Source organism: Chionomys nivalis, chromosome 22 (genome assembly GCF_950005125.1).
Source record: "Chionomys nivalis chromosome 22, mChiNiv1.1, whole genome shotgun sequence".
Taxonomy (NCBI): domain Eukaryota; kingdom Metazoa; phylum Chordata; class Mammalia; order Rodentia; family Cricetidae; genus Chionomys; species Chionomys nivalis.
The window spans coordinates 51,538,795-51,674,684 of NC_080107.1; the positions used below are offsets into that span (position 1 = coordinate 51,538,795).

Genomic DNA, 135,890 nt, shown 5'->3' on the forward strand with positions numbered 1-135,890 from the left:
GGGAGGCCAAGGACAGCTTCTTAATCACTTACACATTAGCCGAGAAACGACCAGATGGGCCCATGAGCATCACAGGCAACAGAAGGTGCCAATAACCTCTCAGGGAGCTGCTCCCTTGCACCCAAAGGAACAGAGAGGTCATATGGCTGAGTGCAGTGATGACGGAAGAAGAGACCACAGTAGACTGGTAGATAAGCACAAGTCATTTTGGACCATATGGATCTTTGGATTTTATTCTAGATGTGATGGAAAGCCATTGAAAGTGACTTTTTTTTTTTTTTTTGGTCTTAAACGTCAATGGGGCACATGCTATCAATGGCTTTCTGGACGTCTGACTTTCAAGTAGTTGAGACTACAGATACATGCTACTGTATATAGCTTGAGAATGACATTTCAAAAGAAATTTTAATAGAGGCTTCTTGGGTCCGGTATCAAGAGCAGTTAGTTCAGCTGCTTAAGGCCTGCCTGGGTTACAGAGTGAGACCCTTTTTCAAAATGAAAAAAAACACTAAAAGGGCTGGGTATGTAGCTCAAAAAGAGAACACTTATCTAGCGCATGCAAATTCCTGTGTTTAATACCTTTATTACAAATCCTCTCTATGGGAGTAACTTTAGAAGCAGGAGATGATTAGTGAGGCATTGCAATAGCTGTGACTTGACCAAGAACAGGAGGGCTGGGTGAGTAGTAGTCAGATTCAAGATGTTTGGAAGACGAACCAAATAGGAGCAAGAAGAAGAAGAAATTAAAGATAAATTCCTCAATTATTTCAGGAACATAATGATTGCACACAGGAATGTTTAAGTCTTAATTTACAAGGCAAGAATATCTTGCTCTTTTAGACATTAGTATAAAAACCAGAGGTGAATGTCCAGATTTGGAAGTTAGCTGCTCATCTTCACAAACAGAGACAGGGTTGTAGACTTCTTGGTTTTATCTATTTACAAGCTGCTCTGAGAAACCTCTCCTCAGAGGATCCTTCCCCTAAGAACAGAGAGCCAATAGGTCAGGGTGATCTGTGTATCTAAGACAGGAGCTGAGGGGCCACGCTTCACATCTCCCACCTTGGTATTTCCATCAAACACATCAAAACTACAAATGAGATGGTTTTGACAAAATAGCAAACCAGAGAATAATTTCAGACAATCTCTCCCCTCCTCCCAAAGTCAGGGTTTCCCTAGCACTGGCTGTCTTGGAACTCACTCTTTAGACCAGAATGGCATCAAACTCAAAGCTCTGGCTGCCTCTACCTTCTGAGTGCTAGGATTAGAGGTGTGCGCCTCAACACCACCACCACCACCACCTGGCCCAGATGACCTCTTCATAGTAATCAGGTTAACACTTGTATTAGAAGCCTCTCATTAGACCCCTTTCAGCATATTTACAATGTATACATTCATTCTTTTAAAACTTCTACTTAGAGAGAGGAGTATTCTACGGTACACGCGGGGACTCCAACCTTTTTCCTTCCAGACAATCACCTGTGTCCTGAGATCACCTAGCCCCCTTCTTCATCTCTAATGGCAGAGCTAGGCAGGCAAAAGGATGAAGTGACTGGGCCCGTGGAACCTTCTGGAGAGAAGGCATTTGAAAGTAGCACATCACCTGGATCTGTTGGCCAATGTGAGTGGAACCAGCCTACCAGAGAGCTGTGACCCAGTACACAGACAAAGGATGATACAACCACATGGATACCGTCTTGCGTTTATTCACACAGAGGGGTAAGAATTGGTACAAATTATAGACATTGCTTAAATACAAATAAATAGTTCTAGTTTCTAAAGAAACAACTCTAGATAATCCTAAGTATGTTCTAGGTTCCTATTAAAAATAGAAGGCTGCTAGCATCAAGCTCTACTCCACCACAACCCTTTGAGAACTTACGGATGCTATGGTGAATTCTACACTCTAACAAGCAGCCGGACAAATGGGAGCCAGAGTTCCCACTTCCCTGAATGAGCTCCTAAGTGGAAGGAGAGTTTCTTGCATCATAGAAACACACAACTAATAAGTTCAGGAAATATTCGATATCTAAAGACAGCTAAAAAGACCGGCCTTGGGAAAGCGGTAAGAATTCCTCGGAAGTGGTAAGAATTCCTCGGAAGCAGTTCTGTGGACTCTGAAACCTTCGAGGTCAAGCCAGTGTCTTAACCTCAGGGAGACTTGAGTTTCTACAATCCAAGTCATCCTGGTGGCACCTGCGGTGAGTGACAGTGATTTGCCCAGTGAAGAATGGTGCTGCTAATGAAACGGTCTGTCAGGTCTGGCACCAAAACACCACCACCGACCTGAAGAAACACGCACCCAAGGCTGTCCATTTATGTACGTTTCTATACTACCAGATTCCCAGGATGTCCAAAGAGACAAAGATATCTAAGGAGAAGCATGCTGTCAGAATAAGGCTCATATTAAAGCCATGCAGTCTTCCAAAATGACAGAACACATGTGGTTGTTATGGTCTTGGTGCCCGAGCACTGGCTGCTCTGCCTCCTAATGCTCACTGACCTGCCTTCCTTAGCTGCACAAGGTCACTCAGCCGCTTTCCACAACCCCACAGGACTATTAGATAGTAATGTTGGAGAGTGACCAATACAGTAAACTTCAGGTTTTCAAAGAAATGTTTCTTTTCTACTTAGATTGGTTATGACATGATTCTTACTGGGACAACCTCATGATATAAAACAGTCTCATGTAGTGAGTGTATTAAAATCCAGGCTAGTAATAACATTTGGTACTATAGAAGGCAAGGTGATTCAGATTTAAAACCATGATTGCCAAAGAATAAAAGCTGGATTTCCAAATACTGTTGTGGTATAAAATGCTAAATTTGACTCTATATTGTGTTGACATAAACAATCTTAAGACATACACCACATTTTCTTAATTGAGATTTGGAAATAATAAGCATAATTCTTAAATAGATTGCTGTAACATTCACTCAAGGGATCAGCTGCCTTTTTTGCCAAGAATTCTCTTTTTAGTACAACTAAAGGATTTCCACAGTAAGTTCTCAAACAGTTCTGAAAATGACTGAAAATGCCTCTCACTTCCCACCCTCACCCTTATTTTTTGTTTATGTTGAAAAGACCTTTATACATAAAAATGCCAAAAGTTTTTGGTGGATATTAATCAATTGGTTTCCTGATTTAAGTAACAACTTTGTATGCTTATTTTTCTCTCTGGCACACTGTGTTTCTGGAATTACAAATCCAAACAAAGCAGCCAACTGGAGCATCTCAGTGTTCAAATCAGTTTGGACACATTCCTATTTATTCTGGATGATGCTCAGTTCCACACAGTTCAGGGAAGACACATCCATATGAATACCGAACACGCTATATGAGCAGCTCTAACATGTGACTGTGCTGTTGGCAGTACCATTCACATCTACAAGTACAATGGAGGAGGACTTCAAATGTGGAGCCCATCTGCTTTTGCTGCTCTGGAAAGTCGCCATCATCTCCGAGACTTCCAGGCTGTTCTGCAGTAAGGAGTAGTCCTTTTCTTGTCTGGTGGTTTAAAGTACGAATAAACAGGTGCTGCTGGGTACTCTGCATCAGGATTCTCTGCCATCATTTTCAGCTTCGCTTCAATGGCTTTTATCTTTGCAGTGACACTGGAAAAAGGAAGAGAGATCAGAATACACCTGGGTACATTCAGAAAATCCTCTCATCTTCTCCTTATACTGATGTGTATTAGGAAGCCATACAACATTAAACTATGAACATGAACCAAGCAAAAGTGCTGTGGGATGTCTTTCTGTACACTGTGAATATGTGTTGCTCTCATTGGCTGATAAATAATTGCTTTAGCCTAATGCATGGCAGGATAGATACAGGCAGGAAATCCAAGCAGAAGAGTGAAGTCTGGGAGACACTAGCCAACCACTGAAGAAGGAAGACATGTAGAAAATGAGGTTAACAAGCCATGAACAATGTGGCAAAGCACAAATTAAAAGACATGAGTTAATTTAAATGTAAGAGCTAATTAATAATAAATCTAAGTTACCAGCCAAGGAGTTATAAGTAATATTGTATTAAGCCTCTGAACTGGCAGGCAGGAGATAAATCTCTGATTACAAAAAACAATAAAGCCTGAAAACCAATTTTTTTTAAATAATATAAGCCTAGGCATAGTTTTGCATACTTCACATGGCCTTTTACACTTAGTCCTCAGACACAGACACCAGGTGGCATCTCAGTACTTGCCAGAAAGTAGACAAAGATAGGATCAACAATGATGTGAGAAGGTAGGTTATAGTTCTTATTCTGCTGATGTTAAATGGTTAATGAGAGAGTTGAGATTTGTATACAAACTAACTAAAAACCCCATGTTACTAACACACTAATTACCATACCTTTCCAACCACCGAGTAGTGTCAGAAAGTAAAATTCTAGGAATATTATCAAATCTTTTTGTCTGTCTGTCTGTATCTGTGTGTGTGTGTATGTGTGTGTTTTGTCTGGCGCCCCAAAAGTCTAGAAAATTCCATAGAACTGGAGTTACAGATGGCTCTGAACCACCATGTTGGTGCTGGGAATTGAACCCAGGTCTTCTGGAAAGAAAGTACAGTCAGTGCTCTTATCCTCTGAGCCATGTCTACAGCCCTGAGTTTCTTTATATTAACAAACATGTTACAGCGAGTCAGATACCCACCATGCTCTGGACTTTACTGCTTCTAATCTTTATAAAAACCCAAGAAAGGTTACACTCAGGACTTTATGGGATGAATTCAGAGGGACATAAACGTGCCCAGGAGTAACAAGGCTAACAAACTGTGGGGCTAGGACCCCACCTATTAAGCCTTTGCTTTTTCCTCTCCACCAAAGAGGGAGCTGCACAAGTCTGCAGATAAGAAAAGATGAAGTGAGGGGCACTGACAAGCTGTGAGGTGTTCAATCCTGACTGGGGTCACTGAAATCACTGGGTAAAGTGCAAAGCACTCAGTAACGTGTTGCCTCATAGGTTCCCCATTTTCATTCCTGATTCTGTCAACGGTCTACAGCTAGTGAGAAAAATTTGTAAAGCGTGACCACACGGTCTTCTAGAGACCCTCAAAGGGCATACAGTGGTTGAACATTCTCACACATTTTCAGCGGCACAAATTAAAAAGCTAAGACAACAAGAAAAGAACAAATATGTGAGGTAAACCCTTTCCTGCATGCAGTTGTTCAAACATCACGTGAACCCACTAATAACGTGGTCTTTGCATCAGTAGAATTAGCCATATACTGCAATAAAATCCTAATGTGTTACTACACCAGGCTGGTAAACAAGCTCCAAGTGCAGAGGCTGAGACGTTAAAGCCATGTTCACTATAACATGGAGACCACCAAGCATAAATTCAAAGATCAGTACAGCAGAACTATAAACATTTCCATGGAGATCATAATTTAGGGGTAGATGGCATATGAGTATGCATTCTCAATGACAGTAAAGAAATCATGTTTATTTTCTATGTAATTAATTTCAATTCAAGTCCATCTCCTCCTCTTACAGTTTAGCGAGATGCTTTTAAGACTGTATGGCTCAGAGTATATCACATATAAGGAGGACACATCTCCTTCCAGTCCAGTGTTTTGTCCAAACAGGTATCACGGATTTTATACTCTTACAATAGACTGAGTGTAACGGTTGATTTCTGATCCCTGGGTATTGCTTCAGATATCTTCTTCCTTTCTCCTCAACAGGTTTTAGGACATATCTTCACAGTGTTAACCTGGGACTATTTTGAAGTAGTAAAAAGATGATCTGTTAATTAATTCTGATTCTGTCACTACCAGCACGGTTTCAGTCATGGTATTTTGCTTTTTCCAAGCTTTAGTTTTCTCATATGTAAAGTGCTTTTTATGGCATTAAAGGACATATGCTAAATAAAGGATATAATAAAGTACTTATAAGCTCCTGCTTACAGAAGCTCAATAGATCCTGGGTATTGTTACTGTTATTGTTAAAATTTTCCCCTAAGCTACAGCGCAAAAGAAAAGAAAACAAAACCAACAAAACCCCCAACAACCACCACCACACACACACACACACACACACACACACACACACACACTGCTTCTGCTCAACCACCCACTTAATTTCCCTTTTTCTACTCAACTCTTAGTGTCTCTGTTTTGAATTAACTCCAAAGAAGCAACTGACAATTCATACAAACTGGGACAAAACTATTAAAGTTGCTGTAAGGATACATAGAATTAAACGCTGCGAGCATAAGGGAAACCATAGACAGGGAGGAATTAGGATATGATGGAAACGCCAGAGACTGAGGTCTGCTAAGAATGAGTGTTTTCAGGGTAAGCGTTGTGCCTGAGGTATCTCTGTAACTCCAGCACCATGTTCAAGGCGTGGTACATGACAATTAAACCTGTTCTTTTATGAAGGAATGAATTCTATAAGTGGTGGAACATAATCAAGGGGAGGGGGTGGGAAAAGAGGAAATATGTACCGAACACATCTCCCAACACAACACACCAGCAATTCTATTCTAGAATAAGGCCATCAGGCTGTAAATGACAGTATGGAAGAAGGAAATGGTCGACCTGCTGAGTGACAGTCCTACAGATGTCACCTTACCTGAGGTTGGACTGAGTGGGTTCAGTGCTTGAGGATGGCTCAAGGCTGATGGGAAGGATCTTATCATTCTTGTTATGATCATATCTCTGAAAATGAGAAAAAGGGTAAATGATTTCACCTGGGCAGAAAGCATTCCAGACTCTAGTGCATGGTTATAACATGCCAACCCTACTCAGTTTATCTCAGCATAGTTCCAGACAATCTTAGGCTTGTTTTATATTTAATTTTAATGCAAAAATCCTCATAGTGTTGGCCTAAAAGCAGTTTAGGAAAAGAAGTTGAGAAAAAGCTTTTGTCCTCTTTACTGGGAGAGGAAGAAGTTCCCAGCTAGGACTTCACTGTTTAAATTCACAGACGGCACAAATGCAAAGCAGGCCTACCCTCCTACACTCTGAAACTGCCAATATACCGCCTCTTACAATATTTGTTTTATTCAAAACACTTTAAAATTCTGGTAGACTTTGCAAAGTATTAAGCATAATATTCAACTCTTAATAGGCCTGAGTGGAGAAGTAGTAACAGTGTTCAGTGGCGGATACAGAAAACATTACACAGTAGAGGAGTTTAATTTGATGTCAGATAATTACATACTTGTTGTGAAAAGTAAGCGTGGTATTAAGGAGCAATCAGGAGCCTCTGGCCAAAAAGGAACCATGAAGTAGAGCTCTCACATGAGACAGGATGAAGGGTGATTTTTCCTGCTTGGCTTTTGAATGAGATGCAGAATGAGAACACACCAGCCAGTTTGGCAGATAAGACTTGATTTTATTCTGAGTAAAAGCACTGGTAATTCTGTCTTAGATACCAAGTGTGCCCCATCATGACCTGAGATGCTCGCAGGCCTCACAGATTTAGGATCTGCTTTTCAGCAGAGAATCTCCATTCAAATGTTGGTTTACTGAGACCTTATGGGAAGAGTGCTGGGAAGGGCAGCATGCCTCAGTTCATCTAGCTAAGAGCAGAGGCTGCAGCTCTGACAGCTGCGAATCTGTCTGCTGGCAGGCCCGTCCAGATCTACTGCAGTGGAGTTGTCTTGGGACTGCTCTAGTCCACATACTTCACCACGACCTCTGTGCCAGCTGGAAGAGAGTACCCGCCTTTTTAAAAAGAAAACAAAAAGTGTACACAGCTTTTCTAGAACTTTTCCCCCCAAGAGACAAACTCTAAGATGGTCAGGGAAGTGTGCCATTTCTCAAGGCCTAGAGACACCCTGCAGAGTCCCACAAACCCACACTACAGTAACTCTCCAGACCTTTGCAGGAGGGAGACTGCCATGAGAGAACAGAGAGAGCATAGAGAGAAACTACCCATTTCTCAAGCATTTAGACCAATAAACATATTCAAACTCTCCTTAGAGAGGTGAAGCTGGGAAGAGGCTATTAATGTCCACAGCAACTAATTTAAAAAAATAAATAATTTTCTTCCTGTCCATAGAACAATCCCCATTAAAAAAAAACAAAACAGGTTTGAGTGTACATATCAGCCACAAGCAAAAATCAATCAAAAATCGGGATCTGTGGCTATGAGCAGACAATGAAGGAATCTGCTCCCTTCCTGAGAAGGTTTTCCAAAGAAAATCGTACAAGACCCCATAGCAGGAGAGCAAAGCATAGCTGCTCCAGACAACGTTTCTGATGCGAATGGAGAGGCGGGAGCTGTTCTTTAGAGACTTGGTTAGGATGCGGCAGGATACTGTCTCCCTTAGACCTACCTTGACTTGAGCGTGGGCCCATCGTACCACCAGCTTCTTCGACAGTGCCAGCTTGCCATTAAGACACTGGATGGCTTGTTCTGCTTCCTGTCCAAGGTAGGAACAATAGTCAGAAACTCAAATGCCTATTATCTTTAGTTATCTGTATTCTCACCAGGCTTTGGTAAGTTGTAGTGGCTGGGTTTCTAACCAAATTGCTTTTGGTACTTAGCAAATGGCTTAAAATTTTTAGTGGCAAAACAACAACAGCATATGAATTTTTAAAAATTGAAACAATGGTTCAAATCCTGTGTCATGTGTTGGCATTTGTCAGCTGTAAGATACGGTCACTGCTTGTTCCACAGGGGTGGTGTGAGCACTCAGACAGCATGAGTAGGTCACACAGAGCAGGAACCTTCGAGTGTTAGCTGACAGCACTGCCCAGCAGGTCAATCTTTCTACACACATGCTTTAACTGGCATACAACAGACTACATTGCTGTAGAAATTAATTTTAAAGTTACGTTACTTTTGTTTATGCACTGGAACATTTGTTTAATGATGCAAAGATGTGTTTGATTAAATAAAATTCACCTGTGGTTCGGAGGCTGCATCAGCAACTAGCTGACAGGAAGTAGTAGGGAGGAGCCGGGTGGAGAAGGGTTTATAAGAAGGGGCCAGGAAAGGGGTGAGGACTCCTGGGAGACACCAGGAGGAGAGCTAGCTGAGCTGTTTGCTCTTCAGCTCTCTGGGAAGCAGGATTCTACCTCAACCTTTGAATCTGGAGTTCCTTAGCAGGGCAGAGATTTAGATAAGTTCTCTTAGTAGCTTTGAAAGAGTCAGTGCCTGAGGGAACAGAATTTCCTCAGGCTGCGGCTCTTGTAGCCTCGCTGCTGCTGCTGCTGGCAGAACTGCAGTTGCTAACTAGGATGGCTATAGTGTAAAAGGCAGACAATTACAAAAGAGGACAACAATTGGTGTCCCATGTTGGGCACCAAAAGGTTGTTGTGACATTTTATTCTTTTGGCTTTTTGGGAGCCAACCATCCAGCTTCCAAATAAATCACACACAGAGGCTTATTCTTATTTATGAGTGCCCAGTCTTAGCTTGGATTGTTTCTTGCCAGCTTTTAACCCAAATTGACCCAACTACCTTTTGCCTCTGAACTTTTATTTTTCTCTATTCCTGTATACTTTTTCTTGGCTTCTTTCTCTATGGCTTACTGTGTAGCTGGGTGTTTGGCCTCTGGTGTCATCCTCCCCTTGTTCTCTTGTTGCTCCTCTTCGCTCTTCTCTCTCCTATTTATACCCTCTGCCTGCCAGCCCCGCCTGTCCGCCCCGCCTGTCCTTGCTCCTACTTTGCAACTGGCAGTTCATCTCTTTATTAGGACCACCAGGCGTTTTAAACAGGCACAGTAACACAGCTTCACATTAAACAAATGCACTGTAAATTAAAGTCACATGCCTGAAAATAATATTTTTCAACACTACACCAAGGACCTGAGCTCCTCTCGGGAGCTGTGGAGCCATATCCTGGACTACAGCCTCACAGACACGGGTATGAAAGAAATCAGTGTGGAGAAAGCAGGGGCCAGTCCCAAGAAACTGAGCGAGGTCCCTGTGTGAGACAATCCATACACCTAGTTTCCAGAGCACAAACTCCCCTGACCCTTTCCTGATCAGATACAGCTGTAACAAAGTTAATAATGAATTCCCAAAGCTGCATAAAGTCATAAAGTCACTCTAGGTCACTTCCAGCAAACCTGGCCACTTCCCCATCCTGATGAAACTTCTCTGCCCCTTGGGTATCCATCAGGCATTCAACCAAGGGTAACCCACCCCTAGTAGGGGTGAAGAGGCCCTTAAGGAAGACCCCAACAGCAGGGTACACATACGTGAGCATGCCAAGCTGGCATCTCCAGGAAGTCTCTATCACTCAGCAGCACACTATCGTGTTATTCGCTCCCCACTGTGTAACAGGCATTGGCTATTCACTGGCCATAGCAATGCTCCACTATAGCACACAGAGTGCTAGACAAGAGACATGTTCTTTTGCTTCACTTGGTGGCTTACAGTATCCGCAGTACCTTATCAGTTCTGATAGGCTAATAAGAGTTAAGTATTTTAAAGAACAATTGCCATCTCTGTACTTTGTTTCGACGTTTACAAATTTAATACTAAATGCCAATCGTACTTACATATGCTCACAGCCTCCCAATTTTGTAAGAGAACCTTTTTGTTTACCCCATATTTTTAGATGAAAACTGAGGCCAAAAGAGACATGCTCAAAGTTAATAATAAAAGCTACAGGAAGATAAAGTGTGCTTTGTGACTACTAGTCCAGGGCTTTAACATGAACATGTGTCCCTAATATGACTTTTGATTTTAGTAGTTTGCAAGAATCCTCATCACTCTATCATTAAGGAAAAGCATTTAACAATGGTTATCATATGAGCATCTGTTAATTGCTTATAAAAGGGAGTGGACAATTAGACTAACAATGTATCATTTGTTGCCTTCAAAACTTAGAGGACATAAATACTCAGCACTGGAGAGGACAGATGATGCTCTTGTGCAGTCTTAGATCTCCCGTGTGTCACTCTGGCAGGCATTCTGGCAACTGTGTTTTTTTCCTTACTATGTAGCTGCCTGTCAGCTCCCAACTGCTAGGATTACAGGCATGTACAACTAGGCCCAGTTGTGGCAAGTACGTTAAGAAAAATTAAGCCTTTTTTTTTTTTTTTTGAGACAGAACTTCTCTGCGTAGCCTTAGCTGTCCTGGAACTCACTCTATAGTCCAGACTGGCCTCCAAATCAGAGATTCACCTGCCTGTGCCTGCTCCTAAGTGCTGGGACTAAAGGCGCGCATCACCATGCCTTTTGATGATGCCATTCCTCGCATTTCCCTAAATGCAGTGAATGTACATAGTTACAGCTATAAAGACACCCACACCATAATATTTACCTAGCCAGTCACTAGTGGTGACTCATAAACTAATAACTGGGGATCATGTAGCATAAATCCATATAATACTATGTAATCACCAGAAATCATGACTTTGTTTTGTTCTAAGACAAGAGTCTCCGTATACAGCCATGACTGGGCTGGGACTTACTATATAGACCAGGCTGGCTTCAAACTTAAGAGACACCCACTTGTGCCTGCCTTTCAGGTGTGCACCATCACACCCAGCATCTGATGATTACTTTTTTTTTTCTCATTTTTTTTATTCTTTTTTAATTAAAATTTCCAACTGCTCCCCGTTTCCCATTTCCCTCCCCCTCCTCCCACATATTGCCCCCTCCCCTCGCTCCCCTCCCCCTATCCTCACTCCTCTTCTCCTCCTCCCAGTCCATTCCCCCTCCCTCTCGATACTGAAGAGCAGTCCAAATTCCCTGCCCTACAGGAAGACCAAGGTCCTCCCACTTCTATCTAGGTCCAGGAAGGTGAGCATCCAAACAGGCTAAGCTCCCACAGAGCCAGTTCATGTATTAGGATCGAAACCTAGTGCCATTGTCCTTGGCTTCTCATCAGCCTTCATTGTCCGCCATGTTCAGAGAGTCCAGTTTCAACCCATGCTTATTCAGTCCCAGTCCAGTGATGATTACGTTTTAATTGCACTCTTAGTTACATGTAAAATGTACTAATTTCATAGCCAGGCAGTGGTGGCGCATGCCTTTAATCCTAGCCAGGCAGAGGCAGGTGGATATTGATGAGTTCAAGGCCAGCATGGTCTACAAAGTGAGTTTCAGGACAGGCAGAACTATACAGAAAAACCCTGTCTTGAAAAAGCAAATCAGGGCTGGAATAATGGCTCAGCAGTTAGGATTTCTGGGTGCTCTTCCAGAGGTCCTGAGTTCAGTTCCCAGCACCCACATGGCAGCTCCCAGCTGTCAGTAATGAGATGCCGGCACACACGCAGGCAAGAGCACTGTGTGACAAATAAATAGATCTTTTAGAAAAAAACAGAAAAAGAAAAACCAAACCAAGCAAACAACCAAAGAGTACAAGGTTTAGATAAAGATCACTGCAGATCAATGTGTGCTATTGGCCAGTCACCTTACAGCTTGAGCCCAGAGAGAGGAAGCTTGTGCAAGCCGTACTACTTGAATTCACTGTGAGGCACAGAGAATAACCAGACAAGACTCCTGCCCATGAGGTCTGGTGGTCAAGAGATATAAATATGATTATGACAGAGTGCAGACTGAGAGAGGGAGAGAGAGCTCAATTACCTGCTTAGTTTCAAAGTTAACAAAACAGTACCCTCGGGGCTGGCCCTCCAAAGCCCCCGACTTGTGGAAGAGGAAGTCAAATTGCTTCACCTTGCCAAACTTCTGGAGGAGCTTGAGGAGGTGGTATCTGTGGAGACAGAAGAGCCCATGAGTCCACTCCTGGAATGCTGCTGGTTGCTCAGCCTCAAGTGTATATAAAAGAGGGAGACAGTTCATCTCAGGCAAAAAAAATTCTCTGGCCACTGCCCTTGCTTTCCTGCAAACTGCTACATTATTTTATTTGGGAAACAAAATTGTTTGCATCCACTTGGGAACTAGAATTGTCATGCCTATGCGTCTGTTCAACACAAAATGCCAAACGAAAAAAAACCACACCTAACAAAACAGCTGTCTGTCCACAAGCACTGTTTGTTTTTCTTTTGGAGAAAAGCTCAAAAATAGCGTCGACTTATTTATTTTTTAAATTTCTTGGCAATGAAATAGATTTGTATCTGTAACTTCATCAGAAATACACATACAAACACAACACACACATAACTTAAATCTAGCCTGTATTAAAAATAAACAAAGTTGCAAAACCATCCAAATTCACACAAACAAAACCCAGCCCTAAAGCACCTCTCTTAATAGACAGTGTAGTGATTCTGCTAGGACTCAAACACAGTTAGTGGCACTTCCACAAGGTTTTAGATGTGACTGGAAATTAGGACAATGTGGAAGCCAAATGTGACTGAGGCTGGTCTCACCAAGCAGGGGACACTGGCCAACTCTGTGAATCAGCAAACCTCAGTTTCCGTAACACGGGATCTACCTACTCTGGAGTATGGTCAAATAAAAAACAGAGTCAAGGAAGGAATTTATTCCTGGCAGAGGTTTACCAAACCATCACTCGCCATGCTGCTTACTCCTTTCTTGTATTCCCTGTTCTTACAACTCACTTGGTTCCTATAAGACTTTTGAGTTGTTCAAACAGATGTTCAAACCTTAGCAGGTTGCCGTGGCTGACCTCCATTCTGACTTCCTGTCATCCAATATAAGGGTGAGACAAACCAACAGCTCTCCCATTTCCTTTTCCTCTGGCCTTCCTCCTGGCACCTTCTAAGCTATTCAAATAGAGTCAAGGCTTTCTCTAAACAATGCTGTCCCCTTGATACTAAAAAGGTATCAGCCCACATGCTAAATCTGTTACTACTCGGAATTCTACCCCACAGGGAGTCAGTAAGGTCCTTTCGGGCACATTTATATTTATGCTGTTTGCTAGAAGAAAGTCACCAAGATTTGATTCTTGAGCAAGATCTCCTTTGGGAAGCAAAGACAGAAAATACTGCACCAAACCTGACACTACTGTGTATCAATAAGCCAATCCATCACAGTTAATCGGAGTCTGTTACACTGTAGAAAGATACAACACAGCTCTAGTACTGGGATAGGATGAAAGGCGACCAAGCCCCACTGAGGACAGTAATCTGGCCCTTGGACTGGGTTTTGAAAAAGAAAACAACCACAACCCTGTACTTAATTATGATCTCCCATTAGGAGACCTTAATCACCCAGTGAGAATGCAGGACTCCCTGGGGGGAACTGGGAGACACCTCTAGTACAAACCTTCGTTCTTGATTATTTGAACAGGCTACAACAAGGCTGAGTCTTCTCCAAAGGCTTTAATTCATAGCCACACCTGCTCTTACTACACCCATTCAAACCTTCACACCATGCCAATGCCAATGGTGGGTCAAACCCATTTAAAACAAAACAAAACTTAAGGCTACTATGGCATAGCTATCTTTTCATTAGCTTCCTTCTGCTAAATAGCAGGAAGGTAACGCAATTGGCATTTCCTAGGAAATGGATTTTAATTTACTCAGAAGAAAATGCCAACAGATTATACATTGTAAAGCTAACAAACACTTGCTGCCTGAGAAGTGTGACCTTAAGATTCCAGGAACATCTGCTGAGGTCTGTGTCTTTCAACTTCTCTAGGATTTCTTTTCTTGTTTGATAATTTCTTGAAATTATCGGAACACTGAAACAAAAGGACTGAAATGTTTACTATTTTGCTTCCTGGAGATGGGGACTGCAGGCTCTGATAGTGAAAAAAGCCTGAAGTCTCTTGCTTTCACATCTGCAAGTACTTTTATCTGTTGCTGGAGTACGGAGTTACGCCCTCATCAGCGGCTTGCTTCCCTTAATGAAATGTACACCCTGCTGCCTTCAGAAGAGAAATAAGTATAGGCATACCACACATTCTTCTGTCACCCAATCAGCGCTTTCTTCTCCTAGTGAGTCATTAAAATAGCCATCCTGCCTTGTGGCACAGAATCAATCACCTATGCAAACGTTAAATACCTACTATGTGCCAAGGACCAATTAGGCATCGGGACCTCTAGATGAATAAAAGTGCCTTCCAGGTCCTCAATGCTGGTTATAGGAGAACAATGCATACACAACTGTGAGCAGTGAGCATTTGCAAAAAGAGCATGCATGTGCGCCTGCACGTGTACACACACACACACGCACACACACACACACAAAGGGAAGAGTAGGAAAGCTTGATAAAGGGGATATCCGAATGCAACTTCAGTGAGTGAACACCATGAAAAGAGAAAGGTGACGTTTGATGTACTGGATGAGAGTAGAGAGTAGGGATAGGCCATAATGGATGTGTATTCAGGGAACTTCGGAAGCAGAGAGCCAATGAAATGACCCTTAGGATTTTTTTTTTAGTATATAAAGTTTTTTTTTTTTAAATATTTATTTATTTATTATGTATACAATATTCTGTCTGCAGGCCAGAAGAGGGCACCAGACCTCATTACAGATGGTTGTGACCCACCATGTGGTTGCTGGGATTTGAACTCAGGACCTCTGGAAGAGCAGGCAATGCTGAGCCATCTCTCCAGCCCCCAGTATATAAAGTTTTTAGAGAAAATTTTCTCTATGTTTATAAACATTACTCTGAAGAGAATCTTCTTGTGCTGTGTCATATATCTTACTACTAAATGCTTTATAGTCTCAGATTTAAGTAAGCAAACAATAAATGCCATTCACTCACGTCACAGACCATGAAGGAAGAGTATGAAGCGGGCTGAGAGAGACAACGCAGACTTCCTGCTGTCACAGGCTCATGCATCTACTCCCAGTGAGTTCTGGTTTACCCAGTCAGAGAAAGTCAGCATCTGAAGGACACATCCACCTGGCTGGCTCTCCACCTCTTAGCTTTTAAGTTTACTCAAACTACCCCCATGGCCAGTGGGGACTTGTTTACACACATTCCCCAGGCAAGACCTCTGGGGCACAGACCATGGGTTTGAGCCCCAGTGTTACAAAACAAAACTAGAACACCCTTCAGAATCATCTCTACTCTTCACTCTTCTTCAGTTCTTGTTTTTCACATCTCAGACTCAACCAGAAGCTCCAAGTTCACTATCCCTAGCCACGTGGCAGCGGTAACAGTGAGTATCTCCTAATGGGCCCACATCCTTAGTCTTGCCCCTTCCAAGTCACCTTGCGCATGTGCAGATGAGGCCCCCACTAAAACATTCCCATCTTGGTATCATATTATTGTTAACACCCACAGTGACATTCTTTTACAGGAAATTCTACTCGTCTGAACACAATGTGAAGAGCCCATCTTTATTTGACAGTATTCCACCTATCTAACGGCCCTCTTCATTACCAATTAGTACTCATGCTTGCCTTAAACCAAAGGTCCTTTTGGATCTGCTTATATGGAGCCATCTTTCTTACCCTGACTTGGATTCCCCTCTGCTTAGAAGGCACTATTATAATTTCTACTGACAGTCCAGTTCACACTTTCCTATGATGCAGAGGTTATGACTTATTTTACAGAGCTCATTTAATATCTGAATAAGAAAGCCAGTACTAAGTACAGCACGGCAAACCAACATGTGAAGACACTAACTTTTTGGCTTCCATGCTGAAATGACTGGTACTATTTAGAGGTACTGTTCTAAGCTTACAGTCCGGGTCTCACAGCAATTTATAAGTTTCCACATGTTTGAATTCAAAACAGGATGCTCTAGGTCACGTTTATTCAGTGACTCTGACTGTGAGACTATCTGAGCAAAGGTGCACTGAGTTAGGGAGGAGAAAATAGAGCTGTCATAAACTACTTTGTCAACTGAGCCAACACATGTAACTTTCCTTTTCCTATAGAGAAGGACAAATTTGTTCCCCTCACCCAATAAGAGGACTTCACACAGTATTAGATTTGGAAGAAATGTTTCTGTTATTTAGTTGAACATTATCACTTTATGGAAACATGAGGTACAATGAAGCTGAGGAATTAGAATGCAGTGGAGTAACATGTATTCAGGTCTGACCACCTCTCTAAGAACAAGTGCCCATCACTCCCTCAAGTCTCCAAGATCTACTTAGTCACAGGAATGCTTCTGGCATGCAGCACAGTCTTAAAACAGTTAAGTTTGACAAAACTCTATATTCACAAAATACAGCAATACTTGGGAGTGACTGTATTTTAATTATTCATGTAGGTTCATCATATCTACCTCCAGGTAGAGCAGGATCCAAGAGTTTATGTATCTGCAAAGCGTGAGCACCAGACTGTCACATTCTTGAAAGAGACTGATGGATGTCCTAGTATAGCTTAGTAATAATTCAGATTAATAACAAAAAAACACAGATTAAAAACAGAACAACTAGAACTAATCACAAAATAAATGTGGGTAAAATGAATGACAGAATGCATTATGCAAACGGTTTTTAAAAAACTACCATTGGGGCTGGAAAGATGGCCCAGTGGTTAAAAACATGGGGTGCTTTTCCAGAGGACCAGGATGCTATGCCCAGCATCCACATGGTGGCTCACAAACATCTGTAACTCCAGTTCTTCCAGGAGTATCATGCTCTTCTGGTCTCTGCAGGTACTAGGCATCAGACATAAGTGCAGCTAAACACTGTATGTATAAAACAGTAAGAACGAAAAAGTAACCCTACCACTGTATAAGATAACCTGTAACTATTTCTGACAGTAAATACATGCCTTGTTTCCTAAAAAGAAGTAAGAGACCATTTAAGGAGAGACATTCAAATCATCTTCTGGAAGGGATTAGGAAAGAAGTGTTAAGGAGCTGGGTGGGATACAGGCACAGAGAAGAGCATTAAGGGTCTGGTGTAAAGGAAACAGCAGGAAGTGGCAGCAGCCTTTGGTTGGGAAAGCTTAATTAGGAAAACCGGAAGACATCCTGCAAACTCCCCTTGTGAGTCCTTAGAAGGTTAGAGATTTGGATTCAACTGACAACACAAGTACCACGTGTTCATATTCCTTCAAAGCCAGGGAGTGAATATACATTAATTATTTAGCTAGGTTCACTGCTTTCTACCCTTTGAGAAGCAGAACCTAAAAGTTCACGCATTTGAGCAACTTGAAGGAAATGTTTCCATGAGATTCATGAAATTTAGCAAAGCAACTCTAAGCTTTTGTGTGAACCATAAGCTTTGATGGACAGCTATGTTTTTAAAAATAAACCATATAACAAATCAGTTTGTTTAAGACAAATCATCAAGGTAAGGAAGTCATAGAAGGAAACAGAGAAAATGGTTTGGCAATACAGAAATGTGGGTACTACAGGTAGAACACACCACTTCTAGCCATCAAGGCCTGACCTACACTTGGCTTCTAATGTTCGCCTTTGAAGTATCAGTGGGAAGGTCTTAATCCAGTGTTCCTCTTAAAGATGTAATTCAAGACTACATTCACACACTTACTATGCTACTGACGCAGGGGCAGGTGCCCTTGTGAACCCTCTGATGTGCAGTAGGACACAATCAGCACCAGAACCTCATCACCTGGAACTACAGCCAACACAACCAGCACTGTTTCCACACTTTAGATTTCCATTCAGACACGGAGAGGTAGGAATGGTAACCACTCTGGAGGGCACGCCTCAGAGCCTGGGTTTTAGATGATGGAAAGATTTAGATGAACATTAATTAATGAACATTTAATTAATTAAAGACATTAATTGAGAACTTGTGCTGATTCACACATCCGTCCCCAATGTCATAAGAGAGGCTGTTAAATACAACCCACATTCCAGGGTTCCTATGACCACAAGAACATGACGTATCTTTAATATCTCTGTAACTTATATGGACACAATGATCTGAGTTTTCATAGGTTTAGGAGCTAGCCTTGGTGTTGTGATATAAAATCACATCTCTCCCTCTTTCCTACTCCCCTCCTTAAACACACCTCATCTCACCCCAGACGCACTCAGTGGGTTCCCTCTCTTCGTACTCTGTGTAGTCCCACTCTCGGAGTCATTCCAGGACTGCTGATTTACTTCATACTTGCTTCAAGTTGGCCTACTTACCCAACCAGCAAAACAAGTGATGGAAAGAAAAACCTATTAGTTCCTGCCAAGATATTCCTTTTTACTATAATGGCTCTGATGGAAAGACTGGGAGTCAACTATTGTATTCAATTAGTAATGTGATCTTGGGCAAGGTAATTCTGCCTCTTAGACCCTCATGACCTTTTTTTTTTTTAATTGGTTTTTCGAGACAGGGTTTCTCTGTGGCTGTCCTGGAACTAGCTCTGTAGACCAGGCTGGTCTCGAACTCACAGAGATCCGCCTGCCTCTGCCTCCTGAGTGCTGGGATTAAAGGCGTGCGCCACCATCGCCCGGCTTCTCATCACCTTTATTGTAGGGAAAGAGGGATGTTATCAGAGGTCCCCAAGTGATCTCAACCCAGGGAGCTCACATAGGGATTGCCAAAAGAAGAGTGGAAGTTGTCAAAAGGCTTTGAGTGCCTCTTTTCCCTTCTTGGTGAAAGCAGTTCTGGAGTCTTATTTTACACATGGCTTCTTTCAGATTTTGTTTAAGCCACTCAGCACAGTGCTGTGCATACAACAGGCACTACGTTCATTAAATGAATGAGTGAACACCAAAGGGGTGAGAGTGATCTCTAAGATCCCTTCCCACTCTTGCTTTCTGTGGTTGCTTACAGCAGTCAGTCAAAGGGGGCCCAAATGCCTATTTGCAAAGATCCCCAAGCTACTTCTTGTTCCTCCATTCTGGGAGACAAAATATGCCTCAGGTTGATCTAGAACAATTCCTCTTAACCACTGGGTACATAGTCAAACAGTTGGAAAAGAATCCTATTCTTTGCAGAGTTAAAAGGAAGAGGCTTACATGTGAAGAAAACCAAAGTTATGTCCTTACAGTTGTGGAGTGCAAATGTATGAAAAATGGGAACAGGCTAAAGGCAGCATAATGTCCCTATCAAAGAAATCTAAAAGCAAATGAAGGGCTCAAGATGCACAGCACTGCTCCGAAAAATCTCCTGAGCATCTGCAGCAGGCCCTGCACCTCTGTACATCACCAACTAAGTGATCTGGACTTACTCTGTGATTTTGGGGTCCAGGTTGCCAATCCATAATCGGTGTCCTTCCTGTAGAGAGCCCTCTGAAAGGATGGACGCGTTCTCCAGGGGAAGGGTTTTGGTTTCTGCTTCCATCAATCTCTACGAAATACTAAAGGCAATGTGAGCACTCAGGGAGAAAAGTAGAATCATCCTGTGTGAACATCAGACATCACATGCAATTTCTCCAAGGATGGCGAACTTTCTGGGCAGTCCTCAAAGGCCTGCTGTTCCCAACTGAGGACTTGGACCAGCTCCCTTGGGACAGCCTTTCTGGCAGCCAGAACTGCCATGCAGAATAAAAAGTTATGGTTGTGTGGAGAGTCTTGAGGTTTCCTGAGGCTTTATCACTAGATGATACTCCAAAGAGAGAAGAGGCAAGTACCAAGTAGACAATCTTGATAGTGTTGAAGGGAATGGAGAGGGAAGAACAGCTTATGTTCCTGTTCCTCTTGGAGCAGTTTTGCCAAAGGAGGAGAAGGCACAGGAAATGTGAGCACCAGTACTGGAGTTAGGGCTGAATATGAAAGCAGGTTGTGTGACTTACTTAATTCTCTGAATTTTACAGGCCGCAATTTCCTCAAATGTAAAATTAGAGGCAACAGTTTTCACTTTATAGGGTTGTTGTAAAGATTACATCATTAAAAAAATCACCAAACAATGCGCTTAACAATTGTAAGTAGTCAATATATATTAACTATTGATCACAAAGTTTACTGTTTTGGTAGAAATAAGAGACAATCTCCTTGTTATTACAGATGACAGACAGTTCACTGCACTTCCAGCAAGTCACTTAACTACTCTTTGCCTGAGTCCCTTTGTGAGGACAGTAACTCATAAAGGAATGTAGCTCTGCCAAGTTATACTCCCAAGGATTTTAGAACCACAATTCCAAGAAGTATTCAAGACCAATAATTATTACTGTCTTAATTCCTGAAGTGTCCCATCTCACAGAGCAGGAGAATGACAGCTGTGACAGAGGCAGTGATGGAAAAAACAGAGAGCCTGTGCCAGAAGACTCGACCTTAAATTGTTCCATTTCCACTGAAGTTATTTTTCTGGGTGCCTCAATTTTCTTATTCTAATTTATTTAATCTATTATCCTGGGGTGGGGGTGGGCATGCACATATCATTTAGCACAGGTAGAGGTCAGAAGACAACTTTCAAAAGTTGGTTCTCTCCTTCCCTCCGCTTTTGCTTGGGTCCTAGGGAAGGAACTCAGGTTGTCAGGTGTCTATGGGAAGCTCACGCACCAGCTAAGCCATCCTGCTGGCCCAGGTTCTTCATGTTTTAATATAAACTTTAAGAGGCTGGAGAAATGGCTCAGCAGTTAAGAGCACATATTGCTCTTGCAGAAGACCCAGCACCCACTTGGTGGCTCACAGTCATTTCTAACATCACTTCCAGAAGATGAGATGCCTTCGTCTGACCTCTGCAGTCACTGTATACATGTGGTGCGCATACATAGATGCAGGCAAAAGACTCATGCACATACAGTAGATAAATCTAAAAAATTCGTAAAGATAATCCTTGCTTTGCTTATTAGTTAAGGTTGCTGAGAAGAAATGAGTTTATAGATGAAAAATGAATTTTTAATAAATCTATACTATGATAGAGGAAAGAAAGGGACAGGGAAAATGCTAAGTTGTACCAGACTTCAGACCTCTCTGCTAGAAAAAAGCCATGTGTCTTCTATATCTAGAAGTGCCTCAGCTCAGCCCTGTAGGAAATTGTCCCCATCCTCAGAATGCTTATATTTAAAAGGGGAGCAGAACTAAATTTTTAACAAAGCAAAAGATTGAAGTAATTAACGACAGATACTGTAAACAGTGAGAAGGGTCAAGAGACTTACGGTTGCACTACTTTAGAGTGAGTGGAGTTAGATTTAAAAGATAGAACTTCTGAGTTCTCAGGTCTAAAAGCAACAGTAACACCAAAAGATATTTAATGCCAAAGATGCCATGTTTCAATTGGAAGAATACAAGACTCGGAACTGGAGAGATCTGGATTCAAAACTGACCTTCCCAATTACTGTGCCTTTAGTATGCAACAGTATCTCCCTCACTTCCTCTGTCTCTGCCACTCCCCTTCCCATATAATGCGAATACAATGTATTATTTACATTTTGCCTGTGTCTCTAAAATAAAAGCTCGTACAGCGCAGGACCTTGCCTGCCTTGATCATGGTTCTATGACCAGCAGGTAGTGAGTGCATTGCCTGGCTTAGAGTTGGTACTGTTTTCTTAGAGAATGAATGAAACATGGTCAGTTACCTTCCAAAATGGGGGAAATTATTCCTATATCATGTAGCTATTTTAAATAAGAATATGCATGTGACAGCTCAGTCGTGGATTTTTGAAAACCAGTGACGTCAAATAAGGTAGTATGAAACTATCAGATCTCTGGGGGTTTGCAATGGCGACAACTCCTTGGAGTAACAGTTCATAAAAAGCCTCTCCAGATCTCTCCCAGTTGAGTTGTATCAACACTAGAAGCCAGGAGGGGAAATGGGTCGTTTATTCCTAAACGCTAACAGCGGGGTCAGGCCAGGAACCAGGGTTTCCCGACTCTAGGCTGCGAAAGGTCACTAAAGGGATTGTTATTTCCGGGCGAGAAACAGGACAATCCGGGGCGGGGCCTAGAAGCCGGCAGGTGAGGGCAGTCTCCACCAACGTCCCTGCCGCCAGCTTGGCGTTGAGCTTCGGGTACTCACCTGCTAGTCTCGGAGCTGTGCCCTCAGCTCACGCCCCGAGAGCAGCTTCCGACGCCGGGGTCCGAGCGAGGGACGCGAGGACACGGCAGCTGAAACCCCGATTGCCTCTCGGCCGCCCGTGACGCGCTACGTCTGCGCCGCCGCGCCTCCCCGTGACGTCACGACGTCCGCGCCGCCTCTGACGCGCGTGGTTCTGTATAATCCAGACTGTAGCTGGTGAGTGGCCTCGAAGGGGTCTCGAGGCGCAGGAGGGGTCCAGGTGCCAGCGACACCTTTTCAAGAACCTCGGAGGGACCTCGTGGGGCCAGGCTACCGCCCGTGACCGGTTCAGCAGAGTTCGGCTCGACCTTAAGGCCAGGGGCGGGACTTCTGGTCCCTCTACCCTCTCAAGGGTGGGGGCGGGGCGCGTGTCACTCATCCCTCCTTTAGAGCCTGCAGGGGAATGTGGTAAATACTTCCTGATATTTAGGACGTCACCCGACAGGAATATTGCCTCTTCCGAACAGCCCTACGCGCAGAGATAATAATTATTCCCAGTGATGTGGAAACGAAAACTCAGCCCTATCTTTACTAGGGTTTCGCGGTTCCCAAGTTTAAATGCCACCCAGGCCTGAGTCGAACGCCGGGGTTTTAAAAATCGTCACTCTGCCGGCCTGTGGGCAAACAGTTGTCATTTCAATGGTGCTTCAACATTTCCACTGCTCTGGCAAATTTACAGATGAGATTGAGAACACTTACTTAGAAAGTGCTAGAAGCAGGACTCTTGCCTAGGCCATCTGAGAGTTGGGTACTCTTTCTTCCCTTCCTTTTTCTTTCTTTCTTTTTTTTCTCAGTTCCTGACTTTTTATTAACTCATACACGAGTACTTGTCTTCTGGTTTGGTGAGGCGGTAAGTCAGACACTTGCCACAGTATTGTCTGTCAAAGTGGCTAGCCTTGAAAACCCCAGCACCACGTTCACCCAGAAGGACACTTGACGAAGTTGACTAATTTTGCCATTTCCATCCACCTTACAGTATTTCGCCACAGCTAACTCGACCTTCTTTCTCTATGCTTATTATTCTTGGGAGTGGTGTAAGAAAGTCTCCTTTTGAATGTTCTAGTCAGACAAAGTATGGCCATCTTCCAGCTGTTTACCGGCATAATCAACCTCTGTGGATCAGGGGGAATTCCCTCCTTATCCTGAATCTTGGCCTTTACATTTTCTATAGTGTGCGAGGGTTCAGCCTGGAGCACACAGTCTTCCCTGTAAGGGAAGGAAGTGCGTATTCTGTTGTAGTTCTCTGAATTTTGGGGAACTTGTAGTTGGAAAGGCTGGAAGCCTCTGGTTCATTCGGGGAATGACTGAGGAAAGAAATCCAAGCTAGGAGAAATGATTTGCTACAGTGCACTCCTTGGTAGAGCTGTGATATATGCCTTTTGAACATGGCTCGTTGTGAATCCAAAAGATACATATGATGGGGATGGAGTAGGGATATTGAAGTTTAGGTTAAGCCTTTTGTCCACTTGGTAAAATTTTATCATTCCTCTTTGGCTTGTGCCAAGGGCAGTCAGATGCTGTTCTGAGTCAAATATTACAAATACTCTTCTTTACATGATACTGAATTTGAAAAAGAGCAACCCTATTCCAAACAAAGACCTGGAAAAACCATGGCTAATGGGGGCAGTGTTGAGAAGTAGATCCCAGGACCTGCCATCAAAAGTGTAGATTCCAACTCTGATGCCAGCATTTTGATGTTGGGCAAGGATTTAATCTTTCTGGAAGTCTATTACCATACTTAACCACGTTTGTATGATGTTTGTGTTCCTGTACAATCCTAAGTAAAGGGTGCAGTAGTGAGCGTTAGATTAGTAGATAGATTAGTCTGCTAGAATAGGCCACGCAGTGCCAACAGCCATATAGAGATACTTAGGCAAGGATCAAATAATTACACAATTATTTACTTTTATTGTTAAAAACTAAGTGCTGTGATGGAGTATGGGTATGAAAACTGGATTTCAGGAAATAGGACCTAGTTGGAAGAGGTGGCCACTGACCCTGTGCTCTGACAGACTGATGGTTAAGGTGAAATCTAAGGAAAAGCAGATGGTAAAGAGATAAGAGGAGACCATTCCGAGCTTATTTAATGACTTTTAAAAAATGTTTTATTGAGCGGGGTAGGGGTATGGAGGGTGGTGTAGTGGTGCACACCTTTAATCCCAGCACTTGGGAGGCAGAGTCTGGTGGATCTCTGTGAATTCAAGGCCAGCCTGGTCTACAGAGACAGTTCCAGAACAGTCAGTGCTACACAGTGAAATCCTGTCTTGGAAAAAAAAAAGAAAGAAAGAAAAGAAAGAAAGAAATTATGTCTATGGGTATTTTGCTTACATGTATATATGTGCCTAGTGCTTGTGGAGGCCAGAAGAGGGTGTTGAATCTCATAGAACTGAAGTTATATAGATGGTTGTGAGCTACCATGTGGGTGCTAAGAATCAAATTCAGATCCAGTGTTAGAATAGCCAGTGTTCTTAGCCTTCAAGCCATCTCTCCAGCATCCTTAATGGCATATTTGAAAACTTAGGAACAGAAAAAAACTCATGAGGAAATGAAAGATCAGTTTATTTTGTAAAATGTATGTGATAACCAAATACAATAAGATGGGAAAAGTATTTATATATAAGATCTTCCAGCTGCTTACCAGCATGATCAACGTGTTCAAACATTAGAAATAGATGTTGCATATCAATGCACAATACACAGCTGGTTGGAAAGGGTTGCTAGGACAGTGGGCAAGCCAGGATGTAGGTTTGTAAGTGTGTGAAACTCTTAAAGAGTAAACAAAACATAATATTAAAATATTAGTTTATTAGTTATTTGGGGGACTGGAGAGATGGCTCAGTGGTCAAGAACACTCATTGCTCTACCAGGATCTGTGTTCAGTTCCCAGCACCCACATGGCAGCTCACAACTGTTTGTAACTCCAGTTCCAGGGGATCTGACATCCTCAACAGAGACATACATGAAGGCACATAAAAAATAAATTATTATTAAAAAATACTAGGTCTTTTTTTTCTTTAGATGCTGTTTTATTGTGTAACAGTCCTAGCTGTCCTAGAACTTGCTTTGTAGACCAGGCTGGCCTCGAACTCACAGAGACCCACCTGCCCCTGCCTCCTGAGTGCTGGGATTAAAGGCGTGTGCCACAATCACCCAGCTAAAAGTACTAGTTATTTAAAGTGAAAAAGATGTGGTAGAAGATGTTGCTGAGAAAAATGGACTTATTCAAGGTCACACAGGTAGTGGGGAAACAGATTCTCTTGTGAGTGCATTAATGTATCTGGAACATACTTGAACTCTCTCATAGGAAGTTTCTTCTTTATAGTTTTAATGCTTCATATACTAACCTGAGTGTTCATGTTCCTAAGGTTAGAGACCCACCCGATTGCTTTATTGAACTTCCACTGTGAAATTCCCTGACTTCTATGCAATTGAAATGAGTGCTTCAAGCATAAAGCAATGTGGTTTATTTATAGAATTGACTTCCGGTTCACATGTATTGGGCCTGCTTCTTGATGCTGAATTTTCTGTCAAAGGTTGTTTATTTCTAACCCATTTTAGTTTCCTGTCGCTTTGTGGCTTGGTATTATGACCCACAACAGGAACTCCAGGAAACCTGTCATACACGCTGTAGCCAGATTGAGACCCTGTCAGTTACAAAAACCTAAACTGCACATTATTTTACAGCCATATTTGGATATAAATTTGAGTTGGGCATTGCTATATTAGGTAGAAACTGAGCTTTAGAAACGTCACTCAGAGCCAAACTCTTTTGTGAACGGTTCTTAAGTGGTATTGGACTATTATTAGTTCTACGGTCGTGGGCAGGGCCTTCATCTCTGAGCCTCAGTTTCAATGTCTCCAAAGTGGGGACTATAATGTTTACCTGTGGCACTATCGGCAGGAGGAGATGAGCTAATATGAGTAAAGCAAGCAGGCCAGGCCTGCATTCATGTAGACCTGGCACGCTGATTGCTGCTCTCCAGCAGAACTTGTTAAAAATCCCATCAGGAGGAATTGTTTGCCTTTGCTTTATTCATTTCATTTCTTTTTTTGCATGTTTTTAAAGACAGGTTCTCGCCGGGCGGTGGTGGAGCGCGCCTTTAATCCCAGCACTCGGGAGGCAGAGGCAGGCGGATCTCTGTGAGTTCGAGACCAGCCTGGTCTACAAGAGCTAGTTCCAGGACAGGCTCCAAAGCCACAGAGAAACCCTGTCTCAAATAAATAAATAAATAAATAAATAAATAAATAAATAAATAAATAAATAAAGAAAGAAAGAAAGAAAGAAAGAAAGACAGGCTGTCATCTAGCTTGAGCTAGCCTCCAGTTTGCTGTTCAACTGAGGATGGACATTGAACTCCTAACTGCAAGAATTGTAGGCATGCCTCACCACATGTGGCATTATGTGTTGCTCATTTTCTTTTCATTAGAAAAGTAATGCTGGTAATAATAGTTGCACACCTTGAGCAGTTAGCGTGTGCCAGGTACCGTGCTGGATGTTTTATGTGTATTCGGTGTTTCATTTTCAGGTGAGGCCCAACTTTCTCACTGATAGGGAAAGGATGAGTTACCCCAGAGAGAAATTTACATCCACATCTGACTGAAAGTTCTGACATGTACAAGTGTCCTCATCATATCTGACCCTAGCACAGATGTTCTTGAAATGAAAACTGATAACAATAAGTATTTTTTATGTCCCTATTACCTAGTAGACACCATGCCAAGTGTTTTACCTGTCTAGCCTCTTTATTCCCAACTGGAAGACATAAGTACCAGTCCCATTTTACAGAAGAGCAAGTGAAGACTCAGCAGTTCTTATTTAGTAAATGGTGGAGCTGGGATTGGGTTTTATATCTTCGTGCTGCAGAATGACTGCTCTTGTGTATTGCGTTATGCTATGTCAACACTTTAGCAGTTTTTTTTTTTTAAATGAGATGTGATTTCCAAAGATAGTGCTTCCAGACACTTGGTACTAATTGTTCTTAATTTTTAGCTAAGTAATAACCAGATTCTTGGCAGAAGCTCTTAGTGTGATATTTGTTGGCTAGGACTGTGTTCTGTCTCAGAAGAAGCAATAGCCTCTTTGTATGGTCAGAGACCTCAGAAATGTGTATAACTTGTGTTAACTCAATGGATCTTGGCATTTCCTAGTTCTAGACCGTGGAAGACCTCAAACCTCAATCATACTTCAGACTCAAATTAAAGTGGATTCTAATTGGTAATCAGTGCATAAGGAACCAAAGAAAATTTTAATTAAATGCTGCCATGTAAATTTTCCAGTCATTTTATGCCTATTAAAATGTTTTTCTTACTTATAGTCCCTTCTAGTGCTCTGCCTTTCCTCTTTAAACTTTATCAAGAGTTTGTGCTTTTGCTCATATAAGGGCTTAATTAACATCATCATAGATTTGGGCTGCCGCACATTTGCTTAACAGACATTTAGATGCATGGAAAGAACTCCACAGACTGGGTGGGTCACTCAAGTCTCTGAACACCAGTTTCTTCCTCCTGTAAGATGAGGATAATAGTTCTTTTTGAGGCTATTGGGAGGCGGCTTAGAGATAATGTATGAGTTCATGCATCAGTTAGAGGACTTGCTTGGTAGTTGGCATGAATTGGTTTTGGAAGTTGCTATGGGTTTTCTTTTATAGAGATCTTTTGTCTCATTTCTTTTAGTGGCTGTTTCTGTGGATTCTCTTTCATCATGGCCTTGGGAATAAAGTGCCTCCGCCTGCTACACCCTGCCTTTTGCACTTACCTTACTACTTTGACCAGACCTGTTTCAGAAATTTCCATGAAGCCTGTGCATGGAAGACAACATGACCAAAGGCAATACTTAGCCTACCCAGCCATGCCAGTTCGCCAGTTTGCAACCAAGAAAGCTAAAGGTAGGTGACCTCCCTCCCCTCTCAGCCCTTTCTTGCATTTAAGAGATCTCAGAGATTTGTTGAGCCCAGGGCTTGTTTTGTTACCATTATACCTTATTTATTTCTTGTAGGCTCATAAAATGCCTACTTTATTTCATTTAGATACAAAACTAGAGGTAAAAGTATCAAGCCCACCGGAGTGCTTGTGGCAGGGATCAGCATACACTCATTCTTTAGGAAGATTTGAATTGAGGGTATAATTAAAGCCAGAAGGGTTTTGGGTGACAGGGCATTAAAGCCACGGGTTTAGATGGATGATCTTAATGGCTTATGTCATCCAAGAATGAGATTTTGATGTTCCGCAGGTCTTAGCTTAAATGCCACTTCCTCCGGGATGCCTTCCTTGGCCTGAGCCTGGGTCAGGTCTCCTGTTCTATGCAGTCGTATACACTATTATTTTACTCTGGACACGCTTAGAACTGCAGTAATTAATTAATCAGTTGTAAAATTGATTATTGTTCGTTAGCTGTCTGCCATGATGATCATCTTTCTCTTTGTTGTTTAGCGCTCTCCAGGGCTATATTGATGTAATTAGATTTTCAGAAACTTCGTTGGGAAAATGGATGACAGAGGGTGATGAGGCAAACCTGATGCTTGGGGTGGGTCAGGAGTCCTGCTGTCCCTGGTGGTGCTAGAATGTGCTGCTGAGTGTTTCCACTGGGACTTTCCTTTTCTGCTTTCACACAGATCTGCTTTTATTGAAAGAAAGATTAACACACTGCTGAAAGAAAATTAACCCTTAGAAGACTTATCTTGTTAATCTTGGATTTGTATGTTATTTTTAAAGTTTTCTAATCCAATCCTTAGCATTATCTATTGAAAACAATTATAATTTTCCAGTGAAGAAATCCTTACAATTACCTAATAAATATACATGTTAACAAGTTGAAAATATAGAAGTCAGGATATAGTTGTTTGGAAAAAAAAATTGCCCATGGCTGCCTCCAGATAGAGGAAGAAGAGGAAACCTGGGGATTCTGATGCTATGATGTCATAGTCTTCTAGATGCTCAATATGGCCTGCAAGTAGGAGCTTCTTCTTTTTGGTTGCTCCTCAAAGAGTTGACTGTTTTCATTCTCTTAGATTCCTTGGAGTCATTCTACAATAGGATACTGTAGTGATATTTCATGTGTATTTTAATAAATAAAGCTTGCTTGAAGATCAAAACACAAAACAGCCACACTAGTTATCCATACAGGCCAGATAGTGGTAGCACACACCTTTAATCCCAACAGCCACACTAGTTAGCCATAGAGACTGGGCAGTGGTGCAGGCCTTTAATTCCAGCACTGGAGAGGAATATAAGGCAGGATGACACAGGAATTTGTTCTCTTTTCTATAACATGAAGGGGCCTGCTTGTTGGGTTTTCTGTCCGGCCTGGTACCCCACAGCTGGCAAGCCCCAAAGAAAATCACACAGAGATCTCCATAAGTTATAAAACTGATTGGCCCATTAGCTCAGGCTTCTTGTTAACTCTTGTAACTTATATTAACCCATTGTTCTTATTTATGCTAGCCACATGGCTCAGTACTTTTCACAGTTGGGCAGGTTACATCTTGCTTCTTGGTGGCCTGGGCAGGAATGGGAGGAATGGGCTTCCTCCTTCCTAGCATTCTCTTGTTCTCATCGCCCTGCCTCTACTTCCTGTCTGGTTGACCCACCTACCTATACTTCCTGTGTGGCCAATCAGCGTTTATTTAAAACATGATTGACAGAATACAGACAATTCTCCCGCACCATTTTTCAGTCTGAAGATTTCATAGAAGTAAGAGCTCTCTAGTGACTTGGCTGCTTTGCTTTTCTGATCTTTAGGTTGAACAGCAATATCTGTCTCAGGGTTTTTATTATTCGTACTACATTTGGTGCCCAACGTTTGGGGTACAGATTCACGAAAAAGCCGTTTGCTTATAACTTTTTAGCTGCCTGTGGGGCTCTAGCTCCACCCAAATGGGCTTTCTTTTTTTTCCCCAAGTCCCATGAGTAAGTTCGGGATTTTTCTGTTGTAGCCTCTCTGAAACAGTTTCCAGCTGCCACCCAAACTCCAGGAGCTCCTGAGCTCCAAAGGCCACAGGATACACCCACCCTAGACTGCCTAGTTCTGCCTTCAGGTGGCCTCCCTCCACACGTGCTTTTTCCGAACAATCCTGTGTGTTTTTCAGACAGCTCCCTCCCTCTCTCCGCTGTGGGTTGCTGACTCTTTGAACCCCCTTCTTGGGCTACTGCCAAGCTAGGTAGCTGCTTTGAAATCCAGTCAGGCTTTTACTGCTCTATGCAGGAGCAGCCAGTCTCACATCTTCCCCAATATCATAGGTAGATATTGTAAGACAATCAGGAATCTTTTTTTTTTTTTTTTTTTTTTTTTTTTTTTTTTTTTTTTTTGGGTTTGTTGAGACAGGGTTTCTCTGGAGGGATTTGGGTCTCTGTATAATAATATGCTGGACAGGCCCCAGAAAAACCTAATAAAACAGATCACAGATTTAAATCCAGACAGAATTTAATGAAGAACCAATTTTAGCATTGCATTATAAGAATAGAGAGGAACAGCCTGGTTTTCAAACAACCACCTTAAATATATCCAGTAACCTTACGTGAATTACCAAATGGCAGAGGCTCTGTTACAGTTAAGTAGACTCCTATGTCAATGTTAGATTTAAGGAGATTCAAGGAAGCAATAGTCATATGGCATGCATTCACCTTTTGTGAAGCAAATGTTAAATTTGTGGCTAGTTTGTAATAGAATTAATTATCCCTAAAGACTTAGAGCCTGGTCTACAAGTACAATGGAGTACCTGGTTCAGAGAACAGGCTAAGATTATTGGACAACAGAGTAAAGAAATCTCCCAAGATCAAATTCTTGGAGAAGGAGATTATGATATTACAGAAAGGCAAGCTGTATGTGATGACCACACCCTGGATTTATGCCACACAGCAGCTTTAAATGCTTGGGACAGAATTGGAGTCGTTTACTAAAGTTATACAGGGCCCAAAGGAAGCCTTTATATATTTCTTACAAAGATTGACATCAGCAGTAAATAGAAAGATGCCAAATTAAGAAGCTAGACCAATAATAACTGAATTTCTGTCTTTTAGAAATGCCAGTTCTTTATGTGAAAGGATAATTAGTCTACTAGAGGCAGGCCAGCACCTTTGGAGCAATGGATTTGAGATACAGTTAATACTGAATCTCACAAACATGATGTGCATAGATAGGAGAGGTGATTTCCAGAGGTTTGTGGAAAAATTGAAATGCCAAATGTTTTAATTGTGACAAACAAGGTCCCCTTAAGAGGGATTGTAGACATGGTGTTCCTAGAAACAATGCTTTTTCTAAGTATAATCCCTTCAGAATGCCCCTCCCTTCTGGATTATGCAGAAGGTGCAGAAAATGCAGGGATTGGACTAATAAATGTAGATCAATGAGGAATATTCAGGGTAATCCTTTGCCATAGGGAAACTCTGTGAGGAGCGTCTTGCAGGCCTGTATAGCAAATCCGGTCCAGTTGTTTTCTTCCATCGTAGAGGAAACTTCTTTTCAGAGCAATTAAAGAACCTAATGCCTGTTGTAAGAAACCATACTGCTCTGTATAATAGAATAACTATAGAAGAGAGAACAAAAAATTTAGGAAGAATCATAAAGTGAGTATTTTGGCAAACTTCTATAAATGAACAAAACCAAATTTAAAAATATGAATAAGTGATGTTACCATTGAAGGTCTGGTAGACACAGGTGTGGATGTAACAATTTCATCAAATCTTAGCATCCAAATTAGCCTCCTCAGGATGTAAATGTTCAGTTTTTAGGGATTAGAACTTCATCTCAGATAAAGCAGAGTGCGAGATGGATCAAATGTATAGGGTCAGAAGGACAGATGGGATTATTAAAACCATATGTGGCTAATATAGCAATGAATCTATGGGAATGTAATTTGTTACAGCAATGGAATACTCAGATTAACATTCCTCCAGTCTTATAAACAAACAAAAAATTAATGTATGTTTTTTGGGGAAAATATTACAAAATATTATAGAGAACAGTCACCAACCATTCAGGTTGTACAAGAACAGGACACAGCAGCTGCTAATATTTCAAAGGCACCGACAGCCCTACCTTTAAAATGGTTGACAGACAAACCTGTATGGGTTAAGCAATGGCTTTTAACACTAGAGAAACTGCAGGCTCTAGAACAGCGGATACAGGAGCAACCAAATGCTCAGCATATTGAAGAATCAACCAGCCCTTAGGATTCTCCTGTATTTGTTGTTAAAAAGAAATCTGGAAAATGGAGAATGGAAACATCTAAGAACTGTTAATAATTAAAGGTGGTTTAGCTAATGGGCTCTCTATAGTCTGGCATTCCTCTGCCTTCTCTATTGCCTAAAGAATGACCTCTTATAGTTATTGATTTAAAAGGTTATTTCTTCATTATACCTTTACAAGAAAAGGACAGAGAATTTGCCTTCACAGTACCTGCTTATAATAATTCTCAGCCTACTAAGAGATAACAATGGAGGATTCTCTTACAGGGAATGCTAAATAACCCCATGCTGTGCCAATATTTTGTAGGGCAGCCATTGGAAATATGTACACAATTTCATTAGTCTATACTTTACCATTATTATATCAATGTCATTTTACTATCTGATTCAAATGTAGATATGTTAAAAAACATATTTAAGGAAGTAAAGAAAATTTTGTCTTGTTAGGGATTACAAATTGCTCCTGAAAAATGCAAAGAGGAGATTCTATTAATTATTTAGGCTGTAAAATAGGCTTACAAAAAGTTAAGACACCAAAAGGTGCAAATTAGGAGAGATTAATTGCAAACTCTTAATGACTTCCAAAGATTGCTAGGAGATATTTCCTATTGGGATAGGTCCTGATGACCTGATTAACTTAAACAAAACCTTAGGTGGTAAAAAGGACTTTAATAGTTCAGGAAATTATCAGCTGAAGCTGAGAGAGAATTGACTTTGGTGGAAGAGAAATAAGTGTATTGTGTGGATCTGAGTCTTAACTACATTCTGGTCGTATTACTTTCCAAGAATTCCCCTACAGGAATTTTAATGCAGAAGGAAGTTATTACCTCAGAGTGTATCTTTTTACCACATACTTGGAGTAAAAAATTAAAAGTGTATGTGGAAAAGGTCTCTGAGTTAATTCTAAAAGGAAAATTGAGACTTTATCAATTAGGAATAGACCCAGAAAAATTATAATTTATACCTTTTAATAGTGATGGTATTAACCATTTTTGGAAAGAAAGTGAACCTTGGCAAAGAGCTTGTAATAATTTTTTGGGGAGAGAGATTAACAACAACTGTCCCCAAAGTGAGAGAATTTGACTTATAAAGAGAGCTAATTGGATCCTTCTCATCATTTTATGGGACACACCAATAACCGAATCCGTATATTCTTTACTGATACAAATCAAGAAAGGCAGGTTAAAATCAGAAAATTTAAGTAAAGTGGATCAAAACCCTTATGATTCTGTCCAAAAGTCAGAATTACATGCTATTCTCATGCTACTAAGGGATTTCAAAGAACCCTTCAACATGGTTATAGATTCGCAATATGTAGGAAGAGTTGCTTTGCATATTGAAACTGCTGAATTTATACCAGATGAGACAGAATTGACTTTATTATTTATTCAGTTACAAGATACAATTAGGAATAGGAATCATCCAATATACATAACACACATCTGATGCCATATGGGTCTGCCAGTTCTTCTAGCACAAGATAATGTAGAAATTGGTTAGTTATTGATTGGAAATGTTCTGGAGGCCTCAGAATTTCATAGAAACATCGTGCCAATAGCAAAGGTTAAAAAAGACTTTTGTATCACATGGCAACAAGTCAAGGAGATTATAAGGAAACGTCCTATTTGCTCCTTACACAGCCACACACACCACTACATGCAGGAAATAACCCAAGGGTACTCAAAGGAATAAAATCTGGTAGATGGATGTGCTCCATTTTGTAGAATTTGGAAAACTAAAGTATGTTCACCACACCATTGATACCCATTATGGTTTTCAGTGGGCAGCTGCTTTGAGTTTGGAAAACATTGTTTCGGTAATCACACATTTGCTACAAGTTATGGCCATCATGTGGTAGACCTGTACAAATAAAGACAGACAATGTCCCAGCATTTGTCTCTGTGAAAATGAAACTGTTTTCCTTATAATGTAAATCATATTGCAGGCACACAACACAGTCCTACAGGCCAGGCAGTTATAGAAAGATAACATGTCTAAAGGATATGTTAAATAAACAGAAAGGGATGATAAATACCCTCAGAAATAGATTACTTTACTAACTTTGAAGTTTCTAAATGCTAATGAGAAAGGAATAACAGCTGCAGAGAGACATTGGATAATAGACAAAATCTATAGAGTTAAATCAACTGATATACTTTAAAGATGTACTGACCTCAGATTGGAAATCAGGACATGTGTCACGTTGGTGAAGGGATTTTGCTTTTGTTTCCACAGGAGAAGAAAAGCCATGGATACCATCAAAATTGATAAAGATTTGAGTTGAACAAGAGACACTTCTTACTTAGAAGAGATGATAGTTCATCAAACTACGTAATCATTTAATCTAAGCTAATCTATAAAACTAACAAATGCTTTTTATTTGATCAGATGTAACTTCCCAAAAGAGAATATCCCCCAAATTAGGAACTGTTCAGAACAATTTCAAGGTGGCTAGCTGAGATGATCCAGCCTCACAGGCTGCTCTAGCCAGGACTTGAGACAAGCCCTGCACTTTCCCATCACACAGAGACTGGACAACAAATGACACAGCTGCCTCATTCAGGACTTGACAATTAACCCATATTTTTCCTTTCAGAATCCCCTAATGATGCCATGTGCCCCAGACAACAAGAAGTAAATTTGAGAATAAAACAGCCACATTCCCAAGAGGTGGGGTGGGTGGTTTTTGGTCTTTCAGTGGGTTATAGCTATTTTTCATTGTTTAGAGGGATTGGGTACAAGTTGTTATTGGTTACAGCCAGGAGACACATTGGGCAACAGAGACTAGATTCAGAGTTCTTGTTTTGAAAAGAAAAAAGGGGTATATAGATATGAGAGAATAAAAAGGTAGATTATTGAATCTACTCTTAAAAGAAAGAGCATATATAGATACGATAAAAGATAGATTATTGAGTCTACTTTTTAAAAGCAACTACTAGTTTTAGATGTTTTATATTGGATTGGCCTTTTGTATATTGTATACAAATTTTGTATATTGATATAAATTTGAGGTTAATTTTGTTAGAACATACTGTACATATATTTCTACTCCCATTCAAGGTATTGTACCTGTACAACTTATTTAACAATATAATGCAAATTTCTAGTCCTTGTTGTTACCAATTGTTTAGGATAAGGTAATGCAGATTAGTACTTAATCACCTATTTATAACTTAACTCGTAGTCACTTTAGATATGTGGGGTTTTTTTGTTTTGTTTTTTGGTTTTTTTTTTTTTTGGATTTTTTGAGACAGGGTTTCTCCGTAGCTTTTTTGGTTCCTGTCCTGGAACTAGCTCTTGTAGACCAGGCTGGACTCAAACTCACAGAGATCTGCCTGCCTCTGCCTCCCAGTGCTGGGATTAAAGGTGTGTGTCACCACCGCCTGGCTTAGATATGTTTTCAAGGTCAAACAAAGGTATATTTTAGATAAGCAGGTCATCTTCAAAGACTTTAGAGGTCTACAGAATATGGCATTTAAGATGGTTTAATAACATAGGTACTTTTTTTTTTTTTTTTTTTTTATGACAATGAGATATTGTCTGCTCTTGGCAGCACCAGTCCTACTTCAGGGAAGAAACTCACATGGAATTAACTTTCTTTGTGGCATATGCCTGCACATTTATCCCATTACCCCAGTACTCTCCTTCCCTGCACTCTAGTCTAATCTGAGTAAGTATGATTGGTGATAATGGGCATTCCTTTTTATTCTTGACTTTAGAGGGAATTATTTTTTTTAAAGGTTTATTTATGTATACAGTGTTCTGCCTGCTGTATGCTTGCAGGCCAGAAGAGGGCACCAGATCTCATTATAGATATTTGTGAGCCACCATGTGGTTGCTGGGAATTGAACTCTGGACTTCTGGAAAAGCATGCAGTGCTCTCTCTTAACCTCTGAGCCATCTCTCCAGCCCCTAGAGAACACTTCTTATATGTTGATGTAAAGAATGTTTCCTTTCTATTTTTCATCATCCCTTTTAAGTAAATATATCTAATCCTTGAGCTTTTTAAAAAGGCATTAGCAACTTCTTTTTTGTTGTTGTTGTTACTAGGCAAAGAATTTTATTAACATTTTCCTGAACTTTAATCCTACACTTATTCAGCTTAATTTACTGCAAAGAATGAATTGTGTTTAAGCAAAAACTGAAAAGAGCTGCAGTGTCCAAGGGACTTGGGCCTAAAAATATTAGCACTCTTGATTTGATCAGATCCATAAACAAAAGACCTTTAAAAAGCAACCATGATATAAAACAGTAGCGCACTTCTTCAGAAGGTGCCTCCACTCAGTTTCCCCATTCCTAGAAGCGTCATCAACATTCTCCACCAGATCTGGGACTTCATCATCATCCTCTCCAGTAGCAAGTGGTGCTCTTCTACCACAGATTGTCTCGGCAGAGCTTCAGCCAGTCTCCTTAAACTAGTCAGACTGTCTGCCGCAAGCTGGTTTAGAATGCTGGGAAGCATTTCTGTCATTTGTTTGGTCTCAGCGTGGCCTGTAACAGTGAAGGTGTTTGCTACCAGAGATGCCTGAACTTTGGGGTTGTTAAAATGGATCACTGTTCCTTGGTTTGTAAACATGTTCACCTCTTCAGTACCAGAGATATTGTTGTACCCCTAACTTCTTTAAGGAGAACTGCAGTTTTTTATCATCTGCTGTGGCCATTCTGTGAACCCCTTCTTTCTGTGCACTTGTGCCTGCAGTTTACAGTTTTTCCTGGTTCGTGATCGTCTTCTTCTTTCTGCAAGCAGTTCCTTTCCCACCAATGCACACTTGTGTCTGCAGTTTGCTGTTTTCTTGGTTCATGATCGTCTCTTTCATCTTGTCGGAGTGGGGGACTAGGGTTCGTGCTCAGGGAGTTTCATGCCGACCAGCTGAGATAAGATGCACACACGTAGGGTTGTTAGATGGGGCCACGCGGGGGACTAGGGTTCGTGCTCAGGGAGTCTCTAGCCAACCAGCTGAGATAGGACGCATACACGTGGGAACGTAAGATGGCCAAAAGGCACTAACTTCTAATCAGATGATAGACTGTGTTTATTGAGTTGGTTCTACCTTCTCCTTTAATTTTTGCAGCGCTGGGAATTAAACGCAGGGCCTGGTGTGTGCTGAGCATGTCCTACACTCTGCCAGATCTCCAGTACTCCCCTGCCTTTAGTCTGTTAATGGAGGAAATCAACAGCCATAGCTTTTCTGATGTTAAATCACTCTCTGCAGTTTTGAATAGAGCCCTGCTTAGTTTTGATAATTTAAATATATATTGTGCTTGATACCTAATCTGTGTATTCATTACTGGATTTATCAAGTTTGTATATAGGATATATATTAGACTCTTTAGTCTGTGCTTGCATATGTAAATTTAGGCTGAATGTAATCCCACATAATGAAGGGCTTAACTCTTTCCCTGCCCTTGTTAGGTCTTGTTGCTTACATTAGCCTCATTGTGTGAGATGAGTGATAGGATGGTTAAGTTCCTTACCTCCTTGGTAGAACCTGCCTGTGAATTCATCTGGATCTGGAATACATAAATAAACTTGAAATCATAGATTTAGTTTCTTTAATAGTTACGAGACTGCTTATATTTTATATTTAGATTTTTTTTTTCTGTTTTCAAAGCTGTTGGTCTAAATTATCCTAATGGCCTCTTAAGATTAAAAATTTTTAACACTCGGGAGTCAGAGGCAGGGGGACCAGGCCAGCCTGGTCTACAGAGCAGGTTCTAGTATACCCAGGGCTATACAGAGAAACCTTGTCTCAAAAAGAAAAAACAAAATAAAAGATTAAAACTTTTACTGTTTTGATAACTCTTTTATGTTCTCTTTTTTCTTAGCATCTTTTGTATCATCATCATTTTGCCAAAGTTTATCAGTATTACAAGCTTTTTAAAAAGAATCTCTTTTGTTTGGTTTATTTTTCAAGACAGGGTTTATCTGTGTAGTCCTGGCTGTCCTGGAAGTCGCTCTGTAGACCAGACTGATTTAGAACTCACAGAGATCCACCTGCCTCTGTCTCCTGAGTGCTGGCATTAAAGGCGTGCGCCACCACCACCTTATGCACAATTAATAAAAGCTCAGAGTCACATATTGAGGTTCAGCCTGAAGATATGAAAAGCAAAGCAGCCAGCCACTGGTTCTTACCTCTAACTCAGTCTGAAATGGCGATCCTGCCTCCAGGAATCTCAGAATGACACTGTGACTAAGAGCAGTCTCCTCCTGTTTTACAGTTCTCTCTAGTTTTGGGATTAAAGGCATACACCGCCAGGTTTCTATGGCAACTAGTGTGGCTACTGGGATTAAAGATATGTCTGTAAGGCTGACCAGTGGGACTGTTTTATTCTCTGATCTTCAGGCAGGCTTTATTTACTAAAACACAAATGAAAAGCTACTACAAACGCCAGGCTAAAAGTCTTTTAATTTGTTTTTTATTTTGTTGACAATAATATTTATTGTGTTTTTTACTTATTCCTTCTTGAGACAAGGTCTGTTGTAACACGTAGCTCTAGCTGGCCTGGAACTCACTGTGTAGGTCAAGCTGGCCTTGAATTTACAGAGATCATAGCTTTAATCCTGATGGGATTAAAAGGCAACCTGTACTTAGAATCACATTTTCTGTTTATTTAACTTTTTATTTGCTTTGCTTACCAGTTACTGAGAAAGGTGTGTTAAAATCTCACGGTGTAATTGTAGATTGAACAGTTTCCCCTTTTTAATTTTGAGATTGCCTTAAATATATATATATATATATATATATATGCCCAGAATTGTTATAAATCTTCCGATATTATTTTGAAGTAGCCCTCATTTCTAATAATGCATTGTCTTAATGTATTGTTTTACTTACTATTATAAAACTCACTTTGTTTTCATTAATATTTTTCAGGTTTATAAAATTTTCCTATCAATTAAACCTGTCTTCACATATTTATAAAGTTTCTTGTATATTCTATATGATTAAGTTAAAGTCTTACTGAGAACCTTGAACTTCTAGCTAGTCATTTTGATTCATCTCTGTTTATCTTATTTGTTGAATATTTACATTTTAATTTTGTCCTTTTTTGTGGCTTTCTAACTTTTTCTTCCTTTCTATTAAGTTCAGGGTTCTTTATTCCCTTTTCATCTCTGCGATTTGCAAGCTTTATGTGTATAATCTGTCTTTACTTGGATAGTTAGTTACCTTTTTTTTTTTTTAACCTTTTCACAGAAATAAACTACAACTTGCTAACTTTTCCAAACTGAAATCACCAGTGTAACCAAGACTCTCCTTACTCCTCAATCAAGAACTGGTGTTGCGGGGACCCATACCTGTAATCTTAGCGCTCAGGAGGCTGAAGCAGACATACATGCATACATACATACATGCATACATAGCAAGACATTGTCTCAGAAACTAGAAGCTGGGGATTGTAGCTCAGTGGTAGAACACTCAGGTCTTGAGGTTGACTATTCTCAGCACATGAGAAGTCCCTTTTCACCCACATCTAGTGAGTGCCACCCTCTCCTGGTGCCCTTTGCAGGTAATTACTATCCAGATGTCTGGTGGCGTGGGTTGGTTTTGTCTGTTTTACTGTTCTTATATGTGGCTCTTTAGCTGTAGTATATATCTTTGTGTCTTGCCTCTTTGTTCAACATGTAATTTTGATTCCTTGTAGATAAATCTGTCTTTTCTCTCCAGGTTTTAAAATTATCTGTATGTCTTAGATTTTCTTCATTTACAATCTGTCCAGATACAGATTTGCTTCTATTGTCCTGCTCGTAATGCGTTTTTTTGAATTGACATCTTTTATTAGTTCCAAAAATTCTAAGCCCTTAGCTTGTTTACTCAAAAGTGGTGGGGCTTCAAGGAGGATGGTGACTTGAACAAACCTCTGGAAAAGTTATCTTGCTTCTTGTTTGCTGGTTACTTTGGACAAAATATTTCAATGGCCTGTACCTCAAGTTCTCACATTCCTACCTCAGATCTATCTTGAATACAAACAGAAGAGCATGTTTGAAATTGCATTGCAAATTAGGATGTCAAACACAGATAGCACAGAGTTAAGCTGGCCCCAGACACTGAAAATTGCTGAGTGGATTTTAATAATGCTTTGTTAAACGTTTAGTGAGTGAGCATCGCAGTCTTGGTTACGCAGATTCTGTCCATTTCCAGCTTTCCTCTCCTTCCCACACCTGTGTGGAAACACAAGAGTATTTGTGTCACGTGCACATTTTAGAATGTCTGTGAAAACCCCCGATAGTTTAGGTGTGAAGTCAGAATCTATCCATCTCCAGCACTGTGCAAGCCCAGTGTGCTCTGATGGGTAGGAGTTAATGTCTCTGCAGTCCATTTTGTCTAGATCAGCCTACAGTGCTGAGCATAACCTTGTCTTAGTATGCATTTGAAACTGAATTAATATGTTTCCTTTCTCTCCATTAGATTTGTGGAGATTGTCTTATGAAAAGTTCATGGGCTTAAAATTAGACAGATCTGGGACCAAATCTTGACTTGACCATTTCCTGACCTGTGACATTAGGCAAGTCACTTTACCTTTCTGGTGTTCCATTTTTCTGAAAAATAAGCTATTAATTTATTTCTGGATTCCATGGATATGTAGAGTACTCTTTTGGCTATGTAAGTGGCTTCATTTTATTCCTGTAACAGTCTTATAATACAGATTAGTCCTCTTAAAAGTGGAGAATCCAATACTCAAAAACAGAATAACTTGCCCAAGGTCATACAGCCCACATGCACTGCAGCATGTGTAGCCCCGAGTGTCTAATTCTAAAGCCTATGGCCTTCGCAGTAGCTAAGGCACAGACCTGGGAGCTAGCTGACACTCAGTAGATGTGAGTGTTTGTGGAGGGCAGAGATGCTCTTACAAACTTCTAGCACTTGATAGTGCCCTGTACACAAAGGCACTTAAGAAAAAGCCAATGCTTATTGTTTCTATGTATGCTTCTATTCTTCTGCTCACTGTATGTTCACTTTTTAGCTAAAGGGAAAGGACAACCCCAGGCCAGGGTGAATATTAACACAGCCTTGGTTGAGGATATAATCAACTTGGAAGAGGTGGATGAAGAAATGAAATCTGTGATGGAAGCACTCCAGGATAATTTCAATAAGACTCTCAACATAAGGACTGCACCAGGTTAGTGGCTAACCCCATGTTTCAGGGAGTGTTACAGTAGGATAGAACACGGGGGTCACCGTGCTTTGGCACCAGCTTTGGCACCACTAACTGGTGTTTATGAGCAGTTACTTTTCTGTAACTGAGGAGTTTCCTTGTCCAATTCCTGCTGTGGAATGTAAATGAGTTAACTGTATCATGGTTCTGGAATTGTGCTGCTTGTGTCCATTAAGTGACTGTCTCCCGTGGAGTAGCATTGTGCTTGGCCCGCGGAGAACCAGCATAACAGTAAACAAAACCTGTCATGATCAGTGCTTGTGGAATTACACTCTCACAAAGTAGTTTTTTTGTGGATACTATAAGCTTATGTGGGTATCTAGCCTCATAGTTCTATGTCCTTAGTCTGCTTTTTCTAGTTTGCCCTATTTGGCAGTTCTTATCCAGCACTGAAGACCAAATTCTGCAGACTTGCCCACCTGAGGCCATTCTCTGCCCATGAGCTTACCAGGAAGATTCCGTTTAGGTTAATAGCTTCCTAAAAGTGGCTTTTCTAAGTGGGAAATGTCAGAACTGTCTAGGAGAACTGTTTGCAGATGTAATAGAGAAGTGGGCTGTCAGCTAATGGTGCAAGCGGGCAGGAAAAATCCAATTGCTGTTAAGTTGGCCTTTTGCGAGTTGTCATCATCCTATAGTTAAGTCTGAGACCCCCTCTGAAGGTGTCTTTGGGAACTTCAGCCTCTCCCACTCATGTTTTGATTGGGGAGGTTTGTAAGGAAAATAGAAGATATTTCACGAACTTGTTTCTGAAAAGTACTCAGTTCATTATAAAAATGATCAGAACCACGTTGAGTTCAAAGATGTGATCTGGTGTGGGACTAGAAGGCAGTTCCTGGCATTTGTTAACCTTTGTGCTGGAGTGTTTCTGCCTTTGCTGACAGTAAAGCGTGCCATTCAATCTTTCCCAACTGTTTATTTTAAGCTTGCTTATTATTTTAGGTATGAAACTGATAAAGTGCTCTGTCTCCCCTGTGCTTTCTGCCTGTTAACATTCTGCAGCCGAAACCAGAGAACAGCTTGAGAGAAGCTCAGGGAGAAATGTGATACTTAAAATGAGCCGGCCAGTTCCACTCTTGTTGAACTTATGAAGATGATGGGCTCGGAAAGAGGGTGGGAGTGTAATTTGTTAACTGTTAACCTCTGAGAAAATGAGGGACAGGAGTGAGCTTGAGGGAGATTCCCACTGGGGACAGATTGAGGGGAAGGGTTTGATGCATTATGTTGATAAAGATTGAGGGATAGGCACCATTACAACTGCACACTGCCCATGTGGGGCCTTCTGTGGCAAAGGCTCTTAACAGCCAGTCAGGGAGGCGGAGCTAAGATCTATCTTCAGCAGACCTCCCCTTGGATCTCCCCTTCTTTTCCTTGGGCTAAGATTGTGTAGTGTTCTGTGTAGATTTTGAGGCTGTGAAGAAGCTGGGTAAAACAAGCTACACATAGCCCGTGCTGTCTGCTAGACTGGCTCTTCTATATCATTTCTTGCTGTTTCCTGGACCAGCAGCACTTTCTTCTTCACTGCCTTCCATCCTGTGTCTGTCTCAGAGACAGCAGATGTCTGTCAACACTTGTCTGAGATGCAGGTTTGATCTCTCTTTCCTGCTGCTTCCCCTTTGTCCTTCATTCATCTGTATGTTTGCCACAGTAGTACTGAACACTACTGTAATAGGTATGGACATGGAGAGGGAAGATCTGGTTCCTAATGTCCAGGAATTTAGAACCTCAGATGAAAGGGCAGACAAGTAAACCGATGCGTATAAAAATGACCTAATAGCAAAACAGTGGAGACCTGGCTTTGGAGGTGGTCTTGCCTAGACTTGGATTTAAGTTCTGTTATTAAGAGCTGTTGTGATATTGGCAAGTGGTTCTGTTTACCTCAGTTTCCTCATCTGTAAAATGGTGGCAGCAATAATCATAAGATAATGAAAGCAAGTAATATTAAAAAGCATTAGCACTGGAGCTTTGCTTATAGGACATATTCAGTCACTTAAGACTGCCATCATTATTACCGAGACACGCTTAGAATGCATGGGGGCTTAGAAGAAGGGTCTGCAATACAACTGAGATTAGATACCACCACAGCGAGACTTTATAGAAGGAGCAAGAATTATCGCAGTAAAGTAGACTGGGATATCTACTATCCCACATAGTAGACTACAAAGTGAGCGCCAGGCCAGCCAAAGCTACATAGTAAACCTGTTTTTAAAAAAAATAAAATATCAGAAATTAGGGTCTAAAAAAAAAAAAAGAAAGAAAAAAATAGTCTAAAAAAAAAGAAAAAAAAAGTATCGAGGAAAAAAATCACATTCTAGAATTTTATAGCAGCCATGCTCACTCAGCTTACTGAATACTAGGGTCACGAGAGTGAGTCAGCAGACCCAGCTTCAGATATGATTTGTTCAAGGGCTGCTGAGGAAATGATTAATGAATCTAAAATTCAATGAATTGAGCGATTCAGTGTTATTAAGATACAGTTCTCTTCAGCTTGATTTATTGATGTATGGAAACCTGGAACTAAAATTGCTAAGTGATTATAGTTACTTTGTTGTTGTTATTGTTTGTTCATGTTTTGTTTTCCAAGACAGGGTTTTGCTGTGTTGCTTTGGCTGTCCTGGAACTCGCTCTGTAGATCAGGCTGGCCTCAAACTCAGCGATTCGCCTGCCCTTCTGCCTCTCTGACTGTTGTAATTACAGACATATGCCACCACTGCACAGTGATTATAGTTAATTTTAAAAGATGAGAAAACATTAAAAAAATTATAAAGTGATTTAGTCAACTAATTTATGTCAATCAATGGCTGATTTTGTAGATCACTTTTGGTGATGTGGTCAGTTACAAAAATGTTAACTAGTCAATGAACATGGTAGATATTTCCAATCTTGTGAGTCCTTCAACTCCTTTAACCATTGCTTTTTAATTGTTTTGTTTGTTTTTGTTTTTCAAGATAGGGTTTCTTTGTGTAATTCTGACTGTCCTAGAACTCATTCTGTAGAACAGACTGGCCTCTAACTAACAGATCTGCCCTACCTCTGCCTTCCAAGTACTGGAATTAAAGGCGTGTACCACCACCACTAGGATGTTTTGAAATACTTAAAGTAGACATCTATACTTAGTTAAGTTTATTCTTGTTTTTAAGTTATGGTGAATTAAGTAGCTTTTATAATTTCAAAAAAAGGAGAAGTATATTCCTAATAGAAGGAAAATTACATGCAAGGATATTAGTTTGATTAAAATACAAAACTTCCCAAAAAAATAATAGCATTATTGGGTAGTTATAATGCTTTTCAATATAGCTTTAAGTCTAATCCTCATTAAAGCCCTTGAAGTACAGTTTTTGTCTTATTTAAAGATCAGGAAATGGAGGCCCAGAAGGTGCTTAGAATCTGGAAGCAGTGAGCTGGTATTTGAATTTAGGTATTTGGATTTTAGAATCATGGTGACTTTTTATACTCCGATACTTTTTCAGGTTAAAGCCAGTGGTGTTAACCCCTGTCTATCATGATGACACTGAATCTGATTGAATACTCCAAATCAGGTCATTGGGTCATAGTGTGGTATTTACTGCATTAATCCTACACTGTATTCGAGAATAGCTTTAGTTTATTTGAAGGATACCTCTCCCACCTCCACAACCCCATTCTCTTTGTGTCTCAGAAAGAGCCATCCACGAGGGGTTCTTACTGTGAGTGGTAAGGGTTTCATTTGCATAGGAAACAGGGACTTTGAAGAATTTCCTATCTAGAGCTGTGGGTTTATTATCTTTTTTGACTTGAAAAAATTTGCCCAGGACTTTACAGAAATCAGGTGTTGAAAAAGATAAGATTTAGTATATATATATAGTGTGTGTGCGCATGCACGTGTGCGTGCGTGTGTGTGCATAGTACTTGTTTCTGAAGGGGGTCTCAGGACCAAAGGCAAGAGTGGCAAGAGGAACTTGTTCTAAACTGGCTATGTGCTAGAATTGTGTGGTGAATTAAAACATTACAACAGAATCAGGATATCTGGGGGTGCAAGAGTATGGACTAAAGCCCTGATGATTCTGTGCTCAGAATGTGTAGAGAAGGGAAGGACTTCCTGAAATCAGACTGGAGCACACTTGAGCTTGACTCTTGGCTCTTGATTGGTTTTCACTTGATAACTCTGATCTTGGTCCATTTATCTTCCTCAAGTTTCATTTTCTCATCTCTAAAGTGGTGGTAATAATAATAGCATTATTATTAATAATACTGAGGGGCAGGAGGAGTTAACTTTACAGTGCTTGTTCTTTGGTATGTCATGTAGTTGGCCGTTTCTCCAGTGACTGCTGGAGTCGTCACTAATTCTGTAAGCAGCAGCTATTTTTATGCTGAGTTGGAAACCGAGAGAGAGGGTAAGTGATTTATTCCTTAGTGGTCTTGTAGCTAGTAAGTGGCAGAGTTACTGACGGGAGGACCAGTACTTTTCAGTTTCAGCTTTGTGCTAGATAGTTTACTGTATCAACTCCACACAACTGAAATCAGCCGAGAGGCGGGAACCTCATGTGAGAAAATGCCTCTCTAAGATGAGGATGTAGGCAAGCCTGTGAGCATTTTCTTAATTAGTAATTGAAGGGGGAGGGCCCAGCCTTTGTGGGCAGTACTTTTCCTGTGCTGGTGGTCCTGGGTTCTCTAAGCCAGTAATCAGCACCCCTCCATGACCTCTGCATCAGCTCTTGCTTCCAAGTTCCTGCCCTGCTTGAGTTCCTGTCCTGGCTTCCTTCAGTGATGATCTGTCCTAGGTCACAGGAAAGACTTTAAGTCCAGGCAAACCAGAATGGTTACTTACCTTGGTTCTAGTAAGGAATTCGTGGTTCATTGCATACTCTATCCACTGCCTGAAAATGCTCCTGTGAACAGCCTCGTCACATCTGGAAGGGATTCCTGTGTGCTGAATTTTAGATAAGGATATCTAACTTAGATAAATTAGATAAAAAGATATGGGCTTCTAAAGTCTTTTAGAATTCTAAAACCTTCTTGCTTTTTCCTTAGGATCCCTTGATCATATTACTGTGGTAACTGCTGATGGGAAGCTTGCTTTAAATCACATTGGCCAGATCTCCATGAAGTCACCACAGTTGATTCTGGTGAATATGACCAGTTTCCCAGAGGTAAGGTGCCTCATTGAAAGGTATCTGTCTTCAGTCTTTTGAATAGTGGAGGTTTGATCAGGTCAGAAGGAAATGTTCCCTTTAGTTTGGGAAGGAATTTATTAAAGAAAATATAGGACAAGATAAGTCTCTTATCTCTAAAGTTTTAAAAAAAAATGATTATCTTTACTTCATGTGCATTGGTGTTTTGTCTGTGTGTATGTCTGTATGATGGTGTCAGATCTCCTGGAACTTCTAAAAAAATTGTCCAGGATTTTATAGAATTCAGGTGTGGAAAAGATCAGATCCAGGAAAACAATGATATATTTGTATCACTGTATATAGTTGTGAGCTGCCATGTAGGTACTGGGAATTGAACCTGGGTCCCATGGAAGAGCAACCAGTGCTTTCAACCACTATTTCTCCAGCCCCATCTCTTAAGTTTTTACCTGTTAAATGCAAATGTTATAGCGACCAAGTAAGTAATTCGAAAAGCAATAATGGAGAGATTGTGATTGGCTCTTTGGGGCAGTGTAAGGCTTTGGTAACCTGTTATCTTAGTTACTTATCTATTGCCATGACAAAACACTACTATCAGGGCAGTTCATAATAAAAAAAAAAAAAAAAGCATTTAACTTGAGGCTCACAGTTCTAGAGAGTTAGTCTACGACCATGATGGGAGGGTGGGGGAGGACATGGCAGCAGGTAGGCATGGAGCTAAAGCATAGGTAAGAACTTTTGAAACCTCAAAACTGACCCCCAATGACTCACCTTCTAGAAGACCACACCTCCTAATCCCTCCCAAACAGTTCCAACAACTAGAGACCACACATTCAAATATGTGAGCCATAGAGGGGGATTCTCATTCAAATCGGCATGCCTGGACACCATGTGGCCTATCTGTGGGGCACCTCTGTCCAGTTCTTGTTGATAATTGCCAGGCAGAAATGTAGGCCTGGGAATTAGTATTAACAGATGCTCCAGTTTTTACTTCCGAGAGACATCAGTAACCCCAAATTTTGTACAAAGTCTTTTTGTTCTCTAAATGTTTTGGACTGGTTTACTTTTCTCTTTTTAAAATATGGGCATCCAGGAGGGCTGGCATGCGTTTGTTTTCTTAAGTCTTGGGAGGTGGAGGCGGGATAATCAGGAGTTCAAGGATAACTTAGGCTATACAAAACAAACAAAAAACCTTGAGCCGAAATAAAACATTTTAATGGGCTAGATATGGCCTGGGAGCTGCCATTTTGTTACTTCTATATTAGAATTTGGAGAAGACCCTCCAAGACTTCACCTTCTTTCAGACTAGACAGAACAATATAAGCAATGCCTGGCATTAGAGAATGGAAGATGAGTTGCGTTCAACCTTGGGGCTCTATGGTTTTAACTGTAGTTGAGAAACCTAGAAAACGTGAAATCCAGTCCTCTCCTGCCACCACCGCCCGACCGTCCTGTTCTGGTCTCTGTGTCAGTAGCTGTGTCCGTGTCAGGCTGTGCATTGGATTTGACAAACCAGTTTAACAGTAGGAGCAGAACAAACCGTTTCCAGTCAGAAGGGTCCTGCGACTGATGCAGCAGGCACACTTTTGGATTTGTTGAACCACTGCCCTTCTCCGTTCTCTATCCTGCAACCACAGTGAACTTTAATGTTTCAAGGTATATGTTGGATTGTATCATTCTCACAATTCAAATGATCTTTAAGAAGTGAAAATTCAAAATGTTTACTGTGGACAAAAAGGCTTTGGTGATCTGGCCTCAGCCTGCATCCAGTCTGCAGTTCTGTTGCATTGTCTTCCTGGTACTCCGTTGTACTCAGACTGGCCTTAAAATACATCACGACTATTACACCCTCAGGGTGTTTGTAGGTACTGTTCTTGTGACTTGGAACATTTTCTGCTGGCTATTTGCCACTCATGTTTTGAATTTCAGTGTAGATGTCACTTTTTCACTAGATTGTAAGCTTGCAGTAGAAGAGTCATATATAACTTTTTCATTGTGTTCACATCAAACAGTGCTGGGCACATGGAATTGCTCCATACATTGTCTTTACATTGGTGGATATGTGTTATTAGGTATATGGAAAGGAAGCACTCATTCATGGCGTTACTGAGGAGCATAGAAACAGATGAAAAGGAACTGTCAACTTGTTCCCTGTTGTCTCCCTCTGAACCCTTGAGGCGTCTCTGCCCTGTTCATCTAATCCCATAGGCACTGTAGGCCAATTTAGGGACTAGCCTCCTAATTACACAGCTTGAAGACCTCATCAGGCAGATTGCTTTTCAGAGCCAACCACTTCTGTTTTTTTTTTTTTTTTTTTTTTTTTTTGAGACAGGGTTTCTCTGTGGTTTTGGAGTCTGTCCTGGAACTAGCTCTTGTAGACCAGGCTGGTCTCGAACTCACAGAGATCCGCCTGTCTCTGCCTCCCGAGTGCACTTCTGTTATTAAATGGCAAATGTTATTCACAGAAGTAGCACCTGATTGGCCACCAGAGCATCTCTTATGAGGCAGGAGGAGGTATTAACTGCTTAGTTTTTTCTTAGGAAGTTGGAGTATATTTTCTTCTTTCAATAAAGTATCTTTGCCATTTCTCTAGTGTGCCATCCCCTGGGTTCTGGAAAAGCTTACCCAGCATCTCAGTAGAGGGCACAGGCATAGGCACAGTGAGGAAGTGTGAGTTTCTTTATCTCATCTGGTGGGTGCATAAACCAACAGCTCTAACTAAACACTTCCTTCCCCCGGCTTTAGAATCTGCCCATAGAGTACTGAGGTTCATGACTTCAAAATGCTCAGCTAATCCTCCTTGTGTCTATAGAATTTCTTTCTGTTTCATGTGCAGTTGACTTTCTTTCCAAGCCTGGACATCTCTGTGTCATGCTGTTGTGACACAGTGCAGATTTACATGTAAACCTGTGTTTCATTTGTTTAGCATATATTCTGCTTGATAAATTATGCACACAGCTGTCCTCTTCCCGAAACATGCCTGAAGCTACAGTTAATGATGGGAAAGAAGAGAAGTGAATGAAAGCAGCATCATCTGAGCAAAAGCAAATAACAGTGACAACGGTAACACCATCAGTAGGCTCCATTATTTGTAGAAGAGGCAACAGGCTCAGAGAAGGGAAATGCCTCCCCTAGCTTCACACTGTTAGGCACATAGTTCTGCTCGACACGTGGGCTTGTACTCTTTTCACCATCCTGCGTTAACTCGCCGATGTCTTTTGCATCCTCCAAGTGAGTAGGTTTTATGTGGAGGGCTGGAAACTATTGGTGGTTAGAGATACTAGAGGTCTGTTTTCAGTACCTTATATTCTAGGGATTCACTGAGGTATAAAGAAATGGAAGGCCGGTAATTGATATGGAGCTAACAGAGTTGACTCTGAATTCTCAAGACCTTGTTTACCTGTATACAGACATTTTGCTATTTTTTGTCAATTATTGTGGCTTGGCAAGGACAGGCATTGCTAATTAATTGATAGTGGAACTCTTCTCTGCCAGTCCCCAGATTGGGTCAGTGATCTTTCTCAATATACAGTATGCCAGTATCCACTGCCAGTTGGTTAGTATGGAGAACAAAGCAACCAGTCTGCCTTTTGATATCAGGGAGTGTTCCCCTCCAGTGACAGAATTAAAAGCTAAAGATAAGGAATGGAAGTTGTATATGCATATGTGCCTTTTTTGTTTGACCTATGAATAGTTTAAACATATTGTTAGGGAAATGACTATAGTTTCCTAAGGCCTGAGTCCTACCATGTCAAATCAAACTATACATACCTAGATAAATTAGAAGACTTACTTTCAGTAAGTCTTTAGGAGAAATCTCAGTTAACATTTTTCCCTAAATATGAAGTCATAAAAAAACTAAAATGTAAAGTAAGGTTTTGAAGTAAAGTCAGGAGATGCATTTTCCAGTTGACTTAAATGGAATTACTAAGAGTATTCATTCAGCAAGCTTTTGTGGTTCACTGGCACTGTAGCTTCCACTGTGCAGGTGGAAATAGGGAGACATTGCCCAGCTTGGTGTCTGAGTGAGTACTCGTTCATCTACAGGGGAAGGTTGCATGGACTGAAAAGGAGCTTGGTGGTAGTAGAGTATGGTGGTTTGACTGGGAATGGCCCCCATAGACTCATGTGTTTGGATGCTTGGTATATAGGGAGTGGAACTATTAGGTGTGGCCTTGTTGGAGGAAGTGTGTCACTATGGAGGCAGGCTTTAAGGTCTCCTATGCTCAAGCTCGTCTCATTCTGCTGCCTATGGATCAGGATGTAGAACTCTCAGCTCCTTCTCACGTCTGTCTGCATGCTCTCATGCTTCTCGCCATGACGATAATGGGCTAACCTCTGAAACTGTAATCCAGCCCCAACTAATTGTTTTCCTTTAAAGAGTTACTGTGGTCGTGGTGTCTCTTCACAACAATGAAAACCCTACCTAAGACATAAGGGTGTGATAGCAGTGTTTTCTGGGTTATGTGGTGAGAAGCTATAGAAGGTTAGGAGGTGGGAGCTAGAGCTTCCTCTTCAAAGTGGGGACTCTTCCTTTACTCTTAACTCTACAAATGATTTTATAAAGGTGACTGTTCTCTGCAAGGAGATATTTTCTTTATTTTTGCCCAGTTAACTTGTTTATTTTTATGTATATGAGTGCTTATGTGTGCACTGTGTGCATGCATTATTCACAGGGGCCAGGAGATGGTGTTGGGTCTCCTGGAATTGGAGTTACAGATGGTTGTAAGCTGCTGTGAACCAAACTTGGGTGCCCTGTAAAAGCAGCAAGCACTCTTAACTGCTGAGCTGTCTCTCCAGTTCCACTTTTATATATATTGTTCATAGTTGTTTGCTTATGTAATAATTACTGAATACATTGAGCTTGAGGATCTGTAAAAAGAATAAAGACAAAGTAACAACATTAACCCAAATACAGCTCAGCCTCTCCTTACCCCTGAAAGTAACTGAAGTTTGATAGGTTGTCTCTTTTATTGCATCTTTCTTGGGCTGTCAAGGGATGCTGTCTATTCTAAAGGATGTGACTTTACCCTGTAGGCTCCTTGTTCATAATAAACAGGTGGTGCTTGGTTATAGCAGAGATCCCTTTCCAACACCGAAGGCCTATGATTTGAGGCAACATTTAAAAAATTTATTGTAGATACTTATACTTTGCCCACTCTTAGGTTCTACACATATGTGTATGGATGATCTGGTTTGTTGTCGTGATGCCATACAGATGTAGAATTAAGGTGATTTAAAGATGGAGTGGGTAAGTTTTTAGACACCTCCTCTAAAACAGGAACAGTGAAATGCTTGAAAAAGTAACATAGGTGTGTACCACCTTCCATGCCTTTCAAACGTAAAGCTGGAGGAACTCAAGGACAGGACTGACCTTTGAGTTCAAGTGGCATGAATCAGCTCTGGGACATGTCAGGAGCCTTGTTCTTCTGAGTTCATTGTCTTCCACCCACTTCCTGTTGTTTTTAGGATTGATAGAAGGTGCAGTGAGCATATTGTTCAAGTATGAGGTTGGACGTTAGGCAGTCTGTGTATCAGTGAGTCTGCAAGAGAAGTTCCTAAAGGATGTTAGGAGGACTTTACACACTCTCAATACATGGATATGGTTTGTTCATATAATAACTGCTCTTGACTGAATATTAACTCTGTGCCAGGCACTGAGTTAGGTATGTTGCTTGCATCATCTCATTGCTTTTGTGATACATAGGTACCATATCATCTCAGATTATGAATGGTCAAATTTATTGCTCAGGGTATGTGGTCCCAAAGCTGGATTTAAAGTGAAGTTTTTCTGATTCCAAGACCCATGCTTTTCTTCTGTCACTCTGCTTTTTCTGTGGTGCACAGCAGTGGAGGTTTACTGCTCATTCCAAAGCGTGAGTTTGGTATGAGTGTAGATGTGAATGAGTTAAATTTATTTACTCATTCCAAACCGGCACTGGTATATTTTGAGTGTAAAATGTCAACTGGAATTTTTAACGTATGAAATCTTTCATCTGTCTTTACACCAATCTTTGCACAGACCAGCCCTCCTCCCTTGAGGATTTATTGTGGTTTTGATCTGTGTTGCCTCAAATCATTGAAATCTTTTCAAAGAAGCAGAGCTGTTTTCTTTTTCTTTTTTCTTCTTTCTTTTTTTCCTTCCGCAATACACTGGTACCAGGAGTGGACATGGCTTGCTATTCAGCTTGATCAAAGCACTCTACACCAGTGTAACTTCCTGATCTTACTGGTAACAGAACTAAATGTTTCCATGTTCTGCCAAGATGGGTTGCCAGTTATCGACAGAGGGCTTGCATCTGGTAATAATTATTTACTAATTCTGTTTACCTTTTGATCTGGTTTTCAGTGTACAGCTGCAGCTGTCAAGGCTATAAGAGAAAGTGGAATGAATCTGAACCCAGAAGCGGAAGGGACACTAATTCGGGTACCTATCCCCAAGTAAGTTTGCCTGAAATCCACGTTTTTCAGTGACACAGAGTAGTTGTCTTTGCATGGAAACTAATACCCTGAGACATTTGGGCCAATGGCGTGACCTATTATCCACATCCTTCATCCTGGCTAAGCTGTGAGGTCAGTTTGCTGATGCAGATTTGTTTATCTCATATCTGTGTGTGCTACAGCAGTAAGCTTATGAACACCTTGTCCCTACACTTTCTGACTGGGAAGTTAGGACAAGTTAGCACATCAAGTCATTACAGATTAAATGAAATAAATTCTGGGGGAAAGGAAAGCTACTAGTATCCAGGAGGGAGTGATTGACAGGTGTGATAGTGGGAGGGTCGTTTAAGGAGTTATCATTTCTGCTGAGAGCAGATGATGAGGGGGAGTCATCAGCCTGGAGGAAGCCTGCAAAGAAGGGTGAGTGGCAAGCACAAAGGCCTCAGTTCAGAAAGCAACTTGACACTTGTCAACTCTAACCCCGTGTTCCTTGTCGGATTATTTTTACGTTACTCTTTGGTAATTGAAGAATTAAAGGCGTAAGTCCAGAGTAGTGGGTTTTTTTTGTTTGTTTGTTTTGCTTCTTCATGGATTTTTAAGTGAATAAGAATAGATCTTCCTTCTTGAATTTAAAAAGAGAAGACAAGGCTGATGAGATGGCTTAGTGGATAAAACCCTTGCCATAGAAGCCTGGCAGTGAGTTCCATCCCTGAAGCCCTCATACAGGCAGAAAGAACTGACTCTACATAGTTTTTCTCTGGCCTCCATATGTGGGCTGTGACAGCAACTCCCAATACGCAGGCTCACTTCCTGCTTCCACAGCAATAAATGAAAGCTTTAAAAAGAAAAGATAGTACTTGGGAAGTGGGGTCAGGAGGATCACAAGTTCAGGGCCAGCCTGGTCTACACAACAAAATCCTTCCTCGAAAGAACAGACAAGATGGTGGCATGTTTGAGTAAAAGAAAAGCTGGTGTGTCTGAAGCACAAGGAGAGGGTAGTGAGAACAAGGGTTGGGTTAGTTCTGACAGTGGAGACTTCACAGGCCATGGAAGGAACTGGGATTTCTCCTAATGGTAGTGATAAGCCATTGAAGGGTGCAAGCAAAGGATTGATCTGACAGGGACTTTGCAAGTGTCTCTCTCATTGCTGATTAACGTGGAATATTGGGGACAAAGTGGACATAAAAAGAACAGTAAAATTACGGCAGTCTAGGTGAGACCTGAGCCATGGTTACACAGCAGAAGAACCCCCGTTCCTACACAGTGCCTCACACTGACCAGTTGTGCCAGGCCCTTTCCTAGTTATTGGGGTATAGCAGTAAGCCAAACCAGAAAGCTCCTTGTTCCTTCGGAGCTCACCTGCTAGTTGAGCAGATATAATGAACTCCATAGTGTCTGGTGTTGGTAAGATCTATGAAGAGTCAGCGTGCAAAGAGATGGAAGAGGACTGCTGAGATGGCTCCGTGAGTAAGAGCACTCAATGCTCTTGCAGAGGGTCAGGCTTCAGTTCCTGGCACCTATACTAGGCAGCTTACAACTGTATCTCCAGTTCCAAGAGATTTCATATGCCCTTTGGCATTGTCTTATTTACTATTGGTGTGATAAAACACCATGACCAAGGCAGCCTATGCATCGGAGAATTTATTTGGGGCTGGTAGTTCCAGAGAGATAGAATCTATCACCATTGTGGCAGGAGCATGGTGGCAGGCAAGCAGGCATGATGCTGGAACAGCAGCTGAGACCTCACAAACAGAAGACAGAGTGTACAGTGGGGGTGACAAGATTCTTTTTTGAAACTTCAAAGCCAACCCCACACTTCCTCTAACAAGGCCATACCTCTAAATCCTTCCACGGTCCCACCAACCAGGGACCGAGTGTTATACACTGAATGAGGGCCATTCCCATCCACACCACTCAGACTCAGCACTTGCACATGTGTGGTGCACATGAACTCATGTAGACATGCCCACACACACATAATTTTTTTAAAAAATATTTTTAAGAAAGATAAATTTGGGGGCTCTAGAGAAGCAAGCAAGATTCAGGAAGGAAGGGATATTTAAATGATTAAAGCAGTGACATCGTCCAAACAGCAAAAGGGAAATAGAATGACTAGGGTTCCTTTTGTGTCACCTGTCATCCTGTATTTCTTTGTAGAAATTGCTTCATTTGTTATATGATCCCTTTAAAGTAATTTTTCCAATTAGGAAAGTTTAGTCTCCAAGAGGTAAACTAGTGCTGCCCAGGTTTCCTTGGCTACAAAGAGTCACAATGACATCTTGTTAGGCGGCCAGGTGTGTGAGACCATCCTGCCTCCGCCTTGAGAGTGCTGTGAGTACAGATGTGTACCACCACACTCAGCTGTGAGAACAGCCATAACCCTGGGGGAACTGACAGCTTCCTTGACTATACTTTTTCCTGCCGTAAGGCCAGAAAATAGCTATGTTCTTGATACTATATCAAACGGAATTAACACTCTGCTCTAAAATCTTGTGAACTGGCTAGTATAACTTGTGTTTAACAGCCGTAAAATCTTGGGTTCAAGTTCAGTGCCTGTTTGCTTGGGAAGTGTCTTCTCAGCATGTGTGTATTCCAGTCTCTGCTGAGGGCACAGAGACCTTATGCTTGCTCATAGACCATTTGTCAGGCTCTTTGTTTGTATTACCTCCAGCTACTTGGGAAAACCACTGTGACCCACAACACAGTTTATAGACAAAAAGCTCTGAAGCTTCGAGAAATAGAGATTGCCATGATCATATGACCTATATTGGCAGACAAGATTTGAAATCGTGAGTTTTTTTGTTACTTTCTATTCCGATGAATAATTCTGGAAAGTACTGAAAGTAATTATAAATATCAGAAGCGAGATTTAGAAGAGGAGGGGCTGGACAGATAGCTCGACAGTTGGGGGTGCTCTGTTCTTCCAGAGATCTCAAGTTCAGTTCCTAGCACCTTCTTACCATCTTACAACTGTCGACACCTTCTTCTCGCCACATTGAGTACCCACACATATTTGGCATATAACCACAGAGACATACACATATGTGTAGATAAAAATAAAAGAAACCTTTAAAAATTACTTTTAAATATTACAAGAGAAATAGATTGTCGGCAGCATCTTCATCCTCTGGTTGTTAAACTTCTGTCTGTAGTCTTGTAGGCCACTTCACTTTTCTGAGCTTTGTCTTTCTCATGGACCAGATGAAAGGGCTATGCTCGGGTCTGTAGGTCCCTTACTGGTCCTCAAATTCTGCAATGCTACGAACTTGTGTTGCTAATGTATACTCTTGGCTTGGGTTCTTTTCAAAGCAGCCCAAACACTTTTCACATTTTTATTTGAAAGGTCAGATTGACATAACACACATCTCTGCAACCCCACTGGAGTTAACAGTTGCCCTTGGTGTGTCGAACATAAGCTTGAAGTATCAGTGTGTTTAACTTGTATTTTCAAAGATGTAGGATTTGTTACATCGGTTTTTTACATTATTTTATCTTGGCTAATGGATGTAATCCAAGAGAAAATTGACAAACCAAAGCCCTCTGCTCCTGCAAACCTCATTTTTTATATACTTTCTTCTCCTTGACAAGGTGGTAGGGTCATAAGGCCCCTTACTGAATTATGTGTTTGGTAGTTTTCCAGATAAAAAATGAACGGTCTGTTCTTTATTATGGTAGCTGTGTCATGTGAGGGGATAAAAGTTGATTTTAAAGTAAAAGTACCAAAGTTTTCATTAGTTTTTGGCAGTAACTTCCATATGACTCTAGCAGATTGCTGTGTTTACAGTTGATTATTTGTGAAGTAGATTAAAAAGTATACAATGATAGACAGAGATTTCATGTGATTAAGAGAGATAATAACGAATATGATTTCTTTAAAGAAATAACATACACTGTTCCTTCTGTAAGCAGTGAATGGTAAGGAGTGAGGAAGGGGTAATACACTGGACACCACTCTGCTGAGAGCTTTCGAGTGCCTGATACACTGGGGAAGCAGGGGAGCACAGTGCTTAGATTAACCCTGCTCCCATGTGTACTGAATTGGGATCCAGCTCTTCTTTTTGGCTGCATGACAATAGGGGCTCCCAATTTACTCAGGAGATCTTGTCTTTTTCTACTTTCTACTTCCCATGTAGATTAGATCTATGTAAGTCTCTCTTAGTGTCCTCATTATTGTCAAAGTTCTCTGGGATTGTGGTTTGAGAGCTGGCTTTCTTTGCTTTATGTTTAAAAACGACCTATGAGTGAGTACATGTGATAATTGTCTTTCTGTGTCTGGGTTACCTCACTCAAAATAATGTTTTCTAGCTCCATCCATTTTCCTGCAAAATTCATGCTGTCATTTTTTTCTGCTGTGTAGTACTCCATTGTGTAAATGTACCACATTTTCCTTATCCATTCTTCGGGCATTTAGGTTGTTTCCAGGTTTTGGCTATGACAAACAAGGCTGCTATGAACATAGTTGAGCACATGTCCATGTGGCACAATTGAGCATCCTTTGGATATATACCCAAAAGTGGTATTACTGGGTCTTGAGGAAGGTTGCCTCCTAATTTTCTGAGAAGTCGCCACACTGACATCCAAAGGGGTTGTACCAGCTTGCATTCCCACCAGCAATGCAGAAGTGTTCCCTTTTCCCCACAATCTCTCCAGCATAAGATGTCATCAGTGCTTTTGACCTTGGCCATTCTTACAGGTATAAGATGGAATCTCAGAGTTGTTTTGATTTGCATTTCCCTGATGATTAAGGATGTCGAACATTTCCTTAAGTGTCTTTCAGCCATTTTAGATTCCTCTGTTAAGAGTTCTCTGTTTAGGTCTGTACTCCTTTTTTTTTTTTTTTTTTTTTTTTTTTTTGGATTATGTGTTCTTTTGGTGTCCAATTTCTTGAGTTCTTTATATATTTTGGAGATCAGACCTCTGTCTGATGTGGGGTTAGTGAAGATCTTTTCCCATTCTGTAGACTGTTGTTTGTCTTGTTGACTATGTCCTTTGCTTTACAGAAGCTTTTCAGTTTCAAGAGGTCCCATTTATTAATTGTTTCTCTCAGTGTCTGTGCTGCTGGGGTTCTATTTAGGAAGTGGTTCCCTGTGCCGATGTGTTCAAGTGTACTTTCCATTTTCTCTTCTGTAAGGTTCTGTGTGGCTGGCTTTATGTTGAGGTCTTTGATCCATTTGGATTTGAGTTTTGTTCAAGGTGATAGATATGGGTCTATTTTCATTCTTCTGTATGTTGATATCCAGCTATGCCAGCACCACTTGTTAAATATACTTTATTTTCTGCATTTGACATTTTTTGCTTCTTTTTAAAGATCAGGTATTCGAAGATGTGTGGATTGATATCCAGGTCTTCTATTCAGTTCCATTGGTCCTCCTGTCTGTTCTTATGCCAATATCAGGCTGTTTTCAGTACTATAGCTCTGCAGTAGAGTTTGCAGTCAGGGATTGTGATGCCTCCAGAAGTTCTTTTATTCTACAGGATTGTTTTGTCTATCCTGGGGTTTTTGCTCTTACATATGAAGTTGAGTACCGTTCTTTCGAGGTCTTTGAAGAATTTTGCTGGGCATTGCATTGAATCTGTAACCAGCACCATTTGTTGAAGATATTTTCTTTTTTCCATTGTATAATTTTAGCTTCTTTCTTAAATATCAGGTGTTCATAGGTGTGTGGATTAATATCTGGGTCATCGATTCGATTCCACTGGTTAACCTATCTGTTTTTATGCCAATACCAAGCAGTTTTCATTACTGTAGCTCTATAAAAGAGCTTGATGTCAGGGATGATGATGACTGTGGAAGTAAAGTACAGGATTGTTTTGGCTATCCTGGTTTTTTTGTTGTTGTTCTTTTGAGGTCTGTGAAGAATTGTTGGGATTTTGATGGGTATTGCATTGAATCTGTAGATTGCTTTTGGTAGGATTGCCATAATTATTATGTTGGACTAAGAGCATGGGAGATCCTTCCATTTTCTGATATCTTCACTTTTTTTTTTTTTTTTAAAGTACTTGTTCTTTTCGTACAGGTCTTTCACTTGTTTGGTTAGTGTTACCCCAAAATATTTTATGTTATTTGTGGCTGTTGTGAATGGTGATGGTTCTCTGATTTCTTTCTCAGCTTCTTTATCTCTGTATATAGGAGGGCTACTGATTTTTTTGAGTTGATCTTGTATCCAGCCACATTATTGAAGGTGTTTATTTGCTGTAGGAGTTCCGTGTTAGAATTCTTGGGGTTACTTATATATAGTGTTATATCATCTGTGAATAGTGAAAGTTTGACTTCTTCCTACCCAATTTGTATCTCGTTGATCTTCTTTTGTTGTCTTACTGCTCTTGTTAGAACTTCAAGAACTATGTTGAATAGATATGGAGAGAGTGGGCAGTCTTGTCTTGTTCATGATTTTAGTGTAATCACTTTGAGTTTCTCTCCATTTAATTTGATGTTGACTGTCAACTTGCTGTATATTGCTTTTATTATGTTTAGGTATGAACCTTGTATCCCTGATCTTTCCAAGATCTTTATCATGAAGGAATGTCAGATTTTTGTTGAATGCCTTTTCAGCACCTAATGAGATGATTATATGTTTTTTCTCTCAGTTTATACATGTAGTGTTTACATCAATACAATTTCTTTCTTTTTCTTTTCTTTTCTTTCTTTCTTTCTTTCTTTTTTTTTTTTTTTTTTTGGTTTTTCAATACAGGGTTTGTCTGTGGCTTTGGTTCCTGTCCTGGAACTAGCTCTTGTAGACCAGGCTGGTCTCAAACTCACAGAGATCCGCCTGCCTCTGCCTCCCGAGTGCTGGGATTAAAGGCGCGCGCTGCCACTGCCCGGCAATCAATAGATTTTCATATGTTAAACCATCCCTACATGTCTTGGATGAAGCTGAGTTGCTCATAATAAATGATTTTTTTTATGTGTTCTTGGATTCAATTTGTCAATATTTTATTGAGTATTTTTGCATCAATGTTCATGCGGGAGATTGTAGTTCTCTTTCTTGGTTTTGGTATCAGGGTAACTGTAACCTCACAGAAAGAGTTTGGCAATGTTCCTTTTATTTCTATTAGGTGGAACAATTTGAGGAGTATAGATATTAGCTCTTCTTTAAAGTTCTGGTAGAATTCTGTGCTAAAACTATCCGGCACTGGGCTTTTTTGGCTTGGAGGCTTTTGATGACAGCTTCTATTTCTTTCTTTTTTTTTTTTTTCTTTTTTCGAGACAGGGTTTCTCTGTAGTTTTGGAGCCTGTCCTGGAACTAGCTCTTGTAGACCAGGCTGGTCTCGAACTCACAGAGATCCACCTGCCTCTGCTTTGTAGGTTATAGGTCTATTTAAATTGTTTACCTGCGAGACCAGCCTGGTCTACAAGAGCTAGTTCCAGGACAGGCTCCAAAACCACAGAGAAACCCTGTCTCAAAAAAAACCAAAAAACCAAAAAAAAAAAAAAATTGTTTACCTGGTCTTGATTTAATTTTGGCTTGTGGTACCTATCAAAAAAATTATCAATTTCTTTTACATTTTCCAATTTGTAGTATGATCTAATAAGTCTCTGGATTTCCTCAGTGTCTGTTGTTATATCCCCCTTTTAATTTCTGATTTTGTTAATTTGGATGTTTTTTCGCTGCCTTTTGATTAGTTTAGATAATGGTTTTTCTGACTTGTTGATATTTCTCAAAGAACCAACTCTTTGTTTCATTGATTCTTTGTATTGTTTTTTTGTTTCTCTTTTATTGATTTCGGCCCTCAATTTGATTATTTCCTGTCCTCTATTCCTCCTGGGTGAGTCTACTTCTTTTTGTTCTAGAGCTTTCATGTGTGCTGTTAAGTCACTAATGTGAGCTTTCTCCATTTTCTTTAAGTGGGCATTTAGTGCTATGAACTTTCCTCTTAGCACTGCTTTCATAGTGTCTCATAGATTTGGGTATGTTGTGCCTTCATTTCCATTTAATTCTAGGAAGTCTTTAATATTTTTATTTCTTCCTTGACCCAGGGGTGATTCAGTTTCCATGAGTTTGTAGGCTTTCTGCAGTTAATCTTGTTGAATTCTAAATTTAAACATGGTGATCCAATAAGATACAGGGTGTTATTCCATTTTTTTTAATCTGTTGAGGTTTGCTTTGTTATCAAGAATGTGGTCAATTTTAGATAAGATTCCATGAGGTGCTGAGAAAAAGGTCTATTCTTTTGTGTATGGATGGTATATTCTGTAGATGTCTGATAGGTCCATTTGAATCATAACATATCTTAGTTCTCTTATTTTTCTGTTAAGTTTCTGTCTGGTTGACCTGTCCATTGGTGAGAGTGGGGTGTTGAAGTCTCCTACTATTAGTGTGTGGGGTTTACTAATGTTTCTTTTACATATGTGGGTGCTCTTGTTTTTAGGTCATAAATGTTCAGAATTGAGACTTCATCTTGATGAATTTTTCCTGTGATGAGTATGAAGTATCCATCTCTTCTGATTGATTTTAGTTTGAGATTTATTTTGTTAGATATTAGAATAGCTACACCTGCGTGTTTCTTGGGTCCATTTGATTGGAAAATCTTTAACTAACCCTTTACTCTGGGAAGATGTCTGCTTTTGAGGTTGAGGTGGTTTCTTGTATACAGCAGAAGAATGGATCCTGCTTTCACATCTGTTCTGTTAGCCTGTGTTTTTTTTTTAATAGGTGAATTGAATCCGTTGATATTAAGAGATAATTAATGACCAGTGATTGTTAATTCCTGTTATTTTTTTGGTGGTAGTGTTTGTGTGTTTTTCCTTCTTTGGAGTTTGCTGGTTCAAAGTTATCTGTTGCCTGCGGTTATTTGGGGGGGGGGGGGTGCAGTTAGCTTTCTTGGGTTGGAGTTTTCCTTCTAGTACTTTCTGCAATGCTGGATTTGTGGATAGGTATTATTTGAATCTCGTTTTGTCATGGAATATCTTGATTTCTCCATCGATGGTGATTGAAAGCTTTGCTGGGTATAGTAGTCTGGGCTTGCATCCATGGTCTCTTAGTGTCTACGGCATGTCTGTCCAGGACCTTCTGGCTTTCATGGTTTTCATTGAGAAGTCAGGTATAATTCTGATAGGTCTGCCTTTATATGTTACTTGGCCTTTTTTCTTCACAGCTCTTAGTAGTCTTTCTTTATATTTTGTGTTTTGATTATTACATAGCAAGGGGATTTTTTTTGTTGTTCAATCTATTTGGTGTTCTGTAAGCTTCTTGTACCTTCATAGGCATATCCTTTAGGTTGGAAAAGTTTTCTTCTATGATTTTGTTGAATATATTTTCTGTGCCTTTGAGCTAGAGTTCTTCTGACCCTCTTCTACCCCTATTATTCTTAGGTTTTTTTTTTTTTAATGGTGTCCCAGATTTCTTGAATATTTTGTGTTAAGAATTTGTTGGATTTAACATTTTTCTTTGACCAATGAATCTGTTTCCTCTATAGTATCTTCAATGTCTGAAATTCTCTCTTCCATCTCTTGTATTCTTTTGGTTATGCATACATCAGTAGTTCCTGTTCTTTTACCCAGATTTCCTGAATTCCTTCTGTTTGTGTTTTCTTTATTGCTTCTATTTCAGTTTTCAAATCTTGATCTGTTTCCTTTACCTGTTTGCTTTTTCTTGGTTTTCTTGAGTTTCTTTAAGAGATTTATTGATTTCTTCAATTTTTTATTTGTCTTTTCATCAATTTTTTTTAACAACTCAGCAAAATAAAATTCTGGTTTATTGTTTTACACATACATCAAAGAGGCCAAAAGATAAATAAACAAATAGCAACTTCATAGACAAAACAAGGAAGAAAAAGAAGAAACCTCTTATCTTTGGCCTTTTTAACCATCTTACACAAAGCAACTACTTACAGTAGAGCCAGGTACATACGCAAAAGAAGTTACTGGAATAAGATTGGGTTTTTCTGTTGTTGTTTTTGGTTTTTTTACAACTTTTTTTTCCTCCTTTAAGATTATAATGAACATGGTACCACCACAAGTAAGGTCAGAAGTAGGACAGAGAACGCTCTGAAGGCTGGTCTGGTCACCCCTTATCATTAGAAATGGCTGACCCCTAACAATATGTACAAAAATATAAAATGTAAATAAAAAATAAAATTTCGAGCCGGGCGGTGGTGGCGCACGCCTTTAATCCCAGCACTCGGGAGGCAGAGACAGGTGGATCTCTGTGAGTTCGAGGCCAGCCTGGTCTACAAGAGCTAGTTCCAGGACAGGAACCAAAAGCTATGGAGAAACCCTGTCTCAAAAAATCAAAAAATCAAAAAAATAAATAAATAAATAAATAAATAAATAAATAAAATTTCTTTTAAAGTATTTTTAAGGAAAAAAAGCAGGGCCTTGGAAGTTTTGGGTTTTTTTCCTCCCTTGTTGCAAATTCATGGTGTGGTCTTTGGTGGGTTGATGAAGAGCTCATGTCATCTAGAGGTGGCACTGCCAGCTGTGGGCGAGCGGGGTCTGCTCCTCTACTCGAAGGTGACCACGTTTAAATTCTGAGATGGGAAATAGAGGGTGAACAGGTCACGGCGACCTTAGTTCAGCTTTTCCTTTGCTGTCCAGTCATCCTCAGCAGTCGTCTGCTTCTTGGTGTCAGTATCATCTTCCTCATCCTCTTCAGCTACCCGCTGCCCGTAGGAACCTCAACGTCCTCCTCTTCATCTCCATCTTCTTCCTCTTCTTCATCTACCTCATTGTTGGCCTCCTGCTCCCCACTTTCTCTTTGACAGGTGTGTCTCTTTCATTGTCTGCCTTCTCCACAACTTCCTTCTCTCCTTCACGTCCTTGGTGGTGATCTCAGAGCTGGTGTCCATGGCGGCATCTGACATGGGGGTGGGGGTGCACGCTGGTGATCCCATGTGCGAGTGAGAAAGGAATCGAATTCGATGACTCTGGCGAGAAAGCTGCTGGAGTCGGAGGGGATGAGGATGGGTAGGGGTGGGGGCGGCGAATGTGGAGCAGGACCCAGAAACAATGCAAAGATGGCTTTTCAGAGCAGCCAATCTCCTCCATTTCTTTAAGGGAGTTTTTCATTTCCTCTTTAAGTGTCTTTATCATCTTCATAAAGTTATATTTAAGATCGTCTTTCTCTGCTTCTTCTGGATTAGGATGATCAGGTCTTCCTGTTGTATGATCACTTGGTTCTGGTATTACCATGTTGTTTTTTAGGTTGTTGAATGAATTTTTTCATTGGTGCCTATCCATCTCTTCCTCCAATTGGTGCTGGCACTGTCTTTGCCTCTTTGTCCAATCCTTGCAGTCACTGTCTGTGTCTCAGGGAGCTGCTGATCTCTTGGTCCACTGTGTGCAGTTGCAGCCTGTGGTTCAGAGTTCCTCTGAGGTCGCAGGAGATGGGTGGTGGAATGGGCCTTGAGTTTATAGGGTCAGATCGATGAGGGGGCCGTGTGTTGAAGCTTGCCTGATGGCTGGCTAGTGCCTTATTTTTCTTAACCAGGAATGAATCCACAGCCTCTCATTTCCTGTGGAAACAAAAGCAAAACTTCTTCTCCAAAGTAACATGCCTTTTTACTTAAATTTTGAAGTCTTTTGACTTAAATTTTGAAGTCAAGACATTTTCAAAGTATTAATTCAATAGGTTGAATTAATTCAGCAGCAACTGTTGCTCCTTCCTCAGCAGTCGGACAATTCAGACAGCACAGTAATATAAGGTATCCAGACTCTTTGTATATTTTCCATCTTTATGTTGTTTTTTTTCTTCCTTATTCTATTTCTTTTATTTTTATTTTTCACTTTTGGTTTTTTGAGACAGGGTTTCTCTGTAGCTTTGGAACCTGGAACCTGTAGACCAGGCCTTGAACTCACAGAGATCGCTTGCCTCTGCCTCTCAAGTGCTGGGATTAAAGGTGTGCGCCACCACTGCCTGGCCCTCTCTTTCTTTCTTTCTTTCTTTCTTTCTTTCTTTCTTTCTTTCTTTCTTTTTTTTTTTAGGACTTTCACTGCCTTTTTTCTTTTTTCTTCCAAGCCTATCTATATTTTTAAACACACTGTAAACTGTTTAGAGGTTTTTGTTTTTGTTTTCCATATCAGTCTGTCTTTACTGTATATCTCTATTTTTTTTTTTTTTTGAGTGCATGAGTCTTAAATCTGCTAAGCCGCATGGCTAGGATTAAAGATATGGCTTTGGTGGCTGATTCCACCCTGTTCCTTAGTCTTCTGATAGTCTAGCTTCATGGTGGAGGTACTGGCAGGAGCCATGCTCATTGTCACAACTCTGCCACCACCAAGAAGCATGCTGCTGACACTGACTGCTCATAAACATCATTTAAGTGTTTGGTGGCAGAACCTCTTAAAAGAGCTGTGAGGTTTTGGGGGCTAAAGCTGAGTCGGGAAGCCTCTCTTAAAAGGAGCCATGCAGCTCTAGCAAACAAAGCCTACTGGAAAAAAGATGGTTACCAGGAAGCTGTGCTTGACTCTGTTCTTGTCCTCTAGAATCCTTTTTTTTGTTAAGCTTTCTCAGGCTTTATGTGGACATTCTTGCCCCATGGTGGGCACAATTTCTAGATGGAGTTTCTGTCTCCCACCCAGACCCACAGCCATTCAGTTCCAAAGAAACACACAGAGGCTCATATTAATAACGAAATTGTTTGGCTTATTAGCTCAGGCTTATTATTAACTAGCTCTTACAACTTAAATTAACCCATAATTCTTGTCTATGTTTAGCGATGTGGCTTCGTACCTTTCATCAGTGAGGCATTCTCATCCTGCTTCCTTGTGTCTGGCTGCATCTTTGACTGCTCTCTGTCTTTCCTCTTCTCAAAATTTTTCTAGTCTGGTTGCCCCACCTATACTTCATGCCTGACTGATGTGGGATTCCCCTCTGTATACTGTGATTACCATTAATGAATAAAGAAACTGCTTTGAACCTATAGCAGTGCAAAACTTAGTTAGTCAGGGAAAACTAAATTGAATGATGGAAGAAAGAAGGGTAGAGTCAAAGAAAAGCCATGTTGCCCCACTGGAGCCAGATGAAACTTTACCTGGTAAGCCACAGCAACATGGAGATACACAGATTAATAGAAATGGTTTAAATTAATATGTAAAAGCTAGCCGATAACAAGGTAGAGCTAATAGGCCAAGCAGTGATTTAATTAATAATAGTTTCTGGGTGGTTATTTTGGGGCTGAGCTGCTGAGCAGCTGGGAAGGAAACAAGCAGCCCTCCTTGCAACACCTGGCTACTGGCCAATCAGCATTTTATTGAACCAATACAAGTGACAAACCTTTACAGTGTACAAAAACATTATCCCACAGCAAGCGGGTCTAAGAAAAAGAAATGGACAAAGGTTGGAAAAGACACTTCCTGTAGTACACCCAGACTTCTGGGTGTTTCTGGGCAGGGCTCACCCCTGGAAGAGGCCTGTGGTAGTCAGTCCTGTGCCAGGAATGGTTGGTTATTGCCTGGGAATAGCCAGGGAGTCTGTTTGGGAATGATCTCAGCTGAATGTCCTGGAGGGTTGACAGTTTGGGAACTGGAAACTGTGGAAATCTTTACTCCCAAAGCCAGTCTGGGGAGGGTAGTTATACTGGTGTGAGTACCTCCCACAGTGGAGACCCCAGGTAAGTGTTTAACTTTTTGAATTTGGCCTCCTTATCTATAAAATGAGATTAAGTGTCAATGATTTTTAAAGAGTAATCAGATATTAAATCTGTGACTTCTTCCTTGAGACCTGCCACAGGCCTTTTAAATTCCTTGTCTTGCAGTATTTGAATTAATTCTCCTGGCTAAATAATTCTTGGACACAGCCTTTTTTAAAATCCTACTTATTTGGTAGTAAAATCAAGGCTACTTTTTTGTTGTTGTTGTTTGTGGATTCTCTTCTAGTCCAAACTAACCTGTCTCCCAGCCACATGGTCATGACTTTTATTTTCTGCTCCACTTTTAGGGATGGGAGGAGTTGAGTCATTATGTTGTAATTATCTTGGAATTTAAGTTGTTCTGGAGCACTGTAGTTTGATTGTTAATAAGCACTTTGTTTACTCTTTGAATATGAATTACAGTCTGGTATAGACTGACTTTATGTTTCTGGTAAAGACAGAGATCCTGGCTATCCTTGACACTCCTCAGCCAGTGGCCTGTTTCTCCCATGGCTCATTGTTCCATGTTTACCATCTTTCTTCTTCTGTACATATTGGATGATGGAGCTGATGTCTTGCTGTCTTCTTCCCCCAGACCAAAATTCTGAGGTAATCAAAAGAGAATTTCCTATAGAATCAGACCAAAGAACTCCCAAGATCACAAGAAGTCTCAGCTATCATTCCCTCAGGCTGACCTCAACATTTCCCCATACATGGATACATAATTTCTCCGGGAAATTTTTCCACAATGTAGGTTGATTAGGATGGTCCCCAGTTGAGTTGAGTTGGGAGGGAAATTGCTTTGTACAGAGAAAGCTATGACAGAGCTGGAGTTCAACCCTAAGAAACAATGAAAACATGCTGCATCCTTGGGCAAGATATACCAACTCTCTGAGCCCCACATTCTTTGTGTACAAGATGGAATAATCATAGCATTTACTCTTGTGAAGAATGATTGGGAGGATCCTGTGAAGGATGAAGGGGAGAGGAGGGCAGGAGTCACTGGGACTGCTCGATTGCAGTGCAGATCTGACAGCAGGGGAAATGGGAAAGAATGTAATAAATGAGAAGTGGACAGCAGCTTTACAGTGCTCCTGTGGGGATAGTGAGCCATGGTCCCCGTCTGCTGCCTGATGGCCTGGAGGACGAGGTGTGTGAAGTAGGGTGCTTCATTAGGTTATTTTTAGTTTATAATGAGCTCATCAGGACATGTCCCCATCATAAACCGAGGAACATTTATTTGTACTTATTTTATGGAAATAGGATGAAATGTCTTCAGTACCACAGGCTGCTTTATTTTTTTGCACATATCTTTTCATAGTTGTCTCATTTTTTTTCAGCTGCCTAGAAATATCCTTTTGAAGTGACTGTAGTATAAACGAGGAAACTGGGCTTGGGAAGTTTAAATAACTTGCCCAAGGTCACAGATTAGTAAGTGGAAGAACCGTTTTTCAGACTTGAACCCATCTGCTTCCGGAGCCTATGTTCTAACTATATTATCTATTGTTCCATTTGGTTCTGGCCTCATTTTATAGATCTTGTTATGGGGTGTGCATGATTGGCACATTCCAAGAAGTATTGGTAAAGCCATTTCATTACACAACCCACATGTATATAGATTGCTGGTAATCTTGAAAGGGGATTAGTGGCTTCAAACTATACTTTAGCAATGGCTGGTTCTCTTCCTGCCCTTGTGCCATTGTCCTCTATCTACCATTCCTTGTAGGACCATTTATTCTTCAGGCAAATTCAGCAAACCGTTTCGTCTTGTTACATATGTAAGCATATCATAGTGTAGAGTGCACTTGTAAGTCCAGCTGCTGGATTTGACTAACCAACAATGAGTCTGTAGCAGAAGGTCTGAAATTCAGGACTCAGGCCACATTGGCCTCAGATTCCAGGTCTATCAGGACTGCTGCTTCATTTGTCTGAGTCTCTGCTTTATAATCTATAAAACCCAGGTAATAACACTAAGGCCACTGGAGTGTTGTGACATTCACCAAGTTAATGCACACATCATGCATCAGCTTAGAGCCTGGCACTCGGAAGGAGCTCTGAAGCTGTTATTATTTCTGAGCAGAAAAGATGTTAGCATCAGATGATAAGGTAGATCCAGTTGAGCAGCATATCACCATACCATGGATAACAAGGTCCTCCATATATCTTTGTCTTGCTCTATTTTCTTCATACACTTATGCGATCTTGTACATTTATTTACTGTCTGTTTTCCCTTTGCTAGAATGTGAGTGCTTTGGGAAGACAGAGGAAGAGCTTTGTCTATTTTATTCATCTATGTATCCCTAGCCCCAGGAACAGGGCTTAGCATGTAGTAAGTATGTAATATAGGACCAGTGTTTGTGGAATAAATGAGTATGAGCGTCTGCTATATGCACCCTGCTCTTCCTGGTGCTATTGTGTATCATCTAATATGTCCATATAATCCTTTGGGGTCCTAGGTTTTCATCCCTGTTTTGTCATAGAGCAAGGAAATTCTTTGGTTCTCTGTGCCTAGTGTCGTACAGTCAGTAAGTGAAGGTCACTTTTCTCTAGAGCTTCTCTAAGCTTGTAGCTGCTGTGCTATCTTCCTCAGTAGATGATGGCCCCTTTTAGTTTCTTTCCCCTTTTTGGTGCTGGGTGTGGAAACAAACTTTGCACGTGCTTGACAAGTGCTTACCACTGATTTATACCCTAGACCTCCATTATTTATTTTTTGTGTTGTTGACAGCTTAAAATAGTTTAGTACCTACATATTCTTTTCCTTAACCAGCGTCTACCATTTGTTCTTTGTGGAAGACAATATTTTAAGGACATTTACTTTTCATTGCTTGTGGTGTATGTGCTACAGCGCATGTGTGGAGGAGTTGGTTCTCCTGCTGTCATTTGGTTCTAGGAATCACACTCAGGTTGTCAGGCTTGGCAGTAAGTTCATTTACCAGCTGAGCCATCTTAATGGACCAAGAGGCTACATTTTTAACCTAACCCACTCCTAGTTCTGTATTCAATAGATGAGAAAGTAGCAGCAAATAATGTTTATGAACCATCACTATGTACCTCACAGTTACTGACTTATTTAATTCTCTCAAGTACAATTAGACATGTTTGACAGACAGGGAAACCGAGACAAACTTAGACATGGAAGATCTGGTCCTCAAATCCCTCCAATGTCTTCAGACCTTCCTCAAGCATTTCTCCAGATGGCAGCTGCAGTTCAGAGAGCAAAGGCCAGTGTCCATGGTCACTGCGACTACTGGTGGCAGAGCAGAGGTTAGAGGTCAGCTGTCACTTGTCCACTAAACCTGTACTCATCCATGTTTGTGGGAGCCTCAGCAAGGGTTCTGTCCACTTAGTCCAGGGATTGGGTTCTGGTCTTCTAGCTGAGTGAGAAGGAAATGGGTGATGTAACGGAGACCGTGCAGCAGGCGGCTGGAGTTAGGACTCATCCTTTTTCTTTCTGTTATGCTTACCTGGACTTTAGTCAGTGTACAGTCCTTTGAACGCATGTGGCGAGTTGTGTCCCTAGGAAGACTAAAAATTAGCATAGGTGGTAGAAAGCCTTCTCAAATGTATGATTCTCTTTAGTCTGTTGTCTTTATAAGACATTAATGTATGCAAGATAGGTTAATGGGGGGATACTTAGAAACAGGAAATCCGGCTGGGCTGCATAAACAAAAACATTTCCGTCAGGTCTCATAGCCCCAAAGCATTGAGCAGCTCCTTCCAGAAACAATGAAGCAGGGCATGTGTCTACTGCTGACTGTGGGGGAGTCTCCTAGCTGCCCAGTGACAGGGTGGCAAGCTTTCTCTCTGGAATTGTCAGAGATGTGTTTTGATGTGCTGTTCCGTGGAGTGCAGCCGCGTTCTTCGCTTGCTGCCCCTTGCTATTGGAGAGAAGTCCTGGCCTCTATGGCCCGTTGCCTGCTGCTGCCCTGTCTTTCTGTTCATTTCCTTTCTTGGTAGTACTTGAGTCCTGAACCTAGGACTTCCCTCCATTGAGCTATATCCTAGCCCTTAGTTTTTGCTTTGAGGCGGGCTCTCACAAAGTTGCCCAGACAAGCCTTGAACCTACTCTGTATACTCCAGGAAGATCTTAAACATGGCAGCCCCCTCCTGTTAGCCTCCCAAGTAATCAAGATTATAGGCTATGCCACCAGGCTTGGCCTCTGCCCTTCTACCTGCCTTCACTGCTCTCTGTTGATTCCGTGAACAAAAGCTTTAAGGAACCAAATCCTTTTCAAGTGTTTTTTTCCCTCACCACTCACATCCTATTGTCCCTAGGTCTTGGAGATTCTGTGGTTAGAATAATTAGTGTAGCCACCCTGTGTAGGCTCCTGCAGTGCATATGTGCTGGCAGTGTGCCAAGGCCTTGCCACCCGTCATTTCATTTCACCCTTGCATCCTCCTCTTAGTAATAGCCATACTCACGCTGAACATGAAGAAGCCGAGTCTACTGTGCAGAGTTCTAGAGCCAACAAGCGGCAAAGCTCTAGGATAAGCTCATTTTTCTGTGTTTAATGCCACCTTTTAAATAGCCAAAGACATCATAAGTGGGTTTTGCTGTAATGATCCAACTTAGCAGGGATTTTCCTGGCTGGTGTATAGCATTGTACATATGTCCTGTTTGGTAGAAACAATGAGAAGTATCATTTCAGCCAGTGGGTTTTTCTGTGTGTTGGTTACCAGCAGGGCATGCCCTCTGCTTATTGTTCATGGGAACACGCTCAAGGAATTCTGCAGGAAGGCCCCCATCCAGGATGTTACTGGAAGACCTGCTTGGCGGAGTTTGTACAAACAAAGTATGACCCTGCCAGCTCAGCCAAAACTCCTGCATCATGCTGGGAGGGCTGTTTGACCCTAGTGGAAAAGACTGCTGTCTTCATCACCCAGCCAAGAAGCTGCTACGGGGTGGGTCTCCAGCTTCCCTCTCTCTGCCCAGGGGCTTCTGCATAGTCTCCCTCTGCTTAGATATTGTGTGCACATTGCTGTCTATACAAAATACAGGCCCAGTCAGATCTCCTTTAGCTTTTGAACCTCTTTTGTGGTGTTTCACGTTGTTTGTAGAAGAATTTGCTAGAATTCCTCCCTTAAAAATAATTATGAGCCAAGCAGTGGTGGTGGCACACACCTTTAATCCCAGAGGAGTGGAGACTGGTGGATCTCTGAGTTCGAGACCAGTATGGTCTACAGAGCAAGTTCCAGGACAGCCAGGGCTGTACAAAGAAACCCTGTCTCAAAAAACAAAATCAAAAAACAAACAAATTGATAGAATACACATTAAAAATTGTCAGTTTGTGTCAATGCTTTTCATCTTATAAAGCTGAAACTGTGTATATCAAAGAGTTACACACACACACACACACACACACACACACACACGCGCGCGCACACACACGAGATCCCTGGAAACCATTCTGCTCTCAGCCTCTGATTACTTTAGGAATCTTATATAGATGGAGTCATGCAGTGTGTGTCTGTCTGAGCTGATTTTATTTCAGTTGGGTTTATCAATGTATGCATGTATCAGAATTACATTCCTCTGGAAGGCTAACATTCCATTGCATATGACTTAGTATGACACTGTGTGGTTTTGCACCTGTCAGCCCTGCCAGCCTCCTCACTTTGGGTGTCCTTACCTCCTGCTCTCTCCACTCTAGTCATAATACCTTTTTTCCGTGTCTGGGGAAAGGCTAGGCATGCCTGTCTAGTGTGTGTCAGCTAGCACAGGATCTGGTGGCATGCAGCGGAAGGTGCTCAGCCGTTGCTTAAGAAGCAAATGGGCATAATGTAGAGCGGACAGTCAGGCGCCTGGAACACAAACGTGAGTCCACTCCCAGAGCCTCATGAATGTGAGCTGCAGATGATCTGATGTATTAATCACTGGACTGGAAAGGGATTAAGATATTTCCATAATATAATGTGGTATGTTTCTTTTCTAAAACAGATGTGCTCTTGTTGCTTCATGAGGAAGCAATTAAATGTGTTTGATTAAGACATCCATAAACACTCTCATGTATTTGAGGCTACTTTATGCTGCTGTCTCTCTCGGTACTTTCTCTCTGTTGTATCTGTCTCTGAACCATTCTCTGCAATGTCATTTTTTGTCTTCTTTGATTAAGTAGCTTTCTCATGGATGACTGTCTTCAGGGTGCTGTTGCCCTAGGTGTCTGCTCTTATATTTACTGTGCAATACAAGTTCAGTATCCACCAGTACAGCTGCCCTTCTTCCTGTTGACCCTTCCTGTGCCCAATATCCAGCTTTTCTCACCTTTCCCCATTCTTACTGCATTTCCCTCTCCTTTTCCTAATATAATTTTTGATAATTGGCTGTGAATGTCAATCCTAAAGCATGTTTTTTTGAAAATGTCAGTAATAGTTATACACTGTTACACTTAGAAACTGCTGTTAGTTTGTGGTAATAACATTTATGTAAAATAATACATTGTATTAAGGCTACCTTACATGTAATGATTTCATTTTTTATATAACCTTTTATTCTTGAGGCTTTTCGAGTCCCAATTTATGCTTCTTTAAAATGTGTGGGTTTTTTCCATTTGAAATCTAAACAAAGAAACAAAGCAGTGAAAACCTTTCTTTACTAAAGGTTTTTCAACGGTGGGATACCTATTGCAAATTATGTATGAAACACAAGATTGAAGTACTTTAAGAAGATCTTTTTGGAGAGGTTTAAAAGGTTTCTTCCAGCCTTAGCTTCGTTTCTTTTCTGCCCCTCCTAGTATTTCAGCAGGATTAGGTTTTTTGAATCAGTGGATCAAGTTTTAATTTTCCTGTTCCTTCTTTATACTGACATATGCTTTGGCAAAACAAAAAAGGGACCTAAACATGTCAGCATGATTTTCATTCAGTGAATTAAAAACCATAAAAGTAACAAGATCAGATCCAAATCCCTAAACTCCTGACATGGTGGTTTTGTCCTTTTCAGTCCCAAGCTTCGTATTACGACTTTGAAAGCTTTCTGCCTGGAAGCAAAAGTTCATGATTTATTTGAAATAGATTACAAGGATACAGGCCAGAAAGATCTAGGTTTGAATCCCAGTCTTGTCACTCAAACCTGTGGGCCGGTCACTTAACATCGCTGAGACTCAGTTTTTTGTTTAGGAAAAATGGGACTCTTAATTTGAGGAGGGGTTTGTAAGTGCTTAGTGATCACATAATTTGACTGTCTGCTTTGTCTTTAGAGACTGCCTTTATTTAAATTCTTTTGGTCATGGAAGAAAACAATATGTAGATGCCACGAAATATTTGCCATGTGTCCTCCCTCGCCGGCACACTGAGCATGTACCCATAACTTGGGAGGGTTCTGCCATTGAATCACTACTACCGTGCCTCGAACTTGGGACTGTGCTTGCTCAGCTCATCCAGGATTGTTGATCTCAGGGGAAGAGGAGTTTGTTATAAAATCAGTCAATGACTTTTAAGACAGGCCATTCTGGGTTTGACTTCAAATAATATTCCAAATTTAGGCTGGGCCTGGCAGCACATGTCTGTAATTGTAGCACTCGGGAGATTGTGGGTGACATAGTGAGACCCTGTCTCAAAGATCTCCAAATAGCAACAAAGATACCACATTTGGTTGGACCTGATTGTCTTCACCTATAAAAATGGGGTTTGTGGTGGCTAGTGTTATTTGACATGACACAGTTAGAATCATCACTGAGGAGAGAATCTCAATTGAAAAAATGCCTCCGGAAGATCAGACTATAGGCAAGCCTGGAATATTGATAGAGGAGGGCCCAGCCCATTGGGGATGGCTCTATCTTTGAACTTGTGGTCCTGTGTTCCATAAGAAGGCAGGCTGAGGAAGCCGGTAAGCAGCACCCCTCCATAGTGTCTTTATTAGCTCCTGCCTACAGGTTCCTGTGGTTTGAGTTCCTGTCCTGACTTCCTTCAGTGGTGGACAGTGATGATGAAGTATAAGCCAAATAAGCCCTTTCCTCCCACGTTACTTTTGGTTGTAGTGTTTCAATAGTAACCTCACTAGGACAGGTTCATGATCTAGTAAGACCATCCAGGATATAGCTTTCAAGCCTTCATTTCTTGTTACGCCTTTTATTGTTATCTGCTCTTCTGGTTCCTCAAAGGAAACACCTCAAAGCTTTTACACATGCTTTTTCTTGGAAATCCTGTTTGCCCTGCCAGCACTAGAAACTTGAACTTACTCTTCAGATCTAGTTAGGATAGTGTAAATTATGCTGCAGTGACAAGCAGTTTCCTATCTCTATGGTTTACAACACTTCACCATGGATGATAACAATAGACATGTATTTCTCAAACTACATATTAGGTACTCTTCTTTATAATCATCTTGGGCTGATGGACACTCTATCTCAGCTTGTACAGAGAAACAAATGTGACCTGGAAGCTTCTGCCCTGAGCTGATGCCCAACATTTTTACATACATTTTCTTAAATCATGCAAGTTGTGTAGTGTAATTTTAGGGTAGGAACATGCATTCCTGCTTGTGCCTATGAGCAAGACACCCAGAGCAGTGCTGAGTTGACCTAGTGACCTGACACATTTTTCTAGGACAGGTCTGTTGAGCTGCTCCTCTGTGCCCCCCTTTCTTTTTCTACTTCGATCACGACAGCACTTCTCACGCTCTGATGAATGTCTTCGTGCCTTTCTCTTCAGCTAAACTGTAGGAGCGGGAGGAAGAGCAATAGCTCCATCCAAATCCATTATCTCAGTTCCTAGCACTCAGTGCTTACAAGATGGAGAAAGGAAGGCAGGGCATTAATGCTGGACTGTGTTGCTAGGTTGTTATGATGATTAAATGTGAAATAGTAACGACTGTTGTGTGGTAAAATGCCGTTCTTAATGGATTACGCTCATTGTTGTGATGATGAAGATGCTGACAATAAAAACCAACATTTATCTGAGTGGTGCACGCCTTTAATCCCAGCGCCTAGGACGCAGTGGCAGGTGGACTCAGGACGCAGCGGCAGCCAGAGCCACGCATGCAAGCACACGCAAGCAAAACAAAACCAGACTGATAGCATTCACCAAGCCCTGATAGGTTGCTGAATACTTTCAAAGGTGCTTCCTGAGTCAACTGGTGCTGTGGTTGTTATGTGTTTCAGGAGACTCATGCTCTGTCTTGGGTTTGAAGTGATTCCTAACTATTTAGTCATAGTAATCGGGATGGTGAAGGTTAGTTTTGAGGTGATTCCTGAGTGTTATAATAATCAGGAGCTGAAAGTTGAATGATGTAGAGGTTTAGCAATAGCATTATTTCTGTAGTGTCCCTCATTTGCAGTGCTGTGGACTAGAAAAGAACATTTTAGAGGAAGGGAAAGCTAATTGTGGTTAATTGGTTCCTTTTATTGAACATTTCAAATGTGTCAGGGTCAATGGTAAATGCTCATTTAATCCGTCCCACCTGTTGGGTTCCTGGTAGACAGATGAGATTTTGAAAAGACATGTCTGCATCTTGTAAGTAACTCGGCTGAGTGTTGACTCTGGGTCCACCTCGCCTGTCTGGTTCCATAATGTCTCTTACTTGGATTTACCAGATAACTCAATGGGAACTAAGCATGTGATTGGCATCTGTCAGGAGTGTGAAGATTGTCAGCTAACAGATCAAAGCTGTGGACTGTTGAGCTAGTGAACAGAATGGTGTTAAATTCTTGACTGGTGGTCAGCATCTTACAGAAAAAATAGTTTTGTTCAATTTGTGTGTGTGTGTGTGCTTTTTTTCAGAGTAACCAGGGAACACAGAGAAATGCTGGTAAAACTGGCCAAACAGAGCACCAACAAGGCCAAAGAAAATTTACGGAAGGTTCGCACTAATGCAATGAATAAACTGAAGAAATCAAAGAACAAAGCCTCGGAGGACACCATCAGGCTCATAGAGAAACAGGTACTGTTGCCAACAGATGTAGTGTTTCTGTGTCTGATCCAGGGAATCTGTGTACTCCTATCTGAGGCAGGGACAACAAAACAGAATGCCTCTGGTCATTTCATTCACACAATCAACACTAAGTCCCTGTTTTAAGTCTAGCCTTGTAGACCCTGGAAGGATCCACAGGAGAGGAGAAGAGGCTGTTGATCCTAGGTTGTGTGCTAGGCTCTGTGCTGGACACTTTACTTCATTTCCCCCATCACTACAAAACTGAGTTAGAGGCTGGAAGAACAGCCAAGTGCCTAGCATCCACAAGGCCTTGCATTCAGTCCCCACCGCTGAAACAGCAGCAGGGTTGTAAGAGGAGAGTGAGGAGACCTGGTTGGGGAAGTTTGGGAACTTGTTCAAACTCTTGCTGATAGTGGTAGAGATGGGATCCAGACCTAGGGCTGCCTGCCTTGCTGTCTAGCTTTCTGAGTGTGGAGGAGTGAGTTGCTGTGTTCTCTTTGTGCCCTGGAGTGCAGTAGTAAAAGGTCAGGGCCATGTAGACCAGCAAGAGCAGAGTGATGGAAAAGAACATTTTCCACTTGGACCAGCAGGGATTAATCCTAGTCAAGGCAATGAGTAAGAAAACAGAGTGACCACATCCTAAAAGGTCTTATATACCAGGTGAGGAATTTGAATGTGAACAATGTCGAGAGCATTTCCACATTGACTATGCATCTGTGTCAGTAACTATGAGCCACAGTAATGATGCATAACCAGCTACCTAAAACTGGATGATTTCATTTCTTACTCTCCTTTCTGTGGGCCAGCTGGGGCCAGATAGTTCTAGGTTGGACTTGTGAGCTCATCTTCAGAACACAGATCGGGCTCAAGTTTGCTTTATATATCACAATCTTCCAGTGTCAACAAGTGCCCAGAACATCCTTTCTTGGCAACAGTAGGTGCCAGGACTATAAATCCAACCACCTAAGTGCATTTCAGGGATCTGCTCTAGTCCCTTCCCATTGGCTAAGCCAGATAGTATTGCTGCTGAGAAGTATCTACTTACTTCATAGAGTGTGAAGGGTGTATATGAACATTTGATGAATAATATTTTATCCTTAGGAAAAAATGAAGAGGTCTAGGAATTAGGGAGATGACTCAGCCGGTGACATGTTTGTTGTGCAAGAACAAGGACTTGAGTTAGATCCCTCTGAACCCACATGCAGAACCAATCATGGAGGTGCTTGCCTGCAATCCCAGCAGAGGGGTGGGAGGGCGTGGAGATGGAGGAACTCTGGGGCTCACTGGCCAGACATCGTAGCTGAAGGTGAGCTCTAGGTTTAGTGAGAGACCCTGACCCAAAACCCAAGGTGGGGAGTGACTGATGAAAATATGGTTTTTACACTTGAGCACATACATGTGCACTTGTCCCCACCCCCGGGCAAGTATCTGAGGCTTGCTCCCAGATACTAAGTCGGTGAATCTGGAGTGGTGCCGGGAATTTTTTAGTGCTTCCCAGGCAGCTCTTATCCAGTAACTTTCTTGAAAGGTCTCATTTTTCAAACAATGAGATCACATGTGTGCCTAGGAAAAGTAACCATGGTGGCCAGGTAGAGAATACTGCAGGAGGCAATATCAGAGGCAAGATGGGGAATTTATCAGGACGTAGGAAAGGAAATGAGTAATGTCATACAAAGTGTTTGATAGGCCTCAGAGCTGCTGTGTTCACAATGAAAGCATCGTTTTAGGAAAGCTGGGAAAAGATGGGGTATGACTGAGGCATAAAGAAGACGCAAGCAGAGCAGGAGCGCTGTTAGGGGCCTGGGGGAGGCGTGGAGTGAATCACTGTCCTCATTTTGAACCAGCAGTTAGCATTCTGGTTGTAGGTCAGCCAGCAATCACCTAGGGGAATTTTGGTTCCTGGGCATTGTTCCTACATCTTCTGATTTAGTGTATTTCCTAGAAATGGTGTTTTTAAAAGATTTTTTATATTATGTATATGTGTGTGTGTTTGTGGGGGATATACAAGTGAGTGCAAGTGCCCACAAAATCCAGAAGATATAGATTCCCTGGAGTTGGAGTTACAGGTAGTTAAAGCAACTGATGTGGGTGTTGGGAATTGAGCTTGAATCCTCTGAAAGAGCAGTAAGTGCTCTTAACTACTAAGTCACCTCTCCAGCTTTGAAACATGTATTTTAAAGTGTTTCTCTGCTAATTCTACAACAGCATACTGGGAAGAACCAGAAGCTTGCAATCCAAAAGGAAAAGTCATTCTGCAGCAAATGTTCTGTGACCTTGGAGAAGTTACTTGACCCTTGGGGTCTGTTTTTTCTGTAAAAAGAGTTTGGTAAATTTCTCCCTCGAAAGGGCTCATAGGATGCTAGAAGGTGCCATTAGGATGCCTCACATTTTAATCCTCAATATTCCCTCTCACTGTCTTCCTCCCCTCCTGTGTTGGCTCAGAGGGACAGTCACTGATCAAGCTGTCCTCTGAGTACCGACCAGGGCTCAGAGCCATATCCTCCTCGGTATCCTAGGGGATTCCATCTCTGCAGTGGACATTGGCCCTTGTGCTGCTTCCTGGCTATGAATTTGTCAAGCTGTCAGACTCCTCATTCAGTGTAGAGTCCCTGCTCCTTGAAGAGGAAGAACAATCAGAGAATCAGTGCTCTTGTTCAACCACACTTGACGGAGAACTTGACAGAAGTCTTCCCTCAACCACTGGCTTCGCACCCTTTTCAGATTCTACTTTCTTTCCACTGCTTTCTACTCTATTATTCTTTCTAACTGAAATTCTTTGTTCTTTGATACTAAACTGATGTCTGGTTACCGTGGGACAGAATGGAGACATTCACTGACAATAGAGTAGAGGTGACCAGCGTCTCCGTGGGCTCCTGAGATTGTGCACTGTACCGCGGTCTCTCCAGTGTCAGAGTCTGGCTGAAGAGACATCATTTCCGTGTTATTCTTACCCTCTCGCTACCGTCCCTTACAGTTGTGTGGTTGAAGTTTGGGTGGGGAAGCAATGGAGGCGGCCCTGTGCACTCTGCAGTGTGTTCCTGTCTCTATTTGGATGGCACCAAAGGAGTTTCCGCTATTAGTTTTGCTTTTGCTTTGCTTTATATAATAAAGCCGCTGGCTGATTGTTGCTTCACAGTTTAAGTTTTTTTTTTTTGTTCCTAATTATCAAAGTAATATCTGCTCATTAGAAAGAATGTAAAATGTGAAGACTGTTCAGCAGTGTGGAAGAGACTCATCCATGAACTCAGAGGTGTCACTTAGCATTTTGAAATGGTCCTTTTCTTTTTTCAACACATAGTTTTAAGCAATATTGAGTATGTAATGTATGAGTGTGTGTGTGTGTGTATATATATACACACACACACTTTTGAGTCCAGTTTTAATTTTTTTTTAATTTTATATTAATTAATTTATTTAATTATTAAAGATTTCTGCCTCTTCCCCGCCACCACCTCCCATTCCCTCCCCCTCCCCCAATCAAGTCTTCCTCCCTCCTCAGTCCAAAGAGCAAGCAGGTTTCTCTGCCCTGTGAGAGGTCCAAGGACCACCCACCTCCATCCAGGTCTATTAAGGTGAGCATCCAAACTACCTGGGCTTCCACAAAGCCATTACGTGCAATAGGAACAAGAACCCATTGCCATTGTTCTTCAGTTCTCAGTAGTCCTCATTGTCCATTATGTTCAGCGAGACCGGTTTTGTCCCATGCTTTTTCAGACCCCGGCCAGCTGGCCTTGGTGAGTTCCCGATAGAACATCCCCATTGCCTCAGTGTGTGGGTGCACCCCTCGCGGTCCTGAGTTCCTTGCTCGTGCTCACTCTCCTTCTGTTCCTCCTTTGGATCGTGAGACTTCAGTCCAGTGCTCCAATGTTGGTCTCTGTCTCTGTCTTCTTTCATCGCCTGATGAAGGTTAATATTCAGGAGGATGCTTATATGTTTTTCTTTGGGTTCACCTTCTTATTTAGCTTCTTTAGAATCATGAATTATAGTCTCAATGTCCTTTATTTATGGCTAGAAACCAAATATGAGTGAGTACATACCATGTTCCTCTTTTTGGGTCTGGCTTACCTCACTCAGGATAGTGTTTTCTATTTCCGTCCATTTGTATGCAAAATTCAAGAAGTCATTGTTTTTTACTGCTGAGTAGTACTCTAATATGTATATATTCCATACTTTCTTCATCCATTCTTCCATTGAAGGACATCTAGGTTGTTTCCAGGTTCTGGCTACTACAAACAATGCTGCTATGAACATAGTTGAGCATATACTTTTGTATCCAAAATATATAAAGAACTCAAGAAATTAGACCGTAAAAGGTTAATCAATCCAATTATAAAATGGGACACTGAGCTGAACAGAGACTTTTCAACAGAAGAAGTTCAAATAGCCAAAAGACACTTAAGATCGTGCTCAGCTTCCTTAGCAATCAGCGAAATGCAAATCAAGACAACATTAAGATACCATCTTACACCTGTCAGAATGGCTAAAATCAAAAACACCAATGATAGCCTCTGCTGGAGAGGTTGTGGAGAAAGGGGCACTCTCATCCATTGCTGGTGGGAATGCAAACTTGTGCAACCACTTTGGAAAGCAGTGTGGCGGTTTCTCAGGAAAGTCGGGTTCAACCTACCTCTCGACCCAGCAATACCACTATTGGGAATATACCCAGTTTTAATTTTTAACTTGTTAATAAAGACACTGTTAGCCGGGTGGTGGTGACGCACGCCTTTAATCCCAGCACTCGGGAGGCAGAGGCAGGCGGATCTCTGGGAGTTTGAGGCCAGCCTGGTCTACAGAGCTAGTTCCAGGACAGGCTCCAAAGCTACAGAGAAACACTGTCTCGAAAAACCCAAATAAATAAGTAAATAAACAAACAAATAAAGACACTGTTTACGTGTTTGCAAATATTTTTCAAATAACCTCCTAATGATTGCTAAATAGTTCATCTTGTGTCCATATATTTTAGAAGTTCTGCTTGTAGATATTTTTACTTATTTTAAAAAATTACGTGAGTGAGGTTACAGAAGTTACAGTGAATATCTTCCTTATAAATCTTTGTGTTTTCTTGGGGTGAGACATGCCAAGTGTAGATCACTGACTAGAGAAATGCATTGGTTTGCTTGTGTGTTTGTCCTCTGTGCTGGGGACTGACTCAGACTTTGTAAGTGCTCTCCCACTGAGCTCCACCCCAGCCCAGAAATGCCTTGTTTGTAAGGTTCTTCATCTATGTCTCTAAAGCCACTTCAGGCTTAGAGTATTGTGTGGTTGTTTGTCTCTCCTCTCGGTCACAGTTGCATGGTTGCCTTTCTGTATCTGAGGCAGGACTCATACTCCTGATCCTCCTCCCGCGGCCTTATGAATGCTGGGGTAGCTGGTATGCACCACCACACCGGATTATTCTTCCTTCTAGATGCTAACATTTAGACTGGGTTTTTGTTTTTATGAGACAGTACCTTTCTGTGTAGCCCTAGTTGGCCTGGTACTCATAATGTAGCCCAGGCTGGCCTCAGATTCATTGCAGTCCTTCTGTCTTAGTCTCTGAGACACAAGGATTGGAGGCGTTGTCCACCACACCTCATGTAGTCTCTGGGACACGAGGATTGCAGATGTGTCTACTGTCTAAACTAAAAGTTTGCTGAACTAAAATTTGAATTCGAGCTTACAATTTTTTGTTTGTCTTCAAATAATCTTTACACTCTAGAGGAATGGTTTTTAAAATGTGTTTACTTTTAAATAAACTTTAGTATAAAAAAGTCACACACTAAAATTAACTAGACTAAAAGTCCCACTGAGCAGTTAGATTGGTCGTTCCGGGAGCTGGAGAGGTGGCTCAACAATTAACCTCACTGGCTACTCTGTTCCCAGCAGCCACAACCACCTGTAACTCCAGCCCCAGGGGATCTGACACCCTCTTCTGGCCTCCCTGGGTACCAAGCACACATGTGTGCACAAACATACAGACAAAACACCTGCAGTTGTTTTTGTTTTGTTTTTTTCTAAGGCCATCCACACCTCTATGTTGTATTTTACATTTTTACTGTTAAATTTATTTTTATGCATTTGTTAACTGCCATGACAGATTATAACTAGAAAAACCATTAGCTTTGTATCCTCTTTCATAATTTGTTTGTTCTTATAAATTTTTATAGCCTTCCTAAAGGGTAGTACGACAGATGCCCCAACCAATTGTTTCTGACTTATAACTTAAGAACATATCTAAGAGAAATTGTCAGCCTTGATCTATGGGGCTGTATGTGTCATTGGTGTGTTATGTCTAATGATAGAAAACTAGGAACCAAGTTCCTGAAAGTCATTGTTTGTATCCATTGGAATTCCAGTTATTGGAATCTATATTGGAGTTATGAAAAGATTTCATTGACATGAAAATTTTTTTAGAATTATTTATTTTTTCAAAACGGGGTTTCTCTGTAGCCTGACTGTTCTGGAACTCACTCTGTAGACCAAGATCTCAGATCCACCTGCTTCTACTTCCCAAGTTCTGGGATTAAAGGTGTGTGCCACTACAATGGTAAATGTATTATTTTTAAAAATAGTGTACTATACAGTAGCATTACAGTTACATTTTTATAGAGACAAGCTGTAGCTGGAGAGATGGCTCAGTGGTTAAGATACTGATTGCTCTTACAGAGGACCCAGATTCATTTCCTAGCACTCATATGGTGGCTCCCAACCATCTGTAACTCCAGTTCCAGGGGTTCTGACATCTGTGGACATCAGGCATATATGTGGTGTACATACATACATGCATATAAACACACACACACATGCTGGGCAGTGGTGGTGCATGCCTTTAATCCCAGCACTTGGGACAATGAGTTTGGGCAAGCCTGGTCTACATAGTGATTTCCAGGACAACTGAAGCTATTACATAAAGAAACCTTGTCTGGAAAAAAAAAAACCCAACAACAGAAAACCATGCACACATAAAATGAATAAGTCTAATAAAGAAGTTTTGAAGATACACAGGCATACAAAGATGGGTAGCTTGTAATTATCAAAATATCAGAAGTTATTTCAGTGATAGGATTGTGAACAGCCTTTTAATTGTATGGAATTGACCTTTTCTTATAAAATCATTTTCAAAATTCTTTGGTGTTCAGATTCTTTTGAAATATTTTTATAACAATATTTCTTTCATCTTTGGTGTGTACGATTGAAATGATTGAGCTATAGGTTCTGTCTCAGTCATTGCATCTGATCCCTGACTCCCTTAGCCCCTAACCCCGGCCAGCTCTGATGCAGGACCAGGGATGTTCCTGCTCAGGACTCCTGACATCTGCCAGCCTGCTGTGGTACCTTCATTTTAGTTTGCCATAAATGGGCGTGCTGAACATTAAAGCGTTTGGCAGAAGCTGCCAGTGGCTCTGGCCAAGATCCTTTCACTGCCGTCTTTCTCTGAGAAGCCGCTCTCTCTGGAATGAGTGAAGCCGGGTGCCGTGGAGCTCAAGGAGGGAGGGCTCCTTCAGGCAGGCGGCAGGCTGGGGGCTACACCGGCTGAGTTGGTCTTCATGAAGGATGACTTGTATGCAGTGTGCTCCTGTCACCCCATGTTGCGTCCTTAAAGTCTTCCATGCTCTTTAACTGGTAACCAGGAAATACAGTGGTGGCAGTGGTCCTGGTGTTGTTGGTGATAGTGTGTAATTTTATAAGGCGCGGTGTGAGAGTGGAAATGCTTCTTGCTTTGGAGTCAGGATTCCCACCCAGCTGTGAAAGTGAGCACAGGCTTCACCCGCCCGTGAGTCTCTTTGCTCGTGCCCGTCTCACAAGAGTGATCAGAGAGGCCGGGCAGTGGTGGCGCACGCCTGTAATCCCAGCACTCGGGGAGGCAGAGGCAGGCGGATCTCTGTGAGTTCGAGGCCAGCCTGGTCTAGAAGAGCTAGTTCCAGGACAGGAACCAAAAGCTATGGAGAAAACCTGTCTCGAAAATCAAAAAAAAAAAAAAAAAGAGTGATCAGAGAATCAGAAGACACATGTGCTTAAACGTGAACAATGTTGATGGTCCTTGATAACCTTCACTCTGTTTGTCTACTGTGGTGCCTGGCCTTGTGATTGTAAAGAAAATGGAATTAACCCTCTCAGTGACCTTAGCACAACATGGCTAGGGTGAGGAAGGAATAGGCCAGGTGCTGTGGAGCAGGACTCTCAGCCAGGAGACTACATCATATAAGAAGTTAGTAAGTTAGTGGGTAGAGCAGACTGGGCTGAGAAATCTTGCCCAAGATTACCTTGGTTTAGTTTTCTGTAGAATGGGTACAATAACTGTCCACTTTATAGGGGTTCTGTGGGATGGTTGAATTTCAATAATGAGTTAACAGAAACAGAAAGATTTTATACAGTAGAAACTCCTGTGTAGCTGCTAGGTGAAAACATGCTAAAGGAGATAGCAGCATTTCATGTGCCATGTGGATCGTTAACCAGTGTCTGCATGTGGTGAGTACTCAGCAGCAGGAGTTGCTGCTGCTGCTGGTGGTACCATTAGTCATCAGTGTTCTAGAGCCTGATAAAGATGAAAATGGTGAGCCTGTAGGTGACCTGTGCCGGGGCCTTTTGTACTCACCAGCTGCTAGAATGCTAGTAAATACTTTTGTTGATGGATTAGCTTGAAGTCAGAAAGTGGTGATAAAAGCCACAGTAACACAGCCAGCATTTGCATAAAATAATATGCTTATGGCAAGCTTGTATAGCCTTGTTTTTACTTAACTGTTAGCTGAGGAAAGACCAGCACCTCTCTAGCACCTTGATGGGTGAGGAAACAGACTTAGAGATGAAATGTCCCTTGCTCATATGCTCCCGTGTTATCAGATTGTTAGCCTGGGTATTCCCCTCCATTTCTCAATCCTTCTACCCTGATAACCTTCACCCTTGGCTGTGCTGGTGTTTGCTGACCACTACTACTCTTGGCCTATGAAGGGCAGCTCCAGGGACCAGAAGCGTCTCAGACATTTGTGACTGACTGCAGAAGAGGGAGCAACTGCCATTCTTCTAGAATATCCAGCAGTCCCAGGAGTTGTGCTTTTCCAGCTTAAAAAATGTGTAGCTTTTGCTGTGGTGAGAGCTTTCCTGCCTGGGACCAATTGCTGCAAGCCCTGTTTAGTTCTTGCTCTTTCAAGCCATGTATTTAGTTCCTAATTCCTGGCCAAGGCCTGTGGTTGGCAAATAAAGATGTCCAGCAGCTGCCGTGCTGCTGAGCACACAGATCTGCACACTGCTCGCGCTCAGAGCTTCCTGCCAGTGCTGCCTGCCTTCATCTCTACCCCATTTAGACTTAGAAGGGAGACTGCAACACCTACTAAATCATCTTTTTATTCTTAGGAAGGCATGCACACTTGCTGCAGAAAAATTCAAAGACCTTTAATAATTTTTCTGTTAATAAATACTTCCTGACAACTTGATATGTGCTGTGTCTTAGGTGGGATATGACCAGTACAAACCTAAATAACCTTTTATCTTCCCATCACTAAAAGAATGTTAAGATTTTGGCATGATATATATATGAAAGAAATTTAAATGAAATCACTGTATAATGAGGGAGACAGTGCTCCAACTAGACATCATATGCCACCCAGTAAAAGACATTTTATGCCAGTCAGGAGTGGGTTACATCTTGTTGAGTCATTGGCCAAAAAGGTCCCATAGACCAGTCCCCCATCCCCACCCCACCCCCAAAATTCACAGATTATTGTTCAGATTGTTGATTACTCTCTATACCCTGATGGTAGGGCCCTATTGCTGAAGACAACTTATGTCATCAAACGTGTAAATTGAGGTGGTGCCCAGCTAGCAGCTTCACCCCTGCCACTAGTCTTCATGGTGCAGGAAAGTACTTTGCATTGTCCCTGAAGAGAAAAATAATCACTTTCATCAAACTACAAACCGTGTGACCTACAGCAGAGGCTGCCTGCAGGAATTACTCATGCCGTGGTGACCACATTGTAGGAGTAACCAAACTCTTGTTTTGTTTTTGTTTGCTTTTGATTCAAGGCCCATTTCATGTGATGCAAACCCATCCATGACACTGATAAAGTGGCCGAGAAGCTGAGACTAGATAGGCCATGGGCCAGGGTGAAACCTACTGTTACTATTCTGCTAAAGGATCCTAGCAATAACATTACTCCTAATGACATATTTGCTTGCAATACCCACGGGACAGAGCATTGCTCAGCCCCCATCTAAGAAGCGTCTTGCAGTAGATGATAGTTACCGCAGAGAGCCACACTGGTTACTGCAGAAAGTGGGTGCTCAGTCCTTGGAAGGTTGTCTTTATCAGACGAGGAGGGCAGAAAGACTAAGAGACAGAGGTGAGTGACTCCAAGGAGCACAGCAGGCATGTGAGTCACAGAGACTGACAGCATGCATAAGACCTGCTCAGGGCCAAACCACACAGAGTCCAGTGCCAAGAAGAGGGAGTGAGCACAGAGTCCCCCCTACCCTAGCCCAACCAAGAAGCAGTTGATACTTCTGGAAAAGGGAAAATCTGTTTTCTCCAATGGAGTGTCACTGGGTATATCGGCCACACTGTAGGGGATGCCCATGTCCAGGAGTGATTGGCCAGGCAACACTAAATTGAGGTGGAGGGGTGCACTTTTTCTTTTTGTTTTTTGTCTTATTGGTTTTCTTTTTATTCTTCTCTGTCTTTTTTTAGTTTGTTTTGATTTTTTTGTTTTTTCTTTTTTGAGAGAGTGGTAAAAGGGAGAGAGAAAGAACATGAAGTTTGGTGGGTAGGGGAAGGTATTATGAAAAATGTTTAATAAAAGTTAATAAAATGGCAAGTGTCTTAGTTTCTTGGTAGTGGCGTTTTTGTTTGCTTGTTTTGTTTCAAGACAGGGTTTCTCCCTGGCTGTCCTGGAACTCTCTTTGTAGATAGACCAGACTGGCGTTGAACTCACAGAGATCCACCTGCCTCTGGCTCCCAAGTGCTGGAATTAAAGGCATGTGCCACCATGCCCAGCTTAGTTTTTTAAAGTCTGTAATTTTTGTTTAGATATTTTATAGATTAGTTTATTTATATATATATGTATATATAATGGAAGTTTCTATATTGAATTATTTTTTTAATTGAAGGATAGCATGAACATGTCTCCAAGATGTAAGAATATCTTGAGGCATTATTCAAACATGCTTTTTATTATTACAAATGTAACCCATGCTAGGGTCTTAATCAAATGTGTTTTCTCTTCCTAGAATTTGACACAACCATTGTGATGCCTGTATGTGTTCATTTGCTCCCCCATACTGTAACTTTAGATTTTCTACTTGTTTTCATTATTCAAAATTAAGTTGGCATGGGAGGGGGCCCTGGAGAGTTGGTCCCACAATTCAGAGTGCTTTCTGCTCTTACAGAGGACCCAGGTTCAGTTCCCATCACCCACTTCAGGCAGCTCGTCACCCCTGTAACTCCAGTTCCTAACAATCTGACCAGCTTTATCACCTCCTCAGTACCTACACTTACGATGCAGTGCACATAAACTCATGCAGGCACACACATATACACATAAATTTTTAAAAATGTTTAAGCCCATATAGACATCTTTATACCTAGAACTTAAGAATTTGGAGGCTTAGGAGCTGGAAAGTTGTTCAATGATGAAGAGCACTCATTGTTCTCCCCAGGTTTGGTTCCTAGCACCCACATGGCGGCTCATGTTCATGGCTGTTCATACTCTAGTTTCAGGGAATCTGACACCCAGGTATCAGGCACATACATGTAGACAGACATTCATATAAATAAAATAAAATAAAAACTTAAAAAACAACAACTTGGGACTAAAGAAATGGCTATGTGGTTAAGAGTATTGGCTGTTCTTCCAAAGGACCCAGGTTAGATTCCCAGCCCTCACATGTTGGGCCACAACCATCTGTAACTCCAGTTCAGAGGATTTTACATGCTCTTCTGGCCCTCTTGGGCACCAGTTACACACATGGTGCACAAACATACACATAGCCAAAGCACCAATACATAAATAATTAGAATAAGAGAAGAATTTTATGTTCGGTCATGTTCGCTGGGTACTTTCCCAGTTGAGATATTTGGGGATTAAATAGTATGAGCATTTGCATCAATTTGAATTCTACCTGTGATATGGGAGCTCATTCATTCACTGTGGCGTGCAGTTTCTGAATGTTGTAATTAGAAGCTAGAGCAGCAAGTTTTGTTAACAATGACAGCTGAAGGTGTAGCTTGTAATTTGCATTTTTGTGTCTATTGGATTTTCTAGCTCTGGGTCTTACATTCTTTCTGTCAGTTCATCTAAGACTTTCTGAAATGTAAGGCACTCTAGAGCAGAGGTTCTCAACCTTTGGGCTGTGGCACACAGGGACTTGAGCAACTCTCTCACAGGGGTCACATAGCAGATATTTACATCATGACTCCCTACCATAGCAAAGTTACAGTTATGACTTAGCAACGAAATAACTTTCCGGTTGGGGGTCACAGTCACGTGAGGAGCAGCGCTGGGAAGTGTCAGAACCACTGCCCTAGAGGTTTATTAGGCCACAGCTTGGCTGGCTTTTCTGTATTGTATAACAGTTCTAAATGTTGGCTTATAGAATCAGGTTACTGTGTATTAAAGTTTGATATTACGGCTTTCTGGCTGTGCACCCTGAATAAATGGTCTGCCTTGTTTTTCTTATCTGAAAAGGGAATAGTCTCATCTCCCTTGCCTGACTGCTGTTGAGAACACATTTCTTAGTGCCCGGGTTCATAGGAACTTTGTCTCCGTCATTATTTCTCAGTGAAGTTTGCATGTTTCAGTCACCAGACTTCGCTTTTGTTCTCACAGATCAGCCAGATGGCCGACGACACAGTCGCAGAGCTGGACAGGCACCTGGCAGCAAAGACCAAAGAACTCCTTGGATGAATCTGGTCACCTCTTAGGTGACAAGCCGACGCCTGCCACTCCCCCGCCTGCCACTCCCCTGCTCATCCGTAGGAGGCTGTCACTGCTGTTCCTCCACGAGGGCTCAGGGCTCAGACTCACCGAATCTCTTGTTTCTTTGGAATCTGGCGTGGCGGTGACCTTGGCTCTGAGGTCACCACAGGACCGCTTCCTTCCAGATGTGAATCAGACCCTGCCCTCATTTCCAACTCCTTTGGACTATGTATGCTAATGAGCAAACCTAAATAAATTGGGAAAATAACAGGCACAGAGGAAAGAGCAGTGTGTTTGCCTCTGGGTTGTCGTCCCACTGCCGCTCCACGAGGACTGAGTTCAGTGTGGCATCGGTCCCACCCGTGGGCAGTCTCCTGCCCCTGCTCTCGGCCCCATTTTGAGCTCACAGGCTCCTCATATGTAAACCTTTGTTTTTCTTTTCTGTTAATCTGTAATGACAAATTGACTGAAGAGAATGACACAGAATAACGCTTGAAGTCATCCGTGTATTTATGTTGTGAGTAAATTGGTAGCTGCCCACCTAATGCTTTTCTTTCTGTCATTCCACTCCCTCTGTCAACATTTCTTTGGTAATGAGCTCCGTTTGGCCAGGGCCTGTCTTCCCGATAGACAGGTGCTTGGCTGTGACCCACCTCTTTTTTGTGCACACGTAAAGGCACATGCCATAGTGCTCATGTAGAGGTCAGACAACTCCTTTCACCTTGTGGGACCTAAGACTAGAACTCAGACTCTCAGGCTTGGCACCAAATGACTTTTCTGCTAAGCTAGCTCGCCTTAGCATGGCTTTGAGTGTCAAGTTAGTCTTTTTTTCCTCTCCTACAACCATTTTTTATTTATTCAATTATAATAAAACCACCATGAGCTAAGCTATTTTAAGGCATTCTTCCAAGGAAACTAAACATACGTACCACCTACACTTACAGATATGGAAGCAGACATGCCTGTGTTAAGGTAAGGAATCCCCCCAGACAGTGGCGTAGGGAAGTAGTGGGACTTTTTTCTTTTTCTCTCCTCTCCTCTTCCCTCCCCTCCCCTCCCCTCCCTTCCCCTCCCCTTTCCTCCCTCCCTTCCCCTCCTCTCCTTTTTATTCCCAACTCACAGCGATCCTCCTGCCTTTGCCTCCCAAGTGCTTGGATTAAAGACACAGGCTTCTATGGCTAAGGAGCTTTTCCATTTTCATTATCAGCCTCATTTCACAAGCTGTAAAGTTTCTCAAGCAGAGTCACACAGCTAGCAAGCAACAAAGCATGGATAAAATGTTTTTTCTCTGATTCCAAAGTCTATTCCTACCAGTTATGTCAGGTAAAACCTTACCATTTTCCCGCTGTCCTCACACGCTCGTCATGAACACTCCTGTAACACGTGTGTGCAGCTTTCCCCACATACCAGCCAGGTGTCCTGTACTGACACAGTTCTGAGATGTGACTACCGTAGACAGGTTCTGCACTCAGCCCGGAAAAAGCCTCATTTCTGATGATAGTCACAAGTTGGGACCACATGCACCTAGCTCCCGGCCCCTCCTGTGATCTGGATCGTGAGCCAGGATGTTGTGGTTTACTGTCTTCTTTGAAAGCATGGTATGAATAGGATGGGGCACGATGCTGGCAAGTGTGACTCCACTCCCAGGACACACTCCCAGCATTGTCAGGGTGTCAACCGGAAGAAGCCACTGCCACTGTCTTGTAAGGGCACCAGCAGTTTGTTGGGTGCAGCTGTGCTGAGCTGGTTGCCCTCACAGTGCCTCAAGCAGGAAGGTTTGTTTCAGTTCTAGGTGGTTGTGACCTGGCCAGGCTGGCCTGTGTTATGATTGTTCGTCACTTTGGGAGACAAGCTGCGCCCACTCCCTTCCCCATCCGCTGAGGCAGGCTGATCTTCAGCTTCCGGCCTGAGCTTGCTCTCTTTTCCGTCTTCCTCTTGGAGCGGCAGCTTCACTTCTGCCTCTCTCCCCACTTCTCCGCTCCCCCTTCTCTCTCTCTCTGTCCTCTTCTCCTTCTTCCCCCCTCTCTGTCCTCTTTTCTCTCTTCCCTTTCTCTCTCTCCCCTCTTCCCCCCCTTCTCCCCTTTTCCTTCCCATTCCATAACTCAACTAATAAATATCCAATTCTGTACGGTGTGTCTGTGCCTCCTACCGGCCGCCTGCTCACACCGCCGGGCTCAGCGGGACCAGCCCTCCGCCACTTGGCTGGGCCCTGCCCAGGGCTGGCAGCTCTCGGGATCTGCTGCTCGAGACCCACGGCAAAAATCATAACAGCCTATGCTAGTGATGAGCTTCCTGCTGCTGCCTCTGCCCACATTGGTGGGATCTGGTGTGAAACAGCCGGTGAGAATTTAAGGTTAGAATTGGGCCAAGGATGGAAGGAGCTAATGTGGCCTCCTACCTGGCCTCCCTACTCAAAGCAGAGATGAGTGGGAAGTTAGCCAGGGGAGCAGGGCAGGCCATGCAGAGGCTGCAGCTTGCAGAGCTCTAGCTCCGTGAATGGCAGAGTTCTCACTGCAAATGTGCTGCTCAAAGATGCAGGATTTTTTAATAAACAGAGGAAATGATAAATTATGTTGTAACTCCACTCCAAAGGCATTTGGTTCTTAACAGCCAAATCCTCTGTAGTCTTTAAATAAACAAAACTTATTTGGTGAACAGACGGGGGTGGGGGGGGATGAAAGATTTTCAGTACTTGGGTTCCACATGTCAACAATTTCTCTCCTGTGTGTATGTTGGCCAAAGCCATATATCATGATAAATGAATAAAGGAAAGTCTGAGCCCAGGGCGGTGAGACAGCTCAGCAAATGGCTTTCAGCTGATTGCTCTATTTCAGCTGACATTTATCAAAGAAGCTCTGCTGTCCTGTGTGTTAGGGATGTGTTGGTGGCAGGGACCTGATTGGGTATGCTGAGATACCAGTATGCAGGAGCTGGTAACTTGTCCCCTTCTCCTGTGACAGTCTACCTCAAGAGCCAACTGGGCATGGAAATTCTCATGCTAGCAGAATTAACCACCTTCTATGTTCAGTTTGGTGACTCCCAAAGTCCCATGAAAAGCTTGGTTTTAACCTGCTTAAAAATCTCCTGTTTGGTGTATGTGTGTGCACGCAAGTGTGCAGATCTCATAAAAGAAGCATAAAAACTTGAAAATGGCATTTCTCAGGACTGGGGAGATGGTTTGGGCGGTAAGAGAGCTTGCTCTGACTCCTCAGCACCCACAGAAAAAGCCAGTTATGGAAGTCTGTGCATTGGGTGGACAGGCAGGTGGACCCCAGAGAGATAGGTGGCGTCTGTGCATTGGGTGGACAGGCAGGTGGACCCCAGAGAGATAGGTGGCGTCTGTGCATTGGGTGGACAGGCAGGTGGACCCCAGAGAGATAGGTGGCGTCTGTGCATTGGGTGGACAGGCAGGTGGACCGCAGAGAGATAGGTGGCTCCAGGCGCTCACTCCAGCCTCACTAAAGCCAAAATAGTGAGACAACCTGTCCCAGGAGAATCAGACAAGAGATGGGGTGATTCTGGACACCCTGCTTTGGATTGTGCATGTGCACACTTGTCTGCGTGCACCCACCACCACATACAGAAATTTTAAAAATTTCTCACAACTCTCCGGTCTTAGCTCCACTTGAAGGGAAGTGTGAAAAGAGCTGTTGTGTTCATTTTCTGCAGTTCACTTTTCTTAACCCTAAAACGGCTGCAGGCGTCTGTCACGTGGGCACACCGGCATCCTCTCCCCTGCACTACTGTTACTTATTTGGCTGTTAACCCATGACATTTTTTTAATAATCCAGTACATTGGAGGTTTTTACTTAAAGTTGTTTTTTCCTTTTTGTTGATTAAAGATCACTATTCACCAGATTTGAAGGCTTATGAGTATAACCTGACTCTTGAGGGGCTGAGGCAAGAAGATCACCTTGAATTTGAGGCCAGCCTGGTCTACAGTCCCATCTTTTAGAAAGAGTGGGTGCAATGGCTCAGCAAGTAAAAGCCCTGAGTTTGATCCTAGGGACCTACACAGTGAAAGGAGAGAACGGACTCCCTCAGCTTGTCCTCTGACCTCCGTATGTATGCCTTGATACACACAGTAAAGAAGTATTAAACTTTTATTTTAAAAAAGGACCCCTATCCTCAGATGACCTGGTAAATTTTTCTCCTCATCCTGTAGCTACTGACATGTTTGTTGAATGTCCACTGTGAACTAGGCAACCTGCTAGACCTTAGCCTGCATCACTCCACTGACCCTTGTTGATGTAGGCTCTGCTGTTGTGTGTGTGTGTGTGTGTGTGTATGTGTGTGTGTGTGTGAGACGCCCATGGTCATACAGCCCAGCAAGGGCTGGAGTGAAGTGTCAGTCCCAGATAAAACTCAGAAGCGGGTCTTTAATCCATGTGCCTCACGGACTAGTATCCCCAATGTGTGTGGCGCTACGGTTGGCACAGACTGATGGGAAGAAGCACCTTGCTGAATAAAGCAGCTAGTCAACTCTGATGAAAGATCGTCTAAGAAAGCACCCATAGACAGCACCCAAGAAAATGGTAGGATCTCAGATCTACACCCCATATGTTGGCATCTTCTCTAAAACATTTGGAGAACCTGGGGTGAGCAAGATGACAACCACATAGTCAATAGCACTATAGTAGTAGTGGCGGCAGCAGGTGCCAGGCTCGCAGGGAGCCATTTGGTTTGCAGAGTATCTGCGTTGCATCTTTACCCTCTGCGAGCCATGAAGCCCCGCTCTGCTGTTAGGAAAGAGACTTGCCATGAAGGCTCATGCTCCTGAAGCCCCATCTAATGCTTTCTCTGCTCTATTGGAGCTCAGCTTCCATGGTGCACAGCTTAGGAGCAGACTCCACATTGAAGACAACAATGATTTACACGCAGGAAATGGAGTGTAGAAATGGTGTTTTTAAGCTGAGTGTGGTGGCACATGTCTTTAATCCCATCACTCAGGAGGCAAAGGCAGGCAGATCTCTCTGAGTTTGAGGCCAGCCTGGTCTACAGAGCAGACTACACAGAGAAACTGTCTTGGCGAAAAGAGAAGAAAAAATGGTGTTTATTTCTGGAGTCTGAATTTTTGGCCTTTTAGTGAGTCTTAGACTGGAGTGAGTGGTCTGTCAGCCTTGTTAACAGCATTTCTTCGTCTGCATGCAGCTGCTCTGTCTGGTGCTGAGGCTGAGCTGGAGTCCAGGCCAACATCACTTCATGTTTTGGGTCACCCCTGTGGAGTATGTGTTTTGATTTGTTTGTTTGTTTTGCTGTACTTTGTGGTGTTTTCATTCTCTGGTTTTCCATTTTTAGAAAGCATTTCAGAGTCCCAGTTTGCAATGTGCTTCCTTTTAGCACTGGGCTTTCCTTATCCTGAGCCATCCTGAAACTTGCACCTTCCCCTTTCTTTTGAATTGTGACGAGAAGCTCACAGTGTTAGCCTCTCAGCTATTTCTAAGTGTACAGTGGTGTTGAGTATATTTGCATTATATTCTAACTGATCTCTGGGACTCCTCACCTCAAAAAACCAAAACCCTACACCCACCAAATAAACACTCCCGTTTCCCCTTCCCAGCCCCTGGGGCCACTACTGTCCCTTCTCTGGGTTGGAGCTCTCTGGGCTCCTCCTACAGAGACTGACACAGAACCTGTCTGTGACTGGTTTATTTCACTTGGGTTAGGGTTCCGAATATCCATATTACATCATGTGTCAGAATTTTTCATTTTCAAGAATAAAGAATATTCTTCTACAGGGCAGTGGTGGTACACACCTCTAATCCCAGCACTTGGAAGTAGAGGCACTTGTGAGTTCGAGGCCAGCCTGGTCTACAAGATCTAGCTCCAGGACAACTAGGACTGTTACACAGAGAAATCCTGTCTCAAAAAACAAACAAACAAAAAAAGTATTCTTCCATTTCTAAGCTATACTCTGGTATTTATAAAACTCTTTACAATTACTTTGCTTTGGTTGGTAACCCTGATGTGTTTAGAGAATCCGTTGGCTCTGTAATATTAACACTGAGTGTTAAGTCTTCTGCTCCGAAAAAGGTGAGCGCTGACTGACTGAGCAAAAAGTCATGGCCATTGTCTCTGGGCCACTTCGGTCCGCCTGTGCTGTTAAGTAAAATCAACCTGAGGAAAGGGCCCAAATTTCCCCAGACCCTTTTAATGTCCCCACCCCAGCACCCAGCAAGTTCTACAATCTTCTGCCTTGTGCCTATTGGCTTCTGGCTGTGCGCCTCCGACGGCAGGCAGCGTGCAACTCCCAGCCTGGCTTTCGGCTGTTTTCTCTGCCTAGTATGTGCTACCTTAATACCTGCCCCAGCTAAGGGGCAAGCCTTCCCTAGACCTCGTGACCCTCTGTCCATTCTTTCATCTTGGACCTCTGCTTTCCGGACTTGGAGCTGCCTCTTTAGCATCTCACACCCTCACACTCAGCAGACTCCACCTAACGACAGGCACCACCCTCACACAGGTGCCAAACCCTCCATTTCGAACCATTTTTAACACCCTCTATTCTCTATCCAGTAAGTCACCTCCTGTCGCTTCTCTCTTCAAAGTGATTCTCCATTCAGGGCACATCCTTGGGAGGTTCTTACCAGGGCAAGGTCTGTCAGAAGTCCCAAGCAGGCCTCGGCAGGAGCTCTGAGCTCTTGGCTCCACCTGTGAGGCAGTTGTGCCTAACGCTGAGGGAGCCTCATGCAAGTGTCTTACAAGAAATTTCTGTGTTTCTTTTAGGGTTTGCATAGCTGCCCAGTACTGTGTTTGGTGCAGAGCAGGGCTAGAGGAAACATCTGTCTGCTTCCAAGGATCTGCTAGGCCTTGGAGACAAATAAGTCCCATTTCCTTCAATCACCTAGTCTCTAATAAGCCTTTGAACTTGTTCATCCAAGGCCTTCGGTCTCCTTGGCTAAGCCTGCCACAAGGGTTTCTGGGCTACTCTGAAAGGCACTGTGTGGTGAACCACTGTGTGGTTCCCAATGCTGGCATCTACCATAGCGCTCCCTGTGCCGGCTCCGGTGTCGGCAGGCTTCACTTTGCTCTCCCTGGGAGTGCCCTTGTCCCTGACAAGAGTACTAGTTCCTAGGCTTGGGGTACAATGTGCTGGAGATATCTTTGCCCTAATCCTGCGCCTGCCTCTTGACCTCTGCATTTCAAGGCATCCTGGGTCGGATCCCAAGCCCCAGTCTAAGTTTTCCAGTATACTAGCACCTCCCCAAACTGACTCATTCTCTGTTGTGGGGCTCCCTGATTGCCCACGGGCAGGGCTGGTCACGGATGTCTTCTTTCCAGGCTCTGGTCTTAATGAAAATAGCTCCCCACCTCTCCTTCCTTCCAGATAAGAGTGGCTTGGATGTCCACCCGGCAACCTGGAGGCTAGGTTAGTATGTGAATGAGGCCAGAAGCACATTCTAGCTCAATGCACATGGCCGAGGATACAGGGCACTAGGACCCCAGGCAGTTTGGTGCCTGACTCCCAGCTAGGTTCCTGCCCTCCTCCCTCCTGCCGAGTTAACTGAGAGACCAGTGCAACTGGAAATGGTCCTGCGAGGTGCTGAGTGGCCAGAAAGAGCTTCTAGGACCTGGTCCAGTTTGCACTTTCCACTATTAATAAAGATCACTGCTTTCCTGTGGGTGCCAGGGAAGGACCTGTCAGGGATCCTGACTAAGGTAAAATAAGTAAAATAAAGGCAATACAGCAAACAATCCCATAAAATTACATTTATGGACTTGGTCTAAATTTAGTTTAAAAATTTAATTAACGATGATTGTATATTCCTGATTCTTCTCCTTCTCTTGTTTTTGATGTTAAGCATTCTATTGTGCAGTAAGTTGATGCTTTCTTATTATTCATGTTAAATTGCATTATTTATGTGTGCATGCATGGCACACATGTGAAGGTTGGAGGACAGCTTTCAGGAGTCCATCTCTCCTCTGCCTTGTGGGATCTGGGGACTGAACCCACCAGGCTGCGGTGCCTTTGCCTGCTGAGCCATCTCTCTGGCCTTTATTTATTTCTTTTTAACTTCTGCTGGTTCCCATTTGTTTGTCTATTTTTAACTCTGCAGATGCCTGAATCTCAGAGTCTGGGCACTACAGGACCTCACACCCACTCCTGGTGCTAATGTCTCTGAGGCTGACATCCAAGGGACGCTGGAGCTGTAACTAGGGAGAAAAAGCGCGGATGGAGGCGGGCTGACCCATGTGGTGTGTCAGGGACCCCGTGGGTGAATGTGCAGCAGTAGTGAGGCTGGGGTTGGAAACAGGATAATAGTCAATCAGGAGGTTTAGCTGGGGCAAGCGAGGAACGGGAGGAGGGTGGGTGAGAGAGGCGAGTCAGAAGCAGGGATAGAAAGGAGTGCTGCACACAGGAAGGGGGCAGAGACAATCATGGAGATGTGCAGGCACAGGCTTGCACACATGCCAGCTCAGATGTTTCCAGGTAGAGACAGGCAGCAAGATGGGAGACGCACGGAGTGTGACATTGAGACGTAGACACCGTGTGTTACCGTGGGAGGCTCTTACATAGCCACAGACTGAGACACGTGGAGATAGAGCAAGAGGTGACAGAAGCCCAAAGACAGAGCGGAGGAGTCAGCTTCTTAAAAAGAAAAGTGGGGGAGAGGGTGGGTGGAGGCCTTGGGACCTTGTGCAGCAGCCGGCTCAGGAGGGATGTGGGTGGAGGAAGCTGCCTCAGCTGGGGCTGGCAGGCTGCAGGACTAGATAAGGCTGCCTGCCAAAGGAAGGCAGGGAAGGAAAGCCTGGGTGGCTGCCCCTGTCCAGAGAACAATGGGTACTTGACTCCAGCAGGTCATTAAAGAGACAATGAATACAAAGAGCAGCGGAGGCTTCCCCAGGGAGAGCAAAGAAGCGGGATTATTGAGGGCCTGTCCCCACACTCCCACCAGCCCAGTGTACCACAGGAACGCTCCTGGTCTGGGGTTCAAGTCCCCCAGTTTTTCTGTGGTTCTCCCTCTACCCAGAAGGTCAGTAGTGATTACCCTTTGTAGGAATGAATAAATATGGTGTATCTGTAGGTCTTGAGCCAGAGTGGTGGGTTTTAGCTACAATGGAGCTTCTAAGCAGGAGAGGCAGTAGAGAAAGCAGCCCTTGTCATAAACACAGCATCACACACAAACCAGTCTCACATAGCAACTCTTCCTGAAATGATTGCTGACTTTTTTTTTACATTAGAAAATTTAAAAGGAGAGTGGGTTGTGAAGGATACTTACTAAATTATAATGGTGATTGTCATTGAGGTAGTGGCACCCTGACATCACATATTCATGTGTACATAGTTGTGTGTTGTCTGAGGTTTCTGTCCTGCCCGGTCCTACAGTCATTCAGTCCCAAAGAACTAAACCGATTGGCCCAGTATCTCAGGCTCCTTTTATTAACTAATTCTTTAAACTTATATTAGCCCATAATTCTTGTCTATGTTGGCCACGTGGCAAACATAGACAAGAATAATGGGCCAATTTAAGATGTAAGAATTAATTAATAAGAATCCTGAGCTACTGGGCCAATCAGTTTATAACTAATGTAGACCTCTGTGTGATTCCTTTGGGACTGAACCACTGAAGGACCGGGTGGGACAGAAACCTCTGTCAACATTTGTGTGTGTATATACATGCTGTGAAAACAGGAATGGTTGTTACTGTATATCCTGGGCTTTGTTTTTTTCGTGCTACTTTACTTATTTGTTTATCTATTTATTGTTTACTGGGCATTTTGGCTGCATATATGCTGGTGTACCATGTGTGAGCAGTGTCCATGGAGGCCAGCAGAGGGCATCAGATTTCCTTGGACTAGATTTACAGAGGGCAAAAGCCTCCATGTAGGTGCTGGGAATCGAACCTACATCTCCCGGCAGAGCACCCAGTACTCTTAATGGCTGAGCCATCTCTCTCCTCAGCTGCAGTTCTGGCTTTTGTCTTATTTTTGAGTCAGGGTCTCACTTATTTTTCAAGACAGGGTTTCTCTGTGTAATCCTGGCTACCCTGGGATTCACTATGTAGACACGTTGACCTTGAACTCACAGAGATCTGTCTGCCTTTGCTCCCTGAGTGGTAGGATAAGAGGTGTATGCCTGGTCCCCAGGAATTTTGTTTGTTTTGAGATAGGCCCCCCTCTGTAGTCCAGGCGGCATCAGTTCCAGTTTTATTTTCCCATCTATCTTTTTTAATGTTTTGTTTATTTGTTCATTTGTTTATTGTGTGAGTGTGTGCACACGTCTTGTGCATGTGTGGAAGCCAGAAAGCAACCTCTGCAGGTTCATTCTCTCCTCCCACGACTTGGGTCTCGGGCAGTGAGCTCAGGGTGTCAGGCTTGGCAACAGTCATGTGCTGAGCCATCGCTCTTTCTGTCAAGCTAGACTTCAAAATTTTTTCTCAGAAAAGAAGGAGGGAGGAAGGGAGAGAGAGAGAGAGATCACCTCACTCTCCTTTAGGTCCAACCTAAATGACTCCACATGCAGGAAATCCTCATTCCCATGATTCCCTGTGGTCTCCCCTTTGCAGCTCTGAGGGCTTTAAGAACTTCCCCCCTGTGTCTCCCCCTAAGGCAGCCTCTTCCTCCTGTGACATTACCAGCAAGGCTCTCATCATATCTCAGGTCCAACACACAATCATTTGGGGGTGGGGAGGTGGGGGTGTAGAATCCTGAAGTCCCAAACAGCACTTCTAGAATGGGAGTGGGGTCGGGGCTGCTGCTGTAGTGGTGTTGGGAGGAATAAGAAAGCATGGGACACAATGTCCAGGGCACTGTACCATTGTATTTTAGCTTGTTGGTTGTAGCAATGTTGCTAACAAGACCTACAGCTTTGGGGCATATTGAAAGGACTTAGTGAGTAAAAGCATGTACCACCAGGCCCGGAGGCTGAGTTCCACCCCCTGGACCCATATGGTGGAAGGAGAGAACTGATCTCTGAATGTGCTATGTTGTGCACACATGTATACACACATTTAAGATGTTTCTTAAGATCTTCAGTCTTGCCAGCTGGTAGTGACACATGCCTTTAGTCCCAGCGCTTAGGAGGCAGAAGCAGGCAAATCTCTATGAGTTTGAGGACAGCCTGGTCTAAAGAGTAAGTTCCAGGACAGCCAGGGCTGCACAGAGAAACCTTGTCTTGAAAAAAACCAAATCAAACCAAACCAAACCACACAACCAAAGATCTGCAGTCTTCAACCTCCAGACTCTACCAGCTCCCAGAGAATCACAGTTGCTGATTGAGGCATCTGTGGAGGGGAAAAGGAGAAATGAGTCCTGCCTCCCCTCCCCTCCCCTCTCCCACCTCAGCCAGAGCATACTGGCCAAAAGCTAGCCAGGTGAGACAGAAAGGCTGGCTGGCTGCCTCATATAAAGTCGTAGCTGACAGTAACTCATGGGACTTGTGTGAGGGTAGGTTTAGGAACTGACCACTTAACTCTCACCACTTCTAGGACCTCCCCTGGTGAACCGAAGGTGACAGTGAGGCATGTGTGTGTGTGTGTGTGTGTGCACACGCGTGCATGCGTACACATGGGTGAGTTGCCCATCAAAAGCAAAAGTGACTGGCAGAACTGAGACTTGAGCCCACATTTTGAGACTGTTCCCTGTCCCCACACCCTGGTAGAGTCTCATCCTCAGTCTGTCAGATGCCACATGGGGACTTTTAAGGCCCTGAGTTCAGAGATGTCCTTATGTCTTCATGAGCCATTAAAATCACAGGGGATGGGAAACAGGAAATGCTCCCAAAGGTCATCCTTAGACTCCCTTTTTTTAGTGAATTTAAGGCTTGAAGTATGCAAGTGACTCACAAAGACCCTTTGATTTGGGGTTCCCTGCTTGGAGTTATTAAAAAAAATAAAATAAAAGGTAGTTTCATCATAATTTCTCTTGGATTCTCAGAACCAATAGATTCCAACTTATAACAAGCAACTTGGTGTCTTGGCCATACGTCGGTGTGAGGAGAAGGGCAGCTTCCCACGGAGATGCAATACTGAACTGTGCGTGGCTGCAGCGGCCCTGCCTCTGACCTGCTCCTTTCCTTCCACTCCCTTACCATCTGGTTAACCCTCTTTGGACAGCCTTTGAGGTGGGATGGCCCTCCAGTGACTGGGCCCATCTCCATTCCAGCAGAACCTAAGCCCCCCTAGTTGGTCTTTCTCTATTTGACCAATTCTTCAAAATGTAAACCATGTCCTCCCTGGCAGAGATTCCACGACTCGGCCCCAGGGACTGAGCAGGAAGGACAGGTAAACTGGGCTGCCTCCTTCCAGCTGGGTCCCCCTTGCTCTGCCCTCCTGGCCCTACAGTGACTGCACATTCTGTTCCTTCTGCCCAGAAAGTGCCAGACTTAAGCGACCACATATGCTTGGAGTAACCATCAGTGATTCCCCTAGATGAGTTAGTGGGGCAGGAAGTCAGAGAATAAAGGAGAAAATTCCAGAGATTGGCACACAAAGGCGCGCGGAGTAGACTGGGAGCCGGAAGTTACCTGAGCACCATCAGACCCTGGAAAGCCCAGGTCGCCTGATCAGGAGAGGCGGGTCCTACATGAATGACTCATATCTGTGGACCTGCTTCACTGCTCTCCTTTCTTGCCTCCTTGCAGTCAGACCACCGGGGAGGAAAGGTCCAGCAACAACTCCCTCTGCGTTTCCCCTCTGATCTCCATCCCCTCCTTTTCAGCTCCTGTCAACCGTGTGTCTCCATTGCGGCTCATTGTAAGGAGGCGCGGAACCTGGGAACCCCGGTGCCTCATCTACAGACTCAGGTCCCAGCCTGACACCTCAGTGCCCACTGACAGCTGTCCTACTGCTCCCCAACCCCCATGACTGATTTGATTGTGTGTAGTCTTTAACCCTTCTGCCCCGACTAGGAGCGCTGAGAGGGCAGGAACCTTTTTAACCTTCCCAGCCTGCTCTGTGCCAGGAACCAAGCCTCATGCACACTGTCCATTCGTCAAGGATCAATGAATGAACAAACGGATTTAACACATTTGGCTGCTGGATGGGATGAGCTTATCCATTCAGCAGACGCTACAGCGTCTTGTCCGTGCTTGGTGAGGATGAGGATCTTCGGAGGCGGCTTCCACAGGTTCCAAAGGTGAATCAGTCACCACACAGTTGCTGACCTCACAGTCTGATGGAAGAGACCGACATTCACCAAGTAGTCATAAGACAATACCAAGGGCAGGAAGACAAAGCCTGGAGCTACAAAATAGAGAGATTTTGTCAGGGAACATCTTTCTGAGGTGGCGTCTCAGTGGGATGAGTCCGGGCTTCTGAGAGACAACGCTCTCCCCTGCTCGGGGATGGCTGGACCAAGGGGCAGCCAGGTGTAGCAGACCAGATTCTCCAGCCCTTCCCGCTGGAGCAAGGACTCAGGAGGGGGCCTCTGTGCCGTGGGTGCAGCTCAAGCTGCTCTTCGCAACAGCTGTGATTGGGTTCTTTCTGCATGGCGAGAGTCGGTTGCTTTGTGCACCGAGGCCTCAGCTGATTGTGGCCGGCGCTTGGCACCCACAGACCACGACCGCCAGGGTTTACCACGCACCCCCAGCACCCGGGCGGGCCGTGCGCAGCGCGCCAGCCCAATCTCGCCTCCTATATTCAGAGTTGATTAGACGCTATTTCTGCCTGGATTTTTCAGAAGGCTCAAGAGCTTTTTTAATCACTACAGTGGCTCATTACGCTTTTGCAGTGACACTCATGTCCTTCAGTTCTCTTCTCAGATTAGATTCTATAGTCAGATGAATATTGGATGATTTCATTACATACAAATGCAATCAACAGTTTTGCATAAATTTCTTCTCTTTTCTTGAGTTTCAATTGACCCCAGCACCCATGGTGGCAGGCGCGATCCACATGCAAATGAGCTGGGTTTGCAGCCGAAGGGAGGGGCTGAGAGGAGGCGGGCACTAGCTCTAGCCCGCCAGGCAGCAGTCTTGATTTCTTAGGCTTTGGGAAAGGGGCTTTGAGGAGCAGGAGGGTGGAGGGAGGCTTGTAGCTAGCCGTACGCTGGTACAGGACTCCCAGTCTGCTCGAAGTTCTCCAAGTGACCTGAGGCACAGGCATGTTCAGAGTGGAGATTCTCTGCCTGGGCCCAAAATGGACAGTGGAGCGCCTGACCTCTGACCTGGGCTCGAGGTGCGATGCTAGAGGTGACTCGGTGGAGACTCTTTAACAACACGTGTTTTAGTGTCCTAACTAGCTGATGGGTTGCCCGGTACATTCCTGCTACATGGTGGCTCTGACCAGATGAGAGCCTACGGTGCTGTTGTTATTATAGCATCATTTCTGTGGGCAGCTTATGCTGTGCTTCTGAAAGCAATCAGCAAATGGAAAAAGCCAGCCTAAGGCATAGGCAGAGTTTGGAAGCTGTCTCATAGTTGTTCTCAGCGACTCTTTCTGGATTTCTTCAGTCCTTTTGTGATGGAGGAAGAGTCTGAGACCCAAAAAGAGTCATGTGGATATTCAAGCTCTCCTGTATTCATTGGCGACATGATCACGAAGGAACCCGCTAGGGCACATAAAGAGGCCAGAACCATGGCTTACTGCTCTCTTGTCCGAAGGGTGGGGCTAGGAGAGCTCAAGGCCCTCACCACTCAGCACTCGGACTAGGGTGATGGTGTCTCTCCACCTTCAGGTCTGAGCAGCTTTGCCAACTTCCGATACACATGCACTCCAACTTCAGCGCAGAGGGGCTGCACCCTCCCCCCAACCTTGAACTGTGCTGCGCTGCACCCTCCCCCCACCTTGAACTGTACTGCGCTGCACCCTCCTCCCCCCACCTGAACTGTACTGCACTGCACCCTCCTTCCCCCACCTTGAACTGTGCTGCGCTGCACCCTCCTCCCCCCACCTGAACTGTACTGCGCTGCACCCTCCCCCCACCTTGAACTGTACTGCGCTGCACCTCCTCCCTCCCCCCACCTTGAACTGTGCCGCGCTGCACCCGCTGCACCCTCCCCCTCACCTTGAACTGTTCTGCGCTGCACCCTCCCCCCACCTTCAACTGTGCTGCGCTGCACCTCCTCCCTCCCCTCACCTTGAACTGTGCCACCCTGCACCTGCTGCACACTCCCCCCCACCTTGAACTCTGCACACACCCCCACCTTGAACTGTGGTATATGTGAGTACCTTTATAACTAACCCTGTGACAGCCTGACAAGGAAGGACTCTTTCCGGTGCAGCTAGCGGTCTACCACAGGCCAGCAACTTCTCTGAGCCCATCTCTTCCTCTGTTAGATGCAGGTAGCAGTCCTTCCTTGTGGTTGTCATCCGGTTAGCTGTGATGGTACCTGGTCCCGACCTGAGCACAGAGTAGGCATTCAATAAAGCATTTGCTAGGAATAAGTGACCCACTCAGTAGTGAGTTGTGGAACCTAAGCATGTGGACCTGGGCATGGAGAGGGGTGAACGTCAGGAGTGGCATGAGAGACAGTGTGTGGACGAAGGAAGCCCTGAAACAGGGGCATAAATGCCCAGTACAGCTGCAGCCAGGGATCCCAAGGAAGTCAGATAGCAGATGGCATAGGCTGCATCTTGCAGTACGGGGAGCAAGCCGGAGGGCTGGGCTTGTTTTAAGTTGGGCACTCTCTGCGTCAGGGAAAGGAATGACCGAGGACCTTACTGAGTGTCAATAGTACTCCAGGCAGTGCCCACAGCAGACCAGCTGCCCCAGGTAGAGGCCTTACCTGTCACTCACACTGGCCCATTAGCTCCGCTTTCAGAAGGGCAAACTGAGGCACAGAAAGTGAGGACCTGTCACGGGCCACACAGCTGGGCAGTGCCATATCTGGGATCCAAACCCTAGTTTAGCTGGCTTCAGAACTGGGTGCTATTATGACTCTGTCCTTCAAAGATAGCGCCCTGCATCTCTGGGGAGGAGAAGCTGTAGGCACGGAGTGAGGGGAGTAAGAGGGCCTCACCGGAAGCTCTGGATGAATAGACCGGAGGGAGCCTGGCTTGAAGGAATCTGGTAGGGTGATGGGTGGACCGTCACCAGGGCCTGAGGAGAGTGGCTATGCTGGCTCTGGGGCTTCTGACCCTGACCTGTGTTTAAGGAGGTCCATTTTCCCTCCCCATTTGGTGTAGTTAATGCCTCTATCTTGGTCTTCCAGAAAAGTCCCAGTGACGTCACACTGCCTACCTCAGTGCTTCTGCCCTTTTGCTGGAGGACGTTGACCAAGTAGACTGTAGCATCTTCTGACCCCTGTGTGTTTCAGCTGTGAGGTGGGGCACAGAGCAGGCGCTGGGCAGAGGAGCTGCACCCCTGGACCAGGCCCAGAGCCCATTTCAGAATATCAAAAGGAAAAACTGCTGTCTCTCTTCCCGTGTCTCCTCATTGAACCTAGCCTGTGATGCTCCTCAGCTGTAGACTAAGGATTGCCCATTTACAATGCCTCCCTAATCAGAGAAGCTTTGAATCCTTTAGCGGGTAGTCTAGGAGAGGCCTGGGAATGGCTCACTTGGGAGAGTGCTTACACAGCACATATGAGGCCCTGGGTTTGATTCCCAGCACTAATAAAACTGGGCACAGTGGCCCACATCTGTAATCCCCAGCACTTGGGAGGTGGAAGGAAAAAACCAGAGGTTCAAGATCATTCCTGGCTACACAGCAAGTTCAGGGCCAGTTTGTGCTATGTGAGATCCTGTTTTTCAGCCAGCCTTTCAGCCAGCCAGTAAGTCAAATAGATCAACTCCCATAACCTCTGGGGCCTGGGCGTCTCTCCTGAGCAAGCTCACACTAAACACAAACACGTGCACAAACAGCCCCCTCACGCTGGGTCAGTTTTAACAGATGCATGAAGACCACTGAGGCTTCTGAGTGTCGACGCTGTGGAGAAGATGGGCTTGTGGGGCTGATGTGAGGGACGGCTGAGTCACTATAGCAGGGTGTTTGGACCCAGGCCTGGCACACAGCGGGTGGGTCCTTTGCTTGTTCAAGACTCTCAGGTGGCTCCAGTGTCCTCAGGATAAAGCACTGCCAGGGCCTGGGGCCCTGTCTTGGGTGTCACTTTGTCCTGGCACCCCAAACTCTATCTTCAATCATCTTATTGTTCCTCCTACACATGGGGTCTTTTTTCTGCAGACTGCCACAATGGAGTGGACCTCCCCACCCCATTCCTCCTAACTCAGTGTGACCCTGAAGGTTGAACGGATCTACCCTAACACATAGCAAGGGCCGTGAAAGCCCGGAGGTCTCCTCTTCAGATGGGTCTCCCAGAGGGCAGTGGCCCCGTATGTAGTCTCTCCTGACAGGCAGCTGGTGTGCAAGGGATGGATTCCCTCATCTAGCAACAATGTTTCAATGCAGGAACTGAGTATGTGTTTCTTGAATGAATAACTGAAACACAGCTTTGGGAGGAGGATCCCCCTTAGAGACCCCCTGTGTACCCCGAGATTCCTGACATGCTTTTTTTTTCCCTCCTGGAATTCTTTAAATGCATTTTATAAAGGAGTCCATGTCTGCGCAGAGCCTGCAGGATCGGTGCGGTAGTATCTGTACGTCAAGCAGAATCCACTAGTCCTGGTTTGGTTGAGGCCTCTAGGGCCTGGGGGGCTGCAGTGGGGCAAAGGAGGCCTCAGGGCTCTGGGGCAATTGCTATAAAGTAAACTCCATAATCAGGTAAATGCATGCATGCAAAGGATGGTTCCCCTGCAGCTGTGGGCGTCTCTGGCCAGCCGGAGGGGACCTGCCTAATCTCAGTGTAATGAAAACGTGGGTCTAATTACATCAGCAGGCCAGGGCCAGGCTGAGACTGGAGGGGGAGTCTGTCCTGGCAGCGGAATTAGAACATTTAAACTGTCAGGCCGAATCTGGGAGAGGCCTGATTACCTGGACTGCGAAGACGCTGCTTTGCTTTTGTGTCGACTGTAATTTCCTGGTCATCAGGCGTGAAGCCAGTGGCCACCTTCTTCCTCCTGCAATGGGGGTCTGCTTTGCTGAGCCCCGTTTCCATGCCAGACCCACCCAGAAGAACCGGTCTGAGCATCCGTAAGGACAGGGAAACTGGCCCACAAATCACCCGTGCCGGCTATGTGTGCTGTCAGCCCTTGGTTTGTAGATGCTAGGACTGGGTGCACTAGTGTCCACGATGACACAGTGCAGGACCTGTGTATGGTTTCGTGGTACGCACACTGTATGTGGGGCACATGGAACGCAGGTGTGAGATAGCTGTAAGTGACACAGACGTTTTCTGTGTGAACCGTGTGTAGCTAATCCATCTATTTGGCCCATGCGGAGGGGGTCACAAACTTGTGCACAATATTCATGTTGTCTGGATATCAGATATAGTACACATATGAGCCGTGTGTACCTAGGTTATACGAGGTGTGAGTTCACAGTGCAATGTGCTGGGCTTTAAATGCCGTGAGAACATGGGTCAAATCCCTCCGCTCCAGTGGGGTGCCTGGAGGTGGAAGGTATAGCTGCTGGATGAGTTTATATAAAAGGCACCTGAGAGCTGTGTGATGCATGTCAAAGCTGTAAGCATAGACTACCTGGAGTGTGTGTGTGAGAGAGTGTGTGTGTGTGTGTGTGCATGTATGAGTGTGGTGGTGCAAGTGTGTGTGCACGTATGTGTGCAAGCGTGTGTGAGTGTGTGCTCTCCTACTGTGTCATCAGGATCGTGAACTGTGCATCAGTACCTGGAGTACTTCAGAAGCCTGCCCTGTCATGTGATGCAGATTTGGGATCACCACTGACTTATAAGTTATAGAAGTAACTTAGCAGAAGGTTTGCCACCAGTGAGGTGACTCCATGCTGACTTGGATCTGATCCCTGGAACCAGCATGGTAGGTAGATAGAGCGGAGCCCCTGGGCTGGCCTCTGATCCCCATGGACATATTGTATGCTCCCTATCACATAAACAGATAAATGTAAAAATACCCCTTTCCTCTTATTTTGATTGTTATTATTTATATTATTTTATCTCAGAGTTTGGAGGAACAGTCAACCATGGTCAACAGGCATGGTCTCCAGTCAGGAAGCAGGGAGTGATGCCGTTGTTGCTTTTCCACAATCCTTCCCAACTACCCACCTCAGTTAACCTCATCCACCAGCTCCCTCACAGACAAGCCCAGAGACTGGTCTCCATGGTAATTCTAGACAGCATCAAATGGACAACATTAGCCAGCAGGGTAGGTGTGCCACTCCACCACTCCGAGCTAGAATCTCTCAGTTACGTGCCGAACACATAGATGTCTGGTGCTGAACCGTGTGCTCATTACATTTCACAGGAGGGGAGACAGAAGCCCTGGGCTGCCTAGGTAACAGTGAAGCAGGCAAACCCAGCGGTCCGACTGCAGTGCAGTGTGCACCGCCAGGCTCCACGCTGCACCTACGATGCAGGTACATCCTAAGTTCCCAGTTCACTACACAGCCAGGACCCAGTAAAAGTCATGGGCATGTGATATGTGCACATGGGGTGGACCAAACAGCTTTGAAAATGTGTGAAAAATAGGCAGAAAGCTCATCTATGCTCAACACAGAAATGTGTGCCGATTATGTTTTTAAAGGGCTTATGATCCATAATATATGCACATACATTTCACAAGAAGATCACAAGATGTGCAAATTCATGTAGAATGATGTCCTGAGATGTCTGTCATGGACAAACACATATTCAACATCTATGACACAGATGAACCTTCGCAGGGTAGTGATGGTCACCCAAGGAGCAGGCATGGTCCTGGCTGGTATAGTCAGAGTTGGCACACATGTACATGTGTAGTGCTTACATGTATGTGACTGTATGCATACATACAATGGCACAGTGTCTGGATATGTTGGCATGTTGTATCTACTTTTCAGATGCATCTGTTTATTAGTGATTCATGCTCTGTTCTTCATAGCTATATGTCACCTTGAAGGTAAATTGTTAATAACCTCTGTATTTAATACAGCCCCATCTTCATGCCAATCCCCACCTTACTGGGTTCTATAAAATATAACGTAACTTTAATGTGAGGCATCATTCGTTCTGAGTGTACTGTGTATGTTTTTATGGTGCAGTGGTGTGTGACCACGCAGCTGTGCAGAGGTCAGAGGGGAACACGTTTGGTGAACTTCTAGGAGCTGCCTGTCTCTGTCTTCCAATACAAGTTGCAGAGGCCCAGGCACCTAGATGACACTATGTAGATGCTGGGGATTCGAACTAAGTCCCTCGCCCTTGCACAGCGGCTTACTTTCTTCCTCACTAGCCTCGGTTCCCAGTGTCTTGCAAAGGGCCTGGGCTTGCTGCAGAGGCCCAAACTGCGTTTGCTGAAGCAGCAGCCGGGGCTTCGGGTGCTGCACAGCAGACCTCTTCCCGCGCATAGGGCGGGTGCGGCAAGCTCACGTGACAGGCGCAGCGTAGCACCGGGAAGGGGGGGTCACTCCTGCGCGCTGCCTGGCGGTCAGTGGAGCCTCCTCCCCGCGGTCTCCAAGGACGCGACCTCGTGTACCCGCGCGGGGGACCCGGGTCCTGCGCGTTTCCCGGCGGCCGCGGGGCAGGCAGGAAGCGGCGCATTGTTCCCTGGCCGAGGCCAGAGGGGAGTTCCCGGCCGCACACAGAAGGGGTGAAAGCTGTGCCCGCTGCGACCTGCATCCCGCTGACCCTGGCTTACTTTCTGCCCCGAAACCCAGGGATCTAAGTTCGAATCCCTGCCTGAAGTCTCTCTTAATTTCCCCTGAGATGCCCTTAACTCCAGCGGCCGGTTGCAAGCTCCTTCCAGCCCACTTGCTCCTCAGCCCACTCGCTAAGTGGAATTTTAGCTGTCGGAGAGAAACTAACAGTAACACAGCTCTATTGAGGTCTCGGTGCAAAAGAGGCTTCTCACACTGGAGCCTAAAAGACCCTCGTGTGGGCAGGATTTTGCTTGTGAGCACTAGTTGTGGATGGGGAAACTGAGGCCTGGAGGAAGACAATACTGGCTTTAGGTCACCTACCACAAAGTCTTACTAGCTGCAAAGTTTGACAACCCTAGGGACCTTCTCTCTTAGTATGTGTGCCCTGGACAGACACCTTTGTCGTTATAGGTTGTAATGAATCGAGTTAACACTAGCCCCGTGAGAGTGAGCCTGCTGCTCACCGCAACTCCCTGAATCCCCATACCTTCCGCAGTGAGGCCCGGAGAGTCCGAGGCCCAGAGAGGTCAAAGTGAATCACAGCCAAAAGGTTGTGAAGTAAGGCCCTGACCTCCACCCGCGCCTTTGTACCTGGACGTCCTTTCTGGATACATCCTTCCTCCTGCCTATTGAGATGTTGGGGACCTGCCCTGAAGCTCCTTGGCTGGCTGGGCCTAGAGATTCTGATTATGGAGGAACTGCCTCCTTTCCACCCCTGCCCCCACCCGGCAACCCTACACCGGGGGGTAATTGAGATCAGATGTGGTTGTGACCCGAGGAATGCTCCCGGGAACCTGGAAGCATTTATTGTCTGCAAGGGAATCCAGGTCTCTCTCCCTGCTGCCCTCCCCCTCCCTCCCTCTTTCTCGCCCCCCCACGGTCCCCTCCCCAGGCGGAGCCTCGGGTTCTGCCTGGGGTTAGAGCTGGGCCCTGATGAATAGGGTTGCTGAAAGCGCCGTCCTGGCTTCCTGCTTCCTGGGGATACTGTTACAGGGGCCAGACTTCCTGCCCCTCTGGCAGCCTCTCTTTCCAGAGTGGATCTGCAAGCTCTCCGGGGTAGGAGCTGAGCAGCTGGCCCAAGTTCAGTCAGACAGGCTCAAATGTCACCTCCACAGGGAGGCCCTCCCTGACCACCCCCTAGGAACCAGCCCACCTACGGGCAGTCCTTTATTCAGCTATGCGGGCTGTGTTTACCTTAAGGGTGGGCAGGGGCTTTGCTTTGCTCACAATCAGGGGTCCTAGTGCTGTGCCCACACATAGTGGGTGCCCAGCAAACACCAACTAAATGATGGAGACTCTTTGACCTCTGACAGACGAACATGACCTTGAAGCTCCATTTCTGACTTTCAGACCCCAGCTCAGCACAGCTTCACCCTTTTTGGTTCTAAACTCCAGTTTCTGTGGCTTCCTGCTCTACCAGCGGTCCACTGTCACTGGCCCCACTGGGGAGCTCCAGGCTCCCAATCATGTGCATGATTGTCACCTGCCTTGTCCCCTCCTGCTGCCCCCAGGACACCCCTGCAGGTCCCTAGCTTTGAAGGACATAGCTTGAAAACCCAATTCCTTGGTTTTTTTCAAGATAATTTACACCCCCTGCCCATGTGTGTGTGTGTGTGTGTGTGTGTGTGTGTGTGTGTGAGAGAGAGAGAGAGAGAGAGAGAGAGAGAACAGTTTGCAGGAGTAGCTTTTCTCCCTCAACTATGTGGGTCTGCAGGATTAAACTCAAGTCAGGCTTGGCAGCAAACACCTCTACCACCTCACCAGCCCTAGTTTTCTCACTGTTGTTTTGAGCAATGTTGCTGCAAGGCCTTTTCTGAGTGTGTGGCTGCAGTGTGTCCGTCCATCACTTTCTCCCTGCACCAACACAAATGGACTGGTCTTGGTGCTAATCCCTGGCCTCTAGCTTCTCGTCTCCATCTGCTAGCAGCCTGGCACAGCTGCAGGGCACAGGCAGGGTACCTGGCAGCAGAGCACTTTGTGTGCCTGTGTCCCCCCTGAGAGCACAGAGCTCTGCCTCGCTGCAGTTCCTGTGAAGAGAAAGGGTCCTCCACCGAAGAAAGGACGTCTTTCTGGCCGCTAAAGCCTTGTTCCTGGATGCGTGTTGTCTGGAATTCGGCCCCCACCCGCATGTCTTCCTCACTGCTGATCCCAGGCCCTGGAACTGTGTCCTGTGGCTAGTAAATGCTCAGTGACAGTCATGGCAGTTTCCTGCATCTGACCTGTGATGAGTTTAACAGCCCTCGGCCACCACGTCAGCAATGACAGCGATCCCTACACAGAAAGCGCACATTCCGTTTGCTCAGGTCTCTGTGAGCGCCCCGCTACCTTCCACATGGGTGAGGCCGGGCATGCTGCTACCAGGCAGGCAAGCATAGTCCCTCACCCTAGACACGCTCGGGTTTTGCTTGTTCCAAGTGCTTGGCATCTGTTGGAGGGCCAAGGTGTAAGTGACAGACAATGTGGGAAGGGGTGCCACTTTCCTCAGAGGCTTTGGGGAAAGCCTTCCCGAGGAAGCCGCTGCTGCTGGTGGTGGGATTTCCCACGGTAACACTAAGGCTGTACACAGATGGCCTGGTGGTGATGGAGTGAGTGGGCCCGAGCTAGGGGTGAGAGGTCTCAAAGGCAGGTGAGGGGTTTTCAAGCTTCTCAAGAGGATTCCGTTCCAACAATAGTAGGTCAGCGTAAATCTGGTCCCAGCTTTACATTGTGGCTCCAGTTGGGGTATCGGCTACTTTGTTTAAAACAAAAGCTTTGCCTCAAAATCTGTTTCGAGGCCACGCTCTTGGAGATGAACACGTAAATTCCCTAAGGAGCTTCACAGAGTAGAACACCTACTGTGGCTAGGCAGTAAGGAGCCCCTAAGTCGCCTGCCCTCTCCACCGGGTCCTTTGGACCCCGTGCCTCCCGAGGGGCCCTGGTAGAGGTCCCATCCTAGTTCCTCTGTGGTCGGAGCAGACAGACAGCCCAAAGCTTGGCCCCTAGGAAGCCCTTCTCCAGCTTGCCTTGAGCAAGCATATCTAAAAAAGGTGGCCTATGCTGCCACCTGGTGGTCAATCCTGAGCAATGTTCTGTGCAGAGGATTTTGCGCAGTCCTGCCCTTTGCATTTCCTAAGCCTGGGTACTGGGCACCCTGGCTGTCTATGCAGCAGCCTAGAGTTCATTCTTGATTCCTCCCTCTCTCTGCATCGCAAATCCAGGCTGTCCCCGTGGGAAATGTAAAAGAAACACAGTGTCTTTTCTATCCGAGGGTTAAACAAGACAAATTTCATTTTAAAAAAATGTAAAGAAGCTGCTAGGCAGGAACTCAAATTCCTTCAAGGTCAGCATTTCTTTTCTCGATTTGAATTTTTGTTTGTTAGTGAGTGAGTGTGTGTGTGTGTTGCCTGTAGAGCAGTGCTCCCAGTGCCCAGACAGCCCAAAAGAGGGAGTCGGATTCCTTAGGATTGGAGGTGGTTGTGCCTCACTATGTGGGTTCTGGAAGTCAAATCTGGGTCCTATCAAAGTGCACCCGGTGCTCTTAACCACGAAGCTTTCTCTACAGCCCCAGGGCCAGCACTTTCTGAAATAAAAAAAAATGTGTACTAGGTGCTCACAATTGCTTTCTGATTATCAATGGTGGCACTTTAAATTAGCCAGTCACGAGAGAATATGAGGCGGAGCTCATATTCTCTACCCTCTATACTGGGAATGAAAACCCAGCCCAAACCACATAACAGGTGGTCTCCGCTTGGTTAGGTGAGGCTGCGCACCCTCTGCAGAGTCGGTTAGATGAGGCTGCGCACCCCCTGCAGAGTCAGTTGAATGAGGCTGCGCACTCTGCAGAGACGGTTAGATGAGGCTGCGCACCCTCTGCAGAGTCAAACTTGCTTACTCTGGACTGTGTGGCTGCTTTCTTGGTACCCCAGACCCATTAGGCAGATACAGAATGTGTCCCTTGCAGTCCATCTTCAGGGCCAGCTCAGCTCTACTCCCACCTCTCCCTGCTCCTTGCAGCCAGCCCTGGCCAGGCAGTGCCCCGCAATGGCTCATGCTGTATTCCACTGCTTGGTTCCCACTTTCAGAGCTTACTTTTGTCACTGGACACCCCTGTGACCTCAGTCAGGTTGCTTGACAGTGTCCCAAACTGGAAAGCAAGCTGGAAATGAAAATCGTGTCTTCTTCAGGGGGCTATTTTTAGGGTGCCATATAAAAAAATTAAAGATGCTATATAAGAAGTTATGCTGAGTTGGGGCCGTCTACAAGATTGGAGGCACTGTGCTAGGCAAGACCACCCTCACATGACACCCCAGCTGTAAGCTGGGAGGCTCCTTCGGCCATTCTCAGGTTTGAGACTTTTCTAGAAAGACTCACAGAACTCCCCTTGGAGCTGATGTACTAGGTTATGGTTGGCTCCAGGGAGTATGCATGTGAAGTTGGCCATAGGAAAAGACGGAGCTCGGGGAGGGGAGCCGTCTGTCTGGATGTGGTATTCCTCAGCATGGATTTGGCATTGTTCACGGAGTGTGGCCAGGATGTCAAGTTCAGTTGTGCCTCCATGTTCAAGCTGACATAATATGGCACAACTGGCCCACATTCAGTCTGTCTGGTTTCATGGCCAGCCCCACCCTAAGACAATGCAAGTATGGCTATCCCATCCTAAATCACACCTGTGAGAATATCCAGTTTGCCCCAAGGAGATCAGAAGCCCAGGGTGAGGTCAGGTTCATAAGTACACAGGTGTGTCTGCTTTCCCACTGTTACGCAGTTACCTGCTTCTCATAGGTCCCCCTGCTTCTGGGCCTTTGTACGTGCTGGTCTCTCAGGAAACAGCATTAGGCTTGAGGTAGGTGCCCTTGGTGTACATGTTTTTGCTTTGTTTTGTTTTTGCTTCTTGTGCTATTGCTATGGTCTTGTCCGTTGTCTGTGCTCATCTCCCTTGGGGCAAGAGGGCATTTGTCCTGGTCTTTCCTATCCCAGGTACTCTGCACAGAGTAAGCGTTAGGCAACCAGTTATTACATTAATTTTTAATTTCTCCACCATTCTTAAAAATCAGATTAGACCTGGAGAAAGGATCTGAATGCAGGAGGCATGAGTCTACTGCAGAGCCTGTTACTTACATTGTACAGAAACTCAGCGAGTAGCTGAGTGCAGGGTGTATGTGGGGGGTGTCAAGGCTGCCTGTACCAGCTTGGTTCTCATTTAAATTCTTGTGTGCCTGGGTGTGAGTTTCCCCAAGGACAGGAGGAGCCAGGTAGGCTCCCTCAAGGTCTTTTTTATTTGTTTGTTTTTCAAGGCTGGTTTCTCCACAACTTGCTTTGTAGACCAGGCTGGCCTTGAACTCACAGAGGTCCTTCTGCCTCTCTCGTACTGGGGTTAAAGACTTGTACCACCACACCCGACTTATGGCCTCTTAAAAGGAACTTGGTGGCAGCCTGCCTGTCTCTAATCGGCTGTGGGGCAGAGGAAGTGATGGTCTGTGGGTTCTGGAGATTAGAAAATTAGACTTCAGTTTCATGTGCTCCACGGCCTTCCTAAGATAGACACTTGTGCTGAGGGGTTACCACAGGGTAACCCCACCCATCTGCCCAGGGTAGGGACCTAGGGTGTTTTCAGGTTCAGGCATTGCAGTTAGGGAGGCTGGAGCTGGGACCCAGCGTTGCATGGGAAGAGAGGGCCTGGAAAAGGGGAAGGAAGATCACCCTGGGTAGAGGTCATCTTGAGAGCAGAGGGAGGAGGGAGTGAGCCCCTGGGAAGGAGCCATGGTTCAGGGTTACCAGGCACAGGCTGATCTCTGGCTCTGAGATAAAAGGCTCTCCAGGGTCGGGAGTGGGCCCTGAATTTGGTCCCCAGGACAGGTGGAGCAGAAATCAAGGCCTCAAACAGACTCCATTCTGAGAGCCTGCAGGAAAAGTTCTGGGGACTAGAAATTCTGGGCTCAGCTCTGCAATGTGTCCTGGCTAACTCCGTGTGTGTGTGTGTGTGTGTGTGTGTGTGTGTGCGTGTGTGTGCATGCATGTGCGTGTGCATGCATGCCCGCACACTCTCAGTCTCCTAACACGTTGACTAGAAGTGTAGCTGGGTAACTGGAGGCCATTTCTGCACACTCAGGGGGTGCAGAGCAGGTGAGGAGGAGCCTGGAGGTCAAATTGAATGGGTCCCTCCAGCCTCTGTCCACAGACTTGGGCCTTGCTCACCCCATCCCCACCCAACTTCTCTTCACAGACCATATCTTTGTCTTCCCCTTTTCTATTTTCAGATATCCTAGAGTTCTGAGGAAGGCGCAGGCTGGCGGGGGAACCCAGAACTCAGTTGCCGTGGAAGCTTCTCCAGAGCAGTGGTGTGGTGCCCTGTGAGGAGTGGCCTGGGCTCAGGAAGACAACAGGGAGGCTAGACCCAAACGTCTCTGGAGGGGGAAGCACAAAGGGTCATTTCTATGTCCTGGCCCTGTCCTTGTCCTGGGGAATAAAGTTTCTTGTTGGAACCTGGCAGGCGTGAGAGGCTGGCAGTGGGTGGGGCAGAAGGAATGCAGCTCTGGCCCTCAGCCAGAAGCCTGCTCTGCCTGGAACGGCCTTGTACCTGGCTGGACTGGACGGGAGCCTTGACTAAGGACTCTGAAATTCAGCATGCTAAACTCTGCCCTAGCCTGGGGGAAAGTCCTCAGCTTGGCTTTCTCCCTGCCTCAGGGTACAGGTCTTCTTTCCTGTGTCCTCACTTCCCACTGTCCAGAGAAGGCATTAGAGAGAGTAGAGTGGAATTGCTCTGAAAGCCACAGCGGGACTCACAATCTCTGTACGCTCTGCCGTGGCTTTTGGGGTGAGCACTATGCCTCTTCTCATAGCTTCCTGCTCCCACGTCTCCTTCCTCAGGTCTGGGGTCTTCAGCACCATGCTTCCTCCTCCTCATTATACTGACTGCGGATGGCAGCAGGCAGCCCCTCCTAGTCTCTCCCAGCGCTGTGTGTGCTGGTCACCTGGCCAGGGGCGAAGCTTTAGCTCCAGGGTTCAGTACACTTCAGGCGTAGTGCAGCAGCCTCTAAGGACTTCTCAGACTGGTTCCCTGGCAGGGGAATGCTGAAGGGGAGGAGGTGGAGAGGTGGAGCAGGGAGGGGGTTGAAGGAAGGAGGCATCTTTGATCAGAATACTTCCCAGGGAAGTGGGCAACATGGAACAGCTCCTGCCATAAACAGACAGACACAGGCAGGAGCGGAAGACACGGAACACGGAACACGAGAGAACACAGAGACAGCAAGGAGGAAGGGTCCAGGGCAGAGATGCAGAGGTAGGCCTACCTACAGGCAGAGTGAGGGAGGGAGAGCGGGAGAGCACAGAGTGGAGAGAATGGCAAAAAAGGGGGAAGAGGGACGGATGCGGAACAAGGTGCGTGGGTGTGGCCAACAAGACAGGGACAGAGCAGGTGACTCCGGTGGTCCAGGACTGGGCTGTTTCCCTCTGCTCTCCAGGAGGCCTCACTGGGGAGGAGCGACCCCATCTTCTCCGGCCTTTGCTGTCACTCTCCCTTCATTCCGCTTAAAAAACCAAACTCTCCCTAGCCAGTGATTTGCCCCAATAGAACTCCTCTGTGGAGCGGTGAAGATTCCAGACCTGAAGTCTTAGGTGAGTATGCCATACTATTGTGAGAACTGAAAACACACCTGCCAGTATTTGTTCAGCTCACATATATACATGCACACTCACATGTGTACACATGGGCAGACACATGTTTGCACACACAGGTGTTGGTGGAGGCTGCTCTTTCCTTCCCGGCCACACAGATCCGAAATAATTACACAGAAACTATATTATTTGCAATACTGTTTGAGCAATAGCTTAAGAGTATTGCTAACTAGCTCTTAGATCTTAAATTAATCCATTTCTATTAATCTGTGTATCGCCACATGGTTGTGGCCTACTGGTAAGGTTCTGTCCAGAGTTCGGCATCTATCTCCTGCTGAGAAGCTACGGGGCTTCTCTCTGACTCCACCTACTCTCTCCTCTATCTGCTTGGAATTCCTGCCTTGCCTTAGGGCTGCAATAGGCCCAAAGTAGCTTTATTCATTAACCAACGATATTCACAGCATACAGAGGGGAGTTCCCACATCACACACGCACATACACACAGATAGAATAACACATGTGCACACAGGTAAAGTCACATGGACACACATATAAATACATAAAAACACACATGAGCACACAAACACACAGACACACAGATAAATTCATGTGTGCTTACATATCCAAATGCATAAGCACACATATAGGCTCACACACTTGTGGGTGTGTGCAAATTGGCATGTGCACACATTTGTGAATACATGCTCACCTACATACACATGGGGACATACTAAATGTAAATAGACATGAGCACATACCCAGCATAGATACACACAAAGACATACAAATACACATGAATACACACATGTAAGCAGACACGTACATAAACATGTATGGATCTGCACATGTTTGGACACACTTATGCATGTCCACACACAAACATAAAACATACACGCAACATCTTGTACAGACATAAATATACATATGCACACACAGATCACACAAAAAGATATGAATAAGTATTTGTGTACATGTGTATACACTCACCCACACATGTGCAAAACCCACAAAGGTATGTACACATAATTGAGTACATATACACAAGCATAAATTCACACAGTAACATGCATATAGGCAAGTATATACGTATATATTTGCACAAATACTCATACACACACATATATATAATCACACATATATGTATACATACAAAACTCCCCACATACACACATATACATTGGGAAATGTTGACACACACGTTTGGTGCATGGGTCTATTCACACATATACCCTCAAAAACTTGTGTATATACTTGCATACACACAAAAGTTCACATTCACATACACATGTGTACACAGAAACAGCCACATATGCAAACACATGGGCATATATAGATTCATACATCCATTCATATCCACTCATTCACATATACAGAAATATTGGCTGTGTAGGGACAACTGGAGCAGAAAACCAACCAATCGCCGAGCACCCTGTCTCTGAACCCAGATCCAGCGAAAGAAACACACCCCGTATTTGAGGCGTGGGTCAGGAAAGAAACATCTTTCTCCCTGAACCCAGGACTAAAGACATGTGCCCTGGCTCTGAAACTAGTGTCAAAGAAACACACCTTGTCCCTAGAATCAGAATCAGTGGAAGAAATATGCCCTGGTCCTAAGATTAGAGTCTAAAAACTAAAAAGAACCAGTAAAAGACACACAATTTGACCATGAAGACAGAGTTATCTCTGCCCCTGACCAGCTAAACTGATCAATTCCTGAGCAGGCAAAAACTAACCAATCCCCCTTCTCCCTGGGAAAACTCCGCTCCTAGGAAGCCCTGTACAAGCCTCTCCATCCCTTCCGAGGAGATGGTTACATTTCTGCAGCGGCTTCCCCTAGCAGAGTGTTAGCGAAAGAAACATTTTGGACTGGAGAAGATGCAGTTAGCCCTGCTAGGACGCTCCCCTAAGGGAACAGAGCAGAACTCAGCTGTAGTGGCTATCCAGGAGAGGGGCAGGATTCCTATATCCTGCAGGGACACCAACCCCCACTGCACCCCAGCTTCAGGTAGCCTGGCTTCCCGATAGTCAGGACACCTTTCCTCCAGGGCTGAGCGGTCCCCTCACAGCTCCAGACCCCAGAACTGTCCTATTGAGGCTCTACCCCCCCCCCCCCGCACAACTGTCCTCTTGCTCTCTAAGTATATCCTGGCTTCCCATCAGTCAGATATCCCAACACCATTACTGCACCACATTTCCCTACAGGCAGAGGCCACTTGTTTGTTTCCCTGCCACCCAGACCCAAAGTAACCACACACTGCTTAATTAATTAAAAACACTGCTTGTCCTATTAGCTTATGCACACTTTTAGCTAACTCTTACATCTTAAATTAACCCATTTCTATTAACATGTGGTTGTGGCCTACCGGCAAGTTTCCATCCAGCGTCCAGCATCTGTCTCCTGAGTCAGCTCATGGCTTCTCATTCACTCTGCCTAGTCTCTCCTCCTACATCTGCTTGGAACTCCCTTCTTGCCCTATTTTGCCTTGCAATAGGCCCAAAGCAGCTTCTTTATTAACCAATGGTATTCATAGCATGCAGAGGGGAATTCCACATCACATATACACATGAATAAAAAGTAAGGAGACCCAAACATACACCTAACTCACACATTCACACACTTATACTCATACATTGGTATATATACATATGTACAATACATATACTGTGCACTTACTAGCATATATACAACAAACATGTATATATACAGACACATGTGTACGCACATCAGAGATGCACATGCACACTCAGGCGCACACCTGTTCATGCACATATATGTGTATACAAGCATGTACACACATGTATATGTATGCATACACTTGAAGGAACACATACATGCACAAACTTTTACATCCTCATACATACTTGTGCCCATGTGTGCACACACTTGCAAGCACATGTATACACACTCTTGTACATACTTGCACACACATGTATACCACATACATCCTTACACCTATGCTCACAACAAATATAGGCACATTCAGTGACATGCAAGTACACTGACATAAGCACATATACCTGAACAGGTATGTGCACATACATGAATACTCACACACGTGCATACTCACGTGCATGAACCATGAGATTCAGGTGCCCTGCAGTCCATGGTAAGGCACAGATCCCACTGTGAGCTCCATCACTAGTGGGAGCATTGAGGGTCAACAATGGAGAAGCACCGAGACAGATGGTTTATGTGCCAGCCCGTCTCTGATTTACAGAGGGATAGCTCTGGCAGCAATGTGGGCCCTCCAGGGCATGAGGCTGCATGGCCTTGGGGCTCTGCTTAAGAGCTGGGGTAAATGTTAAGGCCAGGGCTGGATGTACACATTTATTTTGAGGATGTAGTCAGGGTTGGGGAAAGAGCAAATCCATGGATATTTCAAAGGAACAATTCCCAATCTTTCTTTAACTCTACATTTCTGTAAGTAAGAGAGGATGGGGAAGCTGGTAGCAGGGGTGGAGTGGGACCAGAGCCCTGTGGAGTGGAAATGGCCCCTTAGGCTCAGATGTTTGACTTCTTGGTCCTTAGCAGTGGAACTGTTTGAAAAGGATTAGGAGGTATAATCTTGTTGGAAAAGAATGTCACTGGGGGCAGGCTTTGAGGTTTCAAAAGACTCATGCTAACCCAGTCCTCTGTGTCTCTATGTCTCTCTGTCTCTCTCTGTTGCTCTCTGCCTGCCTGCCTGCCTGCCTCTCTCTCTCTCTCTCTCTCTCTCTCTCTCTCTCTCTCTCTCTCTCTCTCTCTCTCTCTCTCTCTCTCATGTGTGTGTCTCCTCCATGTGAGCTCTCCTTGTCACCATGCCTTTGTTTTGCTGTCATGGACTCCAACCCTCTAGGACTGTGAGCTTGACTGGATCTTTGTTTTGTAGGCGGCCTTGGCCACTGTTCTGCCACAGCAACAGAAGAGTATTGTAGTGTGCACAGGTGCAGAGAGTGCAGTGCACTGAGCAGCGTAGGTCTAGTTGAATTGGATGATGGGCACTGAGTGTAGCTGCCTTGGGTGAAACAGAGCTGTGCTATGTTATGTTGGGGTGGGTTGGATTAACTTTCGTTTAGTTGAATGACTAGAGTTTTGGTTTGATGATAGATGATATATATATATATATATATATATATATATATATATATATATTTAGTTTTTTGAGACAGGGTTTCTCTGTGGCTTTGGAGCCTGTCCTGGAACTAGCTCTTGTAGGCCAGGCTGGCCTCGAACTCACAGAGATCCGCCTGCCTCTGCCTCCCGAGTGCTGGGATTAAAGGCATGTGCCACCACTGCCCGGTTAGATGAATTTTTTATGATGTTGACAAAATACTTGAGCAAAACAGTGTTAAGAGCACTGGCTGCCCTCCCAGAGGACAGGACTTGATTTCCAGCACCCACCTAGAGGCTCACCGCTGTCTATAATTCCAGTTCCAGGGAATCTGACACCCTCTTCTGGCCTCCGAAGGGACCAGGTATACATTGCACTGACACACGTTCTAGAAAATCATTCATACACATTAAATTTTTTTTTTTTTAAAAAAAGGTTGAAAGAAAGATTTATCTGACTTGAGGTTCTGGTTTCAGAGGTTCAGGTCCATCTTGGTGAAGCAGAGTAGCTCATTTCATGGTAGCTGGGGTTGCATGGCAGGGAATGGTTGTGGGATAGTTCAGCATTCATGGCAGGTCTTCCCGTTGGCTAACCCTCTCTGGAAACGAGCTCACAGATACACACAGAGGGACATCGTAATTCAGGCAGGTTCACAATCAAGATTAACCATTACAAGTTTACCCCTTGTCAACTTGATAGCTAGAGGAGAAGAGATAAGTTGAGTTTGTGGCTTTAATCTATGGGGTAAGTTGCATGGAACTAAATTTGTTTGAATTAATTGAGCTTGGGTTTGGGTGGTTTGTTGTGGGATATTTGAGCAAACTATGTAAAGATGCACTGCTGTATGGCACTGATTGGTTTGATAAAGAGCTAAATAGTCAACAGCTAGGCAGGAGAGGTTAGGTGGAACTTCTAGGCAGAGAGAGGAACTTGGGATGAATCTAGGCATGCCAGAGAGAGATGCCAGTGACACACAGAGAGAGTCAGGCATACAGAATGGGGGAGAGGTAAAAAGCTATGTGGCAAAACATAGCTTAATAGAAACAGGTTAGTTTAAGTTATGAGTTAGTTGGGAATAAGCCTAAGCTAAAGGCCAAGATTTAATAATTAATAAGAAGTCTCTGTGTCATTATTTGGCAGCTGGTGGTCTCAAAAGAACATCCAGCTACAGTGAATAGGTGGAAATAAACTCGAACAGATGGACTTGAGATGGAGTTAGTGTTATAATTGTGCTGGCCTGCACTGTTGCCTGCGTACCCTGCCCCTTTAAGAGACAGATTCTGCCAACTCCCACTCTCCCTGCTCTGCAGAGGCAAGCTGATCTGCATTCTCTCTTCCTTTCTTCTTCTGAAGAGGCAGCCTCTGCCTCCTCCTCCCTTCCTCTCCCCCCCTCTGCCCCTCTTTCTTTCTCTCTCTCTCTTCCCCCTTACCCACTACCATTCCATACCCTCCCAATACCCACACAATAAACTCTCCATACCCAAGCTCTCTCTGCATGGCATATCTTTCTGTCTCCCACCTGCCATGGGATCTGACAGGGTCACCGCGCCATAAATCATAACAGGAGACTGAGACGGGCTGAAATGAGTTGAATGAGATTGGCTTGGATTGACAAGAAAGTTAAAAGAGTAAGGAGGGACCTGGATGCAGGTGACTGTAGGCCATGAAGGAGTACAGTGACAGAGAGGGCGCCTAAGCAGGGATGTCCTCAACTGAGACTGAAGCCAAGCTGTGAATCTAGAGGCTTTGGCTTGTATGTGATCTGTCTCAGTGTTTCTCCGGTTTTTAATCACTCAACACTTCTACTGGCAATGAAGCTCACAGCTGTTGTTTATGTCTGGTATAGGAAGTGGGGAACAGGGATCTTATGAAAGCCTGAATTGTATGTGGATGTGTAACAAAATGCAAATGCACAGGTGATTTTTTAAAAGATATCTTTTTATTTATTTATGCGTGTATGTTTGTGTACATGCATACAGGTGCCTGTGGAGGCCCAAAGACAGCATCAGATTCCCAGGAGCTTGAATTACAGGTGGTTGGGAGTCAGTCACCTGACATGGGTTTCAAACCAAGGGCTAGCCCTCTAGAAAAGCAGAGTGCTCCTAGCAACTGAACAATCTTCCCACTCCCTAGGGTAGTTTAGGCACCTCTCAGCTAAGACTCGCTGCATCTGATAGGAGATCTAAGAGACTCTCCCCTCGTGTGGGAATTCTGTTTGGGTGAATCCCTGTAGGAGGATTTTTTGTTTATGTCTTCCTTCCTTCCTTCCTTCCTTCCTTCCTTCCTTCCTTCCTTCCTTCCTTCCTTCCTTCCTTCCTTTCTTTCTTTCCTTCTTTCTTTCTTTCTTTCTTTCTTTCTTGTGGTAGGGTATAGCTCTGGTTGACCTGTCTCTGCCTGACAAGTTCTGGGACTCCAGGTGCCATCGGCTGGAGGGACTCCAGGTGCCATCGGCTGGTGGGACTCCAGGTGCCATCGGCTGGAGGTTCTTTTGAAGGCTGAAGAGAGAAAGCAAAGGTTAGAAAATCTCTCAACTTCTTAGCCCTTAGGGAAGATGTAGTACTAATTGAGCACCTACTGTATGCTTAGTATTTTTCACACCTACTGTGATATTAGATCTTTCCATCTTTTAGAGAAACTAAGACCCATGAAATTTAAACAACAATGCCAAGAACACACCGTGTGTCAGAAGCCCAAGCAGGCATGATCTTCTGTGGTGAGAGAGTGAAAGAGGAACATACAGGCTTGGATGGGCAGAGCTCAGAGGGTGTGAAGAACCAGTCAGGAAAGGGTGGACTTGGGTAGAGACAGAATGTGAGAGGGGACTGGGTAGGAGACTTGGTGAATTTAAGGGCAGCAGGAGAAAAGAGAAGGTGAAAGGTAGGCACCCCAGAGATGCCATTGTTATTAAGACCTCTCCAGGGAGTCTGGAACCCATGCTGACTTATGACCTCCCACACTGGGAGGTAGAACCCTCTTAGGATCTAGGTTGGACAGTTCTTGCAAAGCAGCCCTCAAACTCCTCCCCGATCCTTTGTCTTTTCTTCTGGATGCACACCTCATTGCCTGCCAGATCTCTGAGATGACTGGTGTTGGCCTCAAAGGCTTGTCTAACAGCTGGCTTGGATGCCAGCTGAGTATTTCTAGGATGGGTGGAATGGAGCAGAGCTGTGAGGTCCCTCCTGTGTACTATCCAGAAGGTGGGTGGCATGGGGAGGTGCTGTAAAATAATCTTCTTGTATACTGTAACGACTTATCACTTGAATTGGTTTAACGAAACACTGATTGGCCAGTAGCCAGGAAGGAAGTATGGAGGGAAGACCAAACTAAGGATGATGGGAAGGAGAAGGGCAGAGTCAGGGGTCACCAGCCAGACATAAAGGGATGAACATGCCATGCTAATAATGGTACTGCCACATGACAGAACATAAATAAAGGAATATGGGTTAACTTAAAATGCAAAAGTGAGTTAGTAATAAAACGTGAGCTGTTGGCTAAACATTTATAATTAATATAAACCTCAGAGTGGTTATTTGGAAGGAGCAGCAGGACAAGGAAACTATTGTCTACATATGGTGCCCAATGTGTTGTGTGATGTTTTACTCTTTTGACTTTTGGGGGGCCTGCCACCCAGATCCCAAATAAATCACACATGGAGGTTTATTCTTAGTTAGGAATTACTGACCTTAGCTTGGCTAATTTCTTGACAGCTTTCTTTATCTTAAATTATCCCAACTATCTTTAGCTTCTGGGCTTTTATCTTTCTCTATTTTTGTACACCTTTCTTTCCTTCTTACTCTGTGGCTGCTGGGTGGCTGGGTGGCCCCTGATGTCCTCCTCTCCTTGTTCTCTGGCTCCTCTTTTTTCCTCATTTCTCTTCCTACTTATATTCTTTCCTGCCAGTCCCACCTATCCTTGCTCCTGCCTCACTATTGGCTGTTCATCTCTTCATTAGGACCATCATGTGTTTTAGACAGGCACAGTAGCATAGCTTCACAGAGTTAAACAAATGCAGCATAAACAAAATCACACACCTGAAAATAATATTCCCCAACATTTCCCCCCTTTTTCTTAACAAAAATGAAAAGTTTTAACTTTAACATAGAAAGACTATACAAAATAAGAACAATTATCAAATAAAGATTACACTTACAGTGTACTGAATTCCAATTCATTTGTTGTCTGGTAAATTTAAAGGAAATATTCCATTATCTATCCTATCTTAGTAAATCTAAAATTTCATACATAACTTACTTGCCATCATATCTAAGAAAAACTACAACTATAACTATCTAGTCTTCAATTCCATCAAAGTCACCAGAAGGATATAATATTTTTAAATAAACAAAAAGTGCATTGTAAATAACTTTCAAAAACTCTAAAAAATGACGGAGACATCTGACTATCAAAGTTCCTTTGCAACATTGGGTTATCCATCTTCAGCATAGAGGCCCATAGTATCTGGCAGACTTTTCAATGAAGCAGGAAATTTTAAAGACTGTCCTGCCTATATTGGCCATTTGTCAATTACTTTCTTCCACGTCCTGCAGAATGTCGGGCAGTTTCTTCTACCATCCCATCCCTCCTTGTTTTTGCAAAGTTCAATGGTCATTTTCCTATGGGTCCTGCATATCCAGCTTATTCAACATATTATCAAGCAGTTCAGGTAAGAACAGTTTCTTTGCTCAGTGGCTAACCTTGTCACATTGAAAGTAAATCCATAAAGAATTTCTTCAGTGCCCATCACCTCTGAGGTAAATTGGTGCTGCCAGGAGGAGATATGGCTTACTGTCATAAAAAACCCTATATTAGCAAAACATTTAAATATCATATTATGTTGGTCTTTGAATGGTTTGAAGTCTATCTATCTATCTATCTATCTATCTATCTATCTATCTATCTATCTATCTATCTATCTATCATCTACCTAAAATATATCTCCATATGATCTGGAAAACATTACCTACAAATTTGATTATTATAGAAGACTAACTACTGAGCCGGGCGGTGGTGGCGCACGCCTTTAATCCCAGCACTCAGAAGGCAGAGGCAGGCAGATCTCTGTGAGTTCGAGGACAGCCAGGTCTACAAGAGTTAGTTCCAGGACAGGAACCAAAAAGCTACAGAGAAACCCTGTCTTGAAAATAAAAAAAAAAAAAAAAAGACTAACTACTGGCCTGTATTTCTTTATTGTCCTATATAATTCATAATAATAGCTTTCAAAATTAGATTTTTAGCTTACATTTTAAAATAAACTGCATAGGTACAATACATTAAACAAGACCAAAAACATATATAAAATATGTTGTAACAAAATAACCTTAAATTGGTATCAATAATACAAAATCATTTAAACAAGAAAAGAAACATATATACAGTGTGTTGTAACAAAAATTACCTTAAATTTGTATCAATATACAAAAGTCCTTTAAGCAATAGTAAAAACATATATACAGTGTAGCATAATTGACTTTGAATTTGTACCCATATACTAAAATCCAAGCTAATTCAAAATATCTGAGATTAATAGTTGTCTTTTTATCCTATTTTCCTCTAAATTATAACAAACAAATTAATTATATGACTAACAAAATAACCAAAGATCATCAATACCCCATTCTTGGGAATGTGGACATTATTTTCTCTAGACTGCTTACTGCTGAATGTAGGTGAAGTATTTTTAGAGTCCCAGAGAGAAAATTTGAGGTAATGGCCAAGTCTTGAGAAGACCAGTTATAAGTTCTCCAGAGCATTTTTAATTTCCATTTGACAAATACATTTTTTGACTTTGGAACTAGCTCTTGTAGACCAAGCTTGCCTCGAACTCACAGAGATCCGCCTGCCTTTGCTTCCCGAGTGCTGGGATTAAAGGTGTGCAGCACCAACACCTGTCTCATTTTCTTTCTTTCTTAAGCCTATGCACATTATAAAACACTCTGGAACCTGTTTAGAGGTTTTATTCCACCTGGACCTCTTTTACTGCGTATCTTTTAGCCTTTTTTTGACTGCACAAGCCAACACTAGCCTTTAAGAAACACCCGAATCCTCCCCCTTCTCTAGTAGCTGGTTCTGCCCACTCGGGTTGTTTGGTGAAAGCCAAGTCCAACACTTGCAGTTTGTCAGAGGCTCACGACTGAGAACTGCGTTAAACATTTCTAGCTGTGGAAGCTGGTACTTGCACTGCCACAAGTGGTTTTTACTGAACTTGTGGTTTCTAGTTTCCATTGAGCGCTGCAGGCTGAGCAGCAGCTCCTCTGAAAGGAGCCATATACTCCTCACCCCCAGCTTTCTCAAGCTCTAGATGGTTATTTGAGCCTCATGTTGGAATACCAAAATGTTATGTGATATTTTATTCTTTTTACTTTTGGGGGGCCTCTCTACCCAGATCCCAAATAAATCAGTCACGGAGGCTTATTCTTAGTTATGAATGCCCGGCCTTAGCTTGGCTTGTTTCTAGCCAATTTTTCTTATGTTATCCCAACCACCTTTTGCCTCTGGGCTTTTATCTTTCTCTATTTCTGTATACCTTCCTTTCCTTCTTTCTCTGTGGCTTGCTGTGCGCTGGGTGACTGGCCCCTGACACCCTCCTCTCCTGGTTCTCTCGTTGCTCTCTGGTCTTTGTTTCTCCTGTTTATTCTCTCTGCCTCCAGCCCCACCTATCCCTGCTCCTGCCTTGCTATTGGCTGGTCATATCTTTATTAGGACCATCAGGTATTTTAGACAGGCACAGTAACACGGCTTCACAGAATTAACAAATGAAGCTTAAACAAAAGTCACACACCTAAAATAACATTCCCCAACACCAATGTTTAAATGTTTATGTCTTTTCAGAACAAGGAGACCATGTCTCAGTGAAGAGAAATGGGCCAGATGATCCAACATCTCAGAACGCCTTTGTTATAGCTTCCTCTGAGTTCTACATTCAGCACAGCTTCCAGGCTGCTGGCTGAGATGATCCAGCCTCACAGAATACTCCAGCCAGGACTTGACCATAATCCTGAATTTATTTAGGACCCCCCAAAGATTACTAACACCCTTAAGCAACAGAAAGTAGTCTAGAGAACTAAACCCACATTCAAGGAAATCCCCTTCCCATGTCGGGAAACAGGAGGAGGGGCCTGCCCCAGGCCCACAAATGAAAGTGCATGGGGCAGTCAGCAGACCGGCTGCTCCCATCAGATTCATTCCTCAAAGAAACGCCTCACTGTTGACGACCTTGTCCAAGGCACCCCAGGAAGTGCAGGACTGGATTTCTGTACCTCTGCCTGGGCAGTATTGACCCCACAGATGGGTGTGCAGGCTTTGGGGACTGGAGTATATGGACCTATTCCAGAGGGGTTGGTAGGAATAGTCTTGGGAAGAAGTAGTTCAGCACTTAAAGGAATTAAAATTTTACCAGAAATTATAGACTATGATTATACTGGAGAAATTAAAATTGATTGAAGCTGGGGTGGGGAGTCCTTGTCATCCCTCAAGGAACAAGAATAGCTCAACTAGTACTTTTACCCATGTTTTGTTCAACTAATCCATTCTTTAAACAAGAACGAGGGGATAAGGGGTTTGACTCCACAGGATTCCCTGGAGCTTTTTGAGTTTCTAGTTTAGAGAAGCACCCACACTTACATTAACTATTAATGGGAAAAATTCCAATGTCTACAGATACAGGGGCTGATTCTTTTGTGATTGCTAAAAACATTGGCCCATGGCCTGGCCTCTCCAGCATTACAGGGGGTAGGAATGGCCAATTCTCCAGAGTGCAGTACCCAATATTTAGATTGGAAGGATGAAGAAGGCCATAAGGACATTTTTTAGACCATTTTTCCTGGAACACCTTTCTCTCAATTTTTGTGAAAGAGATATTTGCAAGCTATGGGAGCAGTTCTGACCACTTAACCTGTGCAGTTCATGTTAACAGACCAGGGCTTTGTCCCTGGGTGGGGGTTGGGCAAAAATCTTCAGGGAGACTTGCAAAATTTAGTGGACAAGAAAATAATGCAACAGTCGTCTGACAGTGTGCAGGGTTGGGAAATTTTTCTTAGGGGCCATTGCAGAGTCAGAAAGTATTCCCATAAAATGGAAAACTGAAAATCCTGTATGGAGAGAGCAATGGCCCCTAAGTAAGGAAAAATTACAGGCTGCTCTTACCCTAGTCCAGAAACAGCTAGAGGCAGGATGCATAGTACCTTCCACTTTTCCCTGGAGTACTCCTATCTTTGTTATTAAGAAGAGTCTGGTAAATGGAGGTTGCTGCAAGATCTAGGAGCAGTAAATGATTGTATGGAAATTGTATGGAAATTATGGGGACAACTCAGCCTGGGTTGCCTCATCTTGTAGGTATTACTGCAAAATACTATCTTTTAGTTATTGACCTGAAAGATTGTTTTTTTTTTTCACCATTCCACTGCATCCAAAAGATTCTGATAAAACTTGCCTTCAGTGTACCGTCTGTAAATTTCAAAAAACCATATAGATGCTACCAATGGGTAACACTACCCCAAGACATGACCAATAGTCCTAGCATCTGTCAAATATTTGTAGCCTGGGTTATTGCCCCAATACGTTATAGGTATTCTCAACTGCATATCATTCATTATATGGATGACATCCTATTAGCTGGATGGGACCCAGGTATAGTTCTTGAGGCTTTTGCTGACTTGCAGAAATGCTTAGCACATGCAGGGTTGATGATTGCTTCTGAGAAGGTACAACAACAGTTTCCATATCAATACTTGGGGCATCAGCTGTTACAGGCAGGAGTGAAACCACTGAAAGTTACTCTTCACTTAGATACTGGGAGACCTTAATTGGGTGCAACCCAGTTTGGGAATTTCTATGGGAGCCTTAAAACCACTTTTTGACATTCTGCAGGGGAATCCAGATCCAACTTCCTTCTGTAAGTTGACACCTCAAGCAAGGCAATGTATTACTTTAATTGAAGAAAAGCTTGCCTCTGCTCATATTCATCATATTGACTATAGTCAGTCTCTGCTGTTGATAATTTTCCCCTCTCAGCATAGTCCTACTGGAGGTTTTTGGCAGCAAGGACCCATCATGGGTACATGAACATGTGTCACCTGCAAAAATTGTTATCTTCTATCCCTCTGCTCTGCTACGTGTTATTCAGAAAGGATATCAACTTAGTTTGCAAACCTTTGGAATGTTACCTGGTAAGGTTATTACACCATATACCCAGGCAGAAATAACTTGGTTGCAAAATTTTGCTGAAGACTGGGCCTTGTTCTTATGCACTAATTCCTGAAGGTTTGATAATCATTATCCTTCTGATAAGTTGGTCACCTTTTTCAAAAGCCATCTGGTCTGCTTCCCTAAAGTTATTTCTTTGCAACCTCTGGCAGGGGCTCAGAATGTGTTTACTGATGGGTCTTCCACCGGATGGGCCATGGCGGCTTCCACTTCTGATCTTGGTATTCAATCTGTTGATGCTAAATCTACTCAGGTGGCTGAATTGATTGCTGTACAGTCAATGTGTAAGCAAAATTCTCATACCTTTGGAATTTTGCACAAAACAGAAAAAGGGGGAATATTGTTCCACCCCCAGAGACCATTTGTCTTTTATTTTATTCATTTTAAATTTTTTGACTGTTGATGCTCAATCTTGTACTGCTGCTGACTGGCATTGGTGGCCAGTTTCTTCGGGATGCCTCATGTCAAATGGAAGAATCTAGCAGGTGGCAGTTGGTGTGGACCAGTATGGATAGCTGAGTGCCTGGTGCGTGCTGTGGATTTTCCTGTCTCGGAGATGGGACAGAGCCAAGAGATCAGATGGACACTGGTAAAGAATCCTCTGTCTCTGATGCCAGTGGGACTGGACAGCTTTGTGTGACCCTATTTCTTATCTACCAATTTTAGCAAAGGTAAACCCACTGTGCCTTTGAATACCACCCAAAATAATCACAGGGCTTTGGAAAATTCCTCGGTTGTAGATACTTCTATTAGCAGAATTCATCCAGCTCCAGTCAGTAGCTGCTGGCTTGGGCCCTTGAGTTTTGATTGGAGTCTTTCCATACTTTGGGCCGAGTGCATACCACCTCCCCCTGGACTCTTAAATCTTGTTCAGCAAATAATTGTACTTTTCAGGCAGGGGTTTGTTGTAATAGGAGCGGCGGGGCTGCTTCCCACCACCCGGCTAGCTTTACCCGAAATAATTACACAGAAACTGTATTCTTTTAAACACTGCCTGGCCCATTAGTTATAACCTCTTATTGGCTAGCTCTTACATATTGATCTAACCCACTTCTAATATTCTGTGTAGCTCCACAAGCTGGCTTACCAGGAAAGATCTTAACCTGTGTCTTTCTGGAGTGGGAGAATCATGGCGACTGTCTGACTCGGCTTCTTTCTCTCAGCATTCTGTTCTGTCTATTCTGCCCACCTAAGGGTTGGCCTATCAAATGGGCCAAAGCAGTTTCTTTATTAATTAACCAATGAAAGCAACAGATTAGAAAGAGATGACTCCCACATCAGGAGTTTGTGTCACCGCTCCTTTCTCTTTTGTTGTTGTTCATCATCCTGCTAATATTTCTGGAGTTTTAAAATGTTCTAAGCATGTTTGTCAACTGAAGAGTTGCTGGGGTCCTGAGGAGCTGGGTGTGGTGGTCCAAGTGCCAAGGATTGTTCCTCTACCTGTCAACACATCCCATGATGATCAGTTCATCCTGCATCGAGCAAGAAGAGAGTTTGGCATTACAGCAGTCGTAAAGGTAGCCATTGTTGCTGTTGCCACAGTGGCCACTGCTGCTGGAGTTCCGTTAGTCACTTAGTACTGCTAGCACAGTGGGTACCTTATGGGGCAGGTTGTAAATGCCTTGGCCACCACAATAATATGAATAGCTATATTCACAAAGGAATATTACAGTTACATTTGCAGTTGGTTTTGGTTCAAGACCACTGCTAAGGTTACAACTTAACAGATACAGTGAAATGTTTAATGCTGTTATTCACGGACCCTGGAGTGCACAATTTACAAATTGTTTCATGAGATTATTCTAGTTAACAATATCAGGGTTCCTCCCCACCAGTGCTGAGACCATACTTAAAGGGCTCCAATTTGCGGGCAGACTCATTAAAGATTGGGCAGGCACAGCCTCCTTAGGAGTGCTTATATGTGCTGAAGCATTATCTTCATGTTTTCATGGCACCAGAACCAGAGGAAGCTCAGGTCAATGTTGCCACTCAGCAAGTCCTCTTAGCCTATTGCCCCAGAGGATCCTGCAGTGCAAATCTGGCTGAACTCGGTGATGGGTGACTAGTGAGCCAATGCGGGAAAGGTCTTTGGGGGGCTGCCCCAACCTAAGACAGGAAATGTGTTTGGACCTGGACGCTTTCCCATGATGGGTAAGGGGTATTGCCTGACGTCCAATGCCACCCAAGACAGGCCTAGTCATGTAATTTATAAAAGAGGGGGACTGGCAGGGCACACAGATCTAACCTGGGGTTCATACTGAGAATAGCTTGTAGTTTCTGGCAAACATCCTGCTTGTTCCTGTGCTCCCTCTGCCTCCCTGGTGCTTAGCTATAGGGCTATGGTTTATTCCTTCTTTTTTTTTTTTTTTTTTTTTGATTTTTCGAGACAGGATTTCTCCATAGCTTTTTGGTTCCTGTCCTGGAACTAGCTCTTGTAAACCAGGCTGGCCTCGAACTCACAGAGATCCGCCTGCCTCTGCCTCCCGAGTGCTGAGATTAAAGGCGTGCCCAGCGGTTTATTCCTTCTTGAGCCTGGTAATTTCCACTTGCCTGGAGGGATTTCCATTGTGAGCAGCTAGGTATATAAGGTTTTCTTTAAGACTGAATAAATGGCATTCAGCATTCTCTCTTCATGGATGACCCACATCTCTTGTGTTTCAATCTCCAGCCCCTTGCCTGACTAGCGAACTGTCCCTAACCACAGGCGTTACTGTCTCTTTCTCAGAATGAATGTGTGGGCATGGGGTTGACTAGTGTTCAATGTTCATTTACCACCTAGTTCTTTCTTGTGGTCCTGTGGTTTTGACTGGTTGGCTGTGCTTCCTTCTCCAGTACCTCAGTGACTCACCCCTGCACACACACACACACACACACACACACACACACACACACACACACACACAGAGTCCTGCTAACTTAACAAATACTGACATAGTGCTTATTAGGCTCCAGGCAGCATCCTGAGTGTTTTATAAAAACTCAAACAACATAATGGCCCTGTGAGGATGCATCTTACGGATGTGGAAACTAAGGCCCAGAGAGGCCAAGTAACTTTCTCAAGGACTTCTAGCTAGTGAATGGTCCTGCCAGGGTTTGTATCTGAGTACATCGCCCCAGAGTAGTTTGCTCATTCATCGATTTAACACGTGTGGCAGGACCCATGGAAAGGAACCAGACTTGCACAGGGTGGGAGGAGAGGAGTAGAAGTTAAGTCTGCAGGGGTGTGAGTGTTATGCCCAGATCACGGAGTCCCACAAAAACCAACTAGGAGACCAAGTCCTTTATGTAAAGCAAAGAGCCTTTGTTCCTATTTAAGTTCGAACTCGGACTCTACCTGTGTCTAACATATTGGTACTATTGGAGAGACCCCAGCTCAGTTGGGGTGGGGTTTTTATAATAGCAGAGGTTGGGGTGAGGGATTTCTAAGGTTCAGGACTGACTCCTGATTGGCTGACATTTGTGAAAAACAATGTGTGTGTGCTGGCAGGTGGTCCTTTCTACAATGTTTGGAACATTAGGCATTTTCTTGGGATGGTCTGTTCCTGGGTGGTGCCTGGTGGTCTCAGTTTGTGGTCTTTCTTGGAACCAGGTATTGTCCCAGGGTAAACTACTGAGACTCAGGCCCCTGTGAGCTTGTCAGGGCTGGGCCCTTGTTGGATGTGGACTTTTGTCACACTGAGATTACTATCAGTTCACTGTTAGCTTCCTGCCCTGTGCAAGCCAGTCCCTCACAAAACGTCAGTAACACTGGCGAATAAACTACTCAAGAGGGTGTGCAAGCCTGGGAGTCGTTCCAAACTTGGGTTGAGCCCCAGACTTACCATTTTATGACTGTGTTACTTGCAAAGTGACTGTCTCGGTGAGGCTCAGCTCCCACCTCTAAAACACATGCTTGGAGACTGTGCTGGCTAGTTTTACAGCAACTTGACACAAGCTGAAGTCATCTGAGTGGTGGAAACCTCAACTGAGAAAATGCCTCCACAGGATCAGGCTGTAGGTAAGCCTGTAGAGCATTTTCTTAGTGATTAATGTGAGAGGGTCCAGCCCACTGTGGGTGGAGCTATCCCTGGGTCTGTAGTCCTTGATGCTATAAGAAAGCAGTTTGAGCAAGCCATGGGGGAGCAAGCCAGTAAGCAGTACATGGCTTCTGCATCAGCTGCTGCCTCTACATTCCTGCCCTGTTCGAGGAGTTCCTGGTGAACTTCCTTTGGTCCTGGTGCTTCATCACAGCAGTGATGGACAGTAGGACAGAGACCATGCTGATGAAGATAGGAGGTGTAAGCAGGACAGGCACTTAGGGGGTTCACGTCCCAGCTAAAGCCTAAAATAGTTTTGATTCTGTCCTGGCTTTGAGGCAAGAAATGCTACTAGTATAGAGGATTTTGGTCCCTGGTCTGCTTCCTAACTGGTTTAAGATTACCTGTTCAAATGGAGGGGCCTCTGTTTCCTTGGTGATAGCCCCATTATCATTTCTCAGGATTTAAATTACCGTATGAAAAGGCAGAGGTATCTGGCTTTGTTGAGGCCCATGAAGGCATGGCTACTTCCTCCTTTTTATCCT

General features: G+C 43.7%; 2 protein-coding genes and 1 pseudogene across 4 annotated transcripts; 1 reads left to right on the top strand and 2 right to left on the bottom strand.

Annotated features, from left to right (window-relative positions):
* Positions 1-1,690: 1,690 nt before the first annotated feature.
* Rbm18 (RNA binding motif protein 18) lies at positions 1,691-22,751 on the bottom strand. 2 transcript variants are annotated; one of them, XM_057755133.1, is made up of 6 exons: positions 22,621-22,751; positions 19,892-20,010; positions 12,502-12,628; positions 8,292-8,378; positions 6,581-6,666; positions 1,691-3,614 (listed from the first exon to the last, which is right to left on the bottom strand). In XM_057755133.1, the coding sequence occupies exons 2-6, from the start codon at positions 20,002-20,004 to the stop codon at positions 3,455-3,457; spliced, it is 573 nt and encodes a 190-aa protein (XP_057611116.1). In that variant the 5' UTR covers positions 20,005-20,010; positions 22,621-22,751; the 3' UTR covers positions 1,691-3,454. The 2 variants fall into 2 exon arrangements, with proteins under 2 accessions (XP_057611116.1, XP_057611115.1); XM_057755132.1 differs by having other exon boundaries at positions 19,892-20,020.
* Positions 22,752-22,787: 36 nt separating this feature from the next.
* Mrrf (mitochondrial ribosome recycling factor) lies at positions 22,788-90,621 on the top strand. Of its 2 annotated transcripts, XM_057755129.1 has the most exons (7): positions 22,788-22,836; positions 28,333-28,544; positions 41,806-41,961; positions 47,005-47,123; positions 53,452-53,543; positions 76,827-76,986; positions 89,775-90,615. In XM_057755129.1, the coding sequence occupies exons 2-7, from the start codon at positions 28,361-28,363 to the stop codon at positions 89,850-89,852; spliced, it is 789 nt and encodes a 262-aa protein (XP_057611112.1). In that variant the 5' UTR covers positions 22,788-22,836; positions 28,333-28,360; the 3' UTR covers positions 89,853-90,615. The 2 variants fall into 2 exon arrangements, with proteins under 2 accessions (XP_057611112.1, XP_057611114.1); XM_057755131.1 differs by lacking the exon at positions 41,806-41,961 and having other exon boundaries at positions 89,775-90,621.
* LOC130864781 (transcription factor BTF3-like) lies at positions 36,939-37,643 on the bottom strand (annotated as a pseudogene).
* Positions 90,622-135,890: the final 45,269 nt, after the last annotated feature.

Excerpts from the sequence above, each read along its gene's own strand:
- Mrrf (XM_057755129.1), top strand. The coding sequence starts at position 28,361 with ATGGCCTTGGGAATAAAGTGCCTCCGCCTGCTACACCCTGCCTTTTGC. Across the intron at positions 28,545-41,805 it reads TGCAACCAAGAAAGCTAAAG|CTAAAGGGAAAGGACAACCC; the intron begins GTAGGTGACCTC and ends TTCACTTTTTAG. Across the intron at positions 47,124-53,451 it reads ATATGACCAGTTTCCCAGAG|TGTACAGCTGCAGCTGTCAA; the intron begins GTAAGGTGCCTC and ends TCTGGTTTTCAG.
- Rbm18 (XM_057755133.1), bottom strand. The coding sequence starts at position 20,004 with ATGGAAGCAGAAACCAAAACCCTTCCCCTGGAGAACGCGTCCATCCTT. Across the intron at positions 8,379-12,501 it reads TTAACTTTGAAACTAAGCAG|GAAGCAGAACAAGCCATCCA; the intron begins GTAATTGAGCTC and ends TACCTTGGACAG. Across the intron at positions 6,667-8,291 it reads GGGCCCACGCTCAAGTCAAG|AGATATGATCATAACAAGAA; the intron begins GTAGGTCTAAGG and ends TCTCATTTTCAG.